Consider the following 144,179-nt stretch of genomic DNA (forward strand, 5'->3'; position numbering starts at 1 on the left):
AGGACAAGAGAAGGTGCTGGAACTGTCATATTTCACAGGAAGGCTATGAGTGGTCCTGGCTCTGTTTAGCCCCTCTGCCCCACACCACTCTCTCTCTCTCTCTCTTCATCTTCCTCATCTCCTCATCATCGCCTTGTCCCCACATGCTCCTGCTGATGGATGAGCTCATTTGCTGCAAATCTCTTTCGAGTCAAACCGGGACACTGTTGTTGCCTCCGTGCTACTTCAGTGGGCGCAGAGTATAGAGATCTCAGCGTATAAATACCGTACGTGCACGCGTGGAGGCGCGCGGGGGAAACCGCATGTTCAAGTGCACGTAGGTGTCGGGGAGAAACGGATTCTCTCAGAAGCGGTCCGGGAAGTGGTTCTTAGCGTGTGTGTTTTTACAGCGACACCCAGGAGAAACGCACACAAACACACACTGAACAATGTTGTTAGTATTGCATTTGTCTTAACAGCACCACAGAGGGCTGAATCAAAAGCATTGTAAATGCAATAACACAGAGCAGGAAACTGCAGAAGATGAGATTGCCTTGTTTTCCCCTCCTTGGTGATTTACAGTGTATACGGGCCAGTACTTGTTCACTGTAGTCATAGAGACAATGGATTGGCAACAGGCACGCTTAAACCAATTTAGCGAATGAATTTCTCTGAGCAGAAGCATTGTCTCGCGTTAGATTGAAGTTCCAGCGTTGTTGTTTATTATTTCAGACCCATTGCTCTTGCAAAGCGGCTTTCTAAAAATACACTTCCACAGATAAGCCACTCCATTCTGATGTGTCAGATTTGATACAGACCACGTCTCTCTATCCGCCGGGCCCGGGGCCTGCTCCGGCGACCGAGCCAGACTCACAATAACTATGATGAATGCAGTGTCCGCAAGAACAAACCAGCCATTTGACACTTCATCTCCCTTGATGCATTATCCGCTAATATCCCGTGGATCCGTGGCGGGCCGTTTGAAGCTCTGTGATCTGGTGTGACTGGGCCTCTGCTGAGCTGCCCCCCCCCCCCCCCCCCCCATGCACATAGGTGGCTGTAATCATCTTACAAATGGCAACGTCTTACTTCAAATGTGTTTTGTTAGTGGGAGCAGGCTTCGGGGGGTCGGACACAGCATCTGTGTTACTGATTAGGAAAACTGACTCTGCCCAGCTTGGCCTTCAAAACTATCTCTGAGATCCTCTCCAGCTCGAATCCCACTGAGGACGCTTTAAAGTAAAATGGGTCATGGGTGTGTTTCCCAGCATCTGACTGAATTTGTTTTCATCCGTGCAAGCAAATTTGATTTTGCACGTGAGCAGAGAGAAGGCTCAGCATCCTTTAAATGTAGATGAAGTGACAGGTCTGAATTAGAGAATTAGGTGTGGGGGGGGGGGGGGGTGAGATAGATAAACGAGAGATAGAAGCCCTGCCATGAAACGGAAAGGATCACATACACAGAGAGATATAAAAATATCACTTGAGAAGGGTATTAGCGGTTCAAGGGAGGGGAAAAAAAAAAAAAAAGACTTTCTGATATTTAGCAGCTGCCAGATGGGGATGCATCAGAAATCAGGAAAAAAAAACAAGATTGCGGAGAAAGAGATAGTTTGGTTCCTTCAAAAGAGACGCTTTTTTTTTTTTTTATTTGGGGTGAGATGAATAAATTGCCATTGATCTTTGAAGTTAATCCTGATTTGAGACATCAAAATGATTTGGAGATGATGTGTTTACAGAGGGTGGGGAAAGTCATCTGAGAGAATAACTTCTGAAGGATTTCACTCGGATTTACACGCAAATAAACTCACAAACGGTGCTGGATCTGACTGGTCACGGAGGCTAATAGATTATCACTTTTCCCTTTTCCAGACGTGAAGGCTGTCTGGGGGGTTTTACTTGACCACCAGAGGTGCTCGTAACACCATGCCGACTCAGCTGCAACTAACGTTTTGCCGCTCATCTAGTAGGTAGTAGCAAGAGTAGCTTTTTCGGTTCTGAAGAACTGGTTGAGACACACCTATGGGTGTCAATGTGGGTGTGACCCTTCCAAATGATTAAATTATTTAAAATCACTAATAATTTTCCAACTCTGTGCAATCAGCCAATTAATCTACCTTTTAAGTATAACTTCACTCCATGCACGTCTGAGTTTAACCCAGAAAACCCAACTCAAACCAAACTTTTGTTTCTAATCTATTCTAATGGAAAGGTGGGAAAAAGAATGTTGGAAAACAGGAAAGACCTTTACCAGAGTTTACCCTGGTGAGCTAGACTGACTCAACCCTCGCCACTAATTAACATCCAGGAGAGCATGAGAGGAGGAAGTAATCAGTGAATCAGCAGATGGTGTTTGGCTCATGCACGGCTAGTGAGCTGTAAGTCTACACATGCATTTGTCTGTACGAATAAAAGTTCAAGCACGAAGGAAGGCTAAGATAAGAAGGAAGACGACAGCTGAAATATACAGAGGGATGAAGTCTGGAACATAAACTTTAGGCATCAGCAGCAGCTTTTCTCAACGTCTTGGAAGCGTAGCTGTGCTCGCCTGATATGCTGCTGCGCAAAGGCACCTGGAGAGGGACGGCGCTGATGGAGACACATCTAAAAACACCATCATCCTTGTCAGGGCGACATCATCTGCAGACATCCTGACCTCAGCGAGAGATTAGCAACTGTTGGTGGACTTCTGACAGCAGCTTAGGTTCCCAAGTTACATCGCGCAATCCAGTGTGCGACCAGGTATTGGCCTTGTGTCGGATTCAGGGAAAATAATTGTGCTGCTGGAGACAATCAGTCCCTTGGGAAGATAGTTTGGAAGGCGCCTTTGAAAGGAATCGTTTGAAGTGTTTTGCGCCGTCTGTATTGTATTGTTTGCATTATTTTTGGATTGTCTGCATAAGCTTGCACACGCACACTTTATGCTCAGTCCCTTGTATTGTACTTAGTCCTACGTCTTCATGAAGCTCCATGGTCCTGGAGGAACGTCCTCTCACTGCACTATGTACTGCGCCTGCTATATATGGTCAAAATAACAATAAAAACCTTTTTGACCTTCGACCTTTGAATCCCCCTGAGTACGAGAAGCTGGTTAGTAGCTGTCAGCAGTCCGGATGGAGAGCCAGGTGTTTCCCAGCGGATGTCGGATGCAAGGGGATTAGCCGCTCAGTCTCCGCCGGTCAGAGCCTTCAGCAGCTTGGGCATCGGAGGAGAGGAAGAGGAGAATGAACCATGCGCCGTACAGCCGAAGGAGCAGAGAGAGACTCAAGAAGGCTTTGGCTCAAGAGAGAGGAGAGCCAGGGACTCCAAGTGGCTAGCAGTCTGGACACACGCTGGGGCCTGATCCCTCCCTCGGTGGGGTCAGCAGGAGAATGCTGAAAGAGCCGAAACTCTCAGTGAACTCAGGGAAACCATCACTGACGACGTGTCCAGACTGAAACATCAGCAAATGTATTTCTACAACCTACAGCAGCAAACATTTAATGTCATGGTTTATCCAAAAATGTATAAAAAGAAAGGAATCTGGACTTGTAGAGTAATCGTTTTCCACAATAGTAGAAAGGTGCATGTCCCAAAGTGCAGGTTTTGAATGTCATCCAGGTCAGTCCAGTTTGGATATCCTTCGTCTTTGTTCACATCTTCTAGTTTGACATTATATCATAAACACCTTAATGCACAATAAATATATGTGCCTTTCCGTCGGTACAGATGGAAATCTTTAACAATTTTTTTTTAAGGGAACTCCAGCAGCAGCAGTAGCAGCAGTAGCAGCAGCAGCAGCGACGGCAAAGAATCGGTTTAACCTCTCACAGCGTAGCCTACAGACAGATTCTGCAGGCAAGGCATCACACAAAGTGTCAGAAACATCTGTTCAATCTGTTTCGTGCTCCAGTGGACAGTATGCCGAGATCTCAGGGCACACGGCTCCAAAAAAAAAATGAAGCACTGACAAGTCTGTCACACTTGATGAAAGAGGGAACAATAATAATCCTGTTGAAACTGCCGGGCAAAAAAAAAAAAAAAAGAAGAAAAATGTGAGGAAGGGGAGCAGCTTCGTACACTCGGCACACAGACACGTCAGTGAAACAGTCCAGATAACACAAAAAGAGCCTTTTTGTGTCGTTCTCAGCCTGCAGCAGAGGTATTTCATGCTCCAGACAAAAGTGCTGTGTCCTTCGAGGGGTGAAACACAGGGGGCAAGCGCGGCTGGCTCGCGACGGGGCCGAGGAGCCCGGTCACCGCTGACGAAATAGAGTTCACCGGGATGTGAGAAGAGCAGCCTTCAGGCAGCGGATGAAACGGTTCAGACGCGGCCAAGCGCTCGCTATTTGCCATCGCGCCTTTAAAAGTTAAAAATACAACTAATTAGTCCTTCTTCAGGCCGGCGAGAGGTAGCAGCCTCCTCCCCACACCCATCACCCCATGTCCGCGCGCCCGACTCATGGGATCGGCATGAGTGCTTAATAAGTGCTAAAACAGACAGGAGCTCTATATAAAGCCCCTCAGAGATTTCTCCGGTTCAACGCACCAGGCTTTGGCGAGTCTTTCTTTTTTCATCCCCTTGTTCATTAAGTAGATTTTAATAACTGGAATTTCAGTGAGTCAGCCCCGAGAGCCCGAAAGTTACGACTTTTATTTTTTCCTCCGTCTTGAAACATGAGCGAACAGACCAAAACAGAGTCGTCATGCGGGGAGTACGGCAGGCCCGACCGCTGGTACCCCCTGAGAAAATGGTGGCAATCCAGTCGGCTTTTCAGTCAGGATGTTGGCCTGCCACCTCTGCTGGAGCCAGGGGACGCTCGTTGGAAGGATGTGGACTGGCTCCAGAGGAGTTTGGCAGCCTGCTCCTGGCCGGGGTACATACCCGCCCCGCTGTTTGTGCCCCACATCTCAGAGTCGATGCATCATCCAGGCCAGAAGATTAGTCAGTGGAGGGTCAGCATGGATGTGGCTCACTTCTCCCCCTCGGAGATTTCTCTCAGCGTCAGAGACGGATTCCTGGAAGTTGGAGGTACAGGACTTTGGCTTACAGCTCTGTTAATTAAACGGCTCACAAGGTTCACTTTGTTAACATTGCTAATTGCTTTTACACACAGAATAGTTTCTACTCTTAGTATAGGATTATTAATCTTTATCTAATATTATTATCTATTATCTAAATAGACGTTTCTCACAGTTCACAGAATAAACGCCTTAAAAGCAAACACTGATGGGGGGAGAAAAATGAAGCTGAATGTAAAAAAAAAAGCTGTTTAAATAATGTGCTAGGGGAAATTAAAATCACAGCTCTGTGGCAGAAATTAATTTCTGTGTTGAGTGGTTTTCTCTGTGTTGCTTGATTCCTCTGTGTGCCCTCACATTCCTCCCCATAAACGGTAATCCGCCCCTAGGGAAGCACGAGGAGAGGCCAGACGAGCACGGATTTATTACCAGATGTTTTACGAGGAAATACAGGTACGCAAAGCAAACACCGACGTTAACCTGTAGATGATAAAATACTCACGCTTTAAGGCTTTTCTAAACGCCAGGCAGCAGCCGAGGCTACGTTTGCAGCAGTGTTCAGTCTGTGAAACGCTCGGCGAGCTGTAAAATGAGACATTACGTACATTAGTTTCATTTCATTGTTTGCACTTTGCGCGTAGAGGCGTTGTGAACATGATTTGTGCCATTTTCAGGCTCCCAGCCGAGGTGGATGTTACCAAAATCACGTCCACACTTTCTGTTGATGGTGTCCTGACTGTGGAGGCTCCGGTCCCCGAAACCTCCGTCCCTGCTGCCTTCATCATTCCAATAAAGGTGATCACCACTGGAAAGTTTATTTAGATTTACAGAAATACTAGAAGTTATGCTCAGTTTAGATGAGAATATAAATGTGGTAAATATACACAGATCAGCCACAACATTAAAACCACTGACAGGAGATGCAAATAACATCTTCTGACAAGTCAGTGTCCTGCAGGGAAACCAGACCAGGCACCCCCACCCCATAGCAATGACACTCCTTGATGGCAGCAGCCATCCCCAGCAGGATGCAGCCTGACACAGACACACATACAAAAACAGAACAGCACAAGGTGTTGATCTGGCCTCCAAATTCACTAGATCCCAAACTGATCAAGTATCTGTGGGATGATCCACAGAGGACTGTAATTCTAGAGCCAGCAACTGGTCAACCTAGCTTATGCCAAAGATTGGTAGCAAAATCTGTCACCCAGTACATCTAAAGCTCACTAATGCGTTATATATATCTCCTTCTATATGACTCCTGTGTTCTCACCTTTGAAATACAAATTCAATAGTAAGGTGGGGAAAGAAAGCTGAGGTATCTTTCATATTTCATGCACAAACACAGGTGGAGATAGAGGCGCCGGGTGAAGAGGAAGCAAAACATGAGGAAGAAGAGGCAGCAGCCAGCCACACAGAGGCCGAGATACCATCTGCAGAGGATCACAAAGAAGAGTCGCCATTAGAGACACACGGCGGTCAGGTCCAACCTGGCAGTGCCACTGGAGAAATTCAGCAGCAGGAGGAGAGGAGGGAACAGGAGGAGGAGGAGAAGGAGGAGAAGAAGGAGGAGGAGAAGGAGGAGGATACGCATGAAAAGCCAGCTGCTGGAGAGCCGGTTCCTGCAGATGATGAAGGCACAGAGAGTCTAGAAGATCCTTCTAAGCCCCAGGAAACCATGGAAAGCCAAGAAACCCTGGACCCATCCAAGGAGCTGGAACAAAAAGAAGTGGCCGTGGATGGAGACGTGGAGGAAACGGCAGGTCCAGGGGAGGCGGCTGAGGAGGTCACTCAGCCTGAGGAGCAGGAGCAGGAGCAGGAGCAGGTCCAGAGCCCAGAGCTGGAGTCTGCTGACATAAAGCAAGAACACGTCAAGTAAACAGGAACACAGAATCATGTTGAGAAAACCCAGAAATAGCCCGCAATAGCTTGCTTTGCACCAGTTCGACACGAGCATCTTAGCCAATAGATATAACAGCCACGCAGTCACGCTGTCTTTGGAGCTCCAATAAAACACTGGCATGTGAAAATAGCTGTGTTGTGTTACTCATTGCATCTACATGCTTTTATACCATCACAGCCTTAAAATAAACTGCAGGCTAGATATGTGTGAGTTCACAACTTTTTTTTTTTTTAATGAATAATAACTTGTGAGAATCATAATCAGTACGCGAGCGCAAAAGATTTAAGCAGCGCTTCATTATCGGGCTCGCTTCAGACATCAGTCAGAGTCTATACGTGTGCACAGCTGTCACTTGAATGCATGAATAAATTGCGAGAAGGAGGGAGGAGAAACCGGCGGGGCTTCGGTGTCGCCGTTGCCGTGGCAACAGCACAACCCATACGCAGTGGCGGTAAATAAAACAGTTTATGCGAGATAACACATCACACGTGCGCCTCTTCAACGCCGAACGCTGTGGAGGCCTTTTGTTGTTGGCTTCAGTTTGGAAACTTTTTAAATTTAAAAATGATCACCCCTCCCGATTCCAACACACAGAGAAGATTATTTCTGCAGTACACTGCATTCAAACGCTCTGGCAGGGCCGCCTCAATGAGTTCGGTCCATTCTGCGGCACGCAGCGGCGCCAATCTCACCCAGCACTAAGCCCTCCGCTAATCTGCTGCCCAGTTCCCTCTGTTATCCAACAATAACACCACAGGCCTCTCTGGAACCCTGGAACCCTGGAACCAGGCCCGCGAGTGGCACGGTTCCTCGGTGAAAGACACAGATGTTCAGACACACTGGGAGACGGGTTGGACGCGTTTACTGCATCAGTCGATACAAAGACATCAACAGAAAAAGGAAGCCGGGAAGAAATGTCTTAAAATAAGTACATCAGTACATATACTATACTGCAAATCAGACTGATATTTACTGTGTAATCAATTGGCACATAATAAGGTATATCAGTGGTGGGCCGTGCATATTCCACCTAGACCTCTTAATACCTCTTAATCATTATGATGCCACTGCTATAGAAACCATCAACTTCATACGGATACACAGTAAAACAGGACATTGCATCATAGACAGGTATCTCATATAGTGAGATGAATGCCATTACAAGGAACTCACTCAGAACAATTCAAAAAGTCTCCTCTCACTCACTGTAGCCGTTCAAATCCAGCAGAAGCACCCAATAAAATGACAAAAATATACATAAAAGATGTAAATATAATTCATTTTACTCACCAGAACATACAAAACTATTTAGAGTTCTCCTCAGAGCCTGTCAACCAAAGGTAGCGCTCATAGTTGCTGACCTGAAAGTGGCTGGGTCAGGCTAGCTAGCTTCAGGGTTGGGCGGCCTTTCCTCAACGTTTTCTTCAAAGTCCACCATGAAAATGTCTTTCTAAGAAGATCTGCGTTAACGGGGACGATTTGCTTGTGTAGCTCGCAACACATGAACATGAACCGCTAGCTTGGCTTAATTAAAGGGAGCGGCTCTTTGACCGTCCAATCAGGGGACGTGAAAACGTAGACCACAGAGAAGGACTAAGAATATGAACTTGAAACGTGATTGGTTAAAGGAACAGCGTCATTACAATGTGTTTCAAGATTCAGCAGCCTGCAGTTTTAATTGTGAAGGCCCAAGCAGATTTCTTTGACTCCAGCAACACATGACAGCTCATTCATTCATCTTCTGTACCCGCTTATTCCTGTTAAGGGTTGCAGGGGTCTGCTGGAGCCTATCCCAGCTGTCATCGGGCGAGAGGCGGGGTACACCCTGGACAGGTCGCCAGTCTATCACAGGACAGCTGAAATATGATTGGATAAAAGCTCTAATGCAAAGTTACACTGGCAGAAGCACCACAGCTGAGAGACAGATATGCCATAAAATGAAAAGAATAAACTATTGGAATAATTTAATAAGATTAATGGGAAAATATTAAAACGTAAGTCAGTGATTTTGATCAAGTTTAGGCCAGCAGAGAAGGCTTCGCAGCCCTGACGGAACTACCACTGAGGTATATTTACAGTAAGTCATCCTTCAACAGATGGTGTGCCCTTTAGGACACACGTATAAAATATCAATTATGTTTTTTTATAGTGTTCAGTCACTAAGAAGATCCACACCTGTAGAAACCCCAAAAACGTAAAGGCACTCAACTTAATAAAAGAACATGCATCAAGCTGCACAAGATGTATTAAACTGTTTGCTCAGTGCCTGATTGTAATCAAGGGATTTTAGTGAATCTATAGTTGTATGGAAAAAATTATAAATATATATAGTGTATATTTACTTTTAATTCTATTTCTTGTAGGTTTGTACATATGCAAATATTGTACATATATTGTTTCTCAAATTTTTTTTTTTTACTGCCTTACACCTATTTTCTTTTTACTAGCAGTTTTCAAGAGTTTTTTTTTTTTTCTTCACTTTTTTTCTGTGCATCTGAACTACTGTGACCAAGCAATTTCCTTTGTGGATCGATAAAGTTTATCTAAGTCTAAAACCATTATGTTTGCTGAAAACATCCTTACAGTCTGCCATAAACCATTTGTTTTGTGATTATATATTGCTTGCAAATGCAAAAACTTAAACTAAAGCGCTGCTACTGTTTGAGATTTTAAAATCTTTATCATGAAAATTAGAATAATGCCAACAGCAAAGTCATATTCACCATTTATTCAAGGTCGCCTAAGAGAAGCTAAGAAAATAAGACTCCTGACTCATTTAGACTTTTGCATTTTGTATTTAAATATACATTAAAAGACACATTGGACTGGAACAGAAAGGGAAACAAATGAATTAAAACAATTTAGAAAGTCAATTAATCATTTTATTCATTTTAACACCAAAAAAACACAGAAAACAAACAAAACAAACATAAACAGATTCCTTTTCTCTTTCGTGTTTTCTTAGTCTCCTATTAACTTCTATGACGTTTGAATTGTTTTATTGTCTGAACATACACATCAGTACCTTTTTTCCTGGACAAAATTATCAAATTAAATAATAGATGATCGATAGATGCAATGGTGAAGAGCAGTAAACCAGAACTGTATTAAGGCGAACGCTGAAAACTTCCACTGTGTCTCTGTTCAATTCTTGTAAAAAAAGAAAAGAAAAGAAAAGAAAAGAAAAGAAACTGCAGCTTTGATATGGACTTAATGCATATTGTACATTTTAATTTCAGGTATCAATCAACAGGAAGCTGAAGGCCACACAATTCATATCAAACTTGTAATGGTTTGTGCAGGAAGACGGTGTTATTTCAGTCGGGAGGAGATTCAAACTGCAGGGGCCTCCTGGGGCTTAGGGTCCTCCACCTCCTGCATTTCGCCACCTTGGGAGCCCTCGCTGCTGAAAAGGTAATACGGAGGCGTCTGGCGGGCTTCGATGATGAGGACGCCCTCGGGGGACAGAGAGGCGAAGACGGTGAGGGGGTCCACGTCTATGGGGATCCTGATGAAACAGAAGAGAGATGGGAGCAATTTAGTGGAAGCTGACATGGCGGAGAAGTTTAAAAGAAATATGTTAATGCCAATATCATTTTTATTGATGGAGCACATTTAAAAACAAATGTTGACAAAAGTGCTGCACAAAGTGAGTCGCAGAAGTAAACATTAACAAGTAGACAGTTGACACAAAAGACAAGGAGGAGAAAGAAACTAGAAATTAAAAATGCAGCTCTCAAATTTAATTAAATGCCAAAGAATAAAAATAATTTAAGGAGGGATTTAAAAGCAGGCAGTGTCTGGGCCAGTCTGCAGAGGCTAATAGTTTCAGATGTAAAGATGGGCCGCGGATCAGCTCCTTAACAGAGATGCCAAAGCAAGTACAGCTCCCCCTGGTGGTTGGCTGCAGTATAGGTCATAAGCTCCACCCCCTCCATGTTAGTGGATGGGACTTGGGCCAAACTAAAACACTAAAATACACATAAAATAAATTATTTTCAAGGATTGTATCCGTCTTTTTAGGCAGGTAATATAATGTAGATGTACGTTCAAGCATCAATTGTTTGGATAAGTTTCGTTTCAGAAACGTGTGGATGTGACATAATGGCGACTACCAGTTGCTTGTGGATGCCAGCCACTCCATAAAGAGTCCCATGGGACCGTGGGAGGAAGTACAGTGTATAATCCAACATTTCCTTGTAACTGGTGGAGGTAGAGCCCAGCGTAGCATAACGAAACGAAAATGTGAGTGAGTCTGGAGGAAGTGTGGTCAGGTCATCGATAACGTGGCTCCGCATCGCTCCACTCTCGTACCATACTGATCAGACTCTGACTCAAACTAGCGTCAGTTTGGCCAATGCAAGGACGTGGCGACACATTGTCCATATTTATATACAGCCTATGGTTTCAGAATTTGGAAGCTGCAGCTGCGTTTTAACCTTGATGTAGTTTACCTGAGTGATCTGAACGGGACGTGTGATAGTAAGAGTTCAGAGATCAGCTGGGCCTAGTCCTTTTAGTAATTTGTGCACTAAAATCTTAAACTCAACCCTAAAACGTAGCTACTAGGAGTCAGTGAAGAGAGGTCACTGTATGTGTCCCTTTAAAAGGCAGCACAGCTGCAACTGACCGGTCTGCACCAGCTGCAAGCGCGAGAGAGGGGTCTGTTGAACACCAGCACAAAATAAAGAGAGCAGTGAGGAGAAACTGCTCAGTACCTGCTTGGAGGTCACGAAAAACCACTGACATTTTTCTCCATAACAGCCGCTGTGCAAGCACCGTCGAAGTCTGGGTATTTTTCATTGACATTTTGTCAATACCCATAAACAGCCTCCCATCAGATTATTTTACCGCCGTGTGTCTAGCAGCGACAAAATATTACTTGGCTCAGGAGTTGGCAAGACTGTTATTAAAAGCGGTCACCCTGTCCTCCTTGGCTAGCCCTCCTTCCAAACTCACAAAAAAAAAAAATACCTAAACCCCCCCCCACCCTGGAGATGAAGTGAAAGTCATTAAGGGTTTTCATTAAAAATCCACCAGCTCTGCCGCAACGAGGAAGGAGAGAAAACACATGTGCGCACACCAATTTAGGAGACTGCCATCCTCGAATGTGTCTGCAGGAGTTTAACACCTGTAAATTTCCCCCGGTGCATATTTTGCAAATCTGCATCTCTCATCCGTCATATAGGCACCACCTAATTTAAGCTAATGGATGTTTGCTTTCATTTTTGACTCTTCTCACGCTGAAAATGTTATATTTTCCACAGTGGAGCGGGATAATTGGCTTCCAAACCTTGCAGGAGGATGTTGCTGAAAAATCAGGCTGGAGCTGCAATATGCAAGGATTTAATTCTGTTATACAGAGTCGAGGAACAAGGATGTTTCTGAATCTTATACCCCATACTATAAATCTACGTATAATACATTTCCCTTTGGGGATGGAAGTACTCTAAAAGTTTCTGCACACACACACACACACACACACACATACTGACGCAAGCGACCTCTGTTCTTTGTCAGACAGCGTGGCCAAATATGGGTATTATAGGTTTTCTGTGTGAGCAGCCAAGTGTTGTTGGGAGTTAATATAAACACCAGGCTGCTGTGTGCAGAGGAGAAGACTCCAGCCTCCATTTAATTAGACAGGAGCCTCTACTGGCCTACCACTCCACTGTGAAATACAAGACAGAATGGAGCGAAGAACACAATAAACCCCACGTAAGCTGCCACGTCTATTTACAGACATCACACAGTGAGCTTTAAAGGTCCACTTCAACAACTCAGAGGCCTGAGACACAAAGGGTTTTCAACCAAAAATGAAATACTAAATAATACAAGAAAAGCAGATTTTGGCTCATGCACAAACATAACAAAGAACTGTGAGATAAAGAAGGTTGTGTGAACGATAAAACGAGTCCAAAGATAAGTTTGGAGGGCGAAGGACACGTGGGTTCAAGTGGGAGGGTTAATGGAGGCCAAGAGGTTTAAAGGCATAAAACTTGAAACTGCTGGCGAGTGCTATCTGTGATCTGGATCACACCGGCATCGAGCTCACCCAGATTCATTTCAGTTTCTTTTCTAAAAACAGGTTTTATCATCACTTTTACAAAAAAAAAAAAACATCTTGAATATCATTCTACTGCAGAAAAACATTTACAAATGCAATGTGGAAAAGAAAACTGCGGTGAAATATATTTTTAGTCGCAATGTTGAAACCAGACGCTAAAGAAACACACATTAAGATGCTAACAGAGGTGAGGCTAATGTGCACATGTTTCCATTGTTGTTAGCATGCTAACATTTGCAGTGATCAAATGTGCTGTAATTTCCAATCAGAATGTTAGCATGCTAACATTTGCAAAACAAATTAGGATGATGATGGGAGAAAGTCACAACAACATGTGCACGTTAACCTCACCTCTGTTAGCATCTTAATTTAACATGTCATCATGCTAACATTTGCAGTGATCTGGTCGGAAACTACAGCTATATTTGATTTGTTTATTTATTTTTGAGGGAGCTACTACAGAGGAGAAGTTATAGGATCACTACTTCAATTCCTTTCACTTCATTTTGTGGGGATTTTGTCATTGTGAACCAAATTCCATGGCAGCTGAAGTGGTTGTACAAGCTCTACAATTTTGTAAAACACATGATGCTTTAGAAAAAAAAAACTGCTAGACTTGTTTGGGAACCATGAATGTGTTTAATTTTGTGCCAATCCATCTGTAAATTCAGTGATGGTCCATCCAATTCAGCCAGCAGTGACTGATTAGATCAGTTCAGGGACCAGATATTGGTGATATAATAATTCTGGTGGGGGAAGGATATGTGTATTAAAGTTTTCAAGAAAAGGTGGTCACAAACGTGTTTTTTTTTGCCCGCTGATCCGATACCAATCTTTTAATATTCAGTATCGGCCGATCCAAGTCCCGATCCGATCCAAAATTAACAAACGGCTTTTCTTATCTTACTTCTATTCTCCTAGATCACATGCATGTGCACCGTGCGACTGTAGTCCAATAAACAGGAGCTGTCAAAGCTAATGGAGCTCGTACTTTGTGTTTGCTGGTGCAGCCTTTACCGGAGTAGAATCAATGTTTTTTTTTTGTAGTTGTGTAGTTTTTTTGGTGAAGTTGGTAGTATTGAATGATGATCTCCGACTACCACCTCGCCAAACATCCACACTGCATAATTTACAAATTTCTGTCTGACTCACTTCATTTTTCCTAGAGTAAAGTTCGACACCAGACACATTTAGTCACGTGATTATGCTTGCTCTTCTTCTCTTCTCTTTGATTTTTGGCGGCTTTGACGCTAGCTGACTGCCATTAAAACAGAACAAGAAGAAGACGTTTTGACGCTACTGGGACGTGGTTAATAAATAACTACAAAAGAGTCGGCTGAAGCCTGATACCGATCCGATCATTTTAAAAATGTCTTGATCGGCCTCCGATACCGATCTCCCCATACTAACCGGGACATCATTGCGACTGGCCATCCCATAGTTGTTGAGATATTCCAGTCTGGATCAAAGTGTCGTCCACAGCCAACAATAGCTTTTATTGTTTGAGGTAATATAAGCTCAGCTGGTAACTCAGTGAAAAGTAATGTAAAGTTGCACGTATCGGTACCGTCCACCTTCCTGCAAGGAGCCAACTGCTGCTAAGCAAAGTTTCCCGTTCTGACAAAGTCAAATCACTCAGCTGGCTCATTACATGGGACTCGAGCAGAAACCTTATCTGTCCAGCTCGGGGAGTTTATTTAAGTTTGGCAAGCGTACAGTTTATCTCAGGCATTGATTTTGTACAGCTGCCAAAAAACTGTCCAGTATGCTTTTCCCCTGCCGAGATTCTGAAGCCGAGAGACAAGACAGTGAGACCGGACACGGTGTGTGTGTGTGTGTTCATGAATTGTGAATATACAACATGTAACCCATATGCCCCTTCCCACTCGCTCAGACACAGTTGGAGTCGGTCCAGTCGTATCGTCAGGCAGAAGAAGAGATTTCTGAGTGACGCACCGTTCACGCTGTCACATGCAAAACAGATGAGGGTTGTTGTGAAAGCGAAGGAACGTGACCTGAGGTTATAGAGAAGCCCTCAGAACTGAGTCAACAGCAACGTTTTTGGTTAATAGCTTACACATTCCTCACTTGTTCAGCTCAACGGAAAAATCCAACTCTGCATTGTTTACTGCTCATCAGTAATACGTCTGCGCCGCAAAGAAAAGCAACACTTTTTAAAAGAATGTGCTTGTATTTCAGTTCTGCGAAAGTGTGAGTCAGAGAGGCTGCTAAATAGACGAAAACTATTCAATTCTGCTTGTTTTTTGTTGCGTGTCCTTGGTTTTTGTTCAGTTGATTTTGAGGTTTGATGTATGGTCTGATTGTTAAGGTGAAAGGAGAAAGTGGTGAAAGCTCGGTCTGTACGCCCTCAACTGCTCTAGGTTTAGCCTACAACCTAGAGGGTTGGAAGCATTTCTACCTGTCAGCATTCATTCATTCATTTTCTGTAACTGCTTGTCCTCTGGAGGGGCTGGAGCCTATCCCAACTGTCATCGGGCAAGAGGCAGGGTACACCCTGGACAGTGGAATCGAGCGGCTCATGTTGGAGTTGAAGTTAATTTCTGTGCTAGTCTTGATGCAGAGACAAGGAAACGCATTTCAGACCAATCACAGCTGTTGTGGGCTGCGTTAAGGAGACACCTAGTTACACTTCTGGGGAGGTGCACGTCAGGTCATGCTGTCGGCCCACATACCTACAGCGTAGTAAGTGATGCGCGACCATAAACCAAGCTTCATAAAATAAGCAAAAAAAAAAGGTAAGGGTTGATATTTTGAGGCTTAGGTACTAAAGGTTTAACATACTATGTCTTTCCTTCACTCTCAGTCTCGCCCGCATATAGTCAGTGGATTTGTGTTATCAAGGCCAGTTATTTATATTTGACCCACTCCCACCGCGACCACAACCACCACCCCTCCTCTCTCTCTCTCTCTCTCTCCGTCTGTCTGTCTCTAACTTCAGGTTTTATTTTGTTGAGGAGCATATGCCTGATTTGAAGGAATTCCAGTTCAAATGGTTGTGATATGAACAGTGTGGCTCTCCTGCTCAGTAATTAGCCAGCAGGAAATTACCAAGACCAGAGTGACGTGCCAGAAGACAGGGATTCGCACCAGCGATTAGTGTCGCCGTTTGAAGTCTTCCCACCGTTCAATTAAACGGGCAGAGGCGCCGAGACGGGCAGGCTTAAGGGAACCTATGTGTTGTCTGTTCGGCTTAGATGAGTTGAACTGTGAATGCTCTCTGTTAGACGCTATCAGTCTGGAGAGATAATAAATACCACCATTCATATATTTTATCTGTATGCAACACGTTGCCACAAAATGTCCTGACCTTCCTCAAGGTCATTTCCTTAAAAGGAGCATTTCTCAGTCTATGGCGGTTACATAGGTTAGCGGTTAGAGATTTACAGAGGGATTAAACGAGTCAGAGATGTAAGGAGATACAGTGTAAGGAAAAACTTGACGTTTAAAGGAAAACTAATAGGTTAGAGTTTTATCTTGAGTTAGCAAATTTATGCATATGTCTGTATTGTTCTTGATTGCACAAGTTACGTGGCGGTAGAAGGCGGGAGTTGTGCCTTTCTTAATACCACCACCACGGGGCGAAAGGTCCGAATTTTTTTAAGCTTGTACAGAAGAGATGCATGGAGAAAGAAGGAAGGCGTTTCATTGGTCACAGGAATAGTACACGCCCACCAGTGCAGGATGAGTCATGAACATTTTAAATTTGTTCTCCGGGAAAAAACAAATTTTAAATTTCCATTAAGAATACTTTACTAAGCTACTATCGTGTTATTCTTGGGCCACATACACTGACATGACATATAGAGTAGGTGACGTATAGCGCAGGAAAATCATCATGCAATCAGGGAGATACTTAAAGAATAACTATAATTTAATGTTTTACATTTCTATCCTGCTACTTAACCCCCTTGACCACAAATATGATGGTAAACATGCTGTATAACTTCAATGCAGCTGTATACGGCAAACTGTTTAGCCTGATTTAGCAACGCCATCAGCATAATCTAATATTTCTAGAAGTCCAAAACCATTCAAACCATGTCAAACATACGGCCTGCGGGCCAAAACTGGCTTGCTGAGGGTCAGATCTGGCCAGCAGGATAAATTTGCAAAGTGCAAAAAGTACATAGAAGACAATAACTGCAACTTTTCAATAAAATTGGTGCCTGTTCCTAATTTGTCCACTAGGTGTCTCATCTTTTTAGTAACTGTTGCTAACATACCACAACCAAACAGCAGATGGCAGCAATGTGGTGAGAGTACACTTATTTTTCTTAAAACATTTCCCATTGTTCATCAAATCTTTTGTAAAAGGGTAGTTCATTATTTTCATGATGTACTTGTTCTTCTTTGCACTAAAACAAAGGGAAGCATCTAGAGTTATTTATAGGTTATTATGCTGTTATGTTACTGGTCCGGGCCCCTTATGATCAAATTGGTTTGTATGTGGCCCCTGAACTAAAACGAGTTTGACACCCGTGGTCTAGATCCAAAATATGTGCTCGTAATTATGGTGAAAAGATTTTTTGTGTGCAAAATTAAGCGAAAGCATCATTCACTGCAAAGCATGATGAGAGTTCACTGAGACGATACTCACTGTATCTTCTTTGTGAAATTCTTTGTCACTATGCCGCCTTCGTCCTGTTTCTCTTCATGTTTTCCTGTTGGAAACAAAATACGTCAGTCGCTGAGTCGAGTCACCTTCAAAATACGTACAACAACAAGGAAACAAAGTTGTGGATCATAAATCCATGTCCTTATCACGGATGCTATCAGCATTTACCCAACACCTGTGAGCCTTAAATCCTCCATGAAAAGGGTGTTGATGTAACTGAGCTCAAACCACGTTTCACTTGGCACACACCAGGTTTTCCATTGCTCAGTCCCTGCAGTGTATTCGCTTTGGGACGTGCAGGGTGGAGTGCGTTGCTGAAATTATTTTCTTTCTTTTTTATTTCATCGTTTCCGAGAATGCCTCTCAAAGACGTGGTTTGAGCTTGGTAAGAACATCTAGTCCTAGAAACCCCCCGCCTCTCCCTCCGCCATCTCCCTCGTTGTCTGTTGGGTTTGCAAACAGCTGCTCCCGGGCTGCTAAATGTCAAAGCTGCCGCCAGCAGCGGGGCCTGTTCCACCCTTCAACCCCCTTTTGTGCACTTCAGGCTTGACTATGTGTTACCCTAAACCTCCACGGTGACGTCCCCGCCTGCTGAAAGTCCTCCGGAGATGGACGCCGCGACGCTGGGGGAAGCTCAGGAGAGTAGGTGCGAGCTACAAACGTCAGTGAAGTAATGAGATCAGTATGAAGACCTCCTCATGACTTCAAGTCTCTCACGTCAGAGAAAGAAAGTTCCAGATGTGTAGAAGTGGAACTAGAATGTTCTGGGAGGGGAGCACAGTCTTGATGTAATGGATAATGTTTTCTGTGAAAGTATCAAGGGCTTTACTATGACATGTGTGTGGCTCGTAATAGTTGCATCATTAGCTTTGTTTCCATGGACACAAGTAATCAGACTAACAGCCCAACCAGAACATCTCAATCAGAACAGACTGACCCGATCTGGAGCAATTGAGAGACCGTTGCGCAACCTGTTAATAATCCATCAAATACAAAAATATCTGTGCCTAATTACCGTGATAATGGTTAAGAGAGTGTTACACGGGGTAAACAACAGGTGACGGGTCGAGTCTCCAGTAGCGACAGAAACATGGAAGTCTGATCGGCACTTTAATACTCTAAAGCAGTCTTTTAATCATTGAACTGAACTGTTATTTGCTGCTTTTAAATAGTGTTGTTTATGCTGCTATGTCTGTATGTTTACTTGATGTTTGTGTCCCAATGTCTGAGGACTACGGACGGAAATGAGCTCCTAGCTAAATCCAGCATGCATTTGCACCAAGTGTTCATTAATTTGCACTGTCCTCAGCAAATAAACAAATAAATAAACACACCAACAAGATGAACTAAGATGGAAACCATGTGGACAGACAAATTAGGCTTTAATTGATGCTTTTATGGGCATGTGAACACATACGTCGTTGCTAATGGTCTGGGTTGAGTGGCTGTAGACTTGCCAGCAGACTGGCTACCTAACTCTAGGTAAATCTACTGTGTTTAGTTAATCCCACAGACACCCTCAATCCAGACAACGAAATATTGGCTTTGTAAATGTGGCCACAGTTCAAACACTGCAGCACTGCGTCTTCATTTCAGCCCGGGAGCAGATTTACTCTATTTATGGTTTGAAGTGTGTTTACGAGTGTAGTGACGAACTACTTTCCACCACGTTAAAAGGTCAAATTGTTTTGTAAAATGACCTCAGCTCAAATAATATAATATGTGACTGTTTCCTGATCTGCCACTAAATAGTTTTGCTCAGACGTGAGCACAAAAAAATAACTAAAAGTGAAACAGCATGACTCTTGGTGCTTAAGCTTTGCTGACCCCACCATCCACCCCAAAGAGCATGATACCTCACCACATAAACAAACAGGACAACATTTTAGGCTTATGAACAAAGGCCAGATGTTGTCATTTTACCAATAGCTCTAAGAACACTACCTTATCTACATGTTCATTGTGTTTCAGATAGTTTGGGTCAATTTGATCAAGCGCTAATTAGCGTAAGAGATATAAAAGTCCCCATGAAACAGTTAGTAGATTGCCATTTATTCACATACAGTATGTGTTTCCCATAAAAAACTAAAACTAAGTTAGGAAGGGTGCAACCCCTTCCCAAAAAGCTAGATCTGCTCTGATTGGTCCGCTCCAAGGCCCTACTCAGAATACGCCCTTAAGTGCAGGATGAGTCATAGGCATTTTGAAATAGTTTTCGAGGAAATTAACTCTGCTCTAAGGAAGGAACACAAAATTGCTTTTTTTGTCAATGATGAGCCAGATATTTCGACATCAAATCTGATTTCTGAGCAGACTTTTAAATTCGACATGAAAGAAATGTGTTAAGACATCAAAAGACACCCAGTCCTTACTCCTGAACGGATCTGTGTTGAGCCCTCAGGACCACACTGCTCCCTCTCTGACCTCTTTCAGTAAAGCTTTACACATGCTTCTGGGTTAAAGATCTGCTCATTCACGTACTGAACAACTCTGACATACTTCCATTACATTCCCTGTCACACATTTAGAAACAGGTTGAGTCACTGAGTCAGACAAGCCCAAGATGGCACTGATTGAATGACCCAACTGGCATACCAACAATGTGTTTATAAAAAACTTGGGAGCCAGGATGGGGGGCTGCTGTCCTTCGCGACCTCTTAAGTGCTGGGTATCCCTGGAATTCATCCGTTTTTTTTCCCCTGAAACTTAAAGAAGCAACTTCTACAGCTCACAGCACCAGCAGAGTCAAACTCTGGGTAGAAGTGAGGTTCTATTTCCGGAACATTTTCTCTGGTGTTTAGCAGCAGCGTGCGGCTTGTCTTATTGTAAACAGAGACTGTTGTCACGGGCCTTGCCTTAAATCTAAATCGAGCTCATGGGCGGCCGAGGGAATGATTCTCGAAGAATCTGAAACAGGTGTCTAAGCTTGAAGATCTGCCTGCCAACTTGCAACTCCCAGTCCCCAAAATCTGTCGCGCACTTCCATATCGAGACTTATTATTAATGCGGAGGCCACGTTACACCGCGGAGACTTTTTCGACTGCACGGCCTCAGTTACGCTGCCAAAGAGGAAGAGCTGATGTTTCGAGGGTGAATTAGAATCCTGAGAGACGCCGAGGTGTTAGGTTTCGCTTCATGGAAACCAGGTTAAATCCGATGTTGACTTGTGCGGACTGCTGCTCTTACGTGCATTTAACATGGCCAAATCCATGTCCACGTCTTTTTGTTTGATGCCAAGTCGTGGCTGTTGTTTAAAAGATGATTTTCTAGACGTAAAAGATTCAGTACAGATAAAATATACAGAATGGGGAAGCAGAGCCACAGCCAAGATTTTAGAACCAAGTTTTCCTGGCACATTCCTCCTCACCATTGGTTTTATTAGCTATTGAAACATTTTTGAATATATATAATGATTTTATTTCCATTCTATCTCTTTCAATATTTATTTCTGGTGGAAATATCATAAATATATTATTGTAACATTAATAATTCCCCATAAAGTGTCCTAATTTGTACACGTGTGATACTATTTGTAATATTCCTGATGTTTATATTGTATTTAATGTGTTTTCTGTTCAAAGTGCCACAAATATAACTTTGACCTGATAAATTCCTCCTTAAAGGGCACTTTGGAAAACAGGTGTTGCATTTAAATGTGATCTAAAAGTGATTTAACTATTACTATATGAATCTGAAATCTGATCTGATGGTTGTGGTAACTTGTCATCACTTTGACCTCCAGTTATTGATCAGAAGACATCACAGCAGCCACTTTACCTTCAATTAAGGAGCCTCCTCTCCAATGAACTCTGTCACAAACTAATTTAAACTCTAGGAAAAGTTGTGAAGTCATGAACTCACCTGACACTTCTACAAATCCGTCTCTCGTTTTGACGTTTAACTCCTCTGGCTTGAAGCTGTGGACGTTCACGCAGACCTTCCAGGGCTCTCCCCCGGTGGTGGTGGGGGAGCTCCGGGAGGAAGGCTCGCCGTACCTGCTGGTGTACAGCGTGGGGCCTCCGGTGGACTGGCGCGGGGGGAAGCCTGTGCGTAAAGTGCTGCTGAAGGGCGAGGTGCCGAGGCGCGTGCTGAGGCGGCCCGGCCGAGCCCACCCCGGCCAGTCCATCGCCAGATCGTCGGGGAAAGGTGACATCCCAAACTCATCCTCCATAAACCGAGACGTTAACTGATCCCTGAAAGGAGACTGATCTCTGAACGGCGACGCCTCTCCAAACGGGTCTCTGGGAAACCTCTGCCGGCTTCCCATGGTGTAAAAGTCTCCCTCTGCCATGTCCAGATGAGCTCAAAGCCAGAAAAAGTTGTTTTTGCAAAAAGTAACCCAGAAACAAAATATTTTCTTTGAAAATAAGAAAAGGAAGCACCTATCTCTGTGTGTAGTAAAGCCTTATCTCTTGTGGTTTACGCGCATCACCGTTACGCAACCAGTCACTTGTTGATCTGACCACAAACTCCGCAGTTGGACGCTCTTAAAACTTTAAAGTGAACTGAGCACGCTTCTTCTGGCTGGGGGTTTTATACTGGAGTGAAATTTCCCAGACGACGAGTCTGCACAGAAAGTGCGGGGAGGATCTGGAGAGCTCTCACACTACAAGAAATGTCCTAAAAAGAACTAACACTAAATCTTTAAACCCTTAAAACAAAGAGCATATCATTAAAATAATAGTTTGTTTTTAGGTTTGTTTTTATCAAGTTAATCATTCAAAGAGTTTTTCAATGTTGAATGTCAAGCACAAGCTTATATTAAAGTTGGATAAGTTGCTGGTGTGGATACTTTTTGCAGCGTGGACGCAACAGCTGACCACGGACCAGCCCACCTTTGACCAAACTGAGCAACAGGGTCCCTGTCACTCAACCAGAGCTGGAGCCTCTCCACCAGTCGGTGACTCACAGGCTTTTTAATAGAAGATAACGCAGAGCTTCAGGTCAAACGCTCTGAGGTCACAGCACGGATAAAACAAATCGACTCAGGACTGAAGATGGCGTCTGTTTACTGCAACTGATCAGCTGTTTCTTTTTGGGGAGCATCAAAACAAGACTGCAATTGCACTTCGTTCAGAACATAATTTTATATAGCTTGTTACACACAGTGAGTAGGAGGGGGGACGTTGGTTTCATGGGGTCGCGGTGGGAGTGATTGAGTTTCTAGGGGACACATTATTACATGACGCTGACACAAGATAAAACGTGGCAGTATGAAAAATATGTGCTTTTGCAATGTGCTCATATGGGAAAACGAGGAGAATATGCATAATGTAACACTGAAACAACGGATCACTATTGCTGTATGACCTTGTCATTGGAATTCTCCAAAAAATAATAAAATACACGATCAGAGGGATTTCAAGCACAAAGACACCTAGAGTTCATCCACTGATATAATCTTCTTTTCCCTTTTCACCGGTCGGTGCGTCTTAGCCGTGACATTTTGACAACAAGGCCCAGATGACATTCTGCAAATTAAATAATCACACATTTTTTTTGTTTGTTTGTATCATCTATACAATGCAGATGCATATTTACACCACAGTTACTTACAAATTCAAAAATCATTTCTCACAAGAACGAATGTAAACTTTACATCGTGAGATGGGGGAGCGCGGGTCGTCGCCCCTGGGCGCCCATCGAGAAAGTCTATCAACATGAATACACAAATGTCCCCCCGCGTTGGCACCGAGTCAACGCTGGTTGACATGAGACATCATCGGTTTGGAGTTTATGGTTTACGGCTTTTGTGCCAAGTTCCTTCCTCTTCTCGCATCACGCCCCCTCCCCCCTTCATTTTGTCCAATTTAGTTGACATTCAGGGAAATAAGCTGAGAGTCTTGAGTGCATAGAGAGCAGTCTTTCAGGCCTGGAGCTGCGGGGCAGACAGGATGATGGATTTGAAATGATCGAGAAATACAACTCTTTATTATATGCAAAGGCAGTTTCAGACTTTCCGCGGAGTCAAACTCTCTTGAAATCAACTTTGAAGGAGGAATTTCACATACGGGGGGAAATGCACTTCGTTCCTCAGAGAAACATCAGAGAACATTGATGCGGCACTCATGTCTGAGTGGTCTGCAGCTGGATATAAAGAAACAACTACTATTTCAGTTTTTCTGCAGAGCTGAATTAAGCATCTCTGTATTGTACTTTACAATTCAGAAAACAAACTTGACAGCAGTATTGATCTTTTCCTCTAACTCGTGACAAGAAAGCAAATAAGCTTGTTTCCCAAAATGCGCCAAAATAAAGGTCAGACTTTTTCGCCCCTCTCTTTTCTGAACATCTGATTCTACTTTGAGCTTCATGTGCGGGCGAGACGGCGGAACCCGAGAACAATTTACAAGAAACCAGAGAATTAATTCACAGCAGCGTCGTAAAAACTATAAAGTGACAGTGTTGCATAGAAAGACTGATCACTACTGAGGGCAACGACACACCAATAAATATTAAATAAGAAATAAATATGTATGGTGCTGCACAATTCAAAACATGACCTTCTGTCGCGGCATAACTCAAAGCCACTTGGTTTATGGGGTTTTGTAGAATGAAAATATTCATTCAAGTGAACTGAGAATCGGTGCTGTTTATCTGTTCGGATGAGGTACAGCCTTTTGTTTTCCTGTGCCTGATTTTAAAATCAAAATTAAATAAAATTCGGTGACTGATTGAACAGCTCAAACTGTTAATTTAAGCATTGGCGTTTGCTGCGTTTCCCTATAAAGCATCCTCCCTTCCCAAAACAAATCATCCACCGTGAGTTGTCGAGAAAAATGCCTCGAAAATTTAGTGAGAAGGGCGGCCCGATGTTTCGATCACTCTCTGTTGTATTACACAGACTGACATTTCAACTGTTTTCCACTTGATCGGAGGATAAATTAATTTGACATTTGAGCTGACGGGCAGTTTGTTTGCTGTCAGGCCACCGTTGCAGAGAGAAACATGTCTGTCCTCCATCTTGTCAAGTGCAGAGATCAGAGCGATAAAACTTTTCATTATTCCTGATAACAATCCCCCGGGAAGCCATTTGTAAAAGGCTTCAGATCAAACAGCTCGAATGTGAACTCAACGCTTCGCTTCTCAGTGCAAAATCCACGACATGCAACACTTGATGGGGAACGAGAAATGTCTAGTGTCCTCTTAAACATTAGTTTAAATATAACTACTCACCTGGTAAATTTGCATTTGCACATGTCTGAAACATATATTGCAAGTAAAGGAAATGGCTCTTAGACTCCGCGCCATCAATTATGAAATAAATATTGAGCTGTTTAACTGTTTGAAATCATTAACAGGAATAATTTAATGGGAAGCGTTCAGACAATAAAGGAATTATAAACTTATGAGCAGTTTCTAATGTAAATATCTAAGAGATGAACAGTCTCAGGCCATCGTGAGTGCTGATGCTGGAGGATGCAATGCAGGAACAAAGCAAACAAACAAAAAGACATTCAGTCTCCACTGGTCTCTGTGGGAAGAGTGACCCAAGACGGCCTCAGTCAAAGGTGTGGCTGGATCACTGTTGGGACATTTCCACTCAAGCATCAACACACAGTTGATTGCAGCAACATCCACCGTCCTCAGCTGGAGACCCGGCGGCTGTTTCAGTCTCTCGATGTGGTTCTCTGAGAAACCTAACGCCTGGACCTTTTGCGTTTGTTCAACAAACTGCGACTCCGGCTGCGACTCCGGGTCCCGAAGATGGAGTTCCACGACGAACTGCGGCTGTAGCTCCTGTAGGAGGAGTAGCTGTGGCTCCGGCTTCTGCTGCGGCTGATGCTGTGGATTGGGCTGCGACTGCGGCTGCGGGTGAAGAGGCTGCTCCAGGATGACACGCTGGTGGACCGACTGGAGGAAGGGCTGGGTCGGAAGTAAGGGATGGGTCGCTTCCTGGCACTGTGGACAGCCAAAAAAGATGCTTAGTGTAAAACAAACAGAAGTCTAAGATTAAACCCAGGATGTGAACCTTAAAGCTGCACTAAGCAATATTAATATATGAAAACATAATCAAAAGTTACTACCACCTGACGAAGAACTACCGCGCAACAAAGAACTACCACCCAACGAAGAACTACCACCCAACAGAGAACTACCACCCAACAGAGAACTACCAACCAGCTAAGAACGACCAATCACGAAGAACTACCACCCAACGAAGAACTGCCACCTAACAAAGAACCACCACCCAAAGAAACACTACCACCTAACGAAGAAATACCACCCAACAAAGACCTACCACTTGACGAAGAACTACTACACAACAAAGAACTATCACCTAATGAACAAGTACTACCCAACAAAGAATTGCCAACCACTGAAGAAATACCAATCACAAAGAACTACCACCCAACGAAGAACTACTACCTAACAAAGAACTACCGCCTAACGAAGAACTACCACCCAACGGAGTACTACCAACAAACAATTAACTACCACCTAATGAAGAACTACCACCCAGCAAAGAACTACCAATCATGAAGAACTACCACCCAACGAAGAACTGCCACCTAACAAAGAACCACCACCCAACGAAACACTACCACCTAACGAAGAAATACCACCCAACGAAGACCTACCACCTGACGAAGAACTACCATGCAACAAAGAACTATCACCTAATGAACGAGTACCACCCAACAAAGAATTGCCAACCACCGAAGAAATACCAATCACAAAGAGCTACCACCTAACGAAGAACTACTACCCAACGGAGAACTACCAACAAACAATTAACTACCACCTAATGAAGAGCTACCACCCCACGATGAACTGCCAACCAGTTAAGAACTACCAATCATGAAGAACTACCACCCAACCAAGAGTTACCACCTAACAAAGAACTACCACCCAACCAAGAACTATCACCCAACTCTGTAGCTTGCCCTTCAGAACAGCTTTGTGTTGTTCAGCAACACATGTCCAATCAGCGGCTTATCGATCACCCAGCAGGCATTGTCGTCATTCCCATTTCCGGCTACCTCAGTGTAAATCCAAATTTCCATCTCCTTTTTGGTCTCCACCAGCTTTTGAGGAAAATATCTGACTCTTCTCTCTTTTCAGACAGGCTATCTACACTTTTAATTGCACATCAGAAATGATCAGAGGGCATTTGCGAGTCCGGATATCGCCAGCTTTTCTGCACGGGCTGCTGTGGTGGTAACAGCATGACGAAGGGAGGCATCCCACAATGCGCCTGCAGACCTTTTTCTGACTACATGTACTCATAGCCCTCTGCTAATAGTGCATGCATTCTGCTCAGCACTTTTTCGCTCTGGATTTGATGTTGTTGTTGTTGTGTGTTGCATTGTGGGTTATGTGAAAGACAAATCTGATTGGAACCCCCTACGAATGTTGGTTAGATCCAATGCAAATCAATTTAAATCAGTCTGGATACAATCTGGATCTTCTACTATGTTCATCAACTAGTCATACACTGTATACTATCTGTTTTCATCAAAAGGCAGTGAAATGACAGGAGCGTTGTGCTAACTGCATTACAGATCTCTCAGACTTTCCCTTTTCTTTTTACATTTCATATCACATCTGTTTCTTTACCCCTGCGGTGGCTTTAGAGCCGACAGTTATCTCCTCCTTGGGCTAAATGCCATTTCGAGGTACTCGGCTCATCAGCGCGAGTGAAAGGTTTCAGGTTGGGGATTTGCCCAACTGAGGGGGAGGAGGGTGGGACTGGAAGTACATATTTGCTGCCTTTAGGCATAAAAATGTACATTGTGGCTATGAATAACCAGGCTGGGAGAGCTGTACCTTGTGATTCGGCGTGCTTCCAGATGGCTCGGCGAGTCTCTCCTCCTTTTCTTCATCGGAGAGTAGGATTTGCGTCTCCTCCTCTTCCCACTAACCTTATGCGTATGCTTCGCAGCTGTTTCTCTGGAGCTGGCTGTTCTCTTTCGGCCTCGTAGTCTGGGGAACAATGTGAAAATGTAATCGCCCAACAATGTCGACGTGTGTTTTTTTTTTGGTTTTTATAGACCACTAATGAGGCGTCATTAGCAGCTGTAACGCTGAGCAAAGTTCACCTGTCAGCACTGTATCTGGAGTAGCTTCCTCTGGAGCTCAGGCTGCCTCTTCGCCTCAGATCAGCTGAACTGCTCAGAGAGCGAGAGTACGAGCTGCAAGGGGGAAATTAGACACTTAGGGTCCAATAGAATTAAAACCAAACTAATTTCTGCAAAATAAGTGAGGTTGGAGTGAAGTTTTTAGTGATGCACGGTATAAAATGCACCTGCAAGATGAGAGTGAGGGGCTTCGAGAGTAGCGTCCCGAGTATCTGGAACTCCCTGAGGATCTGCTCCTGCTCCTGCTGCTAGATGACCGGGTTTTCAGCCGGCCCCGAGGCGAATCGCCCCTTCTCTGCGAACAGCTGGATGTCTTTGGGGATCTCGCAACCTCTACCCGACACCCCAAGGTTATCTGCTCTCTGCAAAGAAAAACACATTAAGATGTTTCTCTGCTTTTAGAGATAAAGCCAAAAAAAAACATATCCAGATGTGTTTTTAAACGCTCTCCTTTATTTTCCCCTCTCTCAAGATGAATAATTCTGAAGAGCAAACAGAGGGTGGAAACGGGAGATAAAACAACCTTGCAGTTTTCCGGGGAAGGATTATTTTCTGTGAACACAACACTACCTCTTGCTGCTGCTGTTGAAAACAGTCGCGGACAAGCCGTCCTCCGCGTAAGGCTTGCACAGGGAGGCGTAGCTGGTCACAGAGTTTCCTGAATCAGAGGCGTTATCTCTGTCTGTGAACCTCAGCTTCTCCGGCGAGGCCAGACGCCGGCAGGGGTTCCTCTTGTCGTCAGTGACGCTCGCTCGAGAGACACCGGTTTTGCTTGACGGCGGCGAGGACGTGTCATTCCCAGAATCGTAATCATGAGGACCTTTGGTCTGCTGAGACCCGTTTCCATGTAAAACCTCGCTTCCGGGTTTTGACGACAAACCCTGCAAGCAGACAAACAGGCTGCAGCTTAAAACCCCGGCGTGCCTGGACAAATGGAACCTGCTACCTCTTTTGATGCACTGTGAATACTCTAGCACAAAGGCACATGTTCCCTTGAAAAAGAGGTTTATTTTTATTTATTTTTATTATTTTTTTCTTGGAACAGAAAGCTTTGAAAGATAAAGACATCATGCAAATTTGAAGCATGCGTTTAACCTCGAAAAGAAAGCCTGAACTCAACTCAAGGAAAATCAACAAGAAAAACAAACTGTAAAGTAAGTCTAAACTAAAACAATTATATGAAAGGAAACAACAAAAGAGCAGAGAAGAAAGGAAAACTGCGTGGATAGATCTACCGGCTCTAACTGGAGAGGAGAGAAAGAAAGTAAACAATAGCCCCCATTGAAAAAGCCTCATTTAAAGAACACTGAACAAACATCACAAAAATGGGCATTATGTAGAAATGAAAAGGATTGTAGACAAAGAGAGAGATTCCATCAGTCTAACTAAGAAAGCCTTCAGAATAGGACAGATGACTGTGCTCTTTCTCCTGTAAGAAGTAAATAATCAGCCTGCACCGACCTACAAGTAAATCCCTAAATCTGCGGATAGCATCGACTTACCAATCAAGATTTCCTCCTTAAGTAGGTAAGGTGTAAAAAAAAAAGGGAAGAGCGGGCAACATAAGTGCATCATTAGAGTCGTAAATTGCAAGAAAATGACAATAACCCAGAGCCAGTCAGACTTTTATTGGCATGTTCTTTACTCAGTGGTGTTTTGTTTTGGAGTGTTCGGGGATAGAAAGGTATTTAAATTAAAACTAAGCCTGTGTGCTAATACTGCTACTGCTGCTAACCAACTGTAGGTTACTGCAAAACATCCACAGACCCAACCACAGGTTCCCAGTTTGCTAGTGTGCAGTCAACACAACAGAGCGACCCTGAGGGACATCTAAACAAATCTGTAACAGTCGCATCTACACACAGTTGTAAAGAAAGACATTGTCTCAGTGTCTCTTCGTATGCTTTGACCTTTGTCTTATGTTTTGGCACATGGTTCATTTATATGCTTTCATCTCCTGTTGTTGCACCACAAAGAATCACCACTTACACCGATCAGGCATAACATTATGACCACCTTCCTAATATTGTGCAGGTCTCCCTTGTGGTGACTCATCAGCGAATGGTAATGGGTCTTCTGAGGGTGTCCTGTGGTGTCTAGCAACAGGATGTTGTTAGTGGGGGGCCTTTGAGGGGAGGGGCCTCTGTGGATCATCCCACAGATACTTGATCGGTTTGGGATCTAGTGAATTTGGAGGCCAGGTCAACACCTTGTGCTGTTCTTCATGTTTTTGTGTGTGTGCCTGTGTCAGGCTGCATCCTGCTGGGGATGGCTGCTGCCATCAAGGAGTGTCATTGCTATGGGGTGGGGGTGCCTGGTCTGGTCTAGGTGGGTGCTACATGTCTAAGTAACATCCACACCAATGAATGCCAGGTCCAAAAGTTTCCCAGCAGAATATTGAATTGTCACAAGGTACTATTTCCTGTCAGTGGTCATAATGTTATGCATGATCGGTGTATAATTAAAACCAAATGTTGCGATAAACCATGCTGCTTGACTCATTTTTTCTTTTTGGGTCACACATACCTACCTTGTCCCCTTATTGGTTGCTCATATAAATCAATGATCATTTTCAGTTACCTCTTAAACTCCGTTCCTTTATTCACCAACTCAGACCTCACACATTTATGCAAACTCTAAATTCTAAGAGTGATGCCGACGCAGCGAGGCCACCCGTCAGTAACCGACGGTGGAGTCCCCGTGATTCGATATATGGATTAATTTATTGAATTTCAATTAAAACCCTGCGGTGTGTAATTAAAAACATCCGTCTGCGCAATTAGCATAATTTAATGATTGCTGGAGAGAAATTAAACATATTTTATGCTCCAATAAGCACGGAACAATGAGTTTAAGGACATTTTATTTGCGAGGCTGCGAGAACTATTAAAATGATTTAAAAAGAAAAAATAATAATGAAGGATTCAGACTGCAATAAACAACACATTTTTTTAAATTATAAAGTGACAGTTAAAGTGATTCTTATTAAGACAGGTCTGCCACTGGAACAAGTGAAGGTGTGCACTAGAGGTAGAAAACAGACACAGTGACCATAGGGGACTGGGACAGGCTAAAAATATAAAGGATATGCTATTTTACCTTTTTTCATCACTTCAAGTCAAAACCCCTGGGATAATGTTAGTGTGCAAGTATCAGAAGGGCTTGGACAAAAAGGTAAAAAAAAAGGTACTTTCACCTCTTTAAACACATTTAATGTCAATGCAAGTCATCAAAAAACAACTTTAACTAAAATTTCTAAGGCTTCTGGCATCTTTTCTGTTGTTTTGGTCCAATGGTGCAGGAGAAAGCACTAATAAACAACAGAAACTCCAATATTTTTCTCCTAGTGCGACCTGTCATTAATCGAGTATATGACATCCATGCAATCACAATACCAGGAAGCGCTTTAGATGTGCGGTGGAAACTACCGGTTGATGTCTCATGTAAACTGCCCCATAACATAGCGTCATCATCTTATGAGGGCCTGAGACAACAACCAATCATGTGCAGCTACATCGCTTTTCAATCATTATTAACCTGTGCACCTCTTATTTTTTTGCACAACTGTCCATTATCAACGCTGTGTTTGGTTTCAATGAACAAACAGTATGTGCAAATACAAATTTGAAAAACAGCACTTCAAATCAGAGCTGGTTTTTCATCATTATTATTATAATTTCTTAACAAAATGCGAAAAGACCCTTAAAACAACCGACTCACGTGGTCTTTTCTACCGATCGTGTTCATTCTTATCGGTGTTCTTAAATCACCAATAAGCTTTTCTGCAAAATGTAGATTACTTAAAAGACAAGGTAACGGTTTTAGACAATTTATTTTCCATAAAAACACGAGGATGTTTTGAGATTTACCTAAAGAGAGATTAACTTTCCCAAAGCCTAAGTGTCTCTGAGGAATCAACCTGAACCAGTGGCAGCATCGTGAGAGTCCCAAAGAGTACTTACGGTGACGGTTGAGAGGATGGAGCGATATTTTGGAGCCGATTTACACACTGATTTGGTTGCACGTCTCCACTTTACGTCCGTGTGGTCTAGCACGGCGTTGGTTTCCTCTCTGACAGCTGCCAGGTCTCCTAATGCGTGATGCACCACAGATTTTTGCAGATGGTGTCTGTGGGGGAAAAAACAAAAAATGATGCATTTAGTTTACGTGACGTATCACCAGGGCATCATTACAGGCTATTCTTTATTTTAAAGAACAGGAACATGCCAGTGAGATTTGTTAATAAGTAATACACCGATCAGCCACAACATGACCACTGACAGGTGCAGAGAAGAACATTGGTCATCTTGTGACAATTCAATGTTCTGCTGGGAAACCTTTGGACCTGGCATTCATTACCTTCATCACCTAGACCAGACCAGGCATGTTTTTTAAACTGGACCTCAATTTGAGTTCAAACTAAAGAGATTTCTATGAAGTCTCATGGCTCCACGTTCACAGAGGATGCATTTATCTTCAATCAATGATTAATTATCACCAGTTGAAGCTCCAGTCAGTTTCCTCTGGCTACTAGAGAGCCTCGCCCTATCTACCCGGTGCAAACTGTAAAAAACTGTCAAAAAAGCATCATGCATATTATCACACAACCAATATTTTGCTCCACGTCGTTATAATTGAGGGCATTGATCTGCGGAGTGAATTTGGAGCCGTCCCCTGCGAGGCTGTGATAAGAGCTGCTCGTGACTGAGATCAGGAAGTCACCTCTGCCTTATCAGTCATCACCGCGGTGCCACCAAGGACTCTGTAGACACCTCAGGCTGATAAGATAAACCGAGGGAGCGGGATGTGAGGCGGGGGGGATGGCAGAGGGGTGGGGGTGGGGGAGGTTGTGTGACTGGGAGGGGGGCTTACCTGTCCTCTGCGGGAGACTGGCAGGAGGAACTGTCAGACTCTGACCTCCGGTAACGTCGCCTCCGACGGGAGTGAGTCCGTGAGCTGGAGGAGAGCAGAGGAGGGAACACAAGTCGATAAGCAGCTAGGAGTCGACTAAGAGAAATTGCTCAGCAGCAGCTTTTATAAGATTGTTAATCACTGAAGTCTTTTACCGAACACAAACCCTGTGATGCTGTCTGTGCTACAGTCACAATGAGACATAACAAATCTACCTGAGTCTGGAAACTTGATCAATATTTTTCACCTTTTGTTCCATCTGTTTTCGTCTTTTAGAGAAAATGAAGAATCTGTCTTGAAGAATGAAGAATCTTTTTTTAGTTTTTATTCTTTTCACACCAAGTATTACTGTGACCGGGGTTCATGGCGACGTCACTTCCTGTGTGACTTAAAGTTTAAAATAGTTTAGCACTTTTCTTTCTATTGGTACTGAAAGCACTGAACAGCCACAGTGGCACATCTACCCATTCACTCAACTCGGGGTTCAGCGTCTTGCACATTGGCATGTGGCATGTTCCAGGTGTTGAACTGCTAACCCTCCAAGCCACTATACAGTATATGTATGCTCCCTGAACCATTTTATTTACAGGTAAAACTGTAACTAATTGCACCCAAACGTTTTCAATTGCCTTTTTTCTTGCCCCTAACTTGGAGTGTCCTGGCAGGACATTTTTTGAAATCCCAGCTACAAACCACAATGTCCAATTATTACGTGTCATTCTCCATCTGGGTCACTTTGAATTTCTTGTGTCCGCTATAGAACGACATTAAAAGCTTAAAACGTGTCTGAACGTCCCGCTCAACTTTCCTTTAGCGCCGGCATCAGCTTGAGAAGGAGAGCCAGAAGAAAACTATAATCATGAACTTCTTGGTCGTATCCCTCCACAAATCGGTCAAGCTACAGATTACCTATCTGCCTGTCCAGATGCATATAGATATATACATTGATAAGGCATATCATTATGACCACCTTTCTAATATTGTGCAGGTCTCCCTTGTGGTGACTCATCAGAGAATGGACATGGGCCTTCTGAGGGTGTCCTGTGGTGTCTGGGAACAGAATGTTGTTCGTGTGGGGCCTTTGAGGGGAGGGGCCTCTGTGGATCATCCCACAGATACTTGATCAGTTTGGGATCTAGTGAATTTGGAGTCTGGGGTCTGGTCTGGTCTGGTCTACGTGGGTGCTGCATGTCTAAGTAACATCCACACCAATGAATGCCAGGTCCAAAAGTTTCCCAGTAGAACACTGAATTGTCACAAGATGGTCAATGTTACTCACTTCTCCTGTTAGTGGTCATAATGATGTGGCTGATCACTGTATATATATACATGAAGGGACACAGCAGATCAAAAGTCATGGTTTTATCCCACTGGACATTTGTGTGAATTTCGTTATTATTAATAATCATTTGAATTTTTGAATCAGGATCAAAATCATGTTTTGCAAAGTGACACAGTGACCTTTGACCTTTGACCACCAAATTCTCCTCACTTCATCTTTGAACGTCTGTACCAAATATGAAGAAAGTTCCTCAACACATTCTTGACACAATAATGGGACGGACCAAGGCGCAAGAAACTGTCGCATAAAGCCTCCTGCATAACTTAAAGGGTGTTTAATTCAGAGCTTCACCTCTTGCTCCTGATGTGTACGAACCATGTTTGAAAAAAGAGGAGAGCTCTTCAGAGGTGGTGGGAGCATAATGGAACGGCACAGGCACGGGAGAGCGGAGTGATCGGAATAGAAGAAAAGAGAATAAAGAGCTGTAGCGACCTGGAAAGGAGCCGGGAAGCGGTGGTCTCCGTCAAAGTAAGCGGCCACTGAGCTCGTCTCCGTGCTCACAAACACGCTCATCCAGAGTGGAATTATAAAATGTTACGAGATCACAGCATGAAATTGGTTTCTCTTAGCCTCTTCCACCCCTTTATTCCCATTTCCCTTCCTACTCTTTGTGGCTCTCGTGTTCAATCACAGCTGCTCGTTTCTGTTTTCGCCCACCGTGCACCAACATGAGAGCATTTTTTTTCTTACTCAGCAATGGGGCGGATAACATTGCGTAGGATCCGCAGAGGACATGATTCCGATGCGACATTCGCAGACTAACCTTTTCTTGTGCTTGCGTACATCCTTCCTCTTATGTTTTAAACTTGAAGAGCTGCGGGGATGAAAGAGAATAACGCCATGAGAAGGGGTTTTAGCACTGGCATGACTCCTCGCCGATGCATAAAAGAGAACTGGCCTTTAAAAGGTGGAAATCCTGACATCGCACTGAAAGGAGGAAACCGGCTTTTACACTCACATTGCACGGTGATAAATATTCACCTTTAGAGATTCTCTTTTAATAGAGTCTTTTAACCTTTAGGAATGAGAGCTGCACACCACCACAAGGCATGAGGGAAATAATCACACACGTACCTGTGTTTTGACTTCTTAGAGGTGTATCTGGAAGAGGGAAAAATAAGGTTTGCGTCACCTAAAAATAAATGTCATGATATTCTTCTGGTATTTCTTTTTTTTTGTAATGAACAAGAGCTACCTATGCCGCTTGCTTTTCTTGGAGCTCTTCTTCTTCTTCTTCTTTTTCTTCCTCAGAGGCGACAGGCTGTAAGAAGGAGACCTGAAGGAAGCGGGAAGGAAAACAAAGAAACCTTTCACTCTCCTGTACACCTCTCCGCTTTATTCATTCCATGAAACACAACAAAGGGCGGCCAACAATATGTTTCACCGGCGAGTCATCTAATTTGGGAGAACTGACCTTTTCCTTTTCCTCTTCCGCTCGGACTTTCTCTTTTTCTTCTTCCCCTTCGGCCGAGGGGACGGTTCCCCGTCAAAGGAAGGGCTGTAAGAAGAGACAGAGCAGAGGGCGAAACGTTCAGTCCTGTGATGGCGTGGAGGATGAAGAATCTCAGCTTTAAATTAAACAGTTTGATTTGGATTATACACCGATCAGGCATAACATTATGACCACCTTCCTAATATTGTGTAGGTCTCCAAAACAGTTGTGACTCATCAGAGAATGGATATGGGCCTTCTGAGGGTGTCCTGTGGTGTCTGGGAACAATATGTTGTTAGTGGGGGGCCTTTGAGGGGAGGGGCCTCTGTGGATCATCCCACAGATACTTGATCAGTTTGGGATCTAGTGAATTTGGAGGCCAGGTCAACACCTTGTGCTGTTCTTCATGTTTTTTTTTTTTTTAGTTGTTCCTAAAGTGTTTTTGTGTGTGTGTCTGTGTCAGGCTGCATCCTGCTGGGGATGGCTGCTACCATCAAGGAGTGTCATTGCTATGGGGTGGGGGTGCCTGGTCTGGTCTAGGTGGGTGCTACATGTCTAAGTAACATCCACACCAATGAATGCCAGGTCCAAAAGTTTCCCAGCAGAACACTGAATTGTCACAAGATGGTTAATGTCATTTACATCTCCTGTCATCCGGTCGTAATGTTATGGCTGATCGGTGTATATACAGAGTTTACAGTTAACGTATTCGTTGGCCCTGACTACAAATCTGTGTTGGTTAGTTCTCGAGGTACATGTCAACCCCAATATATTGGAAGGAAGCGGAATTTCATCAACGCTGTATCCCAAAGATTTAACTCCTCACTGGACAAATTCAAAGCCTTAAACTCAGAGGTGAGTTTTTAAAAAAAGGGGCTATCCCAACTGTCATTGGGCGAGAGGCGGGGTACACCCTGGACAGGTCTCCAGTCTATCGCAGGGCTAACACAGAGAGACAGACAACCATTCACACTCACACCTACGGCCAATTTAGGGTGTATTCACACCTGCCTTGTTTAGTTCGATTAAAACGAACTCAAGTTCGTTTCCTTGCTTGGTTCGGACCTTTTTGACTGGTGTGAATACAATCACTCGAACTCTGGTGCGGACCAAACAAGCGGACCGAGACCCAGCTGAGGAGGTGGTCTCGGAGCGGTTCCTACCGAACCCTGGTGCGGTTCCTTTATGGTGTGAAAGCAGCCCGACCTCGATCCGACCCAAGTTGCAAAAATCTACCTTTTTGGATTTGACGAGCTCCCGTAGTTTTCGCGCATCTATCAAGAAGCGTCTGTCTGTCTGTCTGTCTGTGGCACGCATATGTCGCGAACCGTTGGCCCGATTGATTTGAAACTGGGCAGGTGTCTCGCTACGGGCACGAAGATGTGCACTGCTAAGTTTGACGTTGTTTGGATAAGAAATGTAAAATATATCGGCAAAATAGATTTTCTCCGCTCTAATATTTCCAGTTGCCTGATGACAGTTCTAAATTATTGCGCTGGCTCAAACGCTAGATGGTAACCATGGCAACGGAGACTCAACGTTATTTTACAGTTTACAGACAAAACATGAGTGATTTGATCATCTGTCTATAAATCAAGAATTTCTTTTAACTTATTTGGTGAGTTTGTGTCTGTCTGTCTGTCTGTCTGTCTGTGGCACGCTGATTTGAAACTGGGCAGGTGTCTCGCTACGGGCACAAAGATGTGCACTGCTAATACAATTAAAATCACCAGTAAAAACATTACAATTAATGTCTTTTTGGGGAGGAGACATGGGTCACGACAATGGTCACAACTGAAAAATCTTCTTCAGCTCCCACTATAGGAATACATACTTCCGACGGGCCCTGCACTAGTTATGGGAAATGTAGGATAGCCCAGTGACACACACAACAGAGAGAGACACGTGAAGCAAACAAACGCAGGTAGGTTAGGTAGAGATGAGCCGTGGCTTCACCTGGAGCTCTGAGGAGACACGCTGCCTCCTAGATATCTGGGCAGATGTCCAGATATCTCAAATGCTGGAGAAAACACATAAAAATGCAGAAGTATATAAGATTTTTAGTAAACAAATGAGAGAGAGGGGATTCCAGCGCTCAGTTTATAAACCATATTGCTAGCATAATAACAAGTAGACCTACAGTACGCAAAGTCTCCATTGTAGCCTATTTACGTGGGACATTTGGCTTCCTTCTTTACCCCGCCTATACGTTTACCAGCCAATGGCTGAACGACCTTAGCACATCTGTTTTTGTTTATAAATTCTGGTCCGGTTGCAATTAATCACAGTGTGAAAGCGAACCGCACTAAAAAAAAAAAAAGAAAAAAAAAATTGGTCCGGACCAAAGCAAGTGAACTAACGGACCTTCCTGGTGTGAATACGCCCTTAGAATCACCAATGAACCTAACCAGCATGTCTTTGGACGGTGAGAGGAAGCTGGAGTACCTGGAGAGAACCCACGCAGACACAGGGAGAACATGCTAACTCCACACAGAAAGGCCCAGTTGGTCCATGGATTCAAACCCAGAACCTTCTTATTGTGAGGCATCAGTGCTAACCACCACACCACCGTCTTTGCACCAAATACCTTTTTCCTTCCACTTGTGTAATATCAAACTGAAGTTTCTCTTTCTTGAGTACAATTTTAAGCTACTCTACCCACCTCGGCTTAAACCTGCCTTTTTTTATTCACTTGAGGAAACTCAAAACTTGATGTGAATAAAATATTAACTGTCATGACCCCGGGGTGTGACAATCCAATCGTCTCCTGCTCTGCAATCAGTATGCACACCTGAAGCCTATCCATCCATCAAGCCCTGCAGTTTATCCACTCTGGTCTTTCACCCCGCCTCCTCACCACTTTGCCACGTCTACCCGTGTGTTAACCAACTGATTCTGGGCTGACAGATTATGACAGTTTTTGTCCTCGTATTCAAACACCTCTCCGTCTTTAAGGACTGTTACTCTTTAACCCAGCTGCCAGACCTCCAGCCTGGCTCGGCGCCGCTCCACCTACTCACAGCCATTTCAGCCTCTTTCCTGCTGGCCTTCACCTGCCACAACCGACCGCTGCCAACAGTCCTCAGCCTTGTCTTTACCTGCCAAGATTACAACAGACATCTCTTTTCACCACAAAACCTCCGTGGTCTGCTTTTGGGTCCGTTTTGCATTGTGCTGTGACAATTAACATGTCACCAGTGGGTTGACGGGGTTTGGCTGACAGTAGCTGATCCAGGATTCAGGAAGCAACATTAGTGTTCATTTGAAGTCCAGCTGATGAATCAAAGTCCTTTTATCGCTTTCCTTTATATATTTCTATTTTTTAAACACCCCCTGAGGGAAATCTTCCATGTTTGCTCCTAAATGCTCCATTAGTCTCTAACTGGATCCGTCCACTTTGCCAAGTAGGTAGTGTTAAGTGGTATTTTAGCGCCTATCTGCTAAAAACAGCTGGCTGCTGCAGCCAGAATCGATACCACGAAAGCCGTGAGAGTCAATTAAAACAATAACAGGTTTTTAGGCATAACCACAATCTCCCCTGACATTAACGGCAAAATAGCTGTGGTGCACATATACTGCATAAAAAAAGACATTTAAAACCTGCAGAAATAGAATGTCAAAGCATTTGACAGCTAAATTATCTGCGTGTCCTTACCTCCAGGAAAAGTCTTGGTTAATAGTACTTAAGAGTAGCTGGCCTTAGTTTCTTCTCTAAAAGTTTGGCTAACTTGGAGAGCCCTGGCAGGAAAAGGTTTGAAACCCGAGTACACGTCATTCTCCATCTGAATTTCCTGTGTCCGCCATAGAATGACATTAAAAGTTTGTGTTTCGTGCCCTTCTTCCTTATATTGCATCAGCTTAGGAAGGAGCTTAGGATCTACGTCCATCTCCAGGCTCATGTATATACAGGCATATACAGTTAAGTCCATATATTTATATATATTTGGACAATGACACAAGTTTTGTTATTTTAGCACAGTACAGATGGACAATGACCCAAGACGTGCAGCAAAATTATCCCAGGAGTTTATTAAGGCAAAGACATGGGATATTCTGCAATGGCCGATGCAGGCTCAATCACCAGATCTCAACCTGATCGAGCTGCATTTCACTTACTTAAGACAAAACTTAAGTAAGGAAGACTAACAAACAAGCAACAACTAAAGACAGGTGCAGTAAAGGCCTAGCAAAGCATCACAAAGGAGGAAACCCAGCGTTTGATGATGTCCATGGATTCCAGACTTCGGGCAATTACTTTTGAGCCCCTGAAATGAAATGAAGAGACTTTGTATAAAAATGGTTGTAATTCCTGAACGTTTGACAGGATATTTTTGTTCAAGTCCCTTGAATTAAACCTGAAAGGCTGCTCTTCAGTTGCATCTCAGCCGTTTCATTTCAAATCTAATGTGGTGGCATGCAGAGCCCAAATCATGAAGATTGTGGCATTGTCCAAATATTTCTGAGCCTGAAATGGCTTTCTGGTGGCTGATCTCAATCTACTCATCTAGACTCCTTCAAATACTGGAGTCTGACGCTGGACTGTCTGCTACTAGCCTGTTATCCAGTTCCCTCGTTGCTTCCCCTCCTCATGGACTTATTTTAGTTGCCTGTTTTTGGATTAAACCCCTTTTTGGACTTTTCTTTTGTTTGTTTGGTGCTTTTTGCTCCTGCTAAGGGCGGCGGCACAGTGGTGTGGTGGTTAGCACTGATGCCTCACAGCAAGAAGGTTCTGCGTTTGGGTCCAACCTCACCTTTTAAACATAACACAAATAACCCGAACAGAATGGGCGGGGTAAGATAATCCACATGACTCATCGCTGGCATCACATAACGGCACATAAACATCAAGCATCGTGATTCCTTCTCACGACATAATCATAAACGAGATTATCCCCGAGCCAAATGTCCCATATGAGATGATCCCATCACAACAAGAAGATGAAATCCTTTCCAGACTGGTATGAGGCACAGAGCAGATCGCACGCCAGTGAGTTTCAGATTTAGTGATCTTTTTGTTTTCAGCGTCTTCTATTTAACCAGATAAATCTAAGGGATCGTTTCCATCTGCATTCCCTGCAGAGGCCACCAGGATAATGGATAGTTTACAGAAGTCTGTGGTCACACATAACAAAACCACGTCACTCTTAGATATCTCAAATGGACCTGTGCTCAGTGATGTTGCCTCTAGTACATCCAGGAGATTCGTAATGCATTTCCACCTCTCTCACTTCGTATTTCACACCGGATGATAAATGTTTTGATGTGCACGGACACACACTTTCACTCTAGCCCGAGATGTATCTCATTGTCCGTCCTTTCTTCCCTCAAAGTGAGAATTCATCATCATACAGAAGAGGAGCTTGTCAGATTCCATCCGCTGACCAGCCTGATTACTGTCCGCAGGTCCAGTCCATTTACTCCCTGAAAATGATGGATCTGGGAAAAAAGGGAGATGAAGACCTTTGAAGCGTCCTGGTCTCACTGAACGGTATTATATAAAATGCAGAAGTGACAAAAATTCATAAGGAGCGGGTCAGGTGATGCAGAGTAAGGGGATGAAGACATCACAATGGACTCTGGGAACTATTTATCTGGTGCTATATGCTGTAGACGAGTGGTACACTGGTAGGCACTTATACCAGATTCTAAATTGGCCGCTAGAGGACAAGCGGCTACAGAAAAATGAATAAATGAATGAATATATCCTGTAGACTAGATTAGATGTTCTAATTCAGACTATTTGCAGAAAGATCAGCTGGTTCAGTCAGCTGTTTAAGTCCTCCAACAGGGAAAACGGCTATTTACAAGAGCAATTTTAAACCTGTGAGTCGCATTCTCCTGTGAGATGAAAGCACGGAGCTGTTTTCTGCTCCAAAGATGCGATGTAAAATACACAAAGGTTAGGTTCTTAGGTTCAAGAACAAGTCCAAGAACAGTTACCCGCCCCTCCACAACCTCTCTGTTCTTTCTTCTTCTTTACATTCCCAATGCAGGAACCTGGCGGGGACACGGAGCTCAAGCTTCTAAAGACATGTCCCCACCCTGAATCTCACTTCCTGGGTTCCTCCATCCGAACATCAGAGGACCACCATAAGTCTCTACATCTTTCTTCACCCTATCCCTCCCTCCATCTCCTCTCATCCCACCCCTAACTGTTAGGGAGGAATTTGTGGTGATGCCGATGAAGAAGAAAAAGTACCAAAGTCCTATATGTCTTATGCTTGAAGGAGTTTATTTAGGCTCATACGAGGAGAACAGAAGATTCGTCATCACAACATAAGTGCATGAGTCCACCTCAGTTCTAAGGGTCAAACAGTAAAGCGACAACACAACATAGCTTTGAAAATGCTGTCAATGTTTAACTGAAGAAGATGCAACATACAAACTGTCTTCCAGGAATGGAGGACGTTATCATCTAACTCTACAGCTGTGCCTGGAGGGACCATGGCCTTGGCATGTTCCTCAAAGAGAAAATAGGGCAGATAACTGACCCCAGCAGTAGGGAAGAGAAATTATTCTCTAACACTAACCTGGTCAAAATAAGCTTCTTGGTACATACTGAGGTGTGGTCTTGTTAGTGAAATACAAGCCAAATGGGGGACGGGGAGGGGGCTAATTGTTGCAGTCGTGGAGTTCCCGGCTCTCTGCGGTTTAATTTAAAGCAGCCACAGGGACTAGAATAATTGCGCTCGCACCCAAGAGCTTCAGGCTTGTTAGAGCCGTGAGAAACTTTAAATGTGGCAGCAAGGCTACGACGCGTGACGTTCACTCACTTCTAAATAATGATTAAGGACAAAATATCTGCAGTAAATCTTTTTTATTGGCAGATTTTGTGAATAAAGCTAACTCCAAAATAACATTATCTCTATGTCCAGATTATTTTTTTTCTTCCCAGCACAGCATTTTGCTTTTTGCTCGGAGCCGGAGCAGAATACATCAAAATGTCAAGCACGACAGCTGCATACGCTACGTTTTGCATCGCTTTCATGCTTAGTGGAGGGGGATCGTTGCCATTTACACGTCAAATTGAATGAAATGCACCTCCGTGTTGCACAAACAGAAGGTCACGCGCGGGGGCGGGTGTGATCAGGACCGAGCCAGACAGTGACAAACGGCGCTCCTCCTCGATATATGCGACCGCAGCGCTCTGGAGACCGCGCGCCTCCCTTCGCTGGATGCAGAGGACTGTCCTTCTATAACAAATGGCCCTGCTTGGAGTAGTCGGCAGTTCGGGAGCATTAGGAACTGAAATGCATTAGGGCTGATTAGACAGACCGGGCCCAAGTACCCTCTCCTGGTAATGAGAACGCTTTGTCACTCATTAACACCTCCACCACTCTGGCCCAGTGGAAAGAGAGCACAAGTCTTTGCATTTTCTTCTCGCCAGCAGAACGGTTTCCCTTGATGAGGTGGAGAGAATGAAAAGGGGCAACGAGAAAGAGAGAGCACTCGATTGCCAGCTGCAGTGGAAATGGTGATTTTGTGAAACAATGGTGTATGAAAAAGAAAATTCAACCTATTTTCCTGAAGAGCGTACTGCTTTTCTTTTCTTTTCTTTTTTTTCTAGGACACGGTTACGGTTATGAATACCATTCATCTGTACATGTGACTGCATCCTTGATACGTCATCGTTTCTAGTTCAGAAACCTGTCATATCAGTGTCATAACAAACAACTGGACCACTGCTGGCTGATTAAGAAGAAAACGTTTCACAGAACGAACATCTTTCTCTGCAGAGGAGATTTGTAACTGAGACAAAATATATGAAATTGGATCTAGCTCATTAGCCACTTATATTTTTTATGCATTTTGTTGAGAAATGTGTTTTCACAGAATTGCTGAACAGGTGTGTGGTGGTTTGGCCCCTAATCTGTTCACTGCTTTATAATCCAACACTAGTGTTTAAGGTCAGTTCTTTAGCACGCTGTTCGGATATGATTAATGGACTCACGTGACCCACTTTGCTCTCCCGGCACTCGCAGCAGTGAATCAGCTACAGATGTGACCGGAGCCCACCCGTAAAGATATCATTACAGCAATTTGCTGAAGGCGAAGCTGCAGACGTGTTTTTGACATACTCTTCAGGAGACAGTGGGTTCAGTTTGTGATGTGAACCTTTAAAAGATGTGGATTCCTGGTGAAATCCTGGCTAATAGGATTATACACGTTCGCACGGCATCTGATAACCCTTCAAAATTCATGGATGTGTTGCTCAAACCGGACTTCCTGTTGTTGTTTCACCCGCGCCTTTAGCAACACAACCCCTGCAGTGCCACAGCTCCTCGCATCAGTTTGCTTTTGGCCTTAAAGGGGAACTACTGCTTTTTACAGCCTGGACCTTATTTCTGGCATAAAATGTGGTCGTTTACTCACCCATATAACTTTTGTGTCATTCGTATTCCTTCGGGAGATATTTAGATCAGCGTATATCCATATAGTGGGAGTGAATGGGGCACCGAAACCCAGCCTCTAAATAACGCATTATCTGCCGCGAAATTCGTTCATTTCACCAATATTTTGTTATGATACGCTAGTGCTATTCCTCGTTGAATTCAGAGTTAGCTGTTGTCATCACTGGCTACTGCTATGGTTCGTCCACAACTTCATAATCAGAAAAATATTCAGCCATGTTGCAAAAAACTAGCAGTAGCTATTGGTGAAATGAACGAGTTTCGCGGCAGATAATGCGTTATTTAGAGGCTGGGTTTCGGTGCCCCAGTCACTCCTACTGCATAGATATATGAAAATCTAAATATCCCCCGAAGGAATATGAATTACACAAAAGTTATATGGGTGTGTAAATGACCGTATTTTATGCCAGAAATAAGGTCCAGGTTGTAAAAAAAACAGTAGTTCCCCTTTAACGTGCACAATGTGTGTGTGGACCATAGACTGTGTTTACAAATATGGACAACGTGTCGCCACTTCATTGGCCAAGCTGACTAATTTTTCCAGGGAATACGGGCAGTGCCATCTTTTGCGAGTTTGGAGCCAGAGTCTGATCAGTATGGTCCGAGATCGGAGCCACGCGGAGTCGCGATATCGATGCCCCGCCCACACTTCCTCCAGACTCACTCACGTTTTCGTTTAGTTAACACGACACTCTGCTCTACCTCCACCAGTTACAAAGAAATATTGGATTTTACACTATTTATTTATTTATTTAGTTTTTTCACAACTCTCAATGTCCCTCTTTACACCATTATGTCACATGCTGTTTCTATAGCGTCAAATAACTAACTAAAAAAAAACATATCCACAAAACTGACACTTGAACATGCATCAGCATTATATTAACTCCCTAAAATGACAGAAACTATCCTTGACAAAAAATATTTGACGTGTATTTTAGTGTTTTAGTCTGGCCCAAGCCCCGCCCACTAACATGGAGGGGGTGGAGCTTATGACCTATACTGCAGCCAGTCACCAGGGGGAGCTCTACTTGCTTCGGCTTCACTTTGAACGAACACAAATGAGGAGCCAAAAAGTTCCTCAAATGGCCACTGACCTGGCTCCAAAAGTGATAGGGACGGGATAGAGTAAATAATCAACGGGAGCGGGACAGAGCCGGAGATTAAATTAAAAAATTACGCATGTATAGCCTAAGTGTAGCCTAAATTTCCGAGGCATCCTCAGTGATTTGAAAGCGATTAACCAAACATGCTACAGGGGGGCAAGTTGGGCAACAGAGTCTGATAACTTTGGACAACAACATAGGGAGCGGGACGGGTTTTGGGAGTCTTTCTCTTGGGATTTTGCAGGACAGGATTTTTTTTGGAGGGGGGGCAGTCACGTTATCGGGATATGACGGGAGTATTTTTGTGGACTCGGGATGGGAGCGACAATTGATTCCCCTGTCACCCTCTAATTGGGAGTAAAATGTTGAACTACCCATCTAAGCAGTCGGAGTTCTTCCTCTAATTTATATTTATTTCCGCCACCGTTTCAATGTAAATTGGGTGACAGCGTCTGCCTCTGCAAGTAAAGTTTTTTTCCTCAAATGATTATTATGTCTCATTTGCCATTTGGAGCTGCCGAAGAAAGAAGTCTTCTGGTGTCGATTCAACTCACTGAAAAGTTTTACCACGTTTTTTTTTTCTTTTTCTTTTCAATCAAAGCCCGGTGAAATGATTACGAGAAGCATACTCTCCGTGCTCAACAGTTAAATTCGAAGCCGAGGCAGCAGCCGCCGGGTAAAGTTCATCCAAAGAGAAGGATTCGTGTTTATGATCATCCCTTACACTTCAAATGCGGATTGAGACGTGTTTTACATATCACTGGCTGCCTCCCTGCTGCGTAGCTGCAGAGGCTTTGAAGGTGTCAGATTAATTAAGAGGTTTCAAGACTGGATTCATTTTCTCCCACCTCAGAATAAGAAAACTATTCTGTGAAGTGTGAAGAAGACTTTTCAGTTCCGAGGTGTCGGTGAAAGGAGGAATCTAAATCACACAGTATGGAATTCCTCACAACATCTTTGTATTTCTCCACCGGGTCCGAGCTGATAAGACTGTTTACATTCCTCGCAACGGAATATAGAGATTAGCTGGGTTTGCTCACAGGCCCCTGGAGGAGTTCTGGTGCACTGTTGAAAGGCTTTATCATCAGCACTGTAATCTACAAAAGCTCCTCCAAAAAAAAAAAAAAAAAAAAAGAACACTTCAGCCATTCATCACCAGAAATGATCAACGGCAGTGCATCCTTAAAAGGGCATTGATTTCTCTCTTTACAAGCACTCGTTCTGCGAGCTCCGAAGATGCTCTTGATGTTTTGAAGCGGCGCCGTTTGGCAGACAGACTGAGCTCACCTCCTGGCCCTGCGATGACTGTGGCGCTTACGCCCGTGTCCTTTGATGCAGCCGTTTCGGTCCACGGTGTCCAACCTTGTGTCCGCCGCTTTCCTCTCATCAGTCTTGAGCTGTTGGCAGGTTGTTGTTGTTGCTGCTGTTTCTGAACTGTGAGGAAACAGAAAAAAAAGAAGAAGAAGAGTTATATTTTGCTCTTGAGACGATTTTCTTTCGAGCTGTCCCTGTGCAGTTAACGCTTCCATCAGACAATGGTGATGGTGGGGGGGATTTAACATGCTTGGTTAGGCTTATTCCCTCTGGTCTGCTGGGTATGTGTTTTTATTCCCCTCCATTTCTTCCTTCCAGCTATTCTCCAGGGAAATTGGAGGTCAGCCGTTTACCATTCAAATCAACGTGTCAATTGAAATGTAGTTATTTACATGCTCCAGTTGCCATGACATTTTGGGAAATAGTGTTTTCTCTCGTGCTGAGAAGAGGCGGTGACAACAATAGTTCAAGTTCTTCTTGACTTTGTTTTTTTTTGTTTTTCTCTGACACACATACACCGATCAGCCACAACATTATGACCACAGACAGGAGAAGTGAATAACATCTTCTGACAATTCAGTGTTCTACTGGGAAACTTCTGGACCTGGCATTCATTGGTGTGGATGTTACTTAGACATGTAGCACCCACCTAGACCAGACCAGGCAAATTCACAAAACAAACACTTTTTATTTTTTATTTTTTCTGTATATAAGGTCAGGGATGTAAATGATTAAATAAAAAGTACTGAGTTGAGTGTAATGAGATGTAGCGTAGTAAGAGAAGCCTTTTTTCTTTACGAATCTACTCAAGTAAAAGTAAAAAGTATGGTGCAGTAAAACTACCCTTAGAAGTACATTTTTTTTTTTTTTTTTTTTTAAGTTAAGTAAATGTAAGAGTTAAATCTTTGGGATACAGCCTTGTTGAAATTCTGCTTACTTCCAATATATCAGGGTCAACACGTACCGCCAGAACTAAGCAATACAGACTTGTAATCAGGGCAAACCAACACGTTAACTGTAGACTGTATATACACTGATCAGCCATAACATTATGATCACAGACAGGAGAAATGAATAACATCGACCATCTTGTGACAGTTCATTGTTCTGCTGGGAAACTTCTGGACCTGGTATTCATTGGTGTGGATGTTACTTAGACATGTAGCACCCACCTAGACCAGACCAGGCACCCCCACCCCATAGCAATGACACTCCTTGATGGCAGCAGCCTGACACAGACACACACACAAAAACACTTTAGGAACAACAACAAAAAAAAAAAAATATGAAGAACAGCACAAGGTGTTGACCTGGCCTCCAAATTCACTAGATCCCAAACTGATCAAGTATCTGTGGGATGATCCACAGAGGCCCCTCCCCTCAGACCAGACCTGCGCCAGACACCACAGGACACCCTCAGAAGGCCCATGTCCATTCTCTGATGAGTCACCACAAGGGAGACCTACACAATATTAGAAAGGTGGTCGTAACGTTATGCCTGATCATTCTACAGGGATAAAAGAATCCTCTCACGTACTCTGCCTCATGTTTATGTATATTCTCTGAAGTTTTGACTCAGATTATTTCCGTCTTCCAAATGATCCCGCTATAAATCAGGTGTTTACTAATTCAACTGCTTCCACCTGAGCTTCCCAAAAAATCTTCATCCGCAGTCGATCGCGGCAGCAGAACGAATGACTAAATAAACTGGATGATTTGATGTGCGCACACAATCCTCGCCCTGCTTATTATTCCCTGTTTTCGTCATGGGAGATTTGAGTGTAATTACACATTCTCCTCTTCATCGAGTGGCTCCCGTCTGATTGTAATGAGAAGATAATCAGAGCCAGAGATTAGGCCGTCAACACGCGGTCCTTCTCTTTTCCTCAGCGACGGGCAGACAGGAGACGCTGCTTTCCATCTTCCTCGCCTTCGTCTTCCTCGGCTCAGGAGGGAGGGCACCTGACGGGGGACTAATAATGTAAAACGGCGGACCGGGTGCTCCAACATGACCGGGCTTGTGAGAGGCGATAGGGGAGATGAAGACAGCCACCGGAAGAATGATTAGTCTGATCGAGGAGGCCGACGGGAAAAGGAACCTTTGAATAACCAAAGACGAATCGGTTAACTTCCTCCTACTGCTGATGGACAAGCCAATAAATGCCCACTTGTGCCGCCTGATGTTATTAAAGCGCTGGAGAAATTAGCTTGAATACCTCTGAATTTCAGTGAAACAATTATAAGAATGGTTCATCAGCAGGAAACAAATCTTTAGCTATTTGGGGTAATAGTTTAAGTGTTTTGAAATGTGCAGAAGTGAAGCTTTTTCTGTTATGCATCTTTTAGGCTTAGTGTTGGACATTTACACGGGTCCCGGACATTTCATATGAACATAATATATTATATTAGCTGCAGGGCGGTGTGGTGGTTAACACTGATGCCTCACAGCAAGAAGGTTCTGGGTGCAAATCCGTCAGTTTGCTGACTGTCTGTGCGGAGTTTCCATGTTCTCCCTGTGTCTGCGTGGGTTCTCTCCAGGTTCTCCAGCTTCCTCCCACCGTCCAAAGACATGCTGGTTAGGTTCACTGGTGATTCTAAATTGGTGAATGGTTGTCTGTCTCTCTGTGTTAGCCCTGTGATAGACCGGAGACCTGTCCAGGGTGTCCAGGTGGGATAGGCTCCAGCTCCAGCAACCCTCCAGAGGACAAGCGGTTGCAGACAATGAATGAATGTCCTATTTGTCATGAATCTTCCAATCAACTATATCCAATATAGTAAGTACCTCACCTAGCAGGCTTGAGCGGTGGGAACCAACAATTAAAAAAATAAAATAGATGAATGCGTTGAATACCTCAACCTGCTTTCAGCAATTTAACATCACCAGCCCCGGCCTCCTCATATACTGTTTAACCTCCTCATATAATTAATGCATGTGATTTTTTTATTTAAAATGTAAAACTCCTCTTATATATGAAGCAAAACAAAAATAAAACAAAAGGTGTTTCATAAGGAGACCACCTGAAACAATGATCTCCGTAGATCTGATCTGATTCACTCCACAGATGTCCAGGCCTCTAAACCGATAATAAAACAACCAAACTCTTGCTTGTCCTCCCCATTTTGTATTGATTTATTGCAGCGTACCCTTCCCTAACGGTAGTTTATCTGACTTTAATTGTACACGTAGGACCGACTGCTGAATGTGTTCAGCGTGATAAAATGGAAGCTCCGCTGAGTGCTCCCCTACGTGTGAAGCCGGACTGACAAGTCGCCCAAAACTCTCTTCCTTTGTGCTTTCCCCCGTTATTTGCCGCCACTCTAACGGCGACGGATGATGACTTCTAAACAAAATTGATTTTCCCATCACAAATGCACACTCCCTCGATCCCCCTCCCTTCCAAATTTACGGCCAAAACGTCCCGAGCTATAGCGGTTTATTGCAGGCTATTTGTATCCGTCATACAACACCTCCCGCTTCTTCCGTACGTCCGCTCTCTTGTCTCTCAAGCGTGGGATCCTCGTGTAGTCCTAATTAGGCGGCAGTTGAAGGTATTTACAGGCACATCTCATAGCACCAAACTGGCTAAAAGCTTTTAATGAATGCAGACAGAGAGCAGATTAAGAGCTTGATGACAAGATAATTAGGTCGACACTAATCTCCCAAAATCCAGGATTTGTTTACCGTGAAACAGGTGAAATGAAGACATGGGCTGGGATCAAGTCCCTTGCATTCTCTACTGATGTGGCATGAAATGTGTGTATATCTGTATAAACACAGATAGCATCCTCAGTAACTATTTGACGTCTTTTTCTAATGTGTCAAGCCGCACGTGTATGTTTCCGCAGAGCTCTCCAGGTAATAAGTTATTTTGTCGGAGGAGGGTGACAGAAGTGGCCACACTGTGACTAGCTCTCATTCCAGTCTTCCAGTCTCCTCCGCTCCATCACATACCACTGGTGCTGATACAGATGGTGCGAAGAAACATGCTGCAGATAGGAAGACGTCTTTCTATCAGGCGGCGAGGATGTGATTTTCACCTCTGGGTGATTCCAAACGTGGATGAAGAAGCGGATACAGCGTGCATGTGCTAATTCTGTCTGCAGAATAAATGCTTTAATTTTAGACTGCTACTTAATTGTAAAAACTGTCATAATCATATTCTTGCACTGATCAAGAGCTCAGTAGTCCCAAATCTATCTTCCTGGGGCTCTATATGTTCTGTACTGGACCAAATGTGCAGCTTAAAAAATTCCTCAACAAATTATTATTCCGGATTGGTTATGGCTTAGTGCAAATTACAGTGCCCTGTTGGTTTAAAGTTAGGGGTGGGACTTTAACGCATTAATTATTATTAATAAATGAATTACAGAAAAAATGTACGCGTTAAAAGAATTAACGCATTTAATCATCACAGTTTGCATTCCAAACAACGGCGAACGTTTGTCAGTGCACGATTTCCTCCGATTACACTGATGCACGCGTCAGAGCTCGGCTAACGGCTACCAAAATGGAGGAAAGCACGTTGCTAGGACTGATGGATGTTAATTTCATTTTAAAAAACTACCTAATGAAAGCCTTGATAAAAGCACACAAATTGTGCAAGTGCATACCAACCCCATCTCAATGCAAAGCATGTTGCAGTGAGCACAGAAACCACAGGAGCTGTTAGCGCTAGCAGTCCAGGTCTGAGTACGAACAAGAGGTGTCAGCAGCTCAAACTTGAAGTCCATACTGTTCTGAAAAAGTGCTTAAAGTGCTTTAACTTTAGGTCTGTTCAGTTTTTGCCAGTGGTTTCTATTTCGTTTTCTACTGTTTTGAATTGAAGTGCAATTAAATGCATTTTCCAGACATTAAAAGAGCTTGAGTTTACAGTATACATGTCGGTGTCTATTATTTGATTCAGGTGTCCACTAAAATCCATTTAAATTAAAAAAATATTGCTTTTTGGGCAAATATTGTCATGCGATTAAAATGCGATTAATCGAGATTAATTAATTACAAAGCCTCTAATTAATTCGATTTTTTTTTAATCGAGTCCCACCCCTATTTAAAATATTGAATGAATGCCACAGACAGACTGCAGAAGTCAAAGTATTAAGACAGTGTGGATGTCATGATGAAAAAATGAATACAGCGTGCATGTGCTAATTCTCTCTGCATAATAAATTCTGACAATGTGAAAGTGCGATGAGACATGCTTTAAATATTAAGCTACTACTTAACTGTGAAGGAATAAGTCTGGTCATAGATACTCTGCATCTTGTTCCTCTGTGCCATAGCACTATTATCCAAAAAACTGACTAAATCATATTCTTGCAATGAACAGGAGCTCAGTAGTCCCAAATCTGTCTTCTGTTCTATTCTGCATTGGACCAAATCTGCATCTTGAAATATTCCCCAACAAAATGTTATTCCGGATTGCTTTGGTGATATTACGTGCTGCAAATTACAATGCCCTGCTGCTTTTGGGTATTAGTAAGTCTTTAAAAAATATAATTAAGTGCCACAGACAGGCTGCAGAAGTTGCTTTTGGACTTTTTCGTGTAACATGCATGTAGCAGCTGTTTCCTTCAACATTAGGAAACCTGCAGGGGTTAGTTAAATAATAAAACAGACGACACATCCTGTACTCTGTTCCATTTAACCAAGGCACCATCTTCCTCTCAACTTAAAGTGTTGCTCTTCTTACTCAAATACAACCCTAGAAATTTTAGCAGTGCTTTAGAGGACGAATGTGAAAATTTGTATGGAGAACTAATTAAAACTAATTAAGATTTAGACATTTTTTAAATATGCTCTGCTTAAATATTACCGTATGAATAAAAAAATACATTATATAGCTATAAACTATAAACATACTTTAGATTTAATTCTCATTTCTGATGATTTTTACTTATTTTCCTGTCTGTTGTTGGAAAAATCCTGAAAGACATCGCACTTTTTTAATGTATATATGTATATTTGTTGACAAGATGCTGAATTCAGGAAATAATTGTCTGATTAATCAAAATAACTGCAGGTTGGAACTAGAGGTAGTTTATATGTATATATGTGCAGGACAGGATATGTAGTCTACTTTTTTGGTCCACTTATATTCATTCATTCATTCATTCATTCATTCATTCATCTTCTGTAACTGCTTGTCCTGTGGAGGGTCGCTGGAGCTGGAGCCTATCCCAGCTGTCATTGGACGAGAGGTCCACCCTGGACAGGTCTCCAGTCTATCTCAGGGCTAACACAGAGAGACAGACAACCATTCACACTCACACCTACGGCCAATTTAGAATCACCAATGAACCTAACCAGCATGTCTTTGGACGGTGGGAGGAAGCTGGAATACCTGGAGAGAACCCACGCAGACACAGGGAGAACATGCAAACTCTACACAGAAAGGCCCCAGGTGGCTCACGGATTCAAACCCGGAACCGCCCTCCATTTATTTTATTTATTTATTTATTTATTTTTATCTGCAGCCATCTGCTTGTCTGTTAAACTTCCAGCTCTGTGCTGACACAGTCATAAAACATCATCGGCTGCCAGAGTCACAGGAGGATCATCATAGTTTGTGTACAGTTTCATTGTCCACACCCCATTTACGATGTAAAATTGAGACAAACTGCTGCAATATCCGCCAGGAGCTGCTCTGTAATCTGCCAGCTGCTTTGCACAACACCGGCTCTCCGTCGGAGGGCTCGGTATCACAACATCAGCTGACGGCGTACAGGTGTGCGAGGAGCAGCATGCAGGCAGCCATTAAACCCACCGACGGAACGGCGCTACGCAGCTCCGGTGTTTGCGTTTAAAATGTGTCAAAAGAAAATCACACGGGTGATGAATGCAGATTGCGTTCTCAGCTGCCCCAATTACATTCGAGAGGATGTTTTCTTGTTTTTATCGGCGCTCTGTTATTTCAAATCGTGTGTTTACCCGAAGCGTGCGAAGAAAACCGCCTGACTGTTTGTTTGCTTGAGCAGCGAGTCTTCGGGGGGCAGCCTACGAGTGTGCAGAGCCGGATGAGTCTGGAGCATTTATAGGGAAACACGCGGCACTTGAATGCAACCTTTTCCTTCTAACCCTTGTGTGCACAGGACACCCCGCCGTGACGGGACGAGGCGTCGCAGGATAGAGCTGAGAGACACTCGAGGGGCATTTATACATTTTCTATTCCTTGCTCTCACACAAATCCACTCCCTCCCGGCTGTGTTATGCCCTCTCAGCGTAAATCAGCCTGCCCCTCACAAACTCTGCTTCCAGGTCCATTTAGTTCAATTAGTCTTTAATTATACATGCTTGCAAGTACGGTGCACAAGTGTACGCTGGAGAATCAGCGCGCCCTTAATACAAATTTGCGGAAATGTATTCTTCATTTAAAGGTCGCACTCCATCCTCCGACTATGAGAGCAGATTTTTACAGCCTTCGAAGCAATAGGTCAGCTTTCTTTGAGGGGGAATAAGACGAAATGAAGACGGCAACTTAAAGACAAAGATCAAGTCGAGCCTATAATTCTGGCTTAATGTTATATTTATTAAGTGTTGTCATCACGGTGATGAGAAACTGAGATTCTGTCTCATGTGTCTTTTAAAAGATTTTCCACGACGCCAAGACTAAGCCGCTCCTGGTATTAAACCGTGATTCTCTGCAGGACTCAGAAATCCATACTTGTCGACCCTCTCGTCATTTGGGTTGCCATGCCTTCCTCACAGGTGCCCCATCCCGTCCCGCTGAGTCAAGACGACTTCACCCCCTAATAGAAGCGGCGAATAACAAACGAGTTAGCGGATATACTCGGAAGAATCAATGCGGCTAATGGTAGAGGAACGACAGGAGAACAACATCTGGCACTCGATGGATGATGCGTCACTTTGTGGAAAAAGACAAATACTTGTATTGTCTTTGTAAACTTCTGAAGCGCGCGTGATTGATTTCAAGCTCGTAGTCATGCTGAGCACACGGTTTAGCTGCTTTCACGCTAGAAATCACGTAACTGTCGACACTAAGAGCAGCACTTTGGAAGAAACTTTCCTTCCGCATTTGAGTGTCACCGTAGAGTGGCCCTCAGTCTAAACATCTTTATTAGTCAAAGTGGACGGCTGCCAAATTGCCTAAATTAACACTCAATGAGCTGTCCTCTAACTTACTAGCATATAAACATGTCAAGCCAATCGCGGCAGATAATGGAGACGGAAGAAGGGCTCGCACGACCCTCGTCCTTTCAAGAATCAGGAAGTATTTGACCAAGTCACATAAAAGTGTATTTTTTTTCCCCCTCCCCATTACCACCGATGATTTAAGAGCTCCCCAGACACTCCAGTGAGGTTCAGGGAGGCTAATAAACTTTTCATTATCCCTGTCAGAGCAACCAGGAACAATTGATTATCATTATCATAGGAGTGATGATAGTTGAGATAATTACTAGGGAAGCAGATGATCTACTACCACAATTAAAATCCCAACAGGGTGGCCCCCCCTTTAGTCGCCTTGCTTTAATTTACAGTGTTTATCCAACTTTCAGACTTGAGTCAGGAACGACTTTGTCACCACCCGAAGGACACAAACAAGCAATTAAACACACGGCAAGCAAATGATGCACGATCCCCCACATGGAGCGCTCATGGAGCACTAGAAACCTGTTCAACCTTCCTTTTTAATTTAGAGTAGTGGTTGTACAGACTAGTCGACTAGTCAGTTTGTCGACTTCACGCTTTATGCATCATGTCGACTAGTCGCTGATCACGCGACAATAACAACATGGACGCCTCCTAGAAGTGATTTTCAAGGTGAGGTAGGACCCAAATGCTGGACACGATACGATGAGGCAGGAGTAGGCAAAAAAAAAATTAAAAAAAATCAATTTAATTTAACAAAAAGAAACACATAGCGCTGCTGAGACGGCAGGAGGACAAAAATCAAAACTTTCAAAAAGACAAAAACGTAACATGACAAGTCTAGAGATTGGAAACACTGGGAACGCAGAGAAACAGAAAACAGTATGACACGACAGAGGACAAAGAGAAAGGCAGGGCTATATATACACACAAGGGCAGAGGAGACACAGGTGAAAACAATCAGGGCGGGGCAGACACTTACAAAGGTGGGAAACCACAGGACTGGAAGGTGACGAAAAAAAAACGACAAGAAGACAGGTGAGGAGCCCAGTGTGTGTCAAGTGTGTGGAAATACTTCACTAAAGATGAAGCCCATACTACCGTGACATGTCAGTCCTGAACCACAACTAAAGTACTACTGCAGTGCATCTGAAAAGGCTAACGCTAACGCTAGCAGAGGAACGGTCCAAATCCTCTGGACAGCAGTCAGTTAACAACTTCACCAAACGTCCTATGGTAACAGAGAGAAGTTATTAGAGCTTTAGCTGCACTACACAAAGTGTGGAGTACTATTAAATGCTACTGATGGTGCTGAGGTGCTGCCTGTTTTTATACAGACTATACATATCTGCAGCTCACAGTATGTAGCACATGAGCTGTCTGTTCTCAGCACACGTATTCAGGTCAAGGTGTTTTTATCAGCGACTAGTCTGTGTCGACTTGACTTTCATCACATAACAGTCGACTTTAAAAAAATCCGAAGTCGTGCAGCCCCCAGTGCATGGCCTAAGTGGCTGTGTTAAGGTCAAGTGTTATTGATTAAATGTTAAGAGATTTTGAGGCAGTCATTCAGCGGGAGGAAACACACAAACACGGGCTTGTAATTAAACAGTTCCAATCAATTATGAGGAAAAGATCCACGCTCTTGAATATTAAAACGGCCTCAGAAGTTGAGGAAAATGTCAACGGGTTTCTGTAAAAAAAAAAAAAAGCAAAAAAAAAGCTGCAGAATCATGAAGTGGCATTTGGTAATTGAGGGAAAAAAATAAAAAGAGCTTCTGATTGAGCTGGCATGTTCAGCAAAGTAGAAAGACTCATGTGGCCTTGAATGAATCCAGTTTCGATGTGTTCCCGAGAACATGTCTGACCATGTTAGACTGGTTTTTTCATTTCTTATAGCACAGAAAACCACCTCATCCCCAAGGAGGCAATTTTTCCTCCAATGTGTGCAGTAGGGTGATAGATTTTTGGTGACATTCCCCCTGCCAGAATAAATTGCAGCGATGGATGCAAATCATCCGAGATCAGCCCTAAATTGGCAGCCTCTTCTTCCTTACAATGCATGATGGGAAGCCACGATGATAAGAAGTGAGCGTCAAAGATTTAATGGCTCTCTTCAGCCTCAGCCACGAGGTATCAGTGGCCCCGGGAAATCTCCCGTCTTTGCTGGTTTGCTCAAAGTCTAACTTGAGCACGAGACTTTGACGCTACATTAAACTTTGATTAAGTAATCATGACGGAAAGTTTTCTTTTCTTCTCATCAGGTTCTTGGTTTATCTATAAATTAATTGTTTTAACAAGGAAGAGCTTCATGTGTTGTGCAAAGGAACAGTGGTGAAGTACAGGCTTTAGTTAGTTGTATTTTTACTTTAAACCATTTTGTAGTTGGGTCTAGACACATTTAAAAGGAAACAGTGTTCACTAAGACCGGACATAATGAGCATAAAAGGCCTCTTGTCCTGTTTAAGATATTTAAAAGTTGTTAGTATCTCTTTCAAATAAAGCTTTACCATCCAAAGGGCAAAAAAGATAAAATATTGCAGTATTTTACAAGAAAATAAAGATTGCAGAAAAGTAAGCTGCTATCAAGGAGTGTCATTGCTATGGGGTGGGGGTGCCTGGTCTGGTCTATGTGGGTGCTACATGTCTAAGTAACATCCACACCAATGAATGCCAGGTCCAAAAGTTTCCCAGGAGAACAATGAATGGTCGATGTTATTCACTTCTCCCGTCAGTGGTTTTAATGTTGTGGCTGATCGGTGTATATAGCACAGTGGAAATAGGAGAACTTGAATCCTGAATCCTAAATCTAAATGGCCGCTCAGTTTTATTGTGTGATCCGTACTTCAGGGTTTGAAAGCACAGGACGAAGCCAACAACCAACAGAAGAATTTTGGATTTGAGTTATGTCCCAGTTATGGTTTTGGAACTATCTCCTTTTTGCATTTTCACATGTAATCATAATTTTCCAATTTCATAAACTTCAACAAGCCCTTATCCTGGTTATACAAGGCGGAGAACGTAATCATCTCTATGAACGAACTTGTACAGCTCATACATACTAATAGACCAGTCAGGAATGCTGCTCCCTTTTAGACTTTTACTCAAGTTGGATTTTACACACAGAATTTCTACCTGTTTATTTGCACACAGTTGCACTGATCAGTCAATGAACTAAATGATTTTTTCTCAAAACAACATGAATGATGTGTCCGTACGCACCATGCGAGGCTGACAAAATGTGTCTTTGTGATTAAATTAAACGAACTGGCCCTGATTACTCCAATCAGAACGACGACATCATCTCTGGATGAGGAATACGCTCAACATCCTCGCCCCACTATCAGCCAATCAGCAGCAGAGGGCCCTTTACCCTTCCAGCGGGTGAGTACGCTGCGAGCCGGAGTGACTTTGAAGACAAGTGAGGTTGGTTTATTCAATTATTGTGTCCTGATGATAAAATGGGAGCAACATAATGGCTTGATTAATTTCCTTATCACGGTGAGCACAAAGAGTAATTACAACCAAATCCACCGCTTGGCGAACCACACATCAATCAAATTAAAGCAGTCTCCACTCGGCAGCAATCACTTTCAGAACAGAACAAATGAGTCGATTGGCTCAGACCTCCGCCTCCGGACAGGGAAGTGTTTACCTAAGAACTGTAACTCCAACCAAAGGTTACTCAGGTTGATTAGAAAGCTCTGAAATGCCAGAAGTCTAAATAGAAATTCTGTATGCACAATGGCAACGCAGCACGAGCGAGGCCGTGAAGTAGGGCGAGTGAATTTTTTTTTGTGCCAAAACCAATCATTACGGCACACAACAATCTCAGCTACTGTGCGAACGCGAGGCTGCAATCAAATGTCAGCATAATACACAAGGGCAACTTGACGACCTCCAATCACGTCCATGACCACTCTCCACACACAAGGACTGATAATTCCACGATGGTTGTACCTTTATAACACGTAAAAGGGCTGATTGGTTTGCAGGAATCAGGAGAAGCTCTTAAGCAGGTGAGGACAGAGTGGGACTGATGATTAAAGAAACAATTATAAAATGTCACATAACATGTTTTGGCTTCTCAGTCCGCCAAAACAGCAAAGGTCTACATTTAAAAGCCAAATCAATGATAAGCCTTGAAGACAGTAAATACCAGAGTTGGGCCGTCAGGGCTACAAAGTCTTCTCTGCTGGCCAAAACTTTATCAAAATCACTGACTTACATTTTAATATTTTCTTATTAAATTATTCCCAATAGCCTGTTCTTTTCATTTTATGTCTTGTCTGTCTCTCAGCTACAGTGATTCCTTCAGTGTAACGCAGTGTAACTTTGCATTAGAGCTTTTATCAATCATGTTTCAACCACGTGTTGCCGGAGTCAAATAAATCTGCCTGGGCCTTCACAATTAAAACTGCAGGCGGCTGAAGCTTGAAACACATTGTAATGACGCTGTTCCTTTAACCAATCACGTTTCAAGTTCGTATTCTTAGTCCTTCTCTGTGGCCTACGGTTTTCCGTCCTCTAATTGGACGGTCAGAGAGCTGCTACGTTTAAGCCAAGCTAGCGGTTCATGTTCATCTGTTGCGAGCTGCGCGAGCAAATCGTCCCTGTTAACGTTTTGATAACTATATTTTTTAACCCACCATGGAGGAAGGAGGAGAGGCTATCGATTTGGTTGCAGATCTTCTTAGAAAGATATTTTCATGGTGGAGTTTGAAGGAAAAGTTTGCCCAACCCTGGAGCTAGCTAGCCTGACCCAGCCACTTTCAGGTCAGCAACTATGAGCGCTACCCTTGGTTGACAGGCTCTGAGGAGAACTCTAGATTGTTTCTTAAGTTCTGGTGAGTAAAATGAATTATATTTACATCTTTTATGTATATTTTTGTCATTTTATTGGGTCGACATTGATGCTTTTGCTGGATTTGACATATGTGACATTGGTGCACAGCTCTACTGAGTAAGAGGAGACTTTTTGAATTTGTTGCTTGTTTTGCAACAAATATATTTAATTTTACACATAAAGATTTCAAGCTTTCAGCAGCTTAAACCAAGACTGACAGAAAAAAGAAAATCTGCAAGAAGTACACGAAACATGAAAATATTGCTTTTGACAAAGAAGATTCCACAGCATGAGCTCTAATAGAGCGCTGAATAAATATGCTGTCTTAAGATAAGGTGAGATAAGATAAGACGTTATTGATGGGGAATTTAGAGCGTTTACAGTGACAGGTAAAGAGGTAAGAGGAAATAAAAATCTATAGAAAACTAAAGGTGGCTGTAACGATAATTTGGTGAGAAATAAATGGTGGTGGAGGCTGAATATACAAAAAGATGATGAATAATGGCAACTGTGTTGTATTAGAGTGTTGATCTAATACTGCACATTAAGAAATGCATTGATTATTTTAATGCAGAATATAGAATAAATGTATTTATTGTTCAATTTCCCGGACTTATGTGTATGATAGATAGATAGATAGATAGATAGATAGATAGATTCTGAAATCTTCGTTTGAGGAAATAATAATTTATGGTATTAGAAAAATCATTAACACAAAAAAATCTGAGCATCAGTAAAATCTGACCACCGGTTCCCTCCACCACCATCTCTCTAGTTTAAGCAGTAAAGAACATCTCATTAAAATTAAAACACCTCCGGATGTTCCTCTCCAGAGTTATGTAAATGAGAACTGTATAACATCGACCGGAAGATGAAACCTTTTGGAAAATAACTTCAGTGAATTACAGCCAAAGGGCTTCACTTGACTTGGGTAAACGTGCTTTCACTTCATCTTTCTATTTGCCTTCTCTCTGCGGAGCTAAAATCAGATCAAACCACACATTTGGCGCTCGCTTTCGCGAGAGCCGTTAGCGCCGCTGTGGCTCGTTACGAGGCGGACTACGGGCTGAGGGTGGAACTTGCGGGAGAGTTAACACGCGGATAACATCTTCATGTGACACGCTGCGCAGCGCGTGCGGTTCGACTGCAGAAATATCTCATCAGCAGTGACGTGTTGAATGTGGCTGCAGCATTTAACTGTGAACGAGAAGCTTGAGGCTCTGGAAGAAAAAAAAAAAAAAGGTGGCACCGTTCCTTCAGCTGATGCTTGACATGTCATTCCTGTGACAAGCCTGAGATACAGGATGTGAGGCCAACCGAGCGATCGGCAGCAGAAGAAAGGGATTTTAACGCAGGCATAGAGACTGCCGCCCGGAAAAAAATAGAAACATGCACGACAAAGCTTTCCTGACAACTGATCAGCCTGCAACATGAAATGAATGCCAACACTCTGCAGCCGTTATCACCACGCTTTCAACAGTGCTCCCTCTCGGATTCGTCGTTATGCCATTTGTGGTCAAACTCAACAAAGCTATTTCAGAAGCATTTCAAAGAAGGAAATCACACGGCCCCCTTCGCGCAGACTCTTAACATTTAAACCGGTGGCTTTTCTCCTCTTTCACGCGTCACAAATCTTACGCGTGCATCAATTAGCTACTTCCAAATTGAGTTAGAAGCGATTAGAGGGATCTTTGTGCGAAGGCGGAGGGGAGGGAAGCAGGCATAGTTGGGTTTAATTAGCAGCTTGCGAGCTGCACTTCCTCCGTTCCACTTCTTCCTGCGTGGAGGAGATTGCTGAAGAGCCTTCTGCAGATGCTAATGTACGTGGAGTGCGGCGAGCAATAATCATTGTGCACCCCGTGTTTAATTAGCGCAACTATGACACGAGAGATGAATCATGCGCCGGGAGGAAGCCGCTACAAGCCTGTTGATGACTGGTAGAAGGTGTTCCTGCAGAGTTTGACCAAAGAAGAAGAAGAAGAGCTAAATCTTGGAGTGGGCCTGCGAGTGTGTGGTGAGAAAGGGAGCCTATTTAGTCAATGAAATGCAGTTTCACCACTCAAGCAGGCAGCTGACAGATGTACGCTGCGTCGGACATTGATCCGTTTTCAAAATGCAAAACTGATCCCGTGAGAAGGAAGGCGTTTTTCATTATCAACTCTTACAGAACACACCAATTAATTGAGAGAACAGACACAAAAATAACAAACCTGCCATCTGGCTGAAACTTAACCAGCCAATTAAACAAGTAATATTTACAAGCCGCTGCAAATAAAACCATAAATAACAACTTCTGTGACACTGAAGCTAATTTAAAGTCCTGCCTTGACAGACCGGCCGGCAGCCAGACCTTTCCCACTCCAGCCTCCAATTATGTTTCATCACATTCCCTTGCAGTTGCACTGTGGGAATAATTCTTAGCATTAATTTAATGGTTTCTCCGCACACCTGTCTGGGCGCACAGACCTCGATGGGCTAACAGATTGGGACCCTGCAATTTGGTATTTCATTCTGCCCCCCACCACCCCTCCGCCTTAATGAGCTGCCGCAGTTCCTCCCCAATTTGTGTCGGTAAACATATCAGGTCTGCAGCCGGCCATGACAGGCAGCATGAAGCTCAATGGGCCAAGCGACACCTCGGTGAGGAGGAGAGTGTGAGGAAACTCCTGACAACATCTAGATATATGCGAGCAATTAGACAACGGGTTCAGGGTGGACAAACACTGCTTTTCGACTTTTCTCCTTCCTTTGTTTTCTTCTTCCTCTGCGAGTCCCTTCACTGTGGGAAAAATAGACGTGTAAATTATTCATGAAACCCTGCTTATGAGCACATTTCCACCAGATCTGTCCCCTCATTGGATAATCAATGTCAAGAGAATAGAAAGCGGGAGAGAATGTTTGCTTTTTTCCCCTTTCGCTGTGGATTGATTGGACTGTAGAAGCAGTCTCTTGCAGCCTGCTGTAAGAAAGGTGAGGCTCAGGAATAGAGAAGCATCTGGATTCTTGGAATGCCTTCACTCCGTCAGTGTCAGGTTTTATAATACGCTACGTCTGAGCCAGAAAATTTCTCGCAAGCAGAGCTGTTTTCTTGGAATTTAATTTACTCAAAACTGTATCTATAATTGAGCCGCTCTACGGAGAGATAGACGCAAAAATAGTTCTGTGTAAAAAAAAAAAAATAGAAGAGTTGCAATACATTAAACATGGACAGCACCACAAACAAATCTTTTAAGTTCGACTGTCCATGTTGAATCACCTGACACCTGTCTTTTCCCCCTCACCTGTGCTCATTATATTTTTCCCACCAGGCCCTCTGTCTCATCATGCTGCTTCTGGCGTGGATACGTGAGCAGGTGAGCTATCCACATGATCCCTCCTCTCGTTCCCATCTTTGCCGCCTACCAGGTGCGGCACAAAGGCAGATGGAGGCGCAGCATCGAGCACATCTACCTCCTCTCCCGATGCTATATACGGCATGCGCCTCGGCGAATGGCACCGCGCGCAAGCAAACTCCCGCCGACCGACTCCCCGCTCTCCTCGTACGCTCGCACCGGACCCCCGGGCTCGTTCGGCTTTGATTCTGCGCTGCGCTAACCTTCTGTCTTTTCTCTGTTTGAGGCTCGTCCAAGAAACAGAAACTGTCGGTTTTTGAGAGCAGAGTCCCGTAACGCCTGCTGTCTGCAGCGTATCAGAGTCAGGACCTCCTCCCACGTCCGCTGCTTCACCCTAGATGTCATATTCTTCAGCGCTTCTCTTTCTCCGCCTCGGATTTTTCTCTCCAAATCCTCCTTTCTGCTCCTCACATTGTAGGTGTTCTCACTCTGGTTTATTTCTAGAGCCGTTAGAGAAGCGGTATTAGACACCGTCTGCAACATTGCCCTCACAGTGCTCCTTGCATTATTTCACTTTGTAACGCCCCTCCACTCACACACAGGAACTGATCCCTGCTGCCTCTACATGTATGGATACGGCCTCAAGAAGACTTAAGTTTAGCTGTGCAACCTAGCATTCACGTCTAAAATAATCGTCTCGCGAACGGAGCAGGCTGTGCAGAATGTGACGACCACCGAGAGCAATCAAGACGCCCGCTGACTTTTCCTTCCCTCCAACCCCCACCTCGCCCCCTCGATGCTAATCAGTGTGGGAGCTGCCGGCTGTCTGTTAGACCTGATCTGATTTTAAGACATAGATGCCTTTAGCTTGTAAAAAGATAAAGTCAGAGCAGCCTTCATAACACCAGCCACCAGGATCCAGTTATGTGCGCGTCTACATTATCGTACCGTATGTCACCCCAAGATGAAACCTTCACTATCGATTGGGCGGCCCACCTACATATGAAGGACAAATGGCCTTTGAAGACAACAACGTTCACGTTTTAGCCAGAGAAGATGGATGGTTTAAAACTGAATCCTATGACTCATGATGTTTCGTTAGAGCGTCAGTCATTGGAGAAAGAGGACAGGGTCAAACATCCCTGTATCTAGTCATTAACAGACACTAGTCATGCGAGTTTCTGGTGGGTACCACTCACAGTCGTTCCTATTTAAACCCCAACTCCTCCGCCAGTCCTTTAGGCTGCGTTCAGACTGCAGACGAATCTGATTCAAATCTGATTCCTTCTCATATCCGATTTTTAGGGCTGACTGTTCACACTGCCTTTAGCAAGTGTCCAAATCGGATATGGTTCTGTTCAGACTGGGCCACATTCTTCACCGATCTGATAGGTTGCTGTAGCAACGAGCGGAAGCGTCATTCAGCACGTGTATTTGTCAGACGTCATATAATTGCGACAGCGACAAGCAAAACAACAACAAACAACACGATGGATGTACGTCACGTCAGTGTAAGGCATGCAGTTTCTTCCTCTGTCCAAGGCGAATTGTTTTCAAAGTCCTCCTCCATTGTGATAGCTGTAATATCACTGTCCGTGGCCGTAACGTGGCTCCTCCACAACGGAAATAGGCACGCGGTCTGGCGCATTGGTTCTGGCCTGGCGTCGCGTAAGTGACATCACGGACAGTCAAAACCCATCTGAGTGTTGGGAGCTGTTCAGACTGAGACGCATCTGTCCATATCCGATACGAATGCGATATGAAACTACCTCTGGATGTGGTTTGCAACCGTTTGGCAAAAATCGGATTTCATGTGATCTGTCACTGTTCAGAGTTCAAAATCGAGATCCGATTCAAATCTGAATGGGCTAAAAATCGGATTTTGGCTGGCAGTCTGAACGCAGCCTTAGAAGTGAAGAAGCTACTCGGATGAAACGTCTTTGTCATGGTATGCTCTTTTCTGTGACCTTGTTTGGTTTTCTTAGTGTTTCCTTGGTGTTTCTTGTCCTGTTTTACTTCCCGTGTTTCCCCCCTCTTTGATTGTTTGATTGGTTTCTCCTTGTGTTGCTCCGCCCTCATCAGGCTCACCTGTGCCCCGTTAACCCCTCTGCCCAGGTGTGTATATATAAACCCTGCCTTTCATTTTGGTCTCTTTTGCTTCCTCTCGAGTTCTTGTCTTGGGTTTTTGTAGTTGTATTTTTTTGGACACCCTGCCTTTCCTGCAGCGTCTTTTGTTCCCTGGAGTTTGAGTTTTCATTAAAGTAATTTTGTTTCCGACTCCTGCCTCCCCTTTGTGTCCTGCATGGCAGTCTTCAAGAAACTCTACAAGTCCAGTTGCCTTTTTGGACTTCCCCATCAACTACAGCAATGTAGCCATGCAATTTGTTGACACCGCTTGAGCACTATGTGGTAGTGACGGGAAATTTGTATTATTTATGAAATAAATTCAGGTTGTTTAATTCAGAAATGTGGATGGGAGATCGAGCGATAAGAGAAACAATTATTATTCACAGTTTTATCAGCTCATGCACAGTCACTGTAAAATAACAGGGCCTCTTTTTTTTTTTTAGTCTCCCCCCTTCCTATTGAAAGCTGTACCCGCAGAGACAGATGCCAGATGGAAACTTTATTACCTGTCTGTTCCTCTCAATAAATTGGGAGATTTGTGTTGCAGCCCAAAACGTTGTGATTTAGGTTGGTGAGACTGCGTTTGCATAACAAACCCAGACAGAGTCCTGTTTAGTGCAGCTTTCCATGACATCTGAAATCCCTAATACTCAGCCAGCAGTGCAGGGCACAGACTCAACAGAAGCTTGATTACTGCACCGTAAACTGACCAAACGTGGAGCCGTTAGCATTGGGAAAACTTTAATTAAAAGATTTTACTCTTGCTTCTCTCGCATGGCATGGGAGAAATCACAATCCTTTTAAAAGAGTGTGACTCAATACTGCATTACATTTTTAATGGGACACATTCTACTTGTGCCATTTTAGGTTTGCAAAGTAAATGTGTTTCTGTTTGAATTATTAAATTAAAAACAAAAAATAGACTGTCATTTGGAAAATATTTTAAGCTCTAGCAAAGCTCTACAAATCAGCAAAAGATAATATACACTGCCTGGCCAAACAAAAAGGTCAAACACTCTGATATTTCATTGGACCGCCTTTAGCTTTGATTACAGCACACATTCTCTGTGGCATTGTTTCAATAAGCTTCTCCAACGTCACCAGATTTATTTCCATCCAGTGTTGCATTCATTTTTCACCAAGATCTTGTATTGATGATGGGAGAGTCTGACCACTGCACAAAGCCTTCTCCAGCACATCCCAAAGATTCTCAATGGGGTTAAGGTCTGGACTCTGTGGTGGCCGATCCATGAGTGAAAATGATGTCTCATGCTCCCTGAACCACTCTTTCACATTCTGAGCCCCATGAATCCTGACATTGTCATCTTGGAATATGCCCGTGAACATCAGGGAAGAAAAAAATCCATTGATGGAATAACCTGGTCATTCAGTATATTCAGGTAGTCAGCTGACCTCATTCTTTGGACACATAATGTTGCTGAACCTAGACCTGAGCAACTGCAGCAACCCCAGATCATAGCACTGCCCCCACAGGCTTGTACAGTAGACACTAGGCATGATGGGTGCATCACTTCATCTGCCTCTCTTCTTACCCTGATGCCCCCATCACTCTGGAACAGGGTAAATCTGGACTCATCAGACCACATGACCTTCTTCCATTGCTTCAGAGTCCAATCTTTATGCTCCCTAGCAAATTTAAGCCTTTTTTTTTTCCAGTTAGCCTCACTGATTAGTGGTTTTCTTAAAGCTACACAGCTGTTCAGTCCCAATCCCTTGACTTCCCTCCACATTGTACGTGTGGAAATGTTCTTACTTTCACTATTAAACGTAGACCACATTTCTTCCTGGAAGATGATGGTTCTCCACTATCCTTCCAGTTTTTAATAATGTGTTGGACAGTTCTTAACCCAGTTTTAGTAGTTTCTACAATCTCCTTAGATGTTTTCTCTGCTTGATGCATGCCAATGATTTGACCCTTCTCAAACAGACCAACATCTTTTCCACGACCACAGGATGTGTCTTTAGACATGGTTGTTGAAGAAATGAGAAGCTACTCATTGCATCAGTTGGGGTTAAATAGCTTGTTGTCAGCTGAAAGATAATCACCCATGCAGTAATTATCCAATAGGAGGCTCCTATCTGTTTGCTTAGTTAAATCCAGGTGGCGACTTTTCTTTTGGCCAGGCTGTGTATATACATACATACTCTCCTCTCAGGGTTTCTAACCTGCTCCTGGTGATGGCTGGAGGTGACCTCGGTCCATGTTGATACACATAATTATCATTTCCCTCTGGGGGAACCAGTGATCAATGAGAGAGTGACCTTACCCTCCGTACGCACCTTCTTCAAAGTTGGATAATAAATTGGTTCATCTCACCTCCCCCACACTCTGTGTTATTTAGAGGGCTATCCGAAGAAGTCCATTACCTTTTTATGGAAAGGAGGTTCATTCAATTTGCCGGCGACCCAATAAGAAGTTCTGTATGGATGCACTGCAAGGGGGCTCAAGGGCAAGTGAATTATTCCATTATCTTTAATGTGGAGGAAGCCAAAAGCCGTCAAGGACCTGAGGGGATTTATTTAGCAATGTAACCTCTGTTCCTCAGGAGGAAACAGACAGTGAGAGTAAATAAGAACTGACGGATTCCCTTATGGTTATTAGAGGCCGATTTAACAAATTCAAAGTGTGCTCCTCTGTTTTAATGCTTCAAAAACATGCTTAAGTGGATGTAACTTTGTCAAAATGTATCCCGTCCCATCCAAATTTTAATATGAGATGATATAGTTTAGTCTCCTAGCCTGTTAATTATAATGAAAATAAAAATATTTTTTTCCAGCCATGTAAATGTCTGTCCTAATATTATTTTATTTCCCGGTTGCAGGTTGATGCTTCAATCAGAAAACTGTAATGACATTTAATTGAAAAGCATCGCGGCCGCATGGCTTGAAATGATTGGCTTTTATAAAAGGACTCTTCTTATAGTTGGCTTAAATCCTATTAAAGGATAATCCCCTTAAAAGTCAAAGGTTTTATTTAAAGGATTCACAATGCAGCCTTGTCAAGCTGCATGTACCGTACTGCACAAATGTGGACGTAATGAGCGTTTGTGCTTCTACCTGTGGTTATGAGTTATAGTCTGTACGGGACCCAAATTAATGCGGCTGGCTGCAGCAGTCAAGTGATGAACAAACTTCTACAGACTTCTAGATTTTGTTGCATCCCTCCAGTTCTATAGGCAATATATGTGACTAGAGTTGTGACGTTTGTGAACGAACCGAATCTATTGACCGGCTCTTTAAAACGAACAACGAGAAACGAGTCGCAGTTCTTTTTTGTTGCTCCTGCTTTGCTTTGTGTTGGTGACAGAGATGGTATAGTGCTGAGCATAGCAGTGGACCTGGGTTTGATTTCTCAGGCGATAAATAAAGCATCTGTCTGTCTAGAATCTATGTTTTAGATATAGATAGACTCAGATATCTCACTAAGAGAACGTGTATTGCTGGGACGTCTAAGTTTGAATGATTCTTATCGAAGTCTTACCCCATCACAGTGCTTATTTTGAGGATAAACTACATTGCAAATGTCAAAACGAGCCAGTCTTTTGAACGGCTCTTTGAAAGGAACGGATACACAAGTTTCGGTTCCCTTCAAAGAACCATAAATCCCATAGGTGAAACTATTTTTCAGCCTGGAGCGGTGACTTCCTATAGTCTTATCTTCGCTTCTCCTGCCCAAAAATGAACTAAAGGCATGCATGAGGCATCTAGCGGAAAGCCTGTTGCCCGCGTCTTGACAGCACGTTTTTGTCTCTTTGCCGGCAAACAGCCCTTTCCCCGAGCGAACAGAAGAGTTGCACCTCCCGAGAAGCATGCACTGAGGTAAACTCGAAGCTCTCCCCCTTTTGTTGCAGAAATCCTATAAGCACATTTTCCAGAGAGGAAATAACAGCGAGAGAAAAAGTTACCCAGGGAAGGCGCGTCCACTCCGAGGAGATAGGGTTTAAAAGAAGGTGACTCTGATCCTGCAGTGTTTATAGCGGAAGCAGAATATGAAAAACAGACGAGGCCTGAGGGAAAGTGACTTAACCTTTATTCACGGGGGAGCTGTTTTAACAGAGAATTGCCGGTGCAATTAATAAACAACCCCGTCCACCTCTGCATCCCCGACAAACATTGAAACCTTATATTACCAACAGTATAATCACGGTTTGAATGCACACCCACCAGAGAGCCAGTCAGTCATATGTGCTAACAGCAGGAAATATCAGAATCTTACACGTGGACTTTAAATGTGTTACCAGATTCAAGTACAAGCGCAGGAAACAACTGTATTGACTTCTGCCTCCATTTCCATTTCCTCTCAGCTGATTTTTGAGTGAAATGCAATCAAGACTGAGAGTTACGCTCTTGAAGCACATGGGAGTGGCAGGTGCAGCCCAGGTTCAGTATAATACTTAGAAATTATTGCAAAACTATAAGGAAATATCAAGAGCAAAATGTGTGAAGGCCTAAGAATAATATGGCAGAAAGATAATGGTATGGACATTGGAAACTCTTCATAGATACTATTTTACTCCTAATAATTTGGTTTAAATGATATTTAACCAAGGACAACACATGTTGGAAGTGTAACAAGGACATTTCTCCATGCCTTGTGTGATATTTGAGTGGTATTTCCTTTTTTGCACTGCAAAAGTTTGAAAGCTGGCTCGGACAACCCCTTCCCGATAGGTGTCAAGTACCACTAGGCCTACAGCTGCTACAGCGGAAGCTGTAGTGATGATAAGAGGTTTTGTGGTAGCTGCCAGAATTATTTTAATGTAAGCGGAAGAGCCTACACAGACCAGAAGGTTACGGGGTGGCTCAAGCTCATGACAGAGATAGCTGCTTCTGAACTTATGATAGGAAGGGTGCAGAATAACTTGAGGAAAAGCAGTCAAGCACGGCTGTACTTTGGCTATGGTATTGGTGCAAACTCTTAGAAGGAATGCAAGACATTAATGAATATAATGGAGTGTATGTAAATGTCGTGTAATGGTTCTGGAGTGCTGCGAAACCTCATATGGGCTGACTTTAAAGGGGAACTACCGTTTTTTACAACCTGGACCTTATTTCTGGCACAAAATACGATCGTTTACTCACCCATATAACTTTTGTGTCATCTGGAGTCGTTCGGAAGATATTTAGCTCCAGCAGAGCGGTGCGTATATCCATATAGTGGGAGTGACTGGGACACCGAAACCCAGCCTCTAAATAACACATTATCTGCCGCGAAACTCATTAATTTCACCAATATTTTGTTATGATGCGCTAGTGCTATTCCCCGTTGAGTCCGGAGTTTCCTGTTATCATCATCCGGGGTCTGTAGATTGACCTACTAACCTCTGACCGGATGATTTGTTTACCTGTAATTTGCTACTGCTATGCGGAGGCAGAGAGAGGAACAGCTGGCCAAAGAACAACAAACCTCTGTACATCTGCGAATAGATAACAGGTAACTCCGGACTCAACGGGGAATAGCACTAGCATATCATAACAAAATATTAGTGAAATGAACGAGTTTCGCTGCAGATAATGCATTATTTAAGAGGCTGCGTTTCGGTGCCCCAATCACTCCCACTATATGGATATACAAGGCGCTCCACTGGAGCTAAATATCTTCCGACTAAAAATGACTCCAAAGTTATATGGGTGAGTAAACAATGTATTATATGCCAGCAATAAGGTCAAGTTGTAAAAAATGGTGGTTCCCCTTTAAGGTTTGGTTTTTCCTTCTCAAATATGTTTGGTAACACATGTAAATGTGTGTAAATTCTGTGCATATATGGAATTGCATGATAAAAAACTTAAATGACAAAAAGTGAAATCATCGCGAAACCCTCTCACGTCCCCAAGCAACAGCGGTCCCGAGGGGATGGGGAAACGGGGCTTCAGGCCAGGATTAGAGCTGATAGCACAGGCGGTCACCCGCAATCATGACCTGGGGTTTTGGACGGCACGTTGCAAAAAAGGCTATTTAAACTCGTCTGCTCCAGTCTGACGTACCTTAACCTTGGCGCCTGTCAGTCAATCAGTAAGCCAGTCTGTCAGTCAGGCTGCAGGACTGTCCTCTCTCTCCCTCGCCTCAGAGTTTATAGGAAAAGATAGGGCGCCTGTGAGATTATTCGCCCTTTCCAATACAGTATTACCCCCTAATCTCCTGCCTCTCTCGGCGCATTCGCAACGGGATGAGGTGTCGTTAAGGGCAGTGACGGATGGAGAGAGGGATGGTGGAGGACTTTGCCGGAGAAGGAGTAAATATGTCAATCACTTGAAGCTCTGAGGGGTTTTCTTGAAGGGGACGAGAGAAAAGTTAACAACCCAACTGCCTCTATTCCCGTCAAACAAACCAGAGCGTTCACACTTGTTCCTGCACCGGAACACATGTCTCCTGGATACTTATCATGCAGGACGAGTTTAAATAAAAAATGCTTTCCTTATCGACGCATGCACACAGACTGGTTCTGATTCATGTGCAGAGGCACTGCGTTTCAAAAGAAGTTTTCATCAGGCCGCATAACGAGGTAAATGTGCAGGAAATCAAGGGGCTGAGATAAGTGGATTAAAAATAGCCTCCATTCTGCTCTCTGACTTTGACGTTGATATCTCAATGCTTTCAATTTGCCCTTCGGCCATCGCGAGGAGGATTATGCCACCAGTCAGGATCTATTTGTTTATGGAAATCACCGCTTGATAGGGCACCTCGGCTGAATATATCAAATTGGATGAGGGTATCCTGAAGTCAAACTGTAGCTGGCAGCGCGATGTCCATCGTGTCACATGATATAATGTACTCTGCTGTATTCCACTGCAGTAAGCTCTGAAAAAATATCCAAATATAGACTATATAGGATAATGTGGAGGTTGATGCGATTAGGCAGAAGTCCTGTAACTCCAGTGTTTGAGGCAAACATGGTTCAGTTTTTTCTTCCATTTTCTCCCCTTTGATTCTTTGCCAAATGTCCCCTCGGTGCAATGCAAGAAAAGAAGAACCCAAAACTTCTAGCGCTGTCTTAATAATTTAGCAGTCTTCCGCAGAAACTCATTTAGACGAGGACAAAAGGCAGCGTCTGTGTCGCCCCGGCAGGATCAAAGGCAAACCGTTAATTCCGAGCCTCTCGTTGTAGCCAGATCTGGTGTTTTATTGCGACTAAATTTCTTTAAACCGTCCGCGGAAGTCGAAGAGAGAGCCGAGACAAAGCGGTTCCATTTCTCCTACGAGGGCACCGCTGAGCCCAAGTTTAAATTGAACGCCCCCCAAAAATAACCGTTTAATTACGGGGCTATCGGAGAGGCTTTCATGTTTTCCAAATGAATCAGGGCATGTGTGATAACCGATTCTTTCATCGATGCAGAACTGAAAAATGGCTTCCATCAAAAGTGATAGGAAGCCGCTGAAATGAGCTCGTATGCCAGAGACATTAATTATATTTCTTATAATTAGGTAGACTATCCCCAGATCACCCCGATCCCCCGCCAGATAAATTTAATTAGTGGACGAATTCTGCTGCAGATGTCTTTATAGGGCAGTTTCTTCTGAGGATGGTAGATGTCTTAGTTTCTAAAGGCTCACTGTCAAAGTGTGGCGACACATTTCCAGGCAATAAAGCTGCGTTGTATTCAGCTCAGAGCTGTAATGACTGGTCCTTTTTTGAAGCGCTGTTTAAACTGATCGATTTCGCCACAATTAAAAATGAACGTGCAGTTGTGTTTCACGTGCAGAAGTATACTGCGTGCACCCATGACTTCCTGAAACTCCTCGAATGTTTTCATTTCACGTTCAAATATTCACACGGTGCAGGTGACTCGTATCTGGACCGTGCTTGTCGGAGCAAATTTATCACCATGTGAATGAGCGGGTGATTCATCTCAGGAGGGATGTCTATAAGTAATGACTTGCCGGCAATGAATTTATATCAGATCACCTCGTGATTAGGTGTAATCTTTGAAGGGCGCAAAGTAAATTAAAAGCTGCTGATAGCTGGAAAACTTTCATTGTGGTTTTCACTTTGATTAGTGATTCAGCAAAAGAAAAGAAGCGGTCAAAGAGGAATGGTATGCCAGTAAATACCTCTACAAGACACCACATGCTGAGTTTGGCAATGCTAACATGCTATTCAGATCCTTAAGCGCGATTTATACTTCTGCAGGACACAGACGCCATAGCCTACACCGGTGAAAGCCATTCATACTTGTGCGCTCATGAGTCCGGCTAGCTCTGTAAAAACGCCACCCAAACACTAGCTGCCGTTGTGTCTTTGTGTCTCTCTTTTGCCAGTCGGGTTCGTTTTTGTTTCAGCTTCGCTTTCAACAACGGCGACTGAAACGTTCGCCGAAATTTACCCAAGTCGAGTTGCACAAATGTCTGTATCTACGAACCTCCTCAGCTAACATTTCCTCCATGTGTTCCATCTTTATTGGTCTAAAACAATCGATTCGAAAATGGTGGTGCTGGAGAAGCAGCCGGAAATACGGAAAAGCGGAAACACGCTACTACCAAGCGGACCAATCACAGCTGTTGCGGTCTGCGTCGCGTAGTTTAATTTCTGGGTAGCTGCACGTCAGGCTGCGGCGTTAGGGTCTGCGTATGATCTGGGCTGATGCCGTAGCCAGGTATAAAAGGTATAAGACGCGCATTCGCTAAGAGTATTAGCATGCTAACTTCCTTAGCACAATGCAGTTGGGCTCAGGTTTTTAAGCTTTGATACAGGAATAGATGAGGAACCACAAATGTGACACTTGCAGGGGCACAAAAGGAAGTCAAGGAATCAGCAAAGTCTTCCTTTTCATAACACATTACGTGAAGCGTACACATTTCCAGAGCAGTTTATTCAGCAGCTGTTAAGACATTTCAGTTGTGATCCATCCATAGCATCAGACTGACAGCACGTCGAATATCTAGGCACGACTCCTCATCCTAATTCTAAACAACTTCCCTGACAATAATGACGACTCGCCGAATGCGACAAAAACTTAAACCGACTCCAACAAACTCTGTGAATGAATCAGCCGCTGAACTGCATCCGCACTGAAGGCATTTCTGCGCCCCGTGACGCCCAGAGCGGCCAAATCACTCACACTGACCATATTATATACATGTCTAATGACTGAGCAGTTAACAAGGCTATTACTAAACTTAATTAAGGAAAGAAATGAGCCATTTCCCGCAAAACCCGAACAACAGAAACACCAATCTCGTCTGGTGGCGCCTGGCCAGTGCGCTGATGTCACGGAAAAATAATAACTTCTGCATATTATTTTCTGCCAAATACAAAACTGCACGCTACGCCGATCCTTATGTTTTGTTTATGTTTCTCATTTGGGTTTGTAATAAGGCATTGATTGTTAATAAAATTAGTTTTTCTGATAAAACGGGACTGTCCGTCGGTTTGAAACCAGCAGCCCGAGTTTTCTCAAAGGGATCTTTTCATTTCATCTCCTCTCTGTGCGATTCGACCTGACAGAACAGGAGATTTCTACTCCTCTCGCTCCCTCGCATGTCTCTCTTTACTCGGGGAACAACGACAAACCCGTCAGCTTCATTTGTCCTAATCAGTTCTCGGTAGGACGTACTGGCCACCGCAGTGTCAGAGGGAATAACGCTCACACCGGGAAGTGGCACACTGGGAAGATTAGTTTTCAGGACGACGAGTCTTTACCCTTTGCACTGATCTCTACTCGGCTACACTCTTTGACCTTGATGTTGACTTTGGCACGGCCGCGTCTTTCACGGCTCAGTGTCGGCTCGTCGCTCTGCCACTCCTGATCCATATTTTTCCACGATATGGCATTAGCGAGTGTGTGGCTCTGATATTTCACTCACAGCTCCGTTAGACAGCTGCAGAGTCAGAAGAAGCGAGATAAATGTCAAAATTTATACTTCTATTTCAAAAGAAATCTTGTAGCGTGCCAAAATCAAACTGTATTTTTGACGTTTTATATGGTAAATTGTTAATGGTCTTGTATTTATATAGCGCTTTCTACTTATTGGTACTCAAAGAGCTTTACAGTCACATATCAATTTCATTTTTCATTTGCTGTCCAATTTTTTTGGGGTCTCTTCAAGCTCGAGTCATCCTCTCAATGTTCACTGCGTAAATTTACTCAAAGCCGAACTTCATTATCATTTAGACATAAGAGAAAAGCTTACTCTTAAAATCTGTGCAAACCAGATAAACTCACACCATTAAAAAATCCTTGAAGAGCAGTTGCAGGAGAACGTCATCTTTGCCTTTTCTCTTTTATAACATATTGTTTTCAGGGTTGCAATTTACTTTAGTCCTAAACCCAAGGAGGAGGAGGTATCTCCCCCAGGTTTGCTAATTTGATGTTAGCTTGCTGTCAGACACCGAGTCCATTAGCCGGACTCCAAACTCTTAACTATCGCAAAACAACTTCTGCTTTGTGGAGCGCTTTGTACTCTGACAGGGGATGTTAGGGGGGAAAATGGCAACACACTTAATAAGCTATGATAGCTTCCTCTTTTTTGAGCTCTCTAGCCCGTATAGGTCATCCCTGTCAAGGCGGACTGGTTAACTGCGCGTGTCAAAATTCACCAAAGCAGAAATTATCATCCCATCCTGTTATGTTATGATTAATTTCATCTCTGCCCATCACAGTCTTTTTTATTATTTATATATATATATATTTACACTTTGCTCTCTCTCTCTCTCCTGATGTCAGTCACATTTCATCCTTGTTCCATTTTGGCAAGGAGGTCTTAATTGTCATGTTGCCTGTCAGCGATATTGCCACAACATTATGACCACTGACAGGAGAAGTGAATAACATTTAAACCATCTTGTGACAATTCATTGTTCTGCTGGGAAAGTTTTGAACCTGGCATTCATTGGTGTGGATGTTACTTAGACATGTAGCACCCACCTAGACCAGACCAGGCACCCCCCCACCCCATAGCAATGACACTCCTTGATGGCAGCAGCCATCCCCAGCAGGATGCAGCCTGACACAGACACACACACAAAAACGCTTTAAGAACTACTAAAAAAAACCCATAAAGAACAGCACAAGGTGTTGACCTGACCTCCAAATTCACTAGATCCCAAACTGATCAAGTATCTTTGGGATGATCCACAGAGGCCCCTCCCCTCAAAGACCCCCCCACTAACAACATTCTGTTGCCAGACACCACAGGACACCCTCAGAAGGCCCATGTCCATTCTCTGATGAGTTTTGGAGGCACAAGAGAGACCTACACAATATTAGGAAGGTGGTCATAATGTTATGCCTGATCTGTGTGTATATATACTGTATATATTCTGATCTGAACTCGGATTATTCTAAGCTTTGAAGGGTGCTACATTCTTTGACATTAAAATCGTGCCTATATCACTCCACTAATGACTCTGATATGTGTCGGGAGTCTCTTAAAATAACGAGTCACTGGAGTTTATCAACAACCAGGTCAGCCCCTCAGATATAACACAGTCATTTTCCTGCTAAAAGCCAGTAAAAAAAATATATATAATATCACTTCATCCACCTGATATGAACCCTGACTTTTTATTTTTCGCATAAAAACAGTAAACCACACGGCAAAATTGACTCACGACGTCCAACTGAGTATTGAAAAGAGGAATAATAATGTAATGAGGCGAAAGCGTTGGGACTACTTAACTGAAATCGTGAGAGTTATAGGTGGCATAAATTCTTAATGGAGACATTTTGTGGCCGTTTGAAAAATTCCCTTTCATTGATTGAACGGGGCAACAGCAGCTGAAAACGAGCAGTGCAGACGATTGACGGAGCCCCCTAATTTCTGACGCAACTTCACCAGAAACTTTCCACAAAGTACCAAATGCGAAGCGAAACCTGTCTCCCACCCGCCGCGAACCTTTGAGGTGTCGTTCGGAATCACTTGTCATTGTGTGACATTTCGTGTCAAGGAGCGACAGCAGAGGTGAGAGCGCGGCGGAGGGGTGGAAGTAATGCTGCGAGCCAATTAATTCCTGCCCTACCATCTCCGATTGCATCTGTGACATCAACACCGCCACAGTTTGCACCCTTACCCCCTACATCAGCTATGCAAATGGTGGCAATTTCACATGAATGGCAGATCGTCTTCCCGGAATGAGGATGGGCAAGAAGGCGAGAATGAAAAATGGAGGAGGAGGCTGAGGCGCGGGAGCCACTCAGCCTTGAAATGATTTAATTTAAGTGATGAGGAGTTGACTTTGATAAGATTGCATTTTAATAATGAATACTGGGACCGCTTCAGGGGTCCGGTTGCAAAAAAAGTAGCATACTTGGCAAAAACAAGAGACCAATAGGGCTGACAGTCAGTCACTGTATGAAAAAACTAAAGCTGAGGCTGGTTGTCTGGATGTCATTTGTGTCTGTGTGAACCTGTGGACCTATACAGCAATCAGCCACAACATTATGACCACTTCCGGAAGGAGTAAATAACATTGACCATCTTGTGACAATTCAGTGTTCTGCTGGGAAACTTTTGGACCTGGTATTCATTGGTGTGGATGTTACTTAGACATGTAGCACCCACCTAGACCAGACCAGGCACCCCCACCCCATAGCAATGACACTCCTTGATGGCATCCAGAGCAGGATGCAGCCTGACACAGGCACACACACAAAAGCAGTTTAGGAACAACTAAATAAAAAAACATGAAGAACAGCACAAGGTGTTGACTTGACCTCCAAAATCACTAGATCCCAAAATGATCAAGTATCTGTGGGATGATCCACAGAGGCCCTCAGAAGGCCAATGTCCATTCTCTGATGAGATGAGTCACCACAAGAGAGACCTACACAATATTCAGAATGTGGTCATAATGTTATGCCTGATCGGTGTAAGTAAATAAGAGCCTCCTGGCAGTATTTTGACTCCAGAGTTAAATTTGCTGCCGGGGAAAATGGGTGCTTCAGCCTGTTATGTAGGATTTTTCAGATTTTCCAATATGCCAACTGTGGGGTGTGCATGCATATTTAATGAGGCCTTTGCCTGAATGTGATTCAGACTGAGAAAGATTTCACCCTATACTGTCATCATGAGTGATTGTGCCGCCTAATGGCACATTCCAGTCGGATGTGGCAATAACTATCTGTCTGCCCCCAAAGCATCTCTGATCACATTATGATTATGACTATTTCAGCCGCTGTATTTTCCAAACCGGTCACGTTTTATCATTCTAATTGAGGCTCTTGGAGTAGGGGTACAGCAGACCATTATTTTCATTATTGAATAATTGGACAATTATTTCTTAGTTTTGTCCATAAAAAGTGAATAAATAATACAAATTCTCCCCAGAATTCCTCGCAAACCAGGGGTCATTAAACCAACACAAAAACAGCAAATATTTTGCTTAAAAACATGGTAATAAATGTTTTTGTCCTTAAATGGAACAATGCACATTTTTGACAGCTGGGATCAAGAACATGTCAAGCACATAAATACCACAGTAAAAGCAGCAAAAAACAAGAATCACCTTTCAAATGTACGTTAAAAAGCCTTTAAGCCTTTTTTTTTTAAACAATCTATTACATCTATGGTATGATTACTTCACCACACTAACAAACCATTTGGCTCAGTTTAGGAAAGTTTGTGGTCCCGGTTTTAAGAGACTCCTGATGACCTTTGGTATACAAGAACATTTAAGGGGTTAAATGCTATTGATGGTGCTGAGGTGCTGCCTGTTTTTATACAGGCTATACATATCTGCAGCTCACAGTATATAGCACATGAGATGTCTGTTCTCAGCACACGTATTCAGGTCAACAATATAGATTTCATTATTGTCTACTGTGCTTTCATTAGTGAAGTCATCAGAGACCAGTCAGTTGGAGGTTGAGGGACATCCCGACCCATAGTAGGTCAAGAGTTGTGTTGCACTGTCCCTTTTTAATATAACCCTGCTCTGCAAATATTTAAACTGTATCACAAAAGAGACAGGGGTCGATGGCGTGAAAACAAGCTTTACACAGCGAGGTTCCCGAGCTGGACCGGACCCAAGACCTTGCAGTCACGGGGGGATGCAATTTAGATGAACATTAATGCACTAAGAGGCAGGCTTTGGAGAGAGAGCACTGGGCGCCATGAAGTTAGACATATTGGTTATTTGTCTGTTGCAGAGTTGTTTGACTGTGATGACAGTCAAAGTTTTAATTAAAAGGAAACAAATTAAGTCTGAGTTCCCACTGTAAGCGTGTGGTAAACACATTGTATAGAAAGCGTGTGCAGCAACTTTATTATTATTATGTTATTCAGTATAGCAAACCAGAAAGATAAGAAACTAGACAGGTTGTGATTCTGGTATTGGCCAATTATAATATCATAGTACGTTATTACAGACACCAAACGAAGCTGTGTGGAAATGAGTCCCAGAAATAATATAATTCAAGTAAATGAAACAGTTATAGGTTGGATCCGTGCACGCATTCACTTCCAAATATATGACGGTTACGTTTTCGTATTTTAGTCTTTGGCTTTGGTCTGAGTCTATTTGCTGCAGGCAAAAAATGATTAGCAGTAAAGTTGAAAGCGGTCTCATACCATTTTTTATTTTTTATTTTTTCCATGTCCGGGGACATCTCTGGTTTGTGAAGATCTAATAGGTCATAATGAGTGAGCCGCCCCTCTCTCAGTACCACGCTCATTGGTAATGAATCGCTCAAAGGAATAGGTCATCTCTTACTGTCTGTAAGATTTACTATTGTCCATTTCATGTAGAGACAGTGGAGGACAAAAGAGAGTTTCACCTTCCCTCTCGTTCTCTGTTATGGGTTTATTCAGTGCTGTACATTATGTGCCTACATATAATTCAATTCCCTTTGGCCAAGCCTCAAGAAATGATTTCTATTCATGGGCTGGAATATTATATTCAGTAAAATGTAATAACCTCAGCTGCTCCTGTGTCCCGAAATGGACAGTCTCAAAAGGCCACTCTTCTTATTTTGCTTTATTTCCTTCCTTCTTTCATTCTTCCATCCTTCTTTCTACTTTTTCCCCTGCTGTTACGCTGCTCTTATATTGATTTCCATCCCACATCTTTATTAAAAGTAATAACTATTTCTCCTTTCCATTTCTCAGTTTTCTTCAACTATAATCCTCTCTTTCACCCTTTCGACAAAAAAATAAAATAAAATCTGTTACATAAAGGTGCTACTTCCCTGACTATGTACAGCATGTGATTTCTCACTGCAGCTTATATAATTCACTGTCAGACAAAATGTGAGAAACTGAAGCAAAGTCTGCACTCTCTTCGCCTATTCAGCTGAGTCAGCTTTGACCTTGTTGTGTACTGTTTCTTCACTGGCAAAAAGAAGTACACATTATCTACTTTTAAAGCCTTTGAATAAGGTTAAGCAACACAGCAGGTGCAAGAAACAAAGCTAAAAGTCCACGGAAGTATTTTAGGTAACATCTAACATCCCAGCCTCAAATGAAATCAAGTGGCCAGAATATTTGAAGGGGCCAAGGTTCTAAACATAGCAAAACTCTAATGATATTAAAAGACTAAAGGGAGGCAGACACCCTTTCTACTTTTAAGGTCAGGCTTAAGACTTTCCTTTTTGATAAAGCTCATAGTTGGGGCCGGACTGAACCATCCCTTAGTTAAGCTGCTATAGGCCTAGGCTACTGGGGGACGTTGCACTGAGCACATGTCCTCTACTCTCTTCTCTCTTGCACTGAGCTCCTGTCCTCTAATTTCTTCTCACTTGCACAGAGATCCTGTCCTCTAATTTCTTTTCTCTGGCACCGTGCCCCTATCCTATAATTTCTTCTCTCTGGCACCATGCTCCTATCCTCTAATTTCTTTTCTCTGGCACCGTGCTCCTATCCTATAATTATTTTTTTCAGGCACCGAGCTCCTATCTTCTTATTTATTTTCTCTGGCACGTGCTCCTATCCTCTAATTGCTTCACTCTGTCTCGCACTGTGCTCCTATCCTCTAATTTTGTTTTAGAGGATAGAGGCACCGTGCTCCTATCCTCTAATTTATTCTCTCTTGCACAGAGCTCCTATCCTCTATTTTTTTTCTCTGGCACTGTGCTCCTATCCTCTAATTTTGTTTTCTCTTGCACAGAGCTCCTATCCTCTATTTTTTTTTCCCTCTGGCACTGTGCTCCTATCCTCTAATTCTTTTCTCGCGCACAAAGCCACTATCATCTAATTTCGTCTCTCTTGCACAGAGCTCCTATCCTCTAATTTCTTCTCTCTCTAACCAAGCTACTATCATCTAATTTCTATTCTCTCGCACTGAGCTCCTATCCTCTAATTTCTTTTCTCTGGGACCTACCTCCTATCCTCTAATTTCTTCTCCGTTACTACTCGTACAATTCTGTGCTACTACTGCATAGCATACCACCCCACCCCTCCCCTCCTCCTCCATCTTCTTGTGAGTGTCTCTAGCCTGAAGTTGTGTGTGTCTGAACTGTGGAGCTCCATACTACATCTGTGGCCCTGGTCTCATCAACCTGCCCAGTCTTCATGGCCTCCTGAAGTTATCCACTCCTACCTGAATGAACAATTCTCCAACCTGCCTATGATACCTCTTATATTCAGTCATTATAGCAGCTAATTCACCTGTGATAGAACAACTGCTGTCACTAGCAGCTTTATGTATGTTCATTATCAAACTGTCCTGTAATATCACCAGCTGTATGTATTTGTGTCACCATCAGGTTCTACATGTATGCTTGTAGTTGGATGTATCTATGACAGATGTATGTTCCCGCTGCTCTCTTCTCTCTCTTTTTTTGCCTCTACCTGGCCAGCCTTAGGCAGATGGGTCCCTCCACATGAGCTTAAGGTTCTGATCAAAATTTCCTCCTGTTCCTTGCCACCTTCATGCTTGCTCTGGGAGTTTCAGACCGGATTTTGTAAAGAGACAATTTGTATTGTTATTGACACTATATAAATAAATCTGAATCGAAGTTAATTAAAGCTAGCAGTACTTGACTATTTTTGTTTTGCAATCAGAGTCTGTATCAACCAAATAATATTCATATTTCTTACAGGAGAAATCTGAGTCTTTGCATTTCAGAGATTTGCATGCATTGATTATGATTCCCTGCCGTTATGTCTCCATCTGTTACAGTTATTCTTGCAGAGCCCGCACTCGGCAAAGTGACAAAATGACAAGCACGAACTCGCACACGTGTCTTGTGAACAAGCAACACAATTTACTATGTTAATGAACTAAAATGCCATGAGTCTTTTATTATTATTTTTTAAAATGTCAGTGCACTTGATTTTAACACGAAGGAAGTGCAGTAGGTGGAGCTGATTTGTGTCCACGGACATTTTAAATTCTAATGGAGATACTGACTTAAAAAACAGGGATAACGTTTTTTTTTATATCATTATTTCTCCTGTTATCATTATGGAATTAAACCAATTCAAGCATAAAAACTCATCCTCAAACAAAATCAGTTCCCCCTTCTGTGCCGTTAGAGCAGAACATTTCCCTTTAAAGCGTGGCAGATTACATCCTCGCTTTATGTTTTACTGATGCTGATAGAACATCTACATCTTCCTTCATCGCGTTAATAAAATATGTTTTATTGTCATGTTGTCATCGTCACCAAGACTGAACAATCACTCCACGAGTATTTACCTTTTGTGTGTGCTCTGCCGCATCTAATTTCAAAGTTTATTCTACACGAATGGTTAGTTTTACCAGCAGAATTTATGTTAATCTTATAGTATATGATGCAACACGTGTGGCAAGTTAATGGAAATGAGATTTAATAATAAAAAAAAAAATGCTTTAGTTAAAATGATAGTGATGTTAGTGATAATGGTAATATTCTTTTCCTTTATATTAAGTTTCATCGAATGTATTTAGCTTTATAATCTACTTTAAACTTGGTTTACTCAGATGAGTTTTGGAGTCAAACTAGAGCATTATGATAATTCTGAAAGCTCCCTCAGACGTTATTAGTCTAGTCTACGATATAATATTAAAATAAACCTCAGGGCACGATTATGTTGGTATCCCAGCTGCAGTTACGGAAGCTGTGATGCAAGCATAAATTCCACTATAAATTGAAACGTCCACTCTTTATTTGGATGTCTTTATCAGCAACAAGAGGAGAAGTAAATACATATTTGATCTAGACCTTGATTACAGACCTGCACATTAGCATTAGTCCCGAAAACCCACCAGAATAAGACACATAAAACCATCTCTCATAGTGGATATCAGGTAACAAACTGTAAATTAAACTGTCAGATTGTCATGACACCTCAACTTCGCAAGTATGTTTTCCGCAAAACTAGATAATATGGAGTACGTTAATTCTGCACATGCAAACGTGCCACTCGGTATACTGTACGTGACTTCAGAGAAGCCAGCTGCTGCAGGAGGAAGGCAGTGTGCATCGTGCTGAAGTGGACCACGCTGGAGTAACTGTGATCGCTGAGGGGGATTTTCACAGCAGCTCTGAGCTGATGTTTGAGGGAAAGGGTTAACGCTCAGCCCCCCACTTTCATCTTCAAAAATGCTGCTGCTGCTGTTCAGCTCTGGAGGAATTATCATGTTGGACCTTCCCTCCCCCCACAACACGTGTCAGTCTCCACATGTACTGTAATTGTAGACCCGTATATGTCCGTGTGCTTGCCTCCGTGTGCACATGCAAGCACCTTGTGTTTTGCTGCATCTATCCATTATCTACAACTGCTTATGATGTAGAGAGGGTCATGGGGGCCTTGAGCAGATCCCAGCAGACACTGTGAAATAGGCAGGGTAGACCCTGGATAGGTCGCCAGTCCATCACAGGGCCAACACAAAGAGACAAACAACCACTCACCCCCACATGTACGCCTACGACGTTTGTTCCCACGAGGACAAAATATTGTCACAAAGAGAAACAGTGGGAGGAAAATCTTCCTTGCTTCTTCAACTTTTGTCACGATTAGAATATATTGTGTTAAAGGTTAAGGTTGGGGTTAAGGCAACCGTAACTTTGCTGCAAAATCAAAGATTAATATTCGCTAGAGGTCAAGAGTCAGAATCCATATGGAGTATTTCTACAAGTAGATGGGTCTCTGATTTCTTGCTGAAACTAAATTCATACATTCAGTCTTTGCCTCTATTTCACTGCAACTGTTATTCTTTGACTTTTATGCTATTTCAATTTATTTATCTACATCTAACCTCTTTATATCATCTTCATTTTGCCTGCCAGCCACCAAGAGTAGAACGAACAATACAAAACTGCAACAGATCAGCCACAACATTATAACCACCGGCAGAAGGAGTGAATAATATTGACCATCTTTTGACAATTCAGCGTTCTGCTGGGAAACTTCTGGACCTGGCATTCATTGGTGTGGATGTTACTTAGACATGTAGCACCCACCTAGACCAGACCAGACCAGGCACCCCCACCCCATAGCAATGACACTCCTTGATGGCAGCACCTATCCTGCCACTTCATGTTGTTTTGAGGAACAACTCAAAAAAAAAAAAACATGAAGAACAGCACAAGGTGTTGACCTGGCCTCCAAATTCACTAGATCCCAAACTGATCAAGTATCTGTGGGATGATCCACAGAGGCCGCTCCCCTCAAAGGCCCCCACTAACATCTTTAGCAAGACACCACAGGACACCCTCAGAAGGCCCATGTCCATTATCTGATGAGTCACAACTGTTTTGGAGACACAAGGGAGACCTACACAATATATATTTTACTTTACAGCATATACTGTATATATGAAGTCTACGTGCATGTGCACAAAGTCCAGAAAGTTTCAGAACAACCCCATCTCATGATTCATAGATCCAAAACAATCACAGCGTTCAGATATCACAGACTGTCTTGAGCTCTCATTCTGCTTTCACCTGTTCTGCCCGTCCTGCTTATGCTATATTAACAACTATCACAAGTTAGCCCAGAAGTGCAGCACATCGTCTGGCAGGATCGATAGGTGTGTGGTCAGAGATAAAGTAATTTCTCACTGTGCTGGCCGGCGCCGATGAGAGTGAAATTTGGAAATGTCAAAGCGAGCTTTTAAAAGCCAGAAATATCACCTTCTGAAGTAATTGTTGAGTCATCTGCGTTCATCGATAACACCTTCAAATTCCCCCCGGTGATATATTACAGTCATTTTGTGCCGTGGGCCGGTGAATGTCTTTCTCACTCTACTTTTAATGTGCGGCTGTTCTGCCTGTCAGTTTCTTTGTGCCTGTTGATAAAGTGAACAAATTCTTTGACCGAATCTCCTACTAAATCTTGTTGCAGCTTGTGACAAAGCATCTCTGATGTTTACATCACCAGATGGAGCAACAGTGTCACAGACTGTGTCTTCCTCTCAAACGGGGACTCCAAGGAGAGCCAGTTCTTGGTGATCCATAATGGAAGTTGGAAGACGAGGGCGCTCCGGCCATACACTAGCAAAGGTTTTATGTTTCAGACATTTCAGATAGGAAATCTGCAAGGTGTTACCTAAGCATCCAGTGTCTTGATTTGCAAAGCCAACAAGAAACTCGCTTTATAGGTGCACAAGGATTTAGTATCAAAAGTTTGAGTTAAAGGGGATGGTCAGAAAATTACACTTTTGTTTGCTCATTAACTCTAACTGCCAGAAATGCACTCTTCTTTTAAATGATCTCACGATTCCGCTACTGTCCAACAAGTAAGTAATTAGTAATTAGTAGACTCGGGTCATTTAAGACCAAAGGCGCTGCTGTTTAGCTTCGTTTCTAAAAGGCCCTAAGACGTCCTCCATCCTGCAACTATTTAGCAACGATTACTCACTCTACAGCAGTCACTGCAGGCTATTATTTTCTCACAAAGGCTCTAACCGCAGTACACCCTAAAAGACCCAAATCACTGCTGCTACTTTCTAAAACTATTTTTTTTTCTTTGCACTTTATGACTGAGAAAAGAGCATAATTAGAATTTTTCTGAATCTCAGAGCAACAGTACTTTTTTACCAAATTCTATATGTGACCTCCCTTAAATAAAGCATCATTTTCTGCTATTAAAAATATTCTTCCATTTGATTTAGCTGCATGAGAGGTCTTGCATGCTTTAGAAATTCTTTTTTTGTGTGTGGCAGTTAAATGGTTCAGTGTCGCTGGGGAGATTGGGGGGGAGTTCTACACGTCTTAGTATTCATGAAGCCCTTTCAAAACCTCATTGGGTAAACACTAAAATAATTGATCTTCGAGCCATAAACATGTCTCTCTAAGTGTTTTTATCAGGAGCTCCTCACCCGAAGCAGTGTTAGCTACTATAACCACGCTACGGCTCCTGTCAGACATCTAGATGTGTGGTTTGTTTACAACCTTTTGAATTTGATTTGAACTGATGATCTTAGATTAAAATATTGCTTTTCAGGATTTCAAAGAGTCCTTTATGAATGCTTTAATCACTTCAGTGGTCTTCTAATTAGAATAAATAAAATAAAAACAACACTCACAGACTTCAAATGGTACAAGCATGCGGCAGATATCTAACAAAAAACTATATATTATGCAGCATAGACTGTAGAAAACTATGGACTCCACTTAGTACGTTCCGAGGGCGGAGCCACGTTATCAATGACCCGCCCACACTTCCTCTAAACTCACTTGCGTTTTCGATTAATTAACACTACGCTCTGCTCTACCTCCACCACTTACAACTACTCTCACGGCTGTATGGGACTGCTTGAGCGATCGGTCGTCATGGCAACTGTTAGTCACCATGACGTCACATCCTGTTTCTATCAAATAACTAAACTAAAACGAGAAAAACTGACTCTTGGACATGCATCAGTATTATATTAACTACCTAAAATGACAGAAACCATCCTTGAAAACAATTTATCATTTGACGTGTATTTTAGTAGGAGGTGGAGCTTATGACCTATACTGCAGCCAGCCACCAGGGGGAGCTCTACTTGCTTAGGAGCTGTCATGACGTCCATTTTCTTACAGTCTATGCTATGAATCATGTACCGTATGTCTGAATTCATAAGATAATCCTTTAAGATAATCCTTTTCAATAAAAATGTATCCCACAGTGTCTGTTTTTTCTTTTTTTCTTCTTATAAAACAGTTTTTAATCTATTTTTTTCATAAATATTCTTCATTCATCATTTCTTTAAACGTTTCCTAACATACAGCTGCATGCTTTGACAATACATGAGGTCAGTTCAGTTCAAATCTGACATTCTAGATAGATAATAATAGACTAGATTCCTGATAATAGAATAATCAGACATACAGTGCATCCAGTTCACCACTGAACATTTTATTATATCTTCTCTATTCGTGACAGATAAAATGCATCCTGTGCACCAAAGTGTTGAGGCAGAGACAGAGGCAGGATTCAGATAGATTTGGGAATCAATATCAGACATGAATTCATTTCGGTGATAAGTCCGATCCCTGCCTGGGGAGTTGGCATCATCTCTTACTCTCTTGTCAGCAATGCTTCAGCAGCCGCATCCTGCGCACTCTGAGTAATACGACACAGAGAGGGCGAGTTAACACACACTGAATAGATACCGGGAGAAGCGAGGAGTGGAGATACTGATGCGAGGGGAGCGAGACAAGTCGGGTAAAGATACTAGGTGAAGAAGAGGAGCAGAGGAGCCGACAGAGAGATGTATAAACTTCTCGTCCGTCACTAAATCATGTTTGTCATTCTCGTGGAGACAGGGAGAAAGAAAGATTGAGACGCCTCGTCCCAGGGGGAGCTCTAACTGCAGCTCCTTGATGGTTTTGAGACTCTATATGCTGTATGTATTTATTCCCACTCACAGAGCAGAGGCTGCAGTGTTAATTCAAACCGAGACATTTAGTTAGCCCCTCTGAGGAGTGGTCAGACATTCGCACAGCTTCTAAACAAACTCACAGCAGTTAAACCTGCAAAAAGTCAAACTACAGCCCCAACAGCTGTGTGTGAGGACCAGTTTAATCTGTCAAATTGATTATCTTCCTGCAGATAAAGTGGTTTCACTGCCCAGTGCTCACAGTTCCAGCTGTAACCACGTATGAATTAGTTCTTTGTGTCCATCCAGGCTCCAACTGTGAGTCATATAACTGTCAATGGGAATAAAATAATGAGAGTTTTACATCTGGAACCACGAGAACTCAAAACAGATCCACCTGCGACGCAACCCTGCTACTGACATCTCGGGTGCACCCGCTTTCACTCTGAAATACAGCGGCTTTGATTATCTACAGCATGTTATCTTCTGAACTAACGTGTTTGTTTTTTTTTCTTTTTTATTGCGTCCTGTCAGGCTTTGTTCTCGTGACATCGCCGTATTCCAAGATTAAGTGACGGGAAGTTACGGAGACGACAGCCAAGATATAATGATCTGTAACAACCCTTGAATCTAATGCAAATCAATACAACAGCGCTGCAATGAGATCAGACAGTGTTAGAGGTGTGTTGAATCGACTTCATGCTGCAATATTATTTCTTGGGTTTGACTGTGGCGGTTCTCAGTCATCCAGGATCATGGTATAATCCAAAAAATAAATAAAAGCTGAAACAAGAGCAACTGGACTTGTTTGGGTTTCTAGAAGATGTTTCATCTTAGCAGCTTCTTAAGTTCTAAATGACAGCTGGGGAGTTAAGGTTTTTATTAGGATCATCTGCGTAGTGCCTACCTGAAACTGATTTCTTCGGTTCTTTCTCTGTATGACATGTACCCCGATCAGGCATAACATTATGACCACCTTCCTAATATTGTGAGGGTCTTTAAAACAGTTGTGGCTCATCAGAGAATGGACATGGGCCTTCTGAGGGTGTCCTGTGGTGTCTGGAAACAGAACGTTGTTAGTGGGGGCCTTTGAAGGGAGGGGCCTCTGTGGATCATCCCACAGATACTTGATCAGTTTGGGATCTAGTGAATTTGGAGGCCAGGTCAACACCTTGTGCTGTTCATGTTGAGTTGTTCCTAAAGTGTTTTTGTGGCTGCATCCTGCTGGGGATGTCTGCTGCCATCAAGGAGTGTCATTGCTATGGGGTGGGGGTGCCTGGTCTGGTCTAGGTGGGTGCTACATGTCTAAGTAACATCCACACCAATGAATGCCAGGTCCAAAAGTTTCCCAGCAGAACACTGAATTGTCACAAGATGGTCAATGTTATTGACTTCTCCTGTCAGTGGTCATAATGTTGTGGCTGATCGGTGCATATCACAGTTTCTCATTGTGCCATCTCTAAATATCTTTGCTTACTGCGACGTTCAGTCCAAGGCATAAAAAATATTCAGTTCACAATGTCCTGCGATTCAAACCAAAAAGAAAATGTTCTCATTTGTTGAGAGTTTGTTTCTTTAACGTAACTAAACACTTCACCGTTTTCATCTGTGTTCAAACTTCACTTCTGAGGCTGCAGTTGGATTTCATTAGATTCCTTTCAAACGTGTCCGACCGGCCTGCTGTGTATTCCCACTGGTGCTGTCAGTGTACAAGAACCTCCAAACCCGTTCCCTCTCTTCCTCGTTAAACCAGCATCTGCTGAGGTAAGAGGCCTGAAGCCCCCCGAACCCCTACCCCCTACAACACACACACACACACACACAAAGACACACACAAAGACACACACTCCCCCACCCCCTCCTCCTTCCTTTGCACTCTCTCAAGCTTGCCATCTGCCACAGAATTGGACAGGACCCCACTAACACGGCAGCCGCGCACACACACACGCACACGAACAAGCTTACACCCAGATTTCAAACGCTCTGGGTACAGATGCACACGAGAGCGCGCACATCGACACCGCCGCTAACCCTAAAGTTAGCCAGGCCGCATTTTTAATGGGGAGCCCCCCCATGGACAAAGCAGCTTGCAGGGTCATAATGGGTTTTGAGAGAAGGCCCACCCCGCTGCATAGAGCTGGTGAACTCCTCCCTCCCTGTGGTCCGAGGAGAGGGAGATAGGGACGACAGAGGGACAACAACAAAGCTCTAATTACCCCTCTGTGGCTATCGGGCCGGTCCAGCATTTTTATTTTTGTGAGTAAACGAAGAAAGAAGGGGGAGAATGTAAATGTAAGGCGAGGACGATGACAACAAAACAAAAAAAAATGGCTCGTGCTGATTGAACATGAAACATGTCCCTGTGGCTCTACCTCTGTCTCCTCTGTTCCTTCCATCTCTGTTTGTTGTACATAGTGCCCTCTCGCCTTCGCTGCAATTGTGCATCACCCCTCAGTTATCCACAGTGAATAATAATGTTTCCTCTTGGAGAGAAAGAAGAGCAAGCCTCAGGCCATGCATTCTGATGGTCTAAGCATTCCCCAGTTGCACTGTGCTCGGGCAAAAATCAACAGCGCGGATGCGGGGAGGCGGGCAGGCAGGCAGGGACGCCTGAGCCTCCTCCTCCCCCTCCTGCATCCACGTTCTCTGGCTTTGTTTGTTGCGTTTCACTCATTATTTACAATCTGTATCACCCAAAAGTATGCCTCTGCTCGTGGAGATGAAAACAGATGTGGGGCAAGAGACAAACGCCGGACACACCCGGGCAAATTAGGAACATTATGTCTGCTCCCCAGGGGGACGCTCGCTCTCGCCTCGCCCCTGCCACGCTGCCATCATTGTCACTGTCGCCCGTGGAGGGGCTAAAGCCACTTGAGGAGAGATTCCTTTCCAGAGACACTAAAGTTGAAGAGACAGCTGGGCCCCGCTCCAGAGTATCTGGCTATTTCCAAAAAGACTGCTCAGTTCGTGGCAGCCAGCCACATTACATTTCATTTCTGTGAGTCCATTTACTTTGTTTCAATCTATTTATTTTTTTTCAAGTTTCCCCAAATAGACTTGAATCTGTCGTCTGCACCAGGCCACGGTTGAGTGACAGAGAAATTGGGGCTGCAGTCATTTGGTTAGATTGCAGGGCCGGGCCACAACGAAACAAATGCATATTTGGTCGTATTCCTACAATAAAAGGGCTTATTTGGTCTCATCCTGCAAGCTAATAAAATCCGTCATAACCAGGCCGCGTGCAGCATTATGGTCCCGCCGTAATGGAAGCCATTAAAGACACATTATTTGCTTCACTGTGTCTTTCCGCCGCCTGTGCCGATGTAGGATGAAATGGGCCATTCTAATCCTCATTAACATAGCTAATTTCACATAAGAGAAAGTTGATAGTGGATGTCAAAACCATTCAAAGGTCACCCAAGCAAGCTGCGCCGTTTGCCAGGACCGTATGCATATGTGTCTGGGAGCGAGGCCGCGCGAATGTGTCACCCGCGTTCGAGCACGGATTAGATACACACAGATTTTTTTCGTAGCGGGGCGAGAGCAACTCATGTGAAGTGTTTGGCAAAAGGCAAAGCAGATTATGTGGATAAACCTGTCAGAGGCACCGGCACACGTCGATGGCTGTTGATGCAGAGAGTGGGATGTTAAAAGAAAGTGTTGAGGAACGGGGACGCGCGGGAAAAGGGACATCGGACGTTCATCTTCACCTCCGAGGCTGTAAGTGGAGGGATGAGAGAGGGGGGGGGGAACGAAACACGTGACGTGTCGCTCCTTTCAGGCAGAGGCTCTGGCACAACGCCATGTCACGGAGGGGAGAAGGGACGAGACTGACGTTGGAGGCGCGGAGCTGCTGCCACATGACCTTTAAAAGGGGGACAAATAACTGAGCGTCACGCTCTTCGGGCCAGCTGTGTTTGGCTGCGTTTGTGTGTCACATGTGGCAAAACTGGAGACACAGATGTGCGTTCGCTTACAAATCAAAACCAAAACCTGAAAGTTTGAAATCTTACGCCGCGTTACAGAATCACACAATGCACAGATTTGCTAACCTGTGGGTCAAGCAGTGTCTCGGCATTTAGGTCAAAACTGGGCTCGTCGAAAAACACTACATCCTCACAACCAAATGTACATCTTTTATTATATATTTTTTTACAAACTTGCGTTTATTGCAACGAGAGCATCTAGAAAACTGAGCAGCTACACCAGCAGGGACTCCACACCCCCTTTTTGCTGACTCAGTTCCTTTTCTCAAAAACAGAAGCTTGACGTCTTGAGCGTTCGCCGCACAAGCAGCACACGCATATTTCAAAATGAGAAAGGGAAGCTGTAAAAAGTAGTAAAAGAACTCACTCAGGGACTCTCCTGCGGGCGGTGATGCTAGCCACAATCACGCTCCCCGGTCTCGGGGTGGCCACAGCCTTGAAAGTCCCCTTCCAAAACTTCTCGAAGAGCAGCTTCTCCTCCAGCTGCTGGAGGCCGCCGCCGCCGCTGCCCTGCGACCCAGGGGACGGCGAGGGGCCACGGGGGCCGAGCTGGAGCGAACACGGCGGCTGCATCTGCGGCTCTTAAGTCTCCAAACCGAATCGTCTCTTCCGGTCCCTCGACAGACGGCGTCTCTACGCTCTCATGAAAGCACCAGACTCTCGCCGGCTGTTGCTCGGGAACTGTCCAAGTACTGAAGCAAAGCCACGGAGGGAAGGCGCTTGTTCCTTCTCCTCTCGCAGGCAGCAGGTCAGTGTGTCAGCGCGTCTGTCTGCTCTCCACTCTTGAGCTGGGAGCGTGGGGAGGAGGACAAAAGCTGACCCTCTCCAGCTGGAGGCTAGGTATTGTTCTCCCAGATGAGGAGGGGTAGGGGGCAGATTGTGTTCCCCTCTCTTTGCTTCACCCCCTTCTGTCACATCTGCCGCTCTTTGGGATGACGGGGTCGTAGTTTTTTTTTTATTTTTTTTACCCCCCTTGTCGGCAGCTTCACACAAAATAAGGCATTCCTTCACAATAGATGAAGCCTTGGTTCAGTCCAGAGGAGTGAGAGTGGGCTTTCTGTCTGTGTCTGGAGTGCAGTGTTTGTGGTGTAGAGGTGATGATGCACGGCGGCCGGCGACGACCGAGCGGGTGTTTGAGGGCAGGCGTGAGTGGTGGGAGCCGGAGAGTGAGAATCGAGTGTGGAGCTCAGCTGAGAGCGGCTTGTTTTGTGTCTCTCCGGCCGTGACGTCAAAATTGTGGGCGGGACCCCGGGAAGAGGGACACCCTCCGTCATCCTCTCTCTCCCTCTCTCTCTCTCTGCGATACACTTGTCTCGCTCCAGCCTTGATTAGGTTCTCTTCTTTTCTTGGCGTCTTCCAGTGTCAGTCTCTCTCTCGCTCTGTTTCTTTTTCTTAAGCTGCTTCTTTTATCGCAGTGGCGTTGTTTCAGTTGCCTCCTCTCCTTCATTCTTTCTTCCTTCCTGTGTCTTTTATCATTCTTTCAATTCAATCCAATCAGATCTACAGAAAATAAATCAAGCTCTTAAATGTTTTGCATATTATGTGACAAAAAGAAGAAGAATTTGTCTAATTGCTTGCAGGCTCCTCAACTTTTTGCAGCTCTGGACAAAGTGGAAATCTGTGGAATGAAGAAATTCATGGTACCCGTATTATATCATCTGCTTTTTTAAAATATGCAATACTTTAAATATAATCTTTGTTCCTGCATGTTTTAAACTGTGAAGGCCTTTCTTTCTTCCCCTCACGCACACACATGCTCCATCAGCGTCTTGGACAAAAGGGCCAAGAGTAATCAGCATAACAAAAGGCCTGGCTCAGTGAGGACCAGCCGGAGCATGTGGCCGGCGCAAACCTCCCCTCGGGGGGGAAGTTCAGCTCTTCCCTACGTACCTCCTCCTCCTCCTCCTTTCCTCCCCCGTGTGCTTCTCCTACACACAACACAGGACACAGCGCAACAGCATCAACGGTCCCCTCCCCAACCCCGGCCTCTCCCCTCCTCTTTTCCTCTACTTCCCGTCCTCTCTCTACTCCGTCTCTAATGCTGCATATCATCTGCTGCTAGCTGCTGCTGCTGTAACACGGAGGACTCTGGCTGGAAATCTTTGGAGGGATTATTTACCACCACAGGGATGCCGCCTTGTTTACGCGACAACAGAAAAGTCTGTGTAATACTTTGCAGGATAAATACTATTTATAGACGTTTGGAATCGCTCGAGAGCTGTGACATGAGCGCAGAACAGGTTCTCCTCTGTTGCTGGCACATATCTGCAGAAGGAATGATGTATGTATACACCGATCAGCCACAACATTATGACTGGAGAAGTGGATAACATTGACCATCTTGTGACAGTTCAATGTTCTGCTGGGAAACTTTTGGACCTGGCATTCATTGGTGTGGATGTTACTTAGACATGTAGCACCCACCTAGACCAGACCAGGCACCCCCACCCCATAGCAATGACACTCCTTGATGGTAGCAGCCATCCCCAGCAGGATGCAGCCTGACACAGACACACACACAAAAACACTTTAGGAACAACTAAAAAAAAAAAAAAAGCATGAAGAACAGCACAAGGTGTTGACCTGGCCTCCAAATTCACTAGATCCCAAAGTGACCAAGTGTCTGTGGGATGATCCACAGAGGCCCCTCCCCTCAAAGGCCCCCACTAACAATATTCTGTTTCCAGACACCACAGGACACCCTCAGAAGGCCCATGTTCATTCTCTGATGAGTCACCACTGTTTTGGAGGCAACAAGGGAGACCTACACAATATTAGGAAGGTGGTCGTAATGTTATACCTGATCAGTGTATATACGTGTTTGAGTGTGTGAGTGTACCTTCAAGTAATTTAAGATTTTCAAACTAAACTCAATACCTCTATTCTACCTTTTCACTTCATGACTCCTGCAGCATTTCCAGCTCTAAACCTTTTCTGCTCATATTTGCGTGAAACATAACTCTATTTCCTATTTCAGTGAAAACCAGGCTTCAAAGACTCCACCACGTTGAACACTTTACCATCTTTTTTTATTCCATGATCATGCACCGTAGCAGTTATGAGCAGGGAAAGTGTCCAGAGTGGTGCACTACTCAGGACCTCTATCCAGACAGAGGAAGCTTTACACTGGTCCCAGTGTTCAGGGTACGAGTCACAATCACTTTCACTATCAATTTATGTGTTTAATTATATTATAAAATGTCATAAAAAATAGATGACGAGTTCCTGGAGCCAGGGTTGCTTGAAATTAAACCCAAGCTACCGACTAAAACCCTATTTTTACCCAACAGATTTTCCACTGAACACAGACCATAGCCACCCTCTAGGTTGTTGGGCAGCGCCTAAAAAATGGGAAGAATCCTTCAGGAGCGACAAGTAATGAAAGCAATATCGAGCAGGAAGAAGAAAGCTTCAGTGATTTTTTTTTTTTTTTTTTTTTTTTTTTTAACACATTCTGTGATCTACAATAGCAAAACCATTTCCTGTGAAAACCCTCCGCCTGCTGCAGTCTCAACTCCTCCTGGCTCATCACTCTCAGAGAACGACAGAAAGCAGCAATTAATAAGAATCCCGGCGCGTCAGTGTCTTCTTCTCAGGAAGCAGAGGAAGCAAAACTTCCCGTTACGGCTTATTACTAACGCAAAGGAACAATCAGTGAGCAATTATCAGTAATTTATCAAACAATAGGAATCGACATTTGAGGGTTCCGTGTGCTCTGATGTGAGATTTTGTTGGTTTTCTCTACATATTACACTGGTGAGTGACTGGTGTGTGGTAAACAATCTAAACAGTTGAATTATTACTTGGATTTACTTACTGGGTTTAGCTCCGGGCTTGATTGGATGATGAGAAGCCGGTGAGTTAGCAGCTCAGCCCCAGAGTAACACCCAGCAGCAGCTAATCGGCACAGCTGAGGCAGAAAGGAGACACAGCCAGAGAAGTCGCCTCTTGACACAATGTGATGAAAAGGTGGACATTTTATTTATTTGTGTATTTGTTTCTTTGTCATTTGCTTTATTGATCCCTCAGTTATTTCGTATCTGCATCCATCCCCTCCTTTTGTTCACACACCATTACGTACACTTGGAGCAGCGGGCTGCAAATACTTTTGGTTTTCTATAACTTGTCCCTCATTGCCTCATTGAGTTCTTCTGATTCATATCTGGCCTGCACATGCACTTGCTTCTGCCACCGTACACCATCCTGTGGTTGTCCTGCATTCCCAGCTCCATTTGAAGAGTTCTAGCATCATCTATGTACCTACATTTCTTATGACATCCCTGGTGTCATGTAAAGAAATCATCCTACATATCCGAGTTTTGTTTTGATTAGTATCTAAAAACAGTGTATGTACGAACAAAAATACTTTAGGTAAAGTGTGGACATTGAAGAAGTAGTCTGTAACTCTTTAAAATGTTCCGACTGTGTTTTGGTACGTAGCATTATGAAGAAAAAGAAAATCGCAATTGATTCCAACAGTTGAACAGCAGTTTATTTTTTTATTCTTGTATGTTAAAAAATAAATAAATAGCTGCAAAACATTTAACGTTCAATATGTACGTGCAAGGCAGAGCTGTTTTTTAAATAAGAGTAGTGGTGTGACAGTGCAGAGAGTACATGTAATTAGCATGCTTAAAGGGGAACTACCATTTTTTACAACCCATATAACTTTGGTGTTATTTGGAGTCGTTCGGGAGATATTTAGATCCAGCGGAGCGCCGCGTATATCCATATAGTGGGAGTGAATGGGGCACCGAAACACAGCCTCTAAATAACGCATCATCTGCTGTGAAACTCGTTCATTTCACCGATATTTTATTATGATACACTAGTGCTATTCCCCGGTTGTCACCAGGAGTTACCTGTTGTCTGTTCGCGGACGTGCAGCGGTTTGTTGTTCTTTGACCAGCTGTTCATCCTCATTTCAACGAGCTCCTCATCCGTATACTCTGGCTCAAAACAGTAAGGATGTCCATCATAAACAAAGTCGTCGTCCACAACCTCAAAATCCGAAAAATATTCAGCCATGTTGCAGAAAAGTAGTAGTAGCAAATTACAGGTAAACAAGCCGACCGTTGCGGGTGCGCACAACGCTCAAAGATGACATCATCCAGGTCAGAGGTTAGTAAGTCAATCTACAGACCCAGGATGATGATAACAGGTAACTCCGGACTCAATGGGGAATAGCACTAGCGTATCATAACAAAATATTGGTGAAATGAACGAGTTTTGAGGCAGATGATGGGTTATTTAGAGTCTGCATTTCGGTGCCCCATTCACTCCCACTATATGGATAAACGCAGCGCTCCGCTGGATCTAAATATCTCCCGAACGACTCCAAATGACACCAAAGTTATATGGGTGAGTAAACAATCGTATTTTATGCCAGAAATAAGGTCCAGGTTGTAAAAAAACGGTAGTTCCCCTTTAAATTTTAACTATTGTACCATATGAACACACAGAGCAGTCAGTTGCCATACGTGCGGTGCTCGGGCAGCAGTTTGGGGTTAGGTGATTACTCAAGTCATCTTGGCTATGGACACTACCTTTTGGTTTTCTATAACTTGTCCCTCATTGTCCAACTCCACTGCAAAATATCTCCATGCACGACTCTGTGAGTTCTTCTGCCTCATATCAGGTCTGCGCGTGCACTTGCTTCTGCCACACTACACGATCCTGTGGTTGTCCTGCATATCCAGCTCCATTTGAAGAGTGTTTGCTTCATCTATGTACCTACAGCTAGTATCAGTTCTCATCCCAGGTGTCAAATCTGTCAGTAGCACATACTGATTCCACATAGAAAATAAATCTGCACTGGATGACTTTAACATTTTATACATACAAGCATCTATTGTGTTTCCAAACAGGATCAACATGGATAAATAGCTCAATATTCCCTCGCTGTGAGTGTGAATGAGGTGTCGCAAACAAAAGTTTTCACACTCTCTACTGACAGCATTGTCGTGTGCGCGTCTCCTTCGCCGGCTGAGGAGTCGTAGGCGTGGGTGGGAATTAATATCTCTGCCTCCCGTTCGGCATGCACAAAGACACGGCGCTGGCTGTACCTCGTCAGGATTAATAATGCATATATTAGCTGATAACAAGAAACCTCCGTGTATAACAACGCCAGCCACTTAATGATGAGTGGCTCCTTAATCAGTGTGCTCTGCATAAAGATGGAGCAGAGGTACTCAGGAATCAAACCACAGGGCAGAGAGGAGCCGGTCCGGCAGCACGGAATACGTTTCATTTGTGGTGGGGAATATCAAACAGCCGTTTCTGCTGCCGAGACGAAGTCGAGGTTATATTGGAGGGCTGTGCCGAGGGCAACGGGTTGGACTCCCTCCCGCTGAGTGTTTTCATGAAGTGCTTTTTATACGGAAAGCTCAGCTGAAGGACACAAAGCTGTTGTGGAGAGAAGTCATTAATCTGTGGAAAGAATCGTTTTATGTTTCAGCCTTGGTGTTTTCATGGAGAGAATTGCAGCTAGTGACAGTAACTGGTTTTAAAGTGTTCCATCACATCGCTCTCAAACACACTTTATGTTCTTCATCATAATTGGCACTTAATGCTTCTGGATGCCAGACATCATGTCAACATAACATCCAAAAGCTCTATATCATCAGCAACTGTCCTCTGCAATTTTCCGGGATGGCTTACACACAGCCACGTGCATCCACTCTAAAAGTAAATCACAAATTAGATAAATGTTTTTTGAAAGAAGCGGAGGAAATGCATAAAAATCGCATTCATGGCGCCGAACTGGTGGCTTTGAACTGTCAGATCTGGCGCTGGCAGTAATTGCAGCCGTTAGGGCGGGCGGATTCGTCTCTGCGGGTATTTTTAAGTCGCAAATCTTTTCAACAAGAAAGAGGAAATTGTTTTCTCTTCACCGACGAGAGTTCAAGTCGGTGAGTTTCTTCTTCTGCCCGAAGTGAGACTGATGAATTAAGAATAATAACAAAATAACAGTGAGGAAAACCTCTCAAAGCCCGAGCAGGATTTTCTTTTTCGTACCCGCTTTCGGCGCGCACGCCTCCTCGTGACTTCAAGACAAATCGGCCGCTGGCGATATCCGGGGATGAGCTGTCGCCACAGCGATCAGGACGGCCAAGCTAACAAAAAAAGGTTTCTGAGATATGACAGTAATAACATTTCTTGCCTCCTCTTTTCTTTCCTGTATTGTTTCTGTGTGTTTAATTGTAAGTTTAGCAGGTATAGTTCAGAAAACAAAAGGAAACTCCTCTTTTGACCATTTGTGATTCATGCTGTTGTCACGAATGCATTCATATTCTGTAACCGCTTGTCCTGTGAAGGGGAATTGGAGTACCTGGAGAGAACCCATGCAGACACAGGGAGAACATGCAACCTCCACACAGAAAAGGACCCACTTGGCCTGGATTCAAACCCAGAACCTTCTTGCTGTGAGGCATCAGTGCTAGCCGCCACACCACTGTGCCACCCTGTTGTCATAAATTGAGTAATGGAAAGCCGCTGTGCCCTTTTCATTTATTTTTCACTGCTTTCTCCGTCCAAGTTGGGCTGTTGCCTTAAGAAGACGAGCACAGACACTTATAAACTCAAGCTGCAACTCTGTAACTTTTTGTCTCATTAGTTTCTGAGGGCTCGGAACGGTGGATAGCACTGATGCCTCACTGCAAGAAGGTTCTGGGTTCTAATCCATCGGCCGACTGGGTTCTTTCCTGTGTGGAGTTTGCATGTTCTCCCTGTGTCTGCGTGGGTTCTCTCCAGGTTCTTCAGCTTCCTCCCACCGTCCAAAGACATGCTGGTTAGGTTCATTGGTGATTCTAAATTGGCCGTAGGTGTGAGTGTGAATGGTTGTTTGTCTCTCTGTGTTAGCCCTGAGATGGACTGGAGACTTGTCCAGGGTGGACCCCGCCTCTCGCCCCAATGACAGCTGGGATTATAATTACATCATTGGTAAATTATGCCTTAAACATCCTGATCCGGAGCAGGAAGGGAGCAACCTAGAGATTTCTTGGGTATAGCAAATAGATTTTTTTATTTTTTAGTTTATAGTAGTATCTGAAAACAGTAAAAGTGCGGACAAAAGGACTTTAGTGAAAGTGTGGATATTGAAGAAGCCATAACGCTTGAAAAATGTTCTTGACTGTGTTTTGGCATGCGGCATTATTAGGAAAAAGAAAATTACAATTGATTCCAACATCTGAAAAGCAATTTAGTTTTATACCTGTATGTTTTCATAAAAAAAAAACATAAATAAGAAAAAAAATACCCATTTCAAATATCTCTGCAAAATGATTAACAATCAATCACTTGTCCAATTATTACGTACATGCAAGGCAGAGCTGTTGTTCATAAAGTGGGGGACATCAATAAAGAGTTTATCTGTGGCCCATTTTTCTCAGTCTGTCAGCTTCAAGACCACGTGAACACATCATTTCAGGGTTGGTACGGGTAAATATGGGCCGCAGCTTTGTACTAGATGGTAGAAATGTACACCAATAATATGCTGTGGATACTTCATTAAATTTAAACATTTTAATAATGTACGTCTTTGAACCAAAACAAAGGGAAACATGTTGTGTTATTTGCGTTATTTATCATGCTGTTGGCGGCTATTATTCATCAGTAGTTGTTGCTGGTAACCCTGATACATTTAACTCCAGTATTCGCTCTCATATTTGCTGCATTTGAAATGTTTTTCATCTGGTTGCTAATTTAGTTCGGTGTTGCATAACGTGCACGATTTACAGGGTTTCATTAGCTGAAAATGTCTGCTGGCTGCAGAGTGTATGATGGAAGTAGAACTGAGAAAAGCAGTACATATATATATATATATATATATATATACAGTCATGGACGAAAGTATTGGCACCCCTGGAACTTTTCCAGAAAATGCACCATTTCTCCCAGAAAAAGTGTTGAAATAACAAATGTTTTGGTATACACGTTTATTTCCTTTAAGTGCACTGGGACAACACAAAAAAGCAGAAGAAAAAAGCCAAATTTGACATAATTTTACACAAAACTCAAAAATTGACTGGACAAAATCATTGGCACCCTCAACTTAATATTTGGTTGCACACCCTTTGGACAAAATAACTGAAACCAATCGCTTCTTATAACCATCAACAAGTTTCTTACACCTCTCAACTGGAATTTTGGACCACTCTTCTTTTGCAAACTGTTCCAGGTCTCTCAGATTTGAAGGGTGCCTTCTCGCAACAGCAATTTTTAGATCTTTCCATAGGTGTTCTATGGGATTTAGATCCGGACTCATTGCTGGCCACTTCAGAATTCTCCAGCGCTTTGTCTCCAACCATTTCTGGGTGCTTTGTGAGGTGTGTTTTGGATCATTGTCCTGCTGGAACACCCATGACCTCTGATGCAGACCCAGCTTTCTGACACTAGGCCCTACATTACGGGCCAGAATGTTTTGATAGTCTCCAGATTTCATGATTCCTTGCACACAATCAATGCACCCAGTCCCAGAGGCAGCAAAACAACCCCAAAACATCTTTGAACCCCCACCGTATTTGACTGTAGGTACCGTGTTCTTTTCTTTGTAGGCCTCATTCGGTTTTCTGTAAACAGTAGAATGACGTGCTTTGCTAAAAAGCTCTACCTTAGTCTCATCTGTCCACAAAACATTGTCCCAGAAGGACAAACTTGCAAACTGCAGTCTTGCTTTTTTATGCCTCTGTGTCAGAAGTGGGGTTCTCCTCGGTCTCCTGCCATAGCGCTTCATCTCATTCAGACGACGACGTATTGTTCGAGCTGACACCGTTGCAAGACAGCCTGAATTTGTGTGGAAGTTGACTGAGGTTGTTTATCCACCATTCGAACAATCCTGCGTTGCATTCTTGCATCAATTTTTCTCTTTCGTCCACGTCCAGGGAGATTTGCCACAGTTCCATGGGTTAAAAACTTCTTGATTATATTGCGCACAGTTGACAAAGGAACTTTAAGATCTCTGGAGATTGACTTGTAACCTTGAGATTGTTGATATTTTTCCACAATTTTGCTTCTTAAGTCCTCAGACAATTCTCGCCTCTTCTTTCTCTTCTCCATGCTTGGTGTGGCATACACAGGCAAACAACACAAAGGTCAACTTTTATACATTCCAACTGGCTTCAGTTTTGATTTCTATATTGCCAGCACCTGTTACTTGCCACAGGTGAGTTTAAATGAGGATCACATGCTTGAATTGCAATTATTTACCCACAGTTTTAATAGGGTGCCAATGATTTTGTCCAGTCAATTTTTGAGTTTTATGTAAAATTATGTCAAATTTGGCTTTTTTCTTCTGCTTTTTTTGTGTTGTCCCAATGCACTTAAAGGACATAAACTTGTATACCAAAACATTGGTAATTTCAACACTTTTTCTGGGAGAAATGGTGCATTTTCTGGAAAAGTTCCAGGGGTGCCAATACTTTCGTCCATGACTGTATATACACTGATCGGCCACAACATTATGACCACTGACAGGAGAAGTAAATAACATTGACCATCTTATGACAATTCAGTGTTCTGCTGGGAAACTTCTGGACCTGGCATTCACTGGTGTTGATGTTACTTAGACATGTAGCACCCACCTAGACCAGACCAGGCACCCCCACCCCATAGCAATGACACACACACAAAAATGCTTCAGGAACAACTAAAAAAAAGACATGAAGAACAGCACAAGGTGTTGACCTGGCCTCCAAATTCACTAGATCCCAAACTGATCAAGCATCTGTAGGATGATAAACTAATTTAAAGCTACTAAATCATCATTTATTTGAACATGTATCTTAATCTGAATCTCCTCTGTCCTTCCCCCTCCTTTGTGTTTCTTATTCGTACCTTGTTTGCTCTATGTGTGTGTTTCTGTGTCTTCCTGCTCCTGGTTCATCTACCTTCCCAGCTGTGTGTACATACCCCGCCTCTTCATGTCATTTTTCAGCAGATCGATCAGTCACCTAAATATATGGCCAGCTCTAAGAGAACATTTATTGATTCCTGGTGTTGTCTGTTTTTTCAGTTACCTTTTTGTTTTCCTGTAACTTAAGGTTATATCCAACCAGCGTCTCAGTGCTGCTTTCAGGTCCTCAAAAAATAAAAAAATGCCAGACCGACATCATGATCGCTTCTGGACAAGTTACCCGAGTACCGAAACTGTTTTGTCCTCACCCTGGTTGTCCAGGGAATACGAGCTCAAGTCTCCATCAGCCATCTGCTCCACCACTGCCACCTCCTTCAGGGCTTCCTGCCTCCGTCTTTATCTGGGAATGTGCTCCATGATGTCGCTTCTTACCAGAATATTTAAGCTCACAAGCTCTTGTTTCTTACTCCCAAATGATCTCTCCTTGCTGAAATGGCTGCCTGTTGTTAAAAGTCCCTAAGCCCCCGGTTTTCATGACGGATACTTACCCAGGTAACAAATGCATACACGATCATAAAGGTGATTCCTCACCTGCAGGTGGGTTTTAAAATGTTTGACAGGTCCTCTGCTAAAACTTTGAGTATTATTTTGCTCATTTAAGCCACCAATGACTTTTTAAAGTGGGACCAACAGAAAAAAAAAGAAAAGCACATACAAATTACTGTGCTGTAGGGTGGCTGCCAACAAAGGCGCAATCTCGTGGATAGGTTTACTTTGGAATCCCCTCATTAACATGTAAACCCCAAATTCTTGGTCTTTGGCTCAGGCTGCTCAAACCTGATAAGATATTTCATTTCCAGGCTATTGCAATTTTCAAATGACATTCATAAAAGAAATGACATTTTGATCCTCCCCCAAATACCTGAAAGCAAATAGACCTGGCCTGACTCCATGGCGTTGACGTGGCACGAGGGGCCCGAGGTGTGAGGGAGGCTGTCCGATAAACGCGGAATAACAAAGAGGATTTTAGGCTCCGACATTGTTACGCGATGAACGCAGCAGCTTGGCGAGCTCACGCTGTTGGTGTGTTTGTTGAGACGAACGGTGCACTGTAGCATCCAAACACAGACAAATATGCGCCATCGAGATATTTAGAGGAAATCAGTGCAGGCTGACTGGAAGCATACAGAGATGTGTTACTTTTCTCAATCTTTCTATTAGCATATCACGCTGAATATAAATGAATCCCCATCACCCTGTCAGCACCGTCACAGAGAGAGGGGAGAACACACGCAGGAAAGTCTCAGTTTTAGAAAAACATAATCTGCAAAGCAGTCAGTCTCCCGGTGTAATTACCCATCATGCCACAGATCATAGCCCGTCTTCCTCCCTCTAGGTGCACAGATAAAATATAAATAATCTCTTGCACTTAACTTGACTCTAACTAGAAAGATGCACCATTTTCAGACTGCTTTTCTTACTTGAAGTCCCTCCCTTGCGCATATCATGACATAACACATATGCAGACTCTAAAATGTCTTATTTTGTTACTTGACACAGTTCAAGTGAGCGAGGCAGGTGAATATGCGGTCAAGGAGGGGCGTTGTGAAGGAGAGACCCAGCTGCACAGGGCAAGGGTAAGAGGACACCATCTTTCCAAATTAAATCACGAGTCTCCATCAGGGTAAACAAACCGCGGGGTTGGAGGACGATGCAGCAGATCTGCTTTTCCGGGGCCCAGAGGATACGGAATAACGCTCATCCGCTGTGATCGCCGCGCCGGGCTGTGGAAGGTTACACGGGGCCCCTAAAGATGAGCTAAAGGGTCACCTCGTAAGCTGTCATCTGAGAGGACCGCTGTCCTAAAAGCTAATTTTTAAGTCGTTAAATCCCTAATTTATCACATTTACTGACTTCTGATTTATCCGTATGTTGTTGGATGAATAAATATTATATTATTGTTCCATGACTGCTGCAGCCAGTGAATAATAATCTATCAAAAGCGTCAGACAAACACATTTTAGGCAAAAAAAGTGCTCCGACTCTAGCCTGACAGATGGCAAAGATCCGGCTGATGAAACTGTTGCTCTGCTCGACTTGCAGCGCTGCCCTCCAGCACCTCATGGCTCAGTCCTTTATCTATAAATACAGTTGGCAATTAAGAGAAGGAGGTAGGTGACGCCACATGTCTGATGTTCATTTGCAGAGCAAGACTTTCAGTTGCCCCGAGAGGACAGGCTGTGATGCAGGCCGAGGCTTTGTCACTCTCAGATAAAAATACAGTAGAAAGTAATGAAATCTGTATTCTTGACCTGAATACATATGCTGAGAACAGACAGCTCATGTGCTACATACTGTGAGCTACAGATATGTATAGCCTGTATAAAAACATGCAGCACCTCAGCACCTTCAATAGCATCTAATAGTACCTTACCTCTCTGTGTCCTGCAGCTAAAGGTCTAATAACTTTATCAAATAGTTGATGTGCAGCCTCCTTCTCTCTGTTACCACAGGACGTTTGGTGAAGTTTTTAACCGACTACTGTCCAGAGGATTTGGACCATTCCTCTGCTAGCGTTAGCATTAGCCTTTTCACATGCATTGCAGTTAGTTGTATTTGAGGACTGACATGTCATGGTAGTATGGGCTTCATCTCTAGTGAAGTATTTCCATACACTTGATGAACCGCTGCTAGTTTGCTGCAACGACCCACTGGACTCCTCACCTGTCTTCTAGGAGGCGTCCATGTTGTTATTGTCATGTGATCAGCGACTAGTTGACATGATGCTTAAAGCGTGAAGTGGACAAAATAACTAGTGGCTAACCTGTACAACCCCAGCAGTGAAGCTGAAGGAAGAAATATTCATTGAGAAGGCGATGGAGTCCTACATTATCTGATTTTGATATCAGCTGCCCATCAAGAGCGATGTGTGCTCCCGTGGTTGTCACTGGATGTGGTTTGTTTCTTTATGCTCTCTCTCGTTTATCCAGCATTTACTGTAAAGCTGGTTGTCACCGTTTCCTGATGCTGCCATTAATAAACTCCCAGCTGTGATTGATCCTCAGATGGAAGAACGTTTTTACTCCTCCTCTTGACCATTTAGCAGACCAGATTAATGTTACATTGCAGTAGAGTGGTATCGGGTACAAGTACACGAGCACAGCATACCCAATACTAGTATCAGACATCCTTATCTATGACGTTCTGCCTTTTTTGAGGTATACATGTGCATGAGCCCGTCTTTGTGATAAGCTCCTTTCAGTGAGACTCTGAAACACACTGTACAATAATTCATACGCTGCCTGTAACCCTCAGGAATTCACATAAATGAGATAAAATGAAACGCACATGCCATAAAAAGACTCAGAAGGAGCTTTTGTAACAAAATTTTAATGAGCTTTGGCTGTGAATAAATAATCCCCGTTCTGCAGCGTGCAGTCCATTTAATTGCATTACTTATCAACTTGTCAGAGAAATCCATAGCTGGACGGCAGAGAGTTTCCCCACAACAAACGCCGTCTCTGATGGAACTCAATTTTCTAACAGCTGTCATATCCTCATAATAGTTGTTTATCCTCTTTAAAATTACTCATCCACGTAGGACCAAATATGTGGATGAGAGATAAAAGGGGGAGACACAAACAGAAACATGACAGGGACGGAGGAAACTCTGAGAGAAAGGCAGGGAGAGCGAAATATAATCAAGGTAAACAGAGTGGCACACAAAGGCGGGAGGGGAAAAAAAGAGGAATACCTGCAGGCTGTGCCTTTTTTCCGAGTCACTCGTGTTGGCATTCAGTGTCTGCCCTGTTTGCCACTGTCTTTATAAACAGTAAAATCAATATGGCTGCTGCTCTGACCCTGGAGCTAGAGGAGCCCATCAGTGGATTCACTTACAAAACAGGATGTTCAGAAAGGGCAGCGCTCGGTGCAGGACAGAGAAAAGTTTTAAGAGAGGATGCATTTTGGTTTAGAGCTCTGCAAAAAAAAAAGAAGAAGCAATTTAGTCGATGTTCTAACCTGATGGCACTACTACAGTTCTACTGCCAGCCATGAATGTTGCATGATGCCTGCCTGAATGTGAATGCAGCTGAGTTCATTATTTCGCAAAAAAATACAGTTATTCACTTTTACGGTGAGAGAAGAATATCAATCCAGTGTCTGGAGAAATATATCCAGCAAATGGATGTATTTTCAGAAATTTGGACTTGTACATTTTTGTTTAAGTCTGGACTAAACCATAAAGATATGTTTTTTTATTTAATAAATGTTGGACTAAGCCAGTCTAGTTCTTTCTTTTGCTTCCAGTCTTTATGTCAAGTAAGAAGGGGATAATGCAGGGAGGTTTGCATTAAAATGTGTCTCTTACATTGCACATGCTGCTGTATGTACCTGAGATTACTCAGGGTGAAGACAAGTATAACTAAATGGTGGTGATGTGCACTCTGCTTTATTATTTAGTCTAAGCAGATACATGAGGCTTAGAATGTCTGTTTCGAGCATAGACTGTATATAAATATGGACAATGTGTCTCCAATTCCTTGCATTGGCCTATTTTCCTGGGGATACGGGCGGTGCCATCTTGCAAGTTTGGAGCCAGAGTTTGATCAGTACGGTCCAAGAGTGGAGCCACGAGGAGCCACGATATCGATGACCCAGCCACAAATTCTGCCAGACTCATTCGCGTTTTTGTTTAATTAATACTACGCTCTGCTCTACCTCCAGATGTCACATCCTGTTTCTATAGCATGTAAACTTATCCAAACAATTGACTCTCGAACATGCATCAACATTACATTCATTATCTTAAAATGATAGAAACTTTCCTTGAAAAAAAAAATGTATTTGACATGTATTTTAGTGTTTTGGTTTGGCCCAAGTCCCGCCCACTAACATGAAGGAGGCGGAGCTTAGGACCTATACTGCCGCCAGCCACCAGGGCGAGCTCTACTTGCTTTGGCTTCACTTTTGAGGAGCAATTCCAGGAAACTAGAGGTAACGTACACACTATTGGATGGTTTGACAGTCAATCAGAGCCATTTCATTGTAAACAAATTCAGCTTCATGGTGCTTAGATGACATGTATGACTGCGTCGCTGTTACCCAAACAATTTGATTGGCCTGGCAGATCCTCTTCCAGCCCAACTCGCCGCCACAAAGATAGTGTGGCTGTAGAGGTTTCTCCAGGCTATAAGGTTAATTTTATATCTACCAAATGTTCTGATCTAATCTTGCAAATACAGATATTTAAATTAGATTTACTCTGGCCCAAAAATGTCACCGTGCAAATGGCACGACAAAGGTCAGCATCACAAAAGTCATTAGGCCTCATCTCATCTCCTGGCCATCATGAATGTCTGAACAACAATCAATCTCAATGTGATGTAAACCTGGACACATTCAGAAAACTTCAGGATTTAGGAACCTTTAAAAACACGAGAACTTTCTGCATAATATCCAGAAAAAATGTGTCTATTCCTGTTCTATGTATTAAAGATACCGGACCATGTCTTAGTTGTTGTTCCCGTCTTTGTCTTTTTCCTTCCTTTGTGATTGCTCTCACCTGTCTTGCCATGTCCTTTGTCTTTGTCCTCCTCCACTCATCACCTGTTCCTTTTATCCCAATCAGCCCTCGTGTCTATATATAGCCCTGTCTTTCCCCTTGTCCCCTGTCAGTATGGCTCCTCTGTTATGTTCTTACCTTCTAGATTATCCGTTGGACTCCATTTGGTTCTTCCTTGCCTCGTTCTCTGCAAAGCCTGTAGTTCGCCTTGCAAGTATATTTCATTAAATCGACTTTATTGTTCATCCAGCCTTGTGCCTTGGTGTGTTTTGCAATTGGGGCCTTCATTTCTCTGGATATATATATATATATATATATATATATGTATGACAGCTCCATCTTGACATCACCAGAAGCTCTCTGGGACATTATCAGATCACGCCGGGATAACACGAGTTATTAGTTTTCGTACAAACCAGTGTAGCCAATGCCGGCGAGAGCCCAAGCTGTCATTTAAACAAAAGGGATGCATGCCAATGAGATATCCTGAAATCCACGTACATTTTCCAGAGATTCAGGGAATTGAACGGTCACGGGCTTCAACTGACAGCGTCGCATTTGACAGCAACATTGACTGGTAAATCAAACTAAAGGAAAAAAAAAAATAAAAAAGGTAGTAACCTCTAGATGTGCATCACAGTGGTGTAAACATTGAACAGGCCTTGAAATCAAAGACAGGAGAGTGCAGTGTGCTGTGTGTGCCGTGCCCGACATCTTCCTGAGATGACATCTGACAGCACAAGGTAAACGCCGGCTCCCTGACGAGCGCAGCAGCCTTCGTCTCCGGGACAGCGAACGGCGGAGGTGCAAAGCAAAACTGAAACCAGCAGACAAACGCGATCTGATGGCCTCGTCTTCAATCTGCCAATCCCCGCTCCCTTAAAATACCCTTCTGACTTTCACACCTTCCCTGCGTGACATAAACAAGATCCACTCCCGGTTCCCTGACCCAATCTGGGATTTGTTTTCTAATAAAACAGACTCTTATGCAAGCGCTCCAGATTTGAGGCGCTCAAAGGGCTTGAGAGTCCATATTGTGCCAGTTCTGTGCACTGAGGAAGAAAAAAAGAAAAGAGATGATGACTTGACTGAACCCACTCTAATTGATGGGTCCCTTGGCCTGAGGCATTTGTGTGTATGTCCTTGGATGTGCATATATGTGTGTGTGTGTGTGTTTGCGCGCACACTAAATCACTGTAATGGAGCTCTTATTCCAGAATAACTCAATGGGAGAGGACACTCACAGAAGATGGCCCCGTAAGGAAAATCATTTGAAGGCAAATTGCTTTTATGTGTAGTTTCTCACTGAAATGCATCATGGGCAATGAGGTGGTGTGTCCCTTTTGTACTCAAATGGCTTTTACCCACTAGAAAACACCACTGAAGACTGACTGACTGACGGAAAGTACAAACGCTGTGGTCGTTGTTATGTTGTTTTTCCTGCTCAATGACATTTGATTTTAGAAATGGTGAGAATGGTATTTTATTGCAGTTGAGTATTGCCAAGGTCGATAAATAGAGCCTTACTGAAATGCCAACCCATCAATTATTTGACAATCTCCTCCACAACATCTGCAAATCATTAAATCCGAGCATCTTTCTGATGCAGTTGCAGCTCCCGGGAGTTGGACGACGTTGCTATGATGTCTAAGATGATTCATTCATAAACTGTCTGTAACTGCTTGTCCTCTGGAGAACCCTCCAGTCATAAGGCGAGAGTCAGGGTACACCCTGGACAGGTCTCCAGTCTATCTCAGGGCTAACACAGAGAGACAGACAATTGAGAATCACCAATGAACCTAACCAGCATGTCTTTGGACGGTGGGAGGAAGCTGGAGTACCCGGAGAGAACCCACGCAGACACAGGGAGAACATGCAAACTCCACACAAGAAAGAACCCAGTTGGCCATGATGAATTAGAACCCAGAACCTCCTAGAAGTGAGGCATCAGCGCCTTGAAATCACAAGGAGGCGTGCACGCTCAGGCTTCGAGAGGTTTGGATGCAAAGGAACCAGTCGGCCATGATGGATTCGAACCCTGTGCAAATCCGTGAAGAGGTGACTTGTGGCCCTCTATGGGTCTGCATTGTTGTGTCTTCTTTCTGTCTCAGGTGTGCACAGTAGAGCTGCTGCTGGTCGTTACTCCGGGGCTGGGCTCCTCTCTCACCTGCATCTCATCACCCAATCAAGCCAATCAACACTACTTAAGGACTTTCTTCTCCCCCACTCATTGCCAGTACCTGCTTTCTCCTCTTTGCTACAGGTGCAGCCCACGCTCTGGTTTTTATTTATTGTTTTGCCAGCCACCTCTGCTAGACTTCTTTTTGAAACTCTGCTCAAGCTTTATTCATGTTAAACTCCTGTTTTATGTGCCTCAACACTTGAATCCTGTGCCCGGGTCTTTTCCATGCGTTTTGAGTGGACTATAACATGACGCCACCTAGACATCGTCACACTGAATTTGTCTATTGTTTCAGCGGCTCTCATTCATTTAAGACTCAGAAAATCTAGATATATAGGAACCGTGGTGCTGGGTTAATTAAAACCTTTACAATTTCACTTATGCACTATTTAAGGGTGCTTTCACACCTGTGTTGTTGTTGTTCTCCAGGAACGCTTCTCCACCTGGTCGGTGGGCTGGGTTGGTGTGAACACGGCGGTCGCGGAAAAAATAGCACCATACCCGTTATATAATAATTTATAATTTTATAAAAAAGCAATTTACCTGACCCGTATTTGAAAGAGTGTAATCTAATCGTATATTCACAAACGTTGAGTTCTTCGTGTACCCCAGATGCTCGATCAATCTAAACATGCCGCTCATGCACAGAACATGAGCTTCATAAGTCTCTGAACAGCAGCGAATGCCAGTGCCCACACTTGTGCTGAGGCTTCTTGTCCAATTAAATTTCTTTTTCCTGATTTCTTAAAATTAAATTCATTAAATTATAACCAATCAGAAGGCTGTTTGCAGGTTCGTAGCATTGGACGACCTTTGTCTTGGTTGCCCTACGATCATGAACCGAATCATGGTCAAATGCAACAATATTTTATCAACAAATGGAATGAAATATAGATGTGAAAGCAACCTAAATTATAATACTTCAGAATGTACTGGGGTTCATGTATTTGAAGCTGAGATCAAGATGAAGGTCTAACGGTGGAATGTGGAACGAATGAAACGTAGCAGTGAAAGGAATTAAGAGAGACTTTAGTCTTATTGCTTTATTCTTGATTTCTCACAAGAGTTTGATCACATGAAGAGGCCACTCAGCCGTAGAATGAATGCTGATCGTTGTTTCACCTCTCGACTCGTTTTGCTTTGATTTAAAGCGCAACGTGTCTTTCTGACTTGCTGCTTCGGTTGAGAGTAATGCCGCGTTCTCTCTTCTGGCACCTAGCTCCTTGACATATTTATGTCATTATTCCATTTAAAAGTGAACCGGTGAAGCAACCCTGCACTGTAAACCCGAATGCTCAAAATAATTAATTGGAATGAGTAGTGTAAACTCAAAATCTTCTTAAAAGTTGTACTTACTTAAAAAAATTGAGTGCCAATAACAATTTGCTTCTTTTTGAGTTTATTAAACTTGAAATTTTTGATTAATATGAACTTTTTGCATTTTTATGTACCTGCTACTTAAAATTATTAACTCAGAGTTACTTAAAACTATATGGATTAAACATGAATTTCTGTCTTATTTTGAAAGAACAAATAAATAAATAAAATCAAGAATTAAGCTCACATATTTTATTTTGTAGTATGTGCGTGCACTTGCGTCAACGGAGCCGAGGAGAAGAGCGGGAGACTCATGGGGAGACTAACCGACCGGAGTACGGTAACACTGAGTTGTGAATGTAAGTAGTCAACATAAAACTTGCTTGAATGTTTGTTTCTGGAGGTTTAATGTGTTTTTAAAACGGACGAAGTGAGTCACGTTTGCAATGTAAAACGGTTAACGTTAGGTTAGCAAGCTAACATGCAAAGTCAACAGTTAGCTGTATCGGCAATAGGCTACATAGCTAGGCTAATGTAGTCGTGGTGTGTAGTTCTGGTGGAGACCAACGTACAGTGGTGGATAGTAAGGTATCATCAGAGAACGTCTAATAATCACAATGTAGATGGGCTCTGGTATCATGCTCAATAAAAAATCTGTGCTGGAGCTGTGTCAGTGTTGTGAGTGAAAGCAGAAGCTAACTCCACGTGCCTTAGACTAGCTGAAAGTTATTCTCTGCAAGTTATATTAGCTGGTAAATTTTTTTTTTTTTTGTGAATTTTTTGTTGTTGTTATTGCTAGGATAAGAATTTATGAGTGCTACCAGCCCAACTTTGCCTAACTTTGACTTATTTGTGTAATAAAATGTTTTGAATAGTCTGTATGTGTTTTCAGGTTGCTGCGACAAATATGACTTGGCACTGTAAGTTGTGTTCAGCTTCTTTTACCACTAGAACATGTTTATTTAAACACTGTAGACTGCAGCACAGCCACTTTTCAAAAATTAGCCCACTCCCATGCCTCCATGATGATTGTATGTGCACATTTCAGACACTTAGTGCACTGAGTTGCTGTTTCTGTCCTTTCCTCCATTGCAGGTGTATGCAGAGTTCCAACGGACAACTAACCAGAACCTACCTAACACTTTCTATGCGGAGCTTGATCGCCACACTCCTCGTTTGATGGCCTTATTTAGGCAGAAAGCTTCCAAAACTGGAAAGACGGCAGATGCTTTGGCAGACATTTTCAAAGTCCATGATACACAGGTGATTATACATTTCACAGGTAGAGTCTTAGTGTAATGTTGGAAGTTATTGCTTTAAATAAGGATTTATGTGCAGATATTGGAAATTAATTAATTAATAATTAGTTGGGACTGTTTAGCATTGATTTTGATTTGTAAACTTGTCACAACACTATTTTAATCTTCTTAGGAATTACATGATGTCCACACAAGGCGTACCACTGTTCTCCATGCCTTTCCTGTGTATCTACGTGAGGAAGCCTCTGGATTTTTCAGAACATGTGTGGTAAGTCCAAGTAAAGAGATATCAGGCCTATTGTACTGTAAATTAACCAATTCATATTTTCATTTCATTTCCAACACACTAGAATTCCTGTATATGTACCAGTTTTTCAACTTAAAACCTCTGGCAAGATGTTTATAAGTGTGAAGTGTCATTTTGAGGCATCAAAAAAAAATCAACTGCAAAGAAAATCAATTACCCGTCATTAGCCTAACAGTGGAACACATAAAAGTCATCTCACTTTCTCAGCAATGAGAGCACAACGCAGCAGAATGAACAGGAGTCTTTCAGACTTGTGTATTTCTTGTTATTTATATTTGACATCCAACTGTAATCAAAATTGCCACAGCCATAGTTTCAGTAAATGTGATTATATGATCTCCCTTTCATTTTTTAGGATGATATGGATGAGCCAGACCTGGGGGATGCATCAGTGGTCCTCCTTACAACCGTCAACGATGATGCCACAAGCCCAGTTCACTACCACCCAGTGAGAGTCTCTGTCGTCCTAGAGGGTGATGTGGTTGTCAATCTCCCCAGGCTTGCTGATGCCTTCCTGGTAATGTCCGGCCTGATCTATGCACTACATCTCAGTTATCCCAAAGGACTGACAAACACTTTTGAGGTCACACAGAAAATCTTACTTGGTCTTGATGACTCTAAACTGTCACCCAAGCTGTAGACTCTTAAAAATGACCTGTTGTTGTATGTGTAACTCAAGATCCAAAAAGGAGTGGTGGATTCTGATGGCTTACTCTGTTAGAGCACAGTCCACAATGAGAATATGTCTTTGTACTTGTTAATGTAAATTTTATTGTTGTTGAACTGAAATGCAGGGTTGAATTGTTTATACACTATGGCACTTTGTTTTTAAAAGGTGTACTGTATAGTTTTGGGAAATACATTTTTATCAGAAAAGAAAGTTCTTCATTGATAAATTTTCTCGAGCGATTTGCGCCGGCGCAAATTTAAATTTTGAGTGAACTATTCCTTTAAGTTGATGTGTTTTTTTGTTTGTCTTTTAAGTCAAGAGTACTTATTATGTTTAAGGCAATCAGTTGCCACAAATATTTTAAGTTGGGAGGTAAATGATTTTGATTTGTAGCAAGTCTATGTTCTTGAGTTATGAGTAATCAAAAAGATTTATTGAAAAAACTAATAAATGTTAAGTTCATAAAACACAAAATCCTGTGTTTTCATGCTTGAAATTATTAAGTTCTCTTGAGTTATTGCAATGAGAAAGATGAATAAATATTCTGAGTAGCAGAACCTGAAAATATTTGAGTTGGCTTAATCAGTTGATTTAATTTCCTTATAATTTAAAATTACATTTACCATAAACTCCAAATATATAAGCTCTGATATACTCAAATGTTTGAGTTTATGAACTCAAAAAAATTGTGGCAACTGATTGCCTCACTTTTTTTGAGTACTGCTAACTTATTCGGGTTTACAGTGTGTGATTGGAAGACAGGCGCCGTGCTGAAAATAGTTGGAACCGGCTCAGTTTGATTTGAGGCGTGTCATCTCCGCCCACACAGCAACGCAAAGTGTTCTTTCATATCATCAGCTTCAATTGAAAATGACTTGTTGTCTGTTGCGTTAACTTCATAAGAATTCAACTAACCTGTTGTTGCATGCAAACAGTCTGCACAGTATTTACACACAATCAGCCACAACATTATGACCACTGACAGGAGACGTGAATCACACTGACCATTTTGTGACAGTTCAGTGTTCTGCTGGACCTGGCATTCATTGGTGTGGATGTTACTTAGACATGTAGCACCCACCTAGACCAGACCAGGCACCCCCACCCCATAGCAATGACACTCCTTGATGGCAGCAGCCATCCCCAGCAGGATGCAGCCTGACACAGACACACACACACACAAAAACACTTTAGGAACAACTAAAAAAACAAAACATGAAGAACAGCACAAGGTGTTGACCTGGCCTCCAAATTCACTAGATCCCAAACTGATCAAGTATCTGTGGGATGATCCACAGAGGCCCCTTCCCTCAACCCATAGGACCCAAAGGACACCCTCAGAAGGCCCATGTCCATTCTCTGATGAATCACAACTGTTTTGGAGGCACAAGGGAGACCTAGACAATATTAGGAAGGTGGTCATAATGTCATGCCTGATTGGTGTATAATTCAACTTAATACATTTTCACAAGACAATGACTTTTATTCACGTCTAAGATGAATTTTATGCTGTACGTTGCATGTTGGTAATATTAAAGATACTGTATGTGTATGCGTGAACAGGAGAAGGATAACTTTTGCTGGTTGTGCCATGAAGTGATCCATTCCAACACTTTGTGTTGACTGGTTCAGAGACGTAAGTGGGGACCTGCTGAGCCTCACACTGATACTGCATCGGTTGCCATGGGATTAATGATATGCTGTAGCTCCCCGGGAAACAGAAAGAAAAAACTCTCTAATGCCATTCTTGCACGCTGTTCATTATAATTAGCTTTAGATTGCCTCTCTGTTCTCTGAGGGCATGAGCGAGCTGGAGTGTTTTGGAGTCTTTCTCCACTGATGGATGGCTTCGTTGCCAACTGCTTTTCATGCGGTTCGAATTCAGAGCAACAATATAAATTCTTAAATATAGCTCACGCCAAGGTCTCGCACACAAACAAGCAATAAACGCCAGGTTTAATGCCGCGAGTGTGTCACAAATGAGACTGACGCAGAGGCAACTTTCTTTCAAGATAAAGTAATAAAACAAAATATTAATAAGCCCGGTCCATCGGCCGCTCACTCGCTTTAAATTCTGGCACGTGATTTGCTGCAATGACACAGTAGCTGAGCTTGATGCTGTTAAAATATAAATACAGGCTAGAACTGCACAGAGGGAAGGCTGTTGCATCAAAACCTAAAATCCATCAATCGTGCAAGATAAACTATTTAAAGAATAGATCTGTATGTGGGTCATTCTTCAGCTACGGTCAAATTTGGTCTGAGAATGCATGTTTTATTTCTCCATAATGTGTAGCAACACTTTCTGAAAGTGGTTATAATGAAATGATGTAAATATTAAATAAGTTTGGTCATTTTGGTTTCGCATTCAGATGAAAGCATCATTTCCATCACACCAAATGTGTTTTGAAGCATTTAATGAAATTTCACAAATAGCTATACCCAAATGTATAACTGTGTTTATTTTAAGCCTTTTAAAGATCATAGTTCACCTTTTAACTGTTTTCCTGAAGCCATTCGATCAGGGTCTTACAGAGTTTTCCAATCCCAGAATTGTAACCATAACTGCGTAATTTTCAAAACTTGTGTGTGTGACTTTGTGATTATTATGAATTTCATGTAAAAATATGTGTTTTCAGTCAGACACTGTGTCCCCGTTTCGATTCTACCTCCATCGCCCATCCTTTCCTTGAGACCCTCCTGCTCCCTCCATACTCCGAACAGTTGATATCAATATGTGTGGGTTATTTTAAAACAGAATAGAACATTTTTGTCCACAAAGGTGGAAAATTGTCCTCAGCTCACCAACACAGAAGACAAACAGTACTAAAATACAAAAGTTGACATATGTACAGGCACACAGCATTGCATGGACACAATAATAAATACAGTAAGGAATGACAGTTGAAGTCACTTCAAAGTCACTTAGTTAAGAATATAGCGTCATATCGCTGAGGGTTCACTAGCCGCGCATCTTTTCTGGTTCTGTCCTAAATTGCATAATTTTTGGTCGGCTATATTTGATAGCCGACCTTGGATGCTCTGCCGAGACTTCTTCTCACAGAACATGGTCTACAGTGCAGAGAGTAGATTCACATTATTAGTATTTCCATCATTAATTAATCTCCTCATTGTTCTGTTTTTTCATCCAGCGTGCAAACCCGTGAGAAATTCTGTAAATGGTGACATTTAACAGTTTAAAAAAAAAGCAACTTAAAACGTCTCTGATGACCCACTAATCAGTTCCTTTTGTTTTCAAGGCTTTAACGTGGTTACTAAAACCAATTCATTCATTTTATGTTTTTTTGTTCTCTCTTTCCATACACTCTCTCTCCCTCTGTCACTCTCATTAGACTCACCTGGGCAGGAAACTGGCGTGAGCACCTGACCCAGCTGAGGAAAATAACAATCAACTCTCTTTAAAAGGCCAGTTCCCTCCAGTGTTGGATAATTCTGCATTTTTGGTCTGTGTCTGCACTTGAGTTACTCCTTGTGCTTTTGTGTTTTTTTCTTCTTTGCAAACATAGAACTCTGCTCCTGTGTTTTCTCTTTTTTCAGTGCCTCCCTTAGAGAGCCAGTTAACGTTTTTGTGATTTTTCCTCACCCCTGGAGTTTCCAGCGTTTTTTGTTTGCCTTTTGCATTTTTCTTTTCTTTTCTTTTTTTTTTTTTTTTAATAAACTCACTTTGACTTTAACACGTTGTGCTTTCAGTCTTGCGCATTTTGTTTCCGGCCTCCGGCCGAACAGCCCATTACACATGCAACATATACCTGTGAGTGCTAGAATTTCAAAAGCAAGAATATTAGTCCTTGCACTTCCTTGGTCACATGGATCAACCAGGGAACATGATTTCACAAAGTGGAAGCCCTCATATGGAATCTGAGGCTCTTGCACCATCGGGCACTCGATACACGCGGGTCACATCGATTAAAGCCTGAAGGTGGTAGTTACTGGAACTGGGCCCTTGACACTGATTGGCCGGTACTGTCAACCGAGGGTAGAGACTTATCCAGCAAATATCTGATACCTTTCAAATAATTCCAGCGTGCAGAAATAACTTCCATCTCCCTCTGTGCCTTGCTACTTAAAAACAAAACAAAACAAACAAACTAAAAAGCGATCCCCTGCTTGTGCTGCTCGTTGTAATCTACATGGATAATTGCACAACTTGACGCCCAAATACAGATAGAGGAGGCTAAGCAGGGTGCCTATTATTCTGGTAGATAATAACAGTGTGCATGTAAATATTCTTTTCTCGGGCACCTAGCACATGATTCATAGAGGAATGGCTGCAGGGTTAAAAGCAAATGCAACCAACAAAAGCTGTGATGGTTGTTGTTTTAAACTGTGCTGATGACTACTCTGCAGAACAAAGGAGGAATCTGTAGTGGTATTAAAGAGCATCTTGTAGAAACTATTGGTTTATTGTTTGGTTGATCAAAAATGCGCTCCATCACCAAATCACAGAGCCCAGTATCTTGCACCATAGAGATGAATTTGTTCAGGACAAAACAGCTGTGATTGGTTCTAGGACTTTACATTTGCGTGTAAGGGTCACGCCCCATCATGGAATCCAAATGAGGTGTTACCAGACTCATATTCTCATAACAATTGAGTATGGGCAGGACAAAACTCAGATATTTAGTGGCAGGAATTACGTCACACTTTCATTACACATAATTCAATCACAGCACCTACCTGCCATAAGATTATGACCACCTTGTGACTCATCAGAGAATGGACTTTGGCCTTCTGAGGGTGTCCTGTTGTGTCTGGCAACAGAATCTTGTTAGTGGGGGGCCTTTGAGGGGAGGGGCCTCTGTGGATCATCCCACAGGTACTTGATCAGTTTGGGATCTAGTGAATTTGGAGGCCACACCAATGAATGCCAGGTCCAGAAGTTTCCCAGCAGAATACTGAATTGTCACAAGATCGTCAATGTTATTTACTTTTCCTGTCAGTGGTTTTAATATTATGGCTGATCGGTTGCCCTGTATTCACTGCATGGTGATGCTTGATGCACTCTGAAGCTGATCCATCAGTTGTTTGTTTTCTTAGAACAACTCTATCTTGAAGCCGTTCCGTCTCTGCTGCCTGGGCTGTTGGCTCTGGCTGGAGACCAGAAGCTCCACACTGCCAACAGACCCCTGCCAAAAACCAGGCATGACAGAAGACCTGGCTGATTAGACTCTGACAACACTGGCCACCGGATCACACGCTGGCATAATGATTATGAGTGAGAGAGTTCTGTTCAGTAATCAACTGTATAAAAATAAGAATACAGGAAACAAATCTCCGGTTGTCTGTTACTGAGGATGATCATCACTGACCTAAAGAGACAGTTAGCTTCAGTGTTACATATGAATGTATTGAATCTCTCTTGGTTTTTGTTTGTTAAATACTTTTATTTGCGAAATACTAAAATCAGTTATTGATTAAAAACATTCACCATCCATGCAATATAGCAGACAAGTGGAAAAATAAGCATCAAAATGGTGTTAGACTGGTCTGTAGACGACAGGAAAATATTTAAAACTGCTGTCGTTTATCATGTGCGACAACACATTGTGTTGGGCCAGAACGAAGCAGGCGTAGAGGAGGATGGAAAGACTCCAGAGTTTGCTCACAGCCAGTCACAGACTCGAATAATCGGGCGATTATTTCCTGTCGGCGTGAGAGCGGTGCGGGCCTTCTGCACTGAAACGAAACCAGAGACAGGCTGCAGCTATGAGAGCAGCTTCCCGGTGATGTGCTGTGGTTTGTTTTTCCTATTTGGCCTTACCCCGAGCCAATGATGTGAAAGAATGGGAAGCTGCTTTATTGGAAACCTTAATGGTTTCTGTATTTTATGGAGTACAGGTAGCGGTGTACGGTCCTCCTCCCTGAAGCGAACCCCCGACTGTGGTGCAACGAAATGCCTTTGAAGTTGTTCTGTTCCCGGTAATTGTTCCCGCCTCACGCAGAGAAGAAGAGCAAACACGTGTACGACAAAAACATTTGTCCCCTGACGGTCATTGATACGCTGTCTGCAACAATCTACCTGGATCCTGGTCATTTTGTCTTTAAGGCCGGCAGCACATGAACCAACCCTGGACTGTATGCTGCCTGTCAGGAAGTTGAAAGTCTGCGGTGCATCTACATTTTTTCATTTCTGGCATTTACCATCCCAGTGACTTCCTAAAATAAAACTCTGCAAGAATAGCACAGCGTACAGTGTACTGACGACTGCATGGTTCATTTCATTTAAACGTTTACACGACATTACAGCTGATTGAAGTTTCCAGAGTGATGTCTCCAGATTTCTTCTCTTCAAACTTCCTCCTGACGACTTGAGTACAGGGAGGACCCAAAATGCAGAGTTTAACAAAGGTTTATTTCAGCTTCTTCTCAGTTCAAAAACAACAACTCAAAAAGCCGCCTAAGGTAGCAGAGCGCTGCAGGCGGCGGTGACTGGAGGCTGGCAGATAGCAAGGACATTGACGTGGCTAGAAAACAGAATCGTCTGACATCGGTGTGGAGGGTGAACCAGGCTTTTATGGAGTGGTGATTGCAAGATGGAACTGAGGTGTGCTCTGCTGTGCTCCTCAGAAAAAGTGGGTCAGCCACGCCCCCCGGGCCACCACCTGCACTGCTGGAGAGAAAAAAGGAAAACCTAAAAACGGCCATAAACTATATTAACATAAGAGAAAAACTCAAACCATAACACCTCCCACCGTCCAAAGACATGCTCATTAGGTTAACTGGTGATTCTTAATTGGCCGTAGGTGTGAGTGTGAATGGTTGACCCGGAGACCTGTCCAGGGTGTACCCCGCCTCTCGTCCGATGACAGCTGGGACCCCCCACGACCCTTCACAGGACAAGCGGTTACAGAAGATGAATGAATGTTAATCATTTTAATGTATTCTATACTGATACTCACTGTTTTTCTCTGTGCAGCCTTTCCTCATAACTTCTGTTTTTGGCTCTACCTTGAACTGTCTGTGTGACGTTTCCTTGGCCCGCTGCCCGTTGACTTGGCAGAAGTGCGTCATTGTTGTCCCAGTGCGAATCCCAGATAATGCAAAGTAGACGTTTCCCGCTTATCTTTACAATGCTCCCATCGGTCGCGTGTTTGAGGCAACAGGCACGTCGTGTGAGAAACGACTCTGGTGTCTGATTACTGAACATTTTATAACGTTGCCGGTCCAACTTCTGTTTCCCCGTGGGTCCACCAGCAGCAAATGTTTTCTGGTTCGGGAAACTAAATTTTATTTCATATTTGCATCTCATCTGAAAGTATTTCAGCTTCTCTTAGTCAGAATTTCAGCAGATAACATTCAGATTTTTAAAGTCAGGGAGAGATTAGGCTAATATTTTCATCCACATCCCTTACTCCTACCTTTACCAGTGGCATGCATCACATCCGTGTCCTACATTGTATAATCCACATTTTACTATTCACCAGAAATCCTCACGGTAGCTGCTTGGAAACAACTTAATTCAGACTCCGACTGCTGCATAATTCTGCATCTCAAAATGCAATTAACACAGAGGCCATCCCTATTATTTCCTGGCAGTCGTAAAGAGAACTTCCCTGGAATGAGGAGATTGGCCGATATGAGGAGCCATAAGAAATCCACTGTGTGTGTTTTGGGTGCAGCATTTACCGCATGCATGCACCTGTTATTCTTAGAGGACGAGTGAGGGCTGCGTTTCTGTTACAGTACACGGTTGGAGATTTGTTTTGCTCCCTGAAAGGTAGGTGTGTGGTCGTCACTGAAGTGGAAATTAATACTGAGCTATAGGAAACATACTGAGCTTTAATTTAATGGTATAATACGAGCGACTGGTGGTGACAGTGAGAACCTGGGGAAGCGTACGTTTTCTAACATTGGTTTAATCCAAAGTTAAAATGTATATTTACTTGTGCTTTTATAATTTATAAAGCGTCACTCCTACATTAATTGCTAGGGAGCATAAAGATTGGACTGGAGCAATGGAAGAAGGTCATGTGGTCTGATGAGTCCAGATTTACCCTGTTCCAGAGAGATGGGGGCATCAGGGTAAGAAGAGAGGCAGATGAAGTGATGCACCCATCATGCCTAGTGTCTACTGTACAAGCCTGTGGGGGCAGTGCTATGATCTGGGGTTGCTGCAGTTGCTCAGGTCTAGGTTCAGCAACATTATGTGTCCAAAGAATGAGGTCAGCTGACTACCTGAATATACTGAATGACCAGGTTATTCCATCAATGGATCATATTCCAAGATGACAATGCCAGGATTCATGGGGCTCAGATTGTGAAAGAGTGGTTCAGGGAGCATGAGACATCATTGTCACACATGGATTGGCCACCACAGAGTCCAGACCTTAACCCCATTGAGAATCGTTGGGATGTGCTGGAGAAGGCTTTGTGCAGTGGTCAGACTCTCCCATCATCAAAACAAGATCTTGGTGGAAAATGAATGCAACACTGGATGGAAATAAATCTGGTGACATTGCAGAAGCAAGGGAATATTAGAGTGTGTGACTTTGGTGACTTTGGTCTTGGTTTTGTGGAGTATGTCTTAATGACCCTTATGAAGGCCAATAGCTGTATCGCATCGTTCTAATAAAGTTGTTCCATTTATCACAAGGCCTTCCGGAGTCTTGACATATCTATTTCTTTTCCTCCTCTATGCACATTTTTTTTTTTTTTGTGCTAAACTGGAAGTGGTAGCATGATAACAGGCTCGGCTAGGAAAGGTCAAACTTCTGTTGTGTCTTGTAAACATGCTGTACGTTTATATTTTATACATATAAAGCCACAATTCTGAAATGCCCAGGGCAGAAAGTATGGAAATAGGCAAACAAATTAAAAGAATCTTAATTATTTATAATGCTCAGTGGATTCAATATGTTTTATATATTTATCAGCTTAACACAATGCATAAATGGAGATAGATAGAAGAAATAGTGGAAATGCAGAAAGTAAGAATGGATGAATTTTAGATTTTTATTATTTTGTCACACACACACACATGCACCATTCATGCAGCGCGGAAACCGTGTTCTTTCCTGTTAATTAAAACGGAGATAGGGTGCCTCTCTCTGCCCTTAATTAAAATAACAGGACGGTGAATTTCAAATACCAGAGTGAGTTTTAACCCTCGTGAATTTGCTCAGCACTCCGCTAACTCTGTAAGTTAATAACTTTGACCTCAGCGCACGACAGAAGAAGCTGCGGCCGCTCAAATTCAATCCCACGAGCTGCAGAGGAGGCCGGAGCCGGATGAAGAAAGTCAAACGGCGATTATGACAATTTAGAAAATAGACTCGATCTGCTGCATAACACGAAACGGCCTGTAACTGTAATAATAATACTGTATCTGCTGTATCCAACAAAACCTTAAGACAAGTCAGTGAAGCTCTCCTTTCCACTCATACTTTCCATTAGCCTGTTTCTGTGTCTGTTTCTCCTTAAGCTAGGAAACATAAATCGATATGCACGCAGCGGAAAGCATCCGCTGCTGTTTACATTCTGTTCAGTGGCACTGGGGTGGAAAGACAGCCCCGGTAAGTAAGTCATGTCCTCTTTCTTAAGGGTATGAGGAGTCAAATGGACGCATGCAAAGGACTGTGTTTAAATTTCAGCCTCCTCGCAGGCAAACAGGGCTGAAACAGCAAGGAAGGAATCGAGGTTTGTCCTGCGAGTGAAAGCTTTCATGTAAATTGCTCCTGCTTGAAATAGTAGAAATTGTAGTAAAGTTTGGCTGAGCAGAAATAAATTCGACTTGTTTTGCCTGAATTCTGTTATTTAGACTTAGACTTTATTGATTTCACAAGGGATGTTGCCTGGTCACAGGAGCTCAGTTGCACATAAAAATAAAAACACTCTTGAAAAATAAAAATCATGTAAGATAGCTAAAAAGCAAAATTATAATTTATCACCCATATTCATTTATTCATTCATTTTCAGCCCAGTGACAGCCTATCCCAACATACATGCATACATCTATATATATGTATATGTATATGATGTGTGACTCTAACGCCTTTAATTGCAGTTTGCATTCCAAACAACGCGGAACTTCTGTCAGTGCACGATTTCCTGGTGCACCGATTACACTGATGCACGTCAGAGGAATCATATGAAAGCACGTTGCTAGGACTGATGGAAGGCAAATTTTATGTAATAGTGGGGTTTTGTGCAAATTGTGCAAAAAAAAAAAAAGAGTTTGCATGCCACTGAAGCACTTCAACCCTATGATGCTATCTAAATGCAAAGTATGTTGCAGTGAGCACAGAAACCGCCGGAGCTGTTAGCGCTAGCAGTCCCGGTCCGAGTATGAACAAGACACATCGGCAGCCTAAATTTTTTGGGGGGTTTTAAGTACTTAAAGTACTTAAAATGGCACTTTAACTTTAGGTCTGTTCAGTTTTGGCCGGGGATATTTTCTTTCTTTTTCTACTTTTTTGAATTGAAGTGCAATTAAATGCATTTTTCCAGACATTAAATGAGCTTGAGTTTACAATATTCATGTCTGTGTATATTATTTGATTCAGTCGTCCACTAAAATCCATTTAAATTAAAAAAATGTTGCTTTTGGGGCAAATATTGTTATGTGATTAAAGTGTGATTAATCGAGATTAATTAATTACAAAGCCTCTAATTATTCATTCATTCATTGAGTGTATCCCAGCTGTCCTTGGGCGAGAGGCGGGGTACACCCTGGACAGGTCTCCAGTCTATCTCAGGGCTAACACAGAGAGACGACAACCATTCACACTCACACCTACGACCAATTTAGAATCAATTTAGAACCTAACGCGCTTAATAATTTCTCGATGTTTCAAGATTGGATGCAACTCAATATCTGAAGTGGGCGAACTCATAAAAATCCCATAAAATCCATTTATGACCAACATATTTCAAAGGAAACGTGTTGCGACTGAATTGCATCTTGTGTTTTTCCTCCAGGCAACACGGAGATATGATGTTTTCAGTTCCTCAGCAATCCGTCCAATACTTGTCGAGACATTTCACTAAAAATCCCAAATCTTCCCTCATGGTGAGTTTTGGACTATTCCACGTTGTAGTCCTCTGATTTGTACCTGTTTAGTTCTTCTTTTGCTGGAGCCGCCTTCATCTGTTATCCTGCCAGACGAAGCCGTGGCGGTGTTTTCTCTCCCATTAATCCCAGGATGTTGGTCACTATCAGTATTTTCAGCCCAGATGACAGAAGCTCTAAAAGTTAATCACTCCGCTGAATCATGAGGAGAACACGAGTGTTGACTCCCTTCACGCTCAATTTGTTCTTCTGAAGGGCAAAGTTGACAGGGCTGGTCAACGTTAAAATCAATCACGGGGCAGAAACCTATTGATCCAGCGCCCCCTCCGTCCCCCGGAGACGCTGTAACTCATACAGGAGTTATAGATCAGATGTCACAAGTTGAATTTGTGAATTCTCAGTCTGTCTTTTATTGCAAACGGGATTAGTGAAGTTACGGAGGGAGTAGAATGTTCCTGTTTTATCCTTATTTTGCAAATATATATTTATTTATTTTATTTCTTGGTGCATGTGCATTCAGTTGCACACTTGCCGTGAAAAAGACTGGAAATCATCAGCACTGTGTTCAAAAAGATGCTTTGAGGGGAGGGGCCTCTGTGGATCATCCCACAGATACTTGATCAGTTTGGGATCTAGTGAATTTGGAGGCCAGGTCAACACCTTGTGCTGTTCTTCATGTTTTTTTTCTTTTAGTTGTTCCTAAAGTGTTTTTGTGTGTGTGTCTGTGTCGGGCTGCATCCTGCTGGGGATGGCTGCTGCCATCAAGGAGTGTCATTGCTATGGGGTGGGGGTGCCTGGTCTGGTCTAGGTGGGAGCTTATTTATACAGCAGATCTGGCTTTGATCCTACTTGTTGTAGGACCTTTCTGTCTGGACTTTACATGGTTTTCTCCTGCCCCTCTAGTTCCTCCCACATAGCTTTTGCAAGTAGGAATAATTGTCAACCGTAATGGTCCGTGGGCAGTGGAAGGAAGCCGGAGTACCCAGAGAGAACCCATGCAGACACGAGGAGAACATGGAGTTTGCAAGATTGAAACAGTTGGTGCTGAAAGCGGATGTGAGCCGGATGTTAATGTCCCCTGTGTTGAGTCATTCCGTGTTTTTATTCTTCACAGTCAGGACTGAAATTGGTCCATTGCTATTAAAAATTAGGAGTCATGAAGCTTTTGATCCGCACTCCACTGCTGTGCCATGACGCTTTGAGCCTCACGTCGAATAGTCACTGATCACATGACAGTAACAACATGGACGCCTCCTGGAAGACAGGTGAGGAGTCCAGTGGGTCGTTGAAGCAAACTGGCAGCGGTTCATCAAGTGTGTGGAAATACTTCACTAAAGATGAAGCCCATACTACCGTGACATGTCAGTCCTGAAATACAACTAAAGTACTACTGCAATGCATCTAAAAAGGCAGAGGAACGGTCCAAATCCTCTGGACAGCAGTCAGTTAACAACTTCACCAAGCTTCCTGTGGTAACAGAGAGAAGGAGGCTGAACATCAACTATTTGATAAAGTTATTAGACCTTTAGCTGCAGAGAAATACCTGCTACACTATCCCATCTAACAACACACTGTGGAGTACTATTAAATGCTACTGATGGTGCTGAGGTGCTGCCTGTTTTTATACAGGCTATACATATCTGCAGCTCACAGTATGTAGAACATGAGCTGTCTGTTCTCAGCATATGTATTCAGGTCAAGAATATAGATTTTATTACTCTCTACTGTGTTTTTAGTTTACTAGTGGGTGTCGACCTGACTTTCATCACATAATAGTCAACTTCTCTGCAGTCCTGCAACCCCTATTACATACTTGTAAAATAAGTGAAACCAACCACTGTATGCTCAGAAGTGTTTTGCACTGTGAACTGTGCTTAAGTCAATATTGCACACAATGAGGAAAAAAAAGCTTTTCTTACAATGTCAGTGGCAACTTTTCAGAGCAGAAAGAAGCTCTCCAGGAGTGAAAAGTCAACATTTACTCTCCAAGTTACCCTCAGTACCCTTGTGTGGGAGCAGGTTAGTCATATCTTCCAGAGTTCTTTTGGGGCAGATAAGGCCTCCTGCGCTTTCTACCACGTCGTCTCGACAGGAGCGGCATATCACTGCCATCAAATCTCAATCAGCCCTGCTTGCTGCCTGGAAATGCCTGAGGAGAGAAAGAAAATCACTGCCTGGCCTGGCTCCCTACACACTTTAAAGGTTTTCCATTTGATCTCTATCACTCCGTATTACCTTTAAAATACATTTCAGCGACTCAGTGTCACAGAGGCGTTGTCTCCTCACTGAATAAAAGAAGTGTCACTTGAATCTGCTGAATTACAATGAAGTTTGAAGTTTCCTCAGTTGAGCAGCTTCAGTGTATTTGCCTTATTTCCCTCTGTGCTTCATCGGTGGTCTTTAATATGCCAAATATCTTAACACTCTTGATCGATGGTCCAAAGAGCTGCTGTCGACAGAGGCCAAAGACAAGCGTGACATTCCCATCAGTCAGCTTTTCTTCACAAGCATATCATCAGCAGAGATACAGAAGCGTGGAATGAATTCTTCTGTGAGAAGGAAGCGTCGCAGCCGAAAAGGAACACAGATGTTCCAAAAGTGGCACCCAGCTGTGACAGGAGGGTAAACAGAGATTTGTTAACTAGACTTGCAAGAAGAATCGTGGTATTTCTGCAGAACGTGCACCAATCAGGCAGAACATTATGACCACCTTCCTAATATTGTGTAGGTCTCCCTTGTGGTGACTCATCAGAGAATGGACATTAGCCTTCTGAGGGTGTCCTGTGGTGAATGTTGTTAGTGGGGGGGCCTTTGAGGGGAGGAGTCTCTGTGGATCATCCCACAGATACTTGATCAGTTTGGGATCTAGTGAATTTGGAGGCCAGGTCAACACCTTGTGCTGTTCTTCATGTTTTTTTTTTTAGTTGTTCCTAAAGTGCGTGAGTTCTCTCCGGGTACTCCAGCTTCCTCCCACCATCCAAAGACATGCTCATTAGGTTAATTGGTGATTCTAAATTGGCCGTAGGTGTGCGTGTGAGTGTGAATGGTTGTCTCTGTCTGTGTTAGCCCTGCGATGGACTGGCGACCTGTCCAGGGTGTACCCCTGCCTCTTGCCCAGTGACAGCTGGGATAGGCTCCAGAAGACCACCGCGACCCTTAACAGGAATAACCGGGTATAGAAAATGAATGAATGAATGAATGTTCCTAAAGTGTTTTTGTGTGTGTTTCTGTGTCAGGCTGCATCCTGCTGGGGATGGCTGCTGCCATCAAGGAGTGTCATTGCTATGGGGTGGTAGTGTCTGGTCTGGTCTAGGTGGGTGCTACATGTCTAAGTAACATCCACACCAATGAATGCCAGGTCCAGAAGTTTCCCAGCAGAACATTGAATTGTCAGTTGTCAAGATGGTCACTGTTATTCACTTCTTCTGTCAGTGGTTTTAATGTTGTGGCTGATTGGTGTATGCTGTAACATTATAACCAAACATACAGATCATATTGTTAGTTTATATGTATATATATAAAAGAAGCAAAGCAAAAACAGCTGAAATCTACATTTGGTGTGAAATCATTTGAATGTTGTTCTGCTCAATTTTTTTCAGTTAGCAAAGTAAGTGGATGAGTTCCAGATTAATTCTCACAGAGACCTCTAAAGGTTGGAGTGAAACACACCTAAATGTCTTCACAGTCATGATCTTAACTGCACTGTTGTTGTGCGTGAGAAAACACACACATTACAAGTGCCAGTGTAAAACCAGTGACGCTCTCAGTTGCTCAAATGCCATCTCCGAGTGCACTTTTCTTCCAGGTATGTTGTGATTCATTTCCAGACTGTACTAATCTGCACCGACGCTGCAAATGTATTTAGCTCTCACCACCAGTCAGGATCGTTCCCTGCAGAGCTCGAGGAGTAACGTCAAATCGATGCGTGGCAGGGAATGGTAATGTGGCATTTACCCTTATTTTTTTCAAATCCACTATCAGATTTCATTGGACTGATTTAAAATTCATTCATTCATTCATCTTCTGTAACTGCTTGTCCTGTGAAGGGTCGCGGGGTGGCTGGAGCCTATCCCAGCTGTCATCGGGCGACAGGCGGGGTACACCCTGGACAGGTCTCCAGTCTATCACAGGGCTAACACAGAGAGACACTCACACCTACGGCCAATTTAGAATCACCAATGAACCTAACCAGCATGTCTTTGGATGGTGGGAGGAAGCTGGAGAACCTGGAGAGAACCCACGCAGACACAGGGAGAACATGAAGACTCCACACAGAAAGGTCCCAGTCGGAATCAAACTCAGAACCTTCTTTCTGTGAGACATCAGTGCTAATCACCACACCACTGTGCCGTCCTGATTTAAAATTTAAAATCAAAAAAATGATTAAAATAAAAACTATATGAAGTAGAGAAGTGGAGTAAAGCCGCCTGCCGCTGCATCAAGTGTATATTTGTAGGGGAATTTGGGGATGGATGTGTCCTCGAAGGCACACACACACACACTGCAACACACACAAAGCTGCATTAGAGTCTGTGCTGTAACTAATCCTGTTACGTGTCTGGGAATGTCTGCTCTCGCGCGCTGTAACCTTGATTCGGATGCGACAGAGTTGGCGAGCTTATGAAATCAGTGCTTTTTAGCTCTCTCTCTCTCTTTTTTCTGTCTTTCTTTGTCCTTTTTATTTTATCTACAAGTGACACACGGTCCTTGTCACAGGGCTCCCTTATCAATGGCTGACCAGAGCCACACCTCCCTGTCCCTCCATGGCCAGCAGAGCGGATGACTGCGCATTTATAGACTTTTACACAATACACACACCCACACATACACACAGTCAGCGTATGAGGCCGAGGGGCTGAGAAGATATTGTGGTCTAAAATTGTTGTCCCCTCCTTTCATTATGCTCTGCAGTTTGGAGTGGCACACAAAGACACAAAAGCTTTAAATTACCTGCACGTGGTGTGAACATCATCTGGGCAGTGGTCAGAAAAGCTCGACGCTGAAGACAAAACTTTACTTTTGTGAGGGCACAAGTGTTGGTGTTCACAGAACGGTGGGAAAATAAATTCTGTGCTTTAGAAGTCTGAAAGAAATCTATTACTGGTAACGTATTATCAGAGACTCTCAGGCTGTTTTTCTTGTTTTCTTTTCCTCTGAATGTTGTATGCATTACGGTAAAATGGAAACGCGCTGCATTCTGTAAAATAAATGCATAAATGGCGTTTTTAGATGAATGTTCCATTACCCCGCCTACAACTCTGTGTTGGTCCTCTTTTATTCTTTTTTTCGCCGCACTACATAAATGGAGTTTTGAAGGCATAAAAAAAAAAAATAAAGCACATACATATGTCTTTCATGCGTCTTTATGTGGGCTTTCAGTGCATGCATGAAATAAATCCAGTCCAATTCAAAGGGTGTCACATAGATAGATAGATACTTTATTTATCCTGTGGGAAATTCGGTATCCAGCAGCATAATTACACAGAGACAGGAGGAATTACAGTCTGCAAAAAGGACAGACATAAAATAAAAGTGAAGTACAATGTATAAAAAGTATGTATAAAATATACAAGTATATATAAATAATGCAAAGTGTATGTAAAATATACCAAAGTACATAAAAGCAATCCCCAAAATATTATTAAATTATGAATTATATCAAACTATATGATGATATATATAAAAATGTTCTACATATGTACATGCATGCCGTGTATTTTCTACCCAGGCCTTCAATGACCTCCAGCCTTATTTAAAACACCTCTAAATATGATCGTTATGGCGCCACTGCTATAGAAACCATCAACATCATACAGACACACAATAAAACAGGATGTTTTGTCTCATATAGTGAGATGAATGTCGGTACTAAAGCAAAAAACTCACTTAGAACAATTCAAAAAGTCTCCTCTCACTCACTAGAGTTGTGCACCAGCACCACATACGTTAAATCCAGCGGAAGCATCAATGTCGACCCAATAAAACGATAAAAATATACATAAATAATGTAAATATCATTTATTTTACTCACCAGAACATAAGAAACAATTTAGAGTCCCCCTCAGAGCCTGTCAACCAAGGGTAGCGCTCAAAGTTGCTGATCTGAAAGTTTCCCCGGCTGGGTCAGGCTAGCTAGCTCCAGGGTTGGGTGGCCTTTCCTCACGATATCCGGCTTTTCTTTCAAAGTCCGCCGTGAAAATGTCTTTCTAAGAAGATGTCTGTGAAGGTTCTCAGTCATCCAGGTCATGGCTTCCAGTTCTGGACTGGAGAAGCTACTCGGATGAGTGGTGAAACGTCTTCTCCCTCATCTACAAGTCCAGTTGCCTTTTTTGAACCTTTGTTGGATATTTCTAAAAAGATCTGCAACCAAATCGATAGCCTCTCCTCCTTCCACCATGGTGGGTTCAACAAATAGCCAAAAATAGACACAGGGAGAACATGCAAACTCCACACAGAAAGGCCCCAGTCAGCCGATGGATTCAAACCCGGAACCTTCTTGCTGTGAGGCATCACTGCCAACCACCACACCACTGTTCCGCCCCCCTCCCCCACCCCCCATTTTAAAAAGTTTTACAAAATTTTCTTATAACATGATCTTAAACTCTGAATGCATATGGCTGGAATTGTAATTTTTGTTGTAACAACACAAAAATGGAAAAAAAAAATCTTGAAAACATTAAACAGCAGGAGTTTACTTAATAGTGCATAAAGATTTCATGGCTGCAGATCGTGCAGAAAAAGGGTGCGATGCATTCATTCACATACTACCTGAGATGGTTAAAAAGATAATAAATCACTCCTCAAATCCTATACATGTTGAACTGGTAATAAACTTCAGACTGGCTGGAAAAGGGAACCTCGAAAATCCACAAAATAATGAATATGACAGAACAGAAATATGTTTGTTTGAGTCAAACTTGACAGGTGTATAATGTGTATTGAATTGTAAATGCCAAACAGTTTCATGTATTTCTTCCTTGTTCACCTGCAATTTCTAAATCACATACTATTATAACACTTCTAGCATATTTCATGCCCTGTGATGGCTGATATAAAAGTGTGCTGAAAAGCTGTGTGACTTTAACCGAGGCTAAACAATGAAGCCAAGGTCTCAGAGTTTGTGCTGCATTCTCTGGAAGGACGTTACATAACAAGATCTGTGAAGTCGGCCTCCTGCTCCCCGCTTGTCTCCTGGCTGTGTGAAATAACCTTTACGTGACACCCTTGTTGGAAACACGGGTTGCCGAAAGATCAACTGGATGTTGACCAGCCGTATGCTCGAGCGCCGTGTCACCTTGATGTCAAGAAGGCTTTAATGAGAGCGTTACTCTTTGTTCCTGCCAACGGCCGTCGCCTCCAGCTGCGCCGATCGCTCAAAAGTAAGGTCAGCGCGGATTTAAATGGATTTAAAACCGAAAATAAAAAAGGGGCTCTGTGGTTTTTCTGTGCCATATGTGATGATATCCACAGAAGACATTTGTTAACAACTTGTGTCACCGGAAAATGATTTCAGTGCATCGCAGGAAGTCGGAAAACAAGTGCCTTGATATGGAGAAAAGGTTGATGCAATTTAAGAAAAATGTGAAATCCACAGAGATGCAGCAACAAAAGCCTCCTCTGCTGTGACTCAGCAGCATTGGATTATAAAAGTTCTTATCATTTAAAATATAAAAACCTTTTAGAGATAATTTACAACTTCCTTCACCACTCTTTCAAACAGCCACAGATCATAGGCTCAATTCCATTAAGTGAAGCCGGCAGCTGCGTTTTCAAGGAGCCCAGCCAGAAATAAAAAAGGCTTAAGCAGAGTTTATACCTCTGCAGGACCTAGACGCTGTAACCTACGTACGTAATAGGGGTGTAACGGTACACACAAGTCACAGTTTGGTACGTACCTAAAAACCACCTCCTGTTATAAAAGTAAAAAATAAAAGTAAAAAATTGACATATCGGGGTGATGCCGTCTTATGTGCGTTAGCATGTTTGTTGTGTTTCTAGTGACATACCGCACCTGAGCGAAACATCGTCGGAAGACAGCCTGGTACATCACTCGCGTCCCATTGTTCACCGGGAAATCAAAGTGTTCCCACACTGGTGATTTAAATGAAGCCAGCGGCTCTTCCAACTCCACTCTTCTCTTAGTACTTAGGCTAATGACATTAGCTGGCAGCTTTTAGGCTCATTACCGCCACCTGGACTGAAGTGAGGACTCGACTTTTTCTTTTTTTTAATAGGCTACTCACGCATTCGCCATATGACTGCGTGCACCGAACGCGGGACGAATACAAATACCGTTACACCCCTAGTACGTAGCCTACGCGAGTGCGAGTCATTTATACTTGGCTCACTCTGTAACAACAACACCCAAACACAACTCGGCGCTTTGTCTTTTTTGCTGGTTGAGTTAATTTTTGTTTCTACTTCCTGCTTCACTTTCAACAATGGCGATTGCCGAAATTTTGCCAAAGACGAGTCGTACAAATGTTTGTATCTCCAAACCTCCTCAGTTAACCTTTCCTCCATGTGTTCCATCTTTATTGATCCAAAACAATCAATTGGAAAGTGGAGCGGAGTTGGAAAAGCAGCTGGAAATACTAAAGCGGAAACACACTACTACCACGCTAACCAATCGCCGCGGCACATAGTTACATTTCTGGGGAGGTGCACGTCAGCTACGGCGCTAGGATCTACATAGCCTCTGCATCAACTTAACGCAAAAGTATAAACCGCCTATAATGTCCCAACTTTAATCAGAGGGGTGGCGTCAGTCTTTGATAAGTCGATAGAGAGGAACATTTTAACTCCTAATAATCATGTAACTGACTAATCAGATTGAAATAAGTACATTTCTTGTGCAGATGTTTGCCCCACGTGGGCTAAACCTCATGTGAAGCAACGCTTTTCTCAGAGGGACAGAAAGTAGTAGGAGAACATCGAGTCGTGCAAACAAGATGAACAAAGATGGAGTCATTGCAGGCGACGCTGCTGAAAACCTCAGGTCATGGTCGTCCGCTTCTATTAAATGAATTCAAAAATTCTTCTTCAACTGTTATGTTTACGGCAGATTCGACGCACCGCAGTGGGCAGAACCACTTTGCATATACCATTGAAGTTTTCGGATTGATGTTTTGAGGCCATGTTATAGCATATATCTTATTAAATGAATATTTTTTCTGAGGCTGGTTCTGAAACATCTCTGTTCTGTAGTCTAAGCATCCCTGGACCCCTGCAGTTCACCTAACAGCCCCTTATTGGAGCGGAGGGTGTCGTCATCTTCCTGCTCCACAGAGTCCACACCTTACCTTGAAAGTTCTATCTCATCTTAGCCGCCCCTCAGATCGAGGCAGGTGGTGTAACCCTTTGATAATCCTTTCAACAGGAAAGCCGTGTAAATCAGCGGTGCCAGACTCATTTTAGTTCGGGGGCCACACACACATGCCTATTTGATCTCAAACCTGTAACATATTAGCACAATAACCTATAAATAAAGAGAAGTCAAAAAATGTTTCTCTTTGATTTAGTCCAAAGAAGAACATTATGAAAATGTTTGATGACCAACCTGAAATATTTTAAGAAAAAAAAAGTGCAATTTCGGCTGATTGCTGCCATCTGCTGGTTAGCTCTTGAGTTGCAAATGTCCCTAGTGGAGAAATTAGGAATTGCATTTTTTTTTTTTTTTTAAAACTTGGTTAATATCTTATGTATTATTTCCACAAATTCAGCCCGCCTGGCCAGATTGGACGCTCAGGCGGGAGGGTTCTGGCCCGCAGGCCGTCTGTTTGACACCCCAGGTATAAATGTTTGATTCAGCTGTCCCTCTCAGGTTGGAATAAATACATTCCTACTGCTGCACGTATTTTGGGACGCGAGCGAAATTAAATCAGTGCAATCAATAAAGCTGGGACAAACCTTTTTCTCCTTCTGTACATGTAAACACATGTTGTATATATCAGATTGTGTTATTTAGTGTCTATGTAAACAGTTATGTTGGAATCTCTAATCTGAATGTTTTCAGTGGAGGTAAAGAAATATTGTCCATGCCAGCATTTTTTCCCCAAGCACCTTATTTTTATTTTTATTCAGTTTTTAATTTTTAATTTTAATTTTAATTTTTATTCAGTTTTTAATTTTTAATTTTTATTATTTTTATTCAGTTTTTATTTTTTATTTTTTATTTTTATTGTTTTTAAATTTTAATTTAAATTTTTTACTTTTCATTTATTACTTTATTTTATTTTTAATTGAATTTGTTACATTTATTACCCTCAATACCTCTGCAATAATGTGTAAATATAATATAATATAAAACATAATATAATATAATCCCTAGCCTCCAGTCTGCAGCAGTAATGAAGACTTGCACTCAAATTAAATGAAGGACCTGTTGCCTCTGTTTAAGCAACATATTTGCCACACAAAACAATGCAATACAACACCTACTCATAGTTATGTCACCACCTCAATAATTCATGCTGCAAATACCGTTAATGCTTTGCATCCTCATTAAAAAAGTAGAGTTTCAGTAACAGCGTTTTGCGCTGTGTCCAGAAACACCTGGAATTCCTCGTTTCTCTCGAATAAAATCACAGAAAATGAGTCAGCTCTGATGAAGAGCACAGCACCTAGCTCCACTAAAGATATCAGTAAAGTGCACACGGCATTATCAGAGCCCATTGAACGAGCTCCTGTTTCCAGTGGATACCAAATTGAAATCAAGTGAAGCAGACAGGGGTGGATGTTTTATTCGTTTTATGCACTCTGCCTTCCCTCTCCTTATCTTCCTATCCCAGCGTGACAGTGTCAGAGAAAAGCTGCGGCTGGTGGAGACAAAAAAAAAGAAAGAAAAAAGAAAAATTCAGCTCGCTTAAATATGTGACGGCCGAAAGGGGTCAAGAATCAGCGCCAAGGCAGTTTCATTTCTGCGCAGATTAGAAGGAGGCATTTACAGTGGCCCTGGCCATTTTCTTTCCAGTGTCTTTGTGCAGAGGTCCTTGAAAGTGATGGTGGAAACGTTTGCCATCAAGCTAAAGAGCTTTTCATGCAGCGAGAAATGAAAGCGTGGGACTTTAGAGCTGAATGAATGGATAGATATTAAGTGACGGTGTTAGATCTAACGCCACTGGGATCAGTTGATCAAATGTGAATCCAGTATTTAACCTTCCTATTGACCTCCGGATCAAATCTGACCTTTATATCACATCATTTTTATATAAATGTGCTCTACTGCCCATGAATTCTGCAAAGAAGTGTCCAATGTGTAGTAATTAGCTGAAAAGAAGTTTGCTAAAAATGTGCAGCACAGAATTAGGTGATGAAATATATTTCAGACTTTATAAATCCCATGAATCTGAGAATAATCCAAAAAATAAATAAAATTTTAAGGGCAGCACAGTGGAGTGGTGGTTAGCACTGATGCCTCGTGGCAAGAAGGTACCCCGCCTCTCGCCCTGTGACAGCCGGGATAGGCTCCAGCCCCCCGAGACCCTTCACAGGACAAGCAGTTACAGAAGATGAGTGAACGACTTAAATAATCAAACAGACCGGGAGGACAAAAGTTGGTTGACGGGAAGACAATACGAAGGTCTAATTAAAGTACGTTGTTAGTAATTAAATTTATGATTACTAGTGACAGAGTTTAGGGATGTGTTTATTGCCCTGTTACTTTCTTCTGATGTGAATTACTTGTCTGTTTCACATTGCAGCGATCCAAATGAAAGCTCATTCATTCATCTTCTGTAACCGCTTGTCCTGTGAAGGGTTGCGGTGGGGCTGGAGCCTATCATAGCTGTCATTGGGCGAGAGGTGGGGTAGCATGTCTTTGGAAGGTGGGAGGAAGCTGGAGTACCTGGAGAGAACCCACGCAGACACAGGGAGAACATGCTAACTCCACACAGAAAGGAACAGAACCCAGAACCTTCTTGCTGTGAGGCATCGGTGCTAACCACCACACCACTGTGCCGCCCCAAACTAGAAAGCAGATATCCAACAAAGGTTCAAAAAAGGCAACTGGACTTGTAGAGTTTTTTTTTTTTTTTTTTGAGAAAACGTTTCACCACTCATCCGAGTAGCTTCTTCAGTTCTACGGGACTGGTGGGAAGTCTGAGGTTTAAATAGGAACTCCTCCTCAAACAACCCATCCATAAACGCATGTACCAGCACAGGAGAGCCAGCTCATCAGGAAATTATTCAGCGGTCCACCTACACATGGAGGACAAAGGACACTCCTTTGAAGATAACAACGTCCAAATCTTAGCCAGAGATGACCGATGGTTTGAAAGAGGAGTGAAGGAAGCCATCTATGTCAGACTGGAAAAACCTTCACTAAACAGAGGAGGTGGACTGAGATTTAATCTGCCATCTATTTACAATACAGTATTAACTTCTGTCCCCAAGAAGTTTCAGTCTCTTTCACACCTTGACACTGGAGCCTCTGACGGACAAGAGTCATTAGAGCACCATTCATAGGGAAGAGAAGGGGGACAAAACAGCCCCCCCTCAACAACAGGTAAGTACCCAGTCGTTAATGGAAATTAGCTGCACCAGTTTATGGCTATTAGCATAACAAGCAAGTTTTTTCAGGAGGAGTTCCTATTTAAACCTCAAACTTCCCACCAGTCCCCTAGAACTGAAGAAGCTACTCGGATGAGTGGTGAAACGTCTTCTCAAAAAACTTCCAGTTGCCTTTTTTTGAAACTTTGTTGGATATACCATGACCTGGATGACTGAGAACCTTCACAGACATAGAAAGCAAATGTAGTTAAATTAATCTCCATGAAAATTCCCCAGTCAGTTACTAACACCAAGACCAGTCTTTGTTTGTAGTTTTAATGTAAAATGTTATATATCTTCATATGTGTATATATATATTAGAGTCAAAGCTTTTATAGGAATTGTATTATGGATGTCTCTTCTCTCTTTATCATCCCATGAATCAGAAAATACTGAGAATAATCAGAATCCATGTTTAAATCATGTTTATATGTTAAATTAATCAGGCTACAAATAATATATGAAAAAATTCTCTGTGAAAAAAATATTAGTGAGAATAAAAGATTTCTGACTCTGAATATGAGACCGAACTATAAAAACACTGTAGAATTTCATTATTCATTATTAGAAAACTTGATTCACGACTAGTCATGTTAGAACAAAAAACAAAGAAAGAAAGAAAATATATACAAGACAACAGACAACCTGCAGTAAAGTAAAATACCTAAATGTGTATTATGGTGATTTTTGTCTGTAGTGTCTGCTGTAATTAATGTTTTGGTCTCTAGGCAAATTACTCACAGCGTTACCATTAATTAGGCACAGCTCATGTAATATTTATCTGGCAAAGTTTGTCATTTGAACAAGTGATATGTATATATATAACCAGGAAACTTCGGAGGAAGCTTGTCCAGGAGGCACAGGAAAAGCCCAAATATCCTCCCACCAAGCCAGAAACTGGACAGCTGGCCAGGGCCCATGACTGGAAGATGCCAGTGGATACTGGCCAACAACTAATCTTTCCACCTGAGATTGCATCCACCACCCTTAGGCCAGATCTGGTACTCTGGTCCCCTTCACTGAATTATGTCTACATCGTAGAGCTCACAGTCCCGTGGGAGAATTCAGTTACACAGAACTGGCAGCAGATGCACAACAACGAGGATGAAATGCAAAAATCAGGCTGTTTAAAGACCTAGGAATGCATGGACAAGCTCTGCGGCACACAGTTAAATCAGTGTCTGAAGTGGCTGAAAAAAGCAGCCAGTCCACCCCCACCCCAACCCTCCAGGAGGAGGGTGTATGGTGCGGGACGCAACCTCAGGTTTGATCACGCTGTAGCTGGCCGCCTTTGACGAGGGTGTCTAGTGTTGAAAGGCCGAAACACCCCCTGATTCAAAGTATACACTGCTGATGATGTGTCCCGGAGCTGACATCCTCCCCTGTCTGGGATACTCCTCCACATCATGCCACTCTCAACATCAAGGAAAATCTCATGTGAGTTCGTAGCGTCTATTGGCACAATGGACAGTCTTAACGTCATCAACATCAACAGGTGGCCTTGGTGAAGCTGGAAGGAAAGAGGAGGAGTTCCTAAAGTTTTGTCTTGTTAGCTTCAGTGTTTGACGCCCGTTTCTTTTTTTATGCACACTTCTGGAAAAGAAACTAACTAAAGATGCATAAAGGCCATTAGACAAAAGCAGAAGTGTTTTATATCATATTAATCGTCATCACAAGGAAAATTGAACTGACGGTAACCATAGCAACAGTGCCCCTGTGCCATGCCATGTTGTGTTTTTTTCCCCGGCTGGTGAAGTTGACTGACTCCAGAAAACTTTGAAAAACTGACGGGTGATTTAAACACACCTTCTGTTTTTTGTTTTTGTTTGTTTTTTTTTCTCCGGAGGCGGAGGCGGTGGGATGAGGGCAATAATTCACCCTTAGGTGCTCTGATATTGAAAATAACTCCCTCCTTTGCATATCAATACGGCTCGACTCCGCCGCGGAGGTTGTTCCGGTCGAGTAAATGGCCATCGGGGCGCGTCAAAGTCCAAACACTATGCCACCAACGGGAATTAAAAAAACGCCTTTCATGGCTTATAATTCAGCTCAGTCAGAACGCTTCCGTCGGCCTCTTTGTTTATCGCTAACTGAACAGACAGCACAAAGGCTTCTTCGCTGCGTATCTGGCGATTGATGCCAGCCACACTATTATTCCTTTTGCATGTGTTCGCCTCAGATGAATCTCTCTCTCTCTCTGGGCACGCGGTGATGAATGTTGATGAATGTCTGAGGGAATGGCGGGTGACAGCCGGAGTGGCCCTCGCGCGAGATGAGTCAGGGAAGCCGCCAGTCTCTCCCCGAATGATGACATTTCGTTTTGTCTGGCGCTTTTTCTCTCAGTATGGCAGGTGCAGAGGCGACAATCGATAGCTCTTTCTTGTTCTCGCTTTCTCCTCTCGCTATCCTTTCACCCCCGTCTCTCCTGCCTCCCTGTGTTTGCCTGTGCTTTTACTTGTCAGTCTCTCCTTCTGTATTGAGCCTTCCCCTCCTGTTACATCTTACCTCGCCGCCACCTCCCCCCTTCCCTTTTCTTCCCCCTCGTTCTATCATCCCTGACTCTCAGCGACACATATCTGCGGATAACTAATGATAATGGACTTTGCTCCCTGATGTGGGAATTCTGCAATCAGCCACTCTGCGTGACACACGCGTTGATGGCCTTAATTTTCTCAGACTTGAACGCCCCTCAAGATCATCATCAGCAGCGAGAAGACAGAGCACACAAATAAACACAGCTCTAACGGAGGACGAGTGATTAATTCTGCCACTGTTCTACGCCGATGTCCCGGTGATTCAGTCAGCCATGGCATATAGTACGCCGTGTAATCCAAATTATGACCTTCCGGTCTTGATTTGTCTGCTGATTTCACTGAGACGCAGGCAGCAATAAAAACAAGTTGATTCTGTCACTAAGACGTGACTGGATCAAGACACATTTCAGCAAGATTCTTATTTATTTATTAATTTATTTTTCTCCCCAAAGCATTAAGAATTCAAGTGTCTGGTGCAGACAACTTGTGATGACTCATGCAGTCCTGCAGGGACAGAGGATGAATTTATCAAGCGCTGGTATTTTAGAAGTAGTATTCATCTTTGGCGCCTGCGTGGAAGCTTATTTTCTGCTTAATAAATAAGAGAGTAAACAAACTAATGAAGCAGCCACTCGTGAAGCCGTGTCCCTCAGCTGTTCCACTCATCCATTTGATTTTGATCAATTTCCCTCTTTCATCAGCTTTGAAAAAACAATCCTCCGAGTGTCATGCTCTGATATGATACGGAACATTTTCCCCGTGGGTCAGTAATGAAAGACGCCTCAGGAATCCGTCACCATTACACGAGTGCAATCATATACAAATAAGATGGCATGCTTTTTGAAATTGCCTCGGGCGGTATAGATGTGTCGTGTTTTCTCATGTTTGCCTTAGACAAAGAATTAGAAGATAGATATCGGTGTCCTTAAAGAGTTTCTTTTTTTTTTCTTTTGGTGCAGCATGTGCATGACTGCATTCAATTCTTTCACTGAATTATTTTAATAATACAACAAAGGAAAAGAACATGCAGGCACGGTTATAATGTTCTTTTGTTGCTTTTATCTCTCAAAGTAATTCACTTTACCGTATTCCAACTTAAACGTCTACACCATAGACTGTATGAAAAATGGACGTCATGACAGCTTCAAGTAGAGCTCCCCCTGGTGGCTGGCTGCAGTATGGGTCATAAGCTCCACCCCCTCCATGTTAGTGGATGGGACTTGGGCCAAACTAAAACACCAGTTACATCAAATATATATATTTTTAGGATGGTTTCTGTCATTTTAGGTATTTAATATAATGCTGATGTACATCAATCATGCATAAGATTATGACCACCTGCCTAATATTGTGTAGGCCCTCCTATTGCGGCCAAAAATGGTCCTCTGTGGATCAGGCTTGTTCCAGTGCATCCCTCAGTTTGGGATCTAGTGAATTTGAAGGCCAGGTCAACACCTTGTGCTGTTCCACATGTTTTTTTCCTGCTGGGGATGGCTGCTGCCATCAAGGAGTGTCATTGCTATGGGGTGGGGGTGGGGGTGTCTGGTCAGGTCTAGGTGGGTGCTACATGTCTAAGTAACATCCACACCAATGAATGCCAGGTCCAGAAGTTTCCCAGCAGAATACTGAATTGTCACAAGATGGTTTAAATGTCGTTTACTTACTGTCGGTGGTCATAATGTTGTGGCTGATCGGTGTATGCTGTAACATTATAACCAAACATACAGATAATGTGTATTTGTGTATTTAATTGCCATCAGTATTTGCCTCCGCTCTTAAAAAGTGCTTTACATAAATGTGGGCCTTCCTGTTCATTAAAATGTTACGCTACTGCTTTGCTATTTATTTATAACTCAACCTGACAGACTTTTGTTTATTCTGGTTCTTATGAGGAACATACAGGACTGTAAGATTACAACTGGTTCTGCATTTAAACCATGTAAGAGCTGCTGTTTGTGCATTCAGGGAAAGGAGGACGCTTGAGGACAGGACAAAAACAACAATCCAGCTCTCCATCCTGCTCCACTCACCACTGGGCAGAGCCGGCATCAAAGCCTGTCTCGCTTTAATCTTCTGGAGCGACTCAAGGATCCAGTGTGCCTGACCGGCCAGACCTGTATTTGTGTCCCTGTGGACCTAGTGGAAGTGTGACACAGTGTGCACTCTCTCCTCACACGGACGTCTTTATTTCTCCGTCATGCACCCTCAGTCTCATTGTCCTATTTTGTCTTCAATCTCCTTGTTTATCACACGCTCTCATGCGCGTCGCTGGTGGAAAAGAACACCGGACCTGCGATCCCTTATGGAAGCAGGAAGCAGGGATATGTTTGCGCGACGCCACAGAGGAGTAATGGCAGCTAATCAGACGCATCTGCTCCTTTGGGGTGCCAGCATCATCTCGACACAACACAAGCCAAACTGGTAGAAGAGTGAAAAAATAGCTTTATTTTTCCACCTCCAGAAAATGGAAGCAGCACATGGTCGTTTTGGCTTTTCCATTTCTGTATTTTCTGTCTATTTTTTTATCAAGTAGGGCTTGTATCTCCCCTGACAGCCATCAAATCTTAAAACAAAACAAAAGCCTCGGGCAGAATGTGTTTTCTCTCTCTCTCTCTCTCTCTGCGACACTGAAAACACATGTCCAGCAGCTGACAACTTATGTTTTGTGAATGCACTTGTCACCGTGGTGACTTAGCCATCCTTTGTGAAAAGTACTATCCTCCCACTCAGTCCTCTGCCGCCGAAGAAAAACATGTATGTGATCAAGGTTGAGGAGTGGAAATGTAGGATGAAGGAAAAGGGCACTTGGAAAACAAGCATTTTGCTTTCCTCCTTGAGTCAGACGAACAAAGGTGAGATAAGCATTTTTTAAAGTCAACTGTTGTGTGATGAAAGTCAAGTCGACACAGACTAGTCTCTGACGACGTCACTGATAAAAACACAGTAGGAAGTAATGAAATCTATATTTTTGACCTTCTTGACCTGAATACATATGCTGAGAACAGACAGCTCATGTGCTACATACTGTGAGCTGCAGATATGTATAGCCTGTATAAAAACAGGCAGCACCTCAGCACCATCAATAGCATTTAAAGGGGAACTCCGGCGCAAAATGAATTAAATGAATTAAAAAAGGAACACAGTACCGTTCGCGTCTGGCTCGCATATCCAGGCGGGCGCCATCTTGGGGAAACTGAACTGTCTGTTGCCGGAAGAAAGCACTGAGAGCATAGAGAAGCACTGAACAAAGAGAGTTCAGTTTTCCCAAGATGGCGCCCGCCTGGATATGCGAGCCAGACGCGAACGGTACTGTATTCCTTTTTTAATAAACTGCCTGTATACTTGCAAAGTTCTCAATGCTTCGGTTTACATGTAGAGACCCTAGTTATGCTACCGTGTAAGTGTGGTGATATTGTGAGCCTTGTTAGTGGTATAGAAATAGCTATTTCTTTTTATGTGTCGGTGTGCCCCAAAGGCTAGCGTTATACGCTAAATAGCGGTTTGCAAGAAAACTGGTCACATTTGACTAACAAAACAAATGCATGAAAACAAATACCAGAGAACGGTCGAACTCGGTCCACATGTGTTATTAACCCCAGGTTCATTTTGCGCCGGAGTTCCCCTTTAATAGTACTCCACACTTCGTGTCCTGCAGCTAAAGGTCTAATAACTTTATCAAATAGTTGATGTGCAGCCTCCTTCTCTCTGTTACCACAGGACGTTTGGTGAAGTTTTTAACTGACTGCTGTCCAGAGGATTTGGACCGTTTCCTTGCTAGTGTTAGCGTTAGCCTTTTCAGATGCATTCAATCTTTGTATTTACGTGGTCTGAATGCAAGTCATGGACGTGATGTGAACACAAAAACTAGTTATCTATGAATTTAGTTGCAACAGATTGCTTAATCACCAAAATATTGTGGCTCGTTGGTCTAGGGGTATGATTCTCGCTTTGGGTGCGAGAGGTCCCGGGTTCAAATCCCGGACGAGCCCTTCATTAAGCAGTTTTTTGGGTCAGTGCTCAGTGATGTAATTTTGGGAATATGTGGTCATTGACCATAGCAATGACACTCCTTGGTGGCAGCAGCCATCCCCAGCAGGATGCAGCCTGACACAGGCACACACACAAAAACACTTTAGGAACAACTAAATAAAAACATGAAGAACAGCACAAGGTGTTGACCTGGCCTCCAAATTCACTAGATCCCAAACTGATCAAGTATCTGTGGGATGATCCACAGAGGTCCCTCCCCTCAAAGGCCCCCCCACTAACAACATCCTGTTGCCAGACACCACAGGACACCCTCAGAAGGCCCATGTCCATTCTCTGATGAGTCACCAAAAGGGAGACCTACACAATATTAGGAAGGCGGTCATAATGTTATGCCCAAAAAAAAATGACTTGATTATGACATAACATAAGGAATAGAGCTAATAATAATAATAAAAAAACACACGTCAAGACACTCCCCCAGTCAGATCACCACCAGTCCTCAGGGTTTGAGTTTGCAGTTCAACAAAATCTGTGTATACGTATTTGAAATGTGCTGCAGCACACAAACAAATATGAACGAAAACAACACCTCCATCCAAGTTCACTGGCAGAGGTGAAACGTGGCTTCTAGCTCAGATCATCAGCTCATATGTCGGG

General features: G+C 43.1%; 3 protein-coding genes across 3 annotated transcripts; 1 reads left to right on the forward strand and 2 right to left on the reverse strand.

The window, feature by feature from the left end:
* Positions 1-4,635: 4,635 nt before the first annotated feature.
* LOC311493252 (heat shock protein beta-1-like) lies at positions 4,636-5,834 on the forward strand (the record flags this gene model as incomplete). Its single annotated transcript, XM_084551811.1, has 3 exons — positions 4,636-4,983; positions 5,297-5,433; positions 5,655-5,834. 3 exons carry the CDS (start codon positions 4,636-4,638, stop codon positions 5,800-5,802), a joined length of 633 nt encoding a protein of 210 aa, XP_084407937.1. The 3' UTR covers positions 5,803-5,834.
* Positions 5,835-9,685: 3,851 nt separating this feature from the next.
* Positions 9,686-22,099, reverse strand: hspb8 (heat shock protein b8). The gene is made up of 3 exons (XM_084552322.1): positions 21,451-22,099; positions 17,572-17,635; positions 9,686-10,394 (listed from the first exon to the last, which is right to left on the reverse strand). Exons 1-3 carry the CDS (start codon positions 21,878-21,880, stop codon positions 10,220-10,222), a joined length of 669 nt encoding a protein of 222 aa, XP_084408448.1. The 5' UTR covers positions 21,881-22,099; the 3' UTR covers positions 9,686-10,219.
* A 2,187-nt stretch (positions 22,100-24,286) lies between these two features.
* Positions 24,287-91,843, reverse strand: srrm4 (serine/arginine repetitive matrix 4; the record flags this gene model as incomplete). Its single annotated transcript, XM_084551402.1, has 13 exons — positions 24,287-25,491; positions 27,361-27,516; positions 27,633-27,725; positions 27,839-28,033; positions 28,242-28,552; positions 31,634-31,799; positions 32,544-32,627; positions 34,688-34,738; positions 34,999-35,025; positions 35,120-35,200; positions 35,339-35,422; positions 46,161-46,307; positions 91,638-91,843. 13 exons carry the CDS (start codon positions 91,841-91,843, stop codon positions 25,230-25,232), a joined length of 1,863 nt encoding a protein of 620 aa, XP_084407528.1. The 3' UTR covers positions 24,287-25,229.
* Between the last annotated feature and the right edge of the window lie 52,336 nt (positions 91,844-144,179).

The sequence above is a fragment of the Chelon labrosus genome (genome assembly GCF_963514085.1).
Source record: "Chelon labrosus genome assembly, chromosome: 9".
Lineage (NCBI taxonomy): Eukaryota > Metazoa > Chordata > Actinopteri > Mugiliformes > Mugilidae > Chelon > Chelon labrosus.

What these genes read in the sequence shown, in the direction of transcription:
- hspb8 (XM_084552322.1), bottom strand. Translation starts at nt 21,880, where the DNA reads ATGGCAGAGGGAGACTTTTACACCATGGGAAGCCGGCAGAGGTTTCCC. An exon ending in CGGATTTGTAGAAGTGTCAG is followed by an intron (nt 17,636 to 21,450) that starts GTGAGTTCATGA and finishes TGTTTCCAACAG; the next exon opens with GAAAACATGAAGAGAAACAG. An exon ending in AATTTCACAAAGAAGATACA is followed by an intron (nt 10,395 to 17,571) that starts GTGAGTATCGTC and finishes CTGTTTCATCAG; the next exon opens with GATCCCCATAGACGTGGACC.